The 144,179-nt window shown below is 43.2% G+C and overlaps 1 protein-coding gene across 3 annotated transcripts; it reads right to left on the reverse strand.

Annotated features, from left to right (window-relative positions):
* Window positions 1-10,497: 10,497 nt before the first annotated feature.
* Window positions 10,498-104,616, reverse strand: sgk1 (serum/glucocorticoid regulated kinase 1). Of its 3 annotated transcripts, XM_033020930.1 has the most exons (15): window positions 104,148-104,616; window positions 69,186-69,386; window positions 38,966-39,038; window positions 17,563-17,641; window positions 17,084-17,159; window positions 16,936-16,985; window positions 16,769-16,826; window positions 16,551-16,634; window positions 15,666-15,797; window positions 14,993-15,105; window positions 13,977-14,100; window positions 12,934-13,029; window positions 12,673-12,828; window positions 12,281-12,370; window positions 10,498-11,805 (listed from the first exon to the last, which is right to left on the reverse strand). In XM_033020930.1, the coding sequence occupies exons 1-15, from the start codon at window positions 104,214-104,216 to the stop codon at window positions 11,638-11,640; spliced, it is 1,569 nt and encodes a 522-aa protein (XP_032876821.1). In that variant the 5' UTR covers window positions 104,217-104,616; the 3' UTR covers window positions 10,498-11,637. The 3 variants fall into 3 exon arrangements, with proteins under 3 accessions (XP_032876821.1, XP_032876823.1, XP_032876822.1); XM_033020932.1 differs by lacking the exons at window positions 38,966-39,038; window positions 69,186-69,386; window positions 104,148-104,616 and adding an exon at window positions 20,574-20,677; XM_033020931.1 differs by lacking the exons at window positions 38,966-39,038; window positions 69,186-69,386; window positions 104,148-104,616 and adding an exon at window positions 17,913-18,181.
* Window positions 104,617-144,179: the final 39,563 nt, after the last annotated feature.

Consider the following 144,179-nt stretch of genomic DNA (forward strand, 5'->3'; position numbering starts at 1 on the left):
CTTCCAGAAGGCTTTCGACAAGGTCCCACATAAGAGATTAGTTTACAAACTTAAAGCACACGGCATTGGGGGTTCAGTATTGATGTGGATAGAGAACTGGCTGGCAAACAGGAAGCAAAGAGTAGGAGTAAACGGGTCCTTTTCACAATGGCAGGCAGTGACTAGTGGGGTACCGCAAGGCTCAGTGCTGGGACCCCAGCTATTTACAATATATATTAATGATCTGGATGAGGGAATTGAAGGCAATATCTGCAAGTTTGCGGATGACACTAAGCTGGGGGGCAGTGTTAGCTGTGAGGAGGATGCTAGGAGACTGCAAGGTGACTTGGATAGGCTGGGTGAGTGGGCAAATGTTTGGCAGATGCAGTATAATGTGGATAAATGTGAGGTTATCCATTTTGGTGGCAAAAACAGGAAAGCAGACTATTATCTAAATGGTGGCCGACTAGGAAAAGGGGAGATGCAGCGAGACCTGGGTGTCATGGTACACCAGTCATTGAAAGTGGGCATGCAGGTGCAGCAGGCAGTGAAGAAAGCGAATGGTATGTTAGCTTTCATAGCAAAAGGATTTGAGTATAGGAGCAGGGAGGTTCTACTGCAGTTGTACAGGGTCTTGGTGAGACCACACCTGGAGTATTGCGTACAGTTTTGGTCTCCAAATCTGAGGAAGGACATTATTGCCATAGAGGGAGTGCAGAGAAGGTTCACCAGACTGATTCCTGGGATGTCAGGACTGTCTTATGAAGAAAGACTGGATAGACTTGGTTTATACTCTCTAGAATTTAGAAGATTGAGAGGGGATCTTATAGAAACTTACAAAATTCTTAAGGGGTTGGACAGGCTAGATGCAGGAAGATTGCTCCCGATGTTGGGGAAGTCCAGGACAAGGGGTCACAGCTTAAGGATAAGGGGGAAATCCTTTAAAACCGAGATGAGAAGAACTTTTTTCACACAGAGAGTGGTGAATCTCTGGAACTCTCTGCCACAGAGGGTAGTCGAGGCCAGTTCATTGGCTATATTTAAGAGGGAGTTAGATGTGGCCCTTGTGGCTAAGGGGATCAGAGGGTATGGCGAGAAGGCAGGTACGGGATACTGAGTTGGATGATCAGCCATGATCATATTGAATGGCGGTGCAGGCTCGAAGGGCCGAATGGCCTACTCCTGCACCTAATTTCTATGTTTCTATGTTTCTATGTAAGTTGAAACAAGTAGCTGATTTCAGTAACCATAGTCAGGGAACTACTGGACCGTTATGAAAACCCATCTGGTTCACTAATGGTCTTCAAAGAATGCCAAAGACTTAGGGGCATAGCTTCATGGTGAGAGGGGCAACATTTAAAGGGGATATATGGAGGAATTTTTTACACAGAGAGTGGCGAGTGCCTGAAACGTGCTGCCAAGGGTAGTGGTGGAGGAGGCAGATTCAATAGTGGCATTTAATGAGATTTTTAGATAGGCACATGGATGTGGAAAGAATGGTGGGGATATGACATATGCTGACTGAGATTACTTTATCCTGGCATCATGATAGGTACGAACATTTTTAGATGAAGGGTCTGTTTTGTCTGTGCTATACTGTTCTATGTTCTAAGGAAATCTGCTATTCTGACCTGCTCTAATTGAAAGGTGACCAGACCATTCAATGTGATCAACTCTTAATGGCTCCTCAGTTCTGGGGCAATTGGAGATGGTAACTAAACACCAGTATAGCTGTGATATCTATGAATTATTTTTAAAGTTGAATTTGTAGCAGCGAACAGATCCGGAAGGTGCTGTCTGTAATATTGCATAGTACACACGGTAGACTATGGTGGGCAGCAAAATACTACAAAGCATAACTGGTTGTAATGGCAGCTGAGATCCAACCATCAGCGTTTGGCTTTAACAGGGAATAATTCACCGGGCCATACATCAATGATAATCCCTGTGGCAGACATCAGGGTGGCACAGTGGCGCAGCGGTAGAGTTGCTGCCTTACAGACCAGATCGACCCAGACTATGGGTGCTGCCTGTACGGAGTTTGGACGTTCTCCCTGTGACCGCGTGGGATTTTTCCGGGTGCTCCGGGTTCCTCCCGCATTCCAAAGGCATGCGGATTTGTAGGTTAATTGGCTCCTGTAAATGTCCCCGTGTGTGTAGGATGCGAAAGTGAGATAACAACGAAGTAGTAAACGGGTGCCCATTGGTCGGCGCAGACTCGGTCGGCCGAAGGGCCTGTTTCCACGTTGCAACAACTAAAAAATTAAAACTAATCTGTGAAAACCCTCTGTTGTTGTCTCAAGCAATCATCTTCTTGAAGGTGGGCACGATTATAGAGTCTCCAGTGCCCTCACACTGCTGAACCTCAGATTATTTAATAACCATTTGTGGGCATCTTTGTCTCATAGTTATATATTGATGTTTTACATACCCTAAAACAAAAAAAAGTCTAGGGGAGGCAGGAGGGGAGTCACATTGTGTTAAATTATGCCTTTGGAAAAGATTGAGCTGTGTATGAATGCATTACTAAGGTCTTTCACTCATTTTATTCTATACGGTGTCCACTAGATGGTGCTAATATGACATTTCAGTTATTCACTGAACTGAGCATGTTCAGTCTCCAAGCTGAACTTTAATGCAAAGTGAGAGAGTCAAGTGTGTTTGATTGTCATCTGTACTGACAACACAATAATAAAATTCTTACTTGGTGCATGCAAATGTAATAACATACAGATAAATATCTAATAATCAAAAATGCAATAAATTAATAACCGCAATAGAGCAAAAACTGAAGTCCATAGTACATCCAAATATACAATCCATATAATATAATTGTTCCTGTAATTCAATGTTATGTAGTGTTCGAGAGCCTAACAGATACTGGGAAGAATCTATTCTTGAACCTGGGACAGGGTTTTCAGGCTCCTGCACCTCCTTTCCGATGTAATAGTAAGATGAGAGTTGTGCCAGAGTGGTGTGGGCCTAGGATGATAGTGACCGTCTTTTGAAGGCAGCACCTCCTGTAAACCTTTTTGATGGTGAGGAGATCAGTATATGCGATGGGACTGGGCAAAATGTCTACCTCTCTCTGTAGCCTACTTTGTTCCCAAGCGTTCAAGTTGCCGAACCAGGTTGTGATGCAACCACAGGTAGACACAAAATGCTGGAGTAACTTAGCGGGACAGGCAGCAACTCTGGGGAGAAGGAATGGGAGATGTTTCGGGTCGAGACCCTTCTTCAGACGCATGCACTCTCCCATACACCTGTAGAAGTTCAATAGAGTGTTCATTGATAGACCAAATCTCCTCAATCTTGGAAATAAATAGAGGAATGCTGTAGTTTATTTGTGATGGCATCAAAGTGTTGGGCCTAGGACAGGTCCTCAGAGATATATACGCCAAGGACCTTGAAGCTGTCCTGCCAACTGCCATCCTGCTGATGAAGACATGTTTGTGAATCATCAGCTTTCCCATTCTGAAGTCAAAAATCACCTCCATTGTCTTGCTGACGTTGAGAGCAAGTTACTAGTTCTGGCACCATTCAATCAGATTTTCAATCACCCTCCTGACTTCTGACTCAGCATTACCATTATTCGTCCAACAACAGTGCTATCATCATTGGAGTCGTATCTGGCTACACAGCCATGGGTATAGAGTGAGCAGAGCAGGGGACTGAGCATATAGCCTTGAGGTGCTCTTGTGCCATTGGTTATTGAGGAGGCAGTGGTGTTGCCATTTCATACTGATGGGGTACTGACTGAAATCATTGAAACATTGACTATTCATACTTAAAGACCTACACCTCACATATTTTACTCTCACATTTTCGAAAATGTTACATGCAGTAGTTGTAAGGACGGACATTCATTAGAAGTCAGTATTTAATGGATGTGTATATTTACAGAAAGCAGCACTCGCTATATGTATTTCTTTTGGCATCAGGCTGGCTGTCAGCAATTTCTTGTTCATTTGTGCAAAAGCAATGTTTTAGTTTATTTTAGAGATACAGCGTGGAAACAGGCCCTTTGGCCCACTGAGTCTGCCCCGACCAGCAATCCCCGCACACTAACGCTATCCCACACACACTAGGGGGCATTTACAATTTTACCAAAGCAATTAACCTACAAACCTGTACTTCGTTTGAGTGTGGGAGTCAAGTGTGTTTGATTGTCATCTGTACTGACAACACAATAATAAAATTCTTACTTGGTGCATGCAAATGTAATAACATACAGATAAATATCTAATAATCAAAAATGCAATAAATTAATAACCGCAATAGAGCAAAAACTGAAGTCCATAGTACATCCAAATACAGCTATGGACTTTACAGGTCAGTTTTAACAGATATCAATGTGTAGGATTGGACAATCAGACAAATCCACCCTATTTAGATACAGGGAACTACAGAACTACTGCCCGCATAATCCATATCACTCCAATCCCTGCATATTCATATGCCTATCCAAAAGTATTTTTAATGAGTACTTTTACCAAAAGCTGCAGTGCTGGATGGCTGCAACTAAGAATTTATAAGCAATATCTAAAAACAGAAATGGTCACTCCTGGGTTAACGTGCACTCTGTCCTACCTGCTACAAGTGACAGTCAAGAAGGCACACCAAGACTTCTACTTCCTCTGGATACTGTGGAAATTCAAAATATCAATTGCATAAATTTCTACAGATACTCCATAAAAAGCATATGGTCGGGTTGTATCATAGCTTAGTTTGGGAACAGTACCCAAGATCACAAGTAATTGTAGAGCAGTGGATGTAACCTAGTCCATCATACAGTCCACAATCCCCACCATTGACTCCATCTACACTTCACGTAAACTTGGAAAAGCAGCCCCATAAGCAAAGACGTCCCACACTGGTCATTCCTCCTTCTCCCTACTCCCACCGTGCGGAAAATACAGCTTGAACACCACCAGATTCAGGAACAGTTTCTTCTCCTCTTTTATCAGACTTCTGAATGGTCCTTTCATACATTAGGCTACTGTCCGACTCACCTCTCCCCCACCGAAGACATTGGACTTTATCTCTGGAACAGGTGTGCTACAGCGCTGAGAACTATATTCGGTAAGCTGTATCTCTCCCTTTGCTCTACCTATTGTGCTGGGTTTGGCTTAATTACATTTATATATAGTATTGGATAGTATGTAAAAAAAACTTTTCATTATACCTCGGTAGGTGTGACCATAATTAACCTAAACCTAGTAGACGTCGAGCACAGATCAAAGTTTAAATCAAGAATCTTTCAATCACATGATGATACCAAACAGAAAACGGTTTTAAAAAAATGATAGCTCCGATACCATTACTATTAAATCTACTGGAACCGGTCAAAATTGCTGGCTCTAGGGCTCACATCCACAATACATCTGATGGCTAAAGCTAAAGGAGAAAATGTAGAAAAAAACACTCAACAGGTCAGGCCACTTCTATGTGAAGACAATCAAAGTTAATGAATCCGTTTGAAGACCCCTCATCAGAATTGAAAAGGCTACAACAGACGCTCATAGAGTTGGATGGAGGTGTGCAATGTGAAAATTGTAAACCACAAGATGGCAGTATTAGCTCGGGGGAAAACTACCATTTGCTGCCAACTAATGTACATTGATGTTCTTTATTCTTTAAAAATTGTTTAATTGTTATTGTACTTTTAATTTCATAAATTAAAATTTAAGTATTTCAAAGTCATTGTAAGAATATAATGATAATACAGTGAGGTTGAGGAACTACTAATTGAGGAATTCTACTAATAAGATTATCAGTCAAGAAAATAATTTGCACTTCCACTCTCAGATGCTGGTTTACACAAAAAGATACAAGGTGCTGGAGTAACTCAGTGGGTCAAGCACCATCCCTAGAGAACATGGACAGGTGACGTTTCAGGTTGGGAGTTTTCAGTCTGAAGAAGGATTTAGACCCGTAAGGTCACCTATTCATGTTCTCCAGGGATGCAGCCTGACCTGCTGAGCTACTCCAGCACTTTGTGCAGTTTTATCTTCTTAGTCCCTGCTTCAGGAACATATCGTTAATAAAGATCACCTGTCAAACCACAGAATGCCATTCACATTGTTCACTCTCTAGTGAATCATGAACATGACAACATCGTCTTTGGATGAGAAGTGAACCACTTGGGACTGTGATAAGGAATACATTCACTCAAGGGTTTAAAATCTTTGGAATTCATCAAGCCAGGAAGGTGTTGAGTTGCGGTAGAACCTCAAACATACCTTATGGATTTGCAGAAGAGATCCAAAATAATTTAGTCCATTATGGTGGATATATCAAACAAGCTGCCAGACGAAGTGGTAGAGGCAGGTACAATTATAGCATTTCAAAGACATTTAGATTGATAAATGGGAAAGGTTTAGCGATATATGGGGCCAGTGCAGGCAAATGGGACTGGCTCTTGGTAGACATCTTCATGGGTATGGGTGAGTTGGGCTGAAGGGTACTGATCCAAAGGTATGTCACACATGCCTCATAAGGTCATATGGTCATAAGGGATAGGAGAAGAATTGGGCCAATCGGCCCATCAAGTCTACTCTGCCATTCAATCATGGCTGGTCCATTGCTCCCTCCTAACCCCATTCTCCTGCCTTCTCCTCATAACCTCTGTACTAATCAAAAATGTCAAAGACACAGCAGTTTTCTCATTTGTTTATCGGATTTTTATTTGTGAAAAAGTACAATTTTTCATAGCAGATGATTGCAGTAAAACTAATGTAAGCAATTGCACACCAGAATACATATTGCAGAGGTTTTGAGATTTTAGACACAGAAATAGGCCATTCAGCCCAAAGGTTTGTACTGGTCCAAAGGTATGTCACACATGCCTCATAAGGTCAGAAGGGTATATGGTCATAAGGGATAGGAGTAGAATTGGGCCATTCGGCGCATAAAGTCTACTCCGCCAATCAATCATGGCTGATCTATCTCTCCCTCCTAATCCCATTCTCTGGCCTTCTCATAACCTCTGACATCTGTATTAATCAAAATTCTATCTATCGCTGCCTTAAAAATATCCCTGACTTGGCCTCCACAGCCTTCTGTGGCCTCCTTCCACTTCACTTTATGTCATCCTATCTTACTAGCTCTTTCTCCCCCCCCCCCCCCCTCTCCCCCTTTCACATATGTTCTTGCCTTTAAATACTTCTTGGGCATTGCTCTCCATGTGATTATCCAAAACCATACATTTCAGAGTATTCTTATGTTTTGTGACACTTTATCTGCACGGTAACATTTTCATATGCTTTAGCAATAGAATTCACTCTGGTGCCATCTGTGAGTCCAGAGCTCGGTGCACTTACATGAAGTAAAAGGTTTCTCCTAAGTCTGCCCAAGGGCAACTAAATCATAGAACAAGGAGTAGTACAATGGAAGGACAGACCCTTCAGCCCATAATGTCCGTGCCAAACATGATGCCAAGTTAAACTAATCTCCTTTGCCTACATCCTTCCATTCCCTGCATATCCAAAAATCCTCTTAAATGGCACTATTGTATCTGCCTTCACCACCACCTTCTGCAGTGCCCTCTCGGCACCCACCATTCTCCGAGCGAACATCTATACCAATAGTTTTGTTTAGTTCAGTTTGGAGATGCAGCGTGGAAACAGGCCCTTTGGCCCATCGAGTCCGTGCCGACCAGCGATCCCTGTCTACTAACACTAGGGGCAATTTCCTTTTTTTTTTACCAAAGCCAATTAACCTACAAACGTGCACGGCTTTGGAGTGTGGTAGAAAACCGGAGCACTTGGACAAAACCCAAGCAGTCCCAGGGAGAATGTACAAACTCCGTACAGGCAGTACCGGTAGTCAGGATCGAACCTGGGTCTCTGGCGCGAAAACTCAGCAATTCTACCGCTGCCAATAGAATCTCATTATTTATGATCGGCCATATGTGTTATAAGTGATGCTTACACAACTATGATTCAAGGAGAAATAGATCCATAGAAAAGATGATCAGACAAATCATCTGATATTGGTTGTAAATCGACATTTAAACTGTGGAGACTATTAATTAACTGGAGGCTTTTACAGGTTTCTCCTCATTGTTTTGATTAAAGATGTTTGATATACCAGTGGATTATCCAATGATCAGACCATGTGTCATGTGACATGTTAACCCAATAGTATAGAAGCTCTTAAACCAAAGGTTAATAAAGGTACATTTATTAGTCTACAACCAGTTGGGCTGATCAAAGACGGCATTGTGGAATCTGGTTCATTGCAATGTTTATCACTGGTTCCAAATATGCTCAGTAAATAAATCTGAAGACTGGACTTTTATGTAAAGTGAGACCACAAAGGAATTCAAAAATTCCAGCCATCCTACGCACACTCCCAATTTCCTACTATTCTCTTCCTGAGTGACTTTGTTTACACTGATATTTCTATTTTGCTATTCCACTATTCTGAAGTACTACGAGATGCTGCTTTTAACACATTGGCAGTCACTTGAAGGTTGTGATCACAACTTTATTTTTGTGTTTGCAATATTTTGGTTGATATTAGCAGGAAGCACCAACACTAGACAACATAACTCAATATCTCTGAGGGTATTCATTATTGCTGAGATAAGCACATCTACTCCCACGTGGATCGACATGGCTGTACAACTTCGTGCACCTGGAAAGTAAATATTCCAAAGGGCCAGCTCTCATTAACGTAATATAACAATATTCTTCCTTAAATTGGAAATTTCCTTGAGTCTGTCCTCTTAATTTCTCCAGTTTTAACATTTGGTTGAAGCAAACAGTCCCACTGAAACTGAAAACTGTCCGTATCTGTCCCCGAGTCTCTTGCCTAGAGTAAGGGAATCGAGAACAAGAGTTTAAGGTTTAAGGTGAGGGGAGGGGGCAGGGGGGTGAAAGATTTAATAGGAACTTAGGGGTCACTTTTTTGCACAAAGGTTGGTGGGTGTATGGAACGAACTTCCTGAGGAGGTAATTGAGGCAAGTACTATTGCATTGTTTAAGAAACATTTAGACAGGTACGTGGATACGAAAGGTTTAGTGGGCCGAATGCAGGCAGGTGGGACTAGTGTAGTTGGTCAGTGTGGGCAAATTGAGCTAAAGGGCCTGGTTCCACGCTGCATGACTATTATTCCATAAAACCTATCAAGTTTCTTAAATCATTAAGGTCATTTATTTCATCTTGTACTTTCTTAGATCGCAGAATAAATTGAATCTTGGGGTAATTGTTGAATTATTCATTTTCTGGGAATGGACACTGCTAACAAGCTCTGCACTTTCACTCGTCCCTATCTGTCCCTGAACTGAGTTGCTTGCTGTTCTCATTGTGAATCAATCACATCATTGCATCTGGAGTCATGGGCCAGAGCGCATGACAGCACATTTCCTCCCTCAAAGAAGCGGTGTGAACCACTGGTTTTATTATTGCAAACTTCAGTGGTGTTGTGTTCATCATTGGTAGTGGCTAAAGCTTTTAATGCACCTCCATAAAATGTATAAAATCATGAGAGGAATACATCGGGTAGATGCAGTCCTTTGCCTAGTGTAGGTGAATCAGGGACCAGAGGACATAGGTTTAAGGTGGAGAAAGAAGATTTCATAGGAATCTGAGGGGTAACTTTTTCCACACAAAGGGTGGTGGATGTATGGAACAAGCTGTCAGAGGAGGTAGGTGAGGCTGAGACTATTCCAACATTTAAGAAACAGTTAGACAGGTACATGGATCGGACAGATTTGGAGGGATATGGACCAAATGCGGGTAGGTAGGATAGGTGTAGCTGGGACATGTTGGCTGGTGTGGGCCGAAGAGCCTGTTTCCACGCTGCATCACTCTAATTCATTCTTTGTACCTCCAAGGCCGTATTATCAACCATCTTAGCACTAGCATTCCTTCCTCAAACCACTCCACATCCCCTTAAATACAAAATCTTTAGTTTCCCCTTGAAAGTTCATGTGATAGAAGCAGAATTAAGCCATTCGGCCCATCAAGTCTACTCCGCCATTCATTCATGGTTGGTCTATCCTTCCCTCTTAACCTCATTCTCCTGCCCTCTTACCGTAACCACTGCCACCCTTACTAATTAAGAATCTAGCAATCTCTGCCTTAAAAATGTCTATTGACAGCCTCCACAGCATTCTGTGTCAATGAATTTAATAGACTCACTGCCCTCTGACCAAACAATATTTCTAATGATATGTGAAGTAATGTCTCTGTAAATCATCTAGACAATTTCATTTAATTACAGCAAGGGTTCAAACTGCTTTTGTGCAATGTCAAAATCTTTCCCACATATTCACATCCAAAACTCTTCTCCTAACAAATGATAGATTGGTGGAGAGCAAAAATAAAAGTGGCCTTCTAAAGCACGGAAAGTATTCAAGTGCATTAAACATGATGGTTACCTTGGGAATATGTGAATTAGTTAGCCATGAGCATATCTAACCAACTTGCTTCGGACTATTGTTTGAATAAAGCATTATGAGTGCATTGAAACTTTAAACAGTAATTACACTTCATGACAAAACTGGGGAATAACATTCTTTAAATAGTTTTACTTTATTGCAAACGCAACTTTAGTTCAGGAATGTGTACATTTCAAACCAAATTAAAATTATAGTCTATTATACAGTAAAACCATTTACATTATTGGTAATGTCTTAAATATACACATTAAAACTAGTGCAGCAACAGATTTCTTTACATATGCGCAGCTGAAATGAGACAACCATTTAAACCTGGAATGCAATGAACACAAAAAAAAAATAATTTATGCACAAATGGGATTTCTAGCACACACAAGTCAGTTGGAAGTTATAAGACAAGACTCCACATTTATTTAGGGCATTTTGGTCCTAGAAACAAAATTCATAATTCTACCTTTAGCAGCAATGATTCAAGCATAACATAGTGAATCATTTCAGATTGTGCATGTGTGTACATGTTCCATTAGTATCTGCATATGTGCCCGTGTGCTCACACACACACACGTGTATGTGCACGTGTTCATGTGCGAGAGTATGTGTCTGTGCATGCATGCCTCCCGTTTGCTTGCACATGTGGTTTTCTTTAATGTACTTCGGGGAGAAAGGAAGAGCGATTAAGTTAGTGGAATAATATCTACAATTTAACTCATCTTCCTAGTCCCTGCTGCATCGAACAAAATCTCCCAAAGTCAAAGTTTAAACCAAAGAACGAATATTAAGTTCATCGGCTGTTACCAAAACCAAACGTCCAGCGGTGTTGACATTTCCGCATGTTGTGGGATAACACTTGAACGTGACCAATCCAATGCCTGCAACCTTGCTCATTGCAAAAGGCACATGTCGCGGGACCAACAGTCTTCGGACAACCATCACCCTTATTCAAGTCAGGTGGAAATGAAGAATCTTGAAATAATGGGATGATAGCAGGTTCTTATTGCGTCCCTTTTGATAGATGGACTTTCTTCCAGTGTGCAGCCACACAGCGCCACAGCAGTGCCTTCTCCCCGACACACCTGGCGACCAGTGTTCCTTGAAGACTTCCATCATTGCCTCAGAAATGGAATTGAAGGCCAGGCAGCTGCCAATGGTATGCGCAATTTTCCTTCCCGATAAGTCCCATTTCGCAGTAAATCCAAAAGAGATCTCAGCTGAGGTAAACCACCATCAGATAACTCATTTTGACGATTCACTACAGGAAGGAGTCAATGGGTGGAGCATAGGAAAATCCCAGAAAAGCTTCCGAAGCTTCCTTAACACTAGCAGTGATCAGAGCAGCATCAGGGGATCGGCCAATTGAGTTTGGAACAGGTTCCTCTGTGAACTCTGGGTCAAAGTGCTGCAGGTCAGAAGGTCCACTCTGGAATAATAATAATTTACAGAAAATAAAATTACAATGCCGGCATTTATTCTTTAAATAATTCCTCACATTTAAAAAGGAAATTACAAACTCAATCTGATTTATTTGTGTAAATCATAAGTTCATAAGTTATTGGGGCAGAATATTAAGCTATTTGGCCCATCAAGTCGACTCCACCATTCAATCATGGCTGATCTATCTTTCCCTCTCAACCCCATTCTCCTGCCTTCTCCCCACAACCCCTGACACCGTGCTAATCAAGAATCATACTGTACATATCTATTCAAGATGTATTCAAGAGAGAGTTAGATGTAACTCTTAGGACTAACAGAATCCAGGGGAGTAAGCAGGAACGGGGTACTGATCAGCCATGATCATATTGAATGGTGGTGCTGGCTCAAAGGGCCGAATGGCCTACTCCTGCACCTATGTTTCTATTATTATGAGGCATTTCAGAGAGCAGCTAGAAACTTACCACATTGGGGTTAAATGGAGGCGTCAATTTCTTAGCATTGAGGTCAACCCAGTTTATTGGAGAAAAGAAGATGTGAGCCTTGATGTCCATCTGTAGAAAGAGTACAATACAGTCAAGCCCAAAGAGCTTCAACAGAAGAAACTTTTGATTGTCTAAAGCTACCTAGTTCCAATGTCAGGTATTTAAAATGTTGGAGCACAACTGGTACGGTTTAAAATTTGATTCCTGAAATTTTCTAGTATGTTTATTTTGATATAATTCAGGATGAGCATAATCAGATCATGTAAAGTAAAAGGAATATAGAGTAATCCGGGTGTAAACAACAAACGGATTTTCATCACAAAAATCCTTCCCTTAATCCCAAAACCCAAAAGAAACAATGGTTTACTTACAAAGTCTTCCTTTGCACCCATTCGCTTTGTCCGGTCTTTTTGCAGCAAGCCCTCCAGCAAATCTCTGGCCGCATTGGAGATGTTCGGTTTCAACAGAAGTGGTTTGTTCAGAATATTGTCGTACATTTCAGCCGTGTTCCTGCTGTAGAATGGAGGCTGCGTCAAAGCAGAGAGCAAACGTTATTAATTTATAATAATCCAAAATGTCTAAATGAACGAAGCGTTTTTGTTGTTGGTTAATAATGCACTCATGAGACTTACCAATCCATACAACATCTCATAGAGAACGGCACCCAGACACCACCAGTCAACTGTTCGGTCATAGGGCTGCTTGTGCAAAACCTCAGGAGCCAAGTACTGGAAGATAAGAAAGGAAAAGGCAACATTAAATGACTTGTTTTGTTTTACAAAGAGAAAGAATAAACAAATTAATCACTATAAAGACAGACAAATCTTCTCTAACCATGTTTAGTTTAGAGATGCAGTATGGAAACAGGCCCTTCGGCCCACTGAGTCCATGCTGAACATCGATCACCCGTACACCAGTTTTATGATATCCCACTTTCGCATCCTACGCACTAGGGACAATTTGCAGGAGCCAATTTACCTTCAAACTTGCACGTCTTGGGAATGTGGGAAGAAACTGGAGCAAACCCACATGGCCACTGGGGGAACGTACAAACTCTGCACAGACAGCACCCACAGTCAGGATTGTTCTGGGTCTCTACCACTGGACCACTTTGCTGCCCATGTGCTGGTTAATGCTTTCACGTTTAGTTAAAAAGAGCCACTTTAAAGAGCTTTGATTCCATGTTGGTTCCTAGTTCTGCAGCCCCTGCTACATGATACCAACAGAAACTAATACAGCAAATGTGTGTAGGCTGGCGTGTGTACACAGCTGTTAATACTACTGTATCAGATCTTTCCTCAAAACCAGGGGAGACCCACATTTGACAGCAAAGGAAAACCGCAAACTAAATCAATACGGCTAGTTCAGCTCTGATCTTGACCACAACTGGGATTTTTTTGTTTTTTAAACTACAGCCGTAAGAGGGGCCAGGGGCTTAATGGCAACATACTAATCTTTCTTCTTATATTGTACACTCTCTCTCCTCCCTCCCCCCCCCCCCCCCCCCCCCACACCACCACCACCACCACCCTCCTCCCCTTTCGTCACAAGCTCTGCAATGGTGGCAGTAAGTGGACGCTAAACACGTTACTGACTCAAAATGTCACCTGAAACAAAAATGAGAGTTGGGGTAGCAAAGAAAAGAACCCATAAAAATGTCTCATGTTACACCTACCTCTGGTGTGCCACAGAAAGTGCATGTTGTGTCATTTGATTCAATGTTCTCTTTACATAGGCCAAAATCAGTTAGAACAATGTGGCCATGGCGATCAAGTAAGATATTCTCAGGCTTCAAATCTCTGCAGAATAAAACACATGAAAAGAGATGCTTACAATCCATTCACATCAACATCCAGAGATAGGGTAGACATTCAAAACCTTTTTTTCCCAGGGGGAAATGTTAAAGACTCAAGGGCATTGTTTTAAAGTGATGGGGGAAAAGTTTAAAGATGTGCACAGCATGTTTTTTTTATGGGTAGTGGGTACTTGGAATACACTCAGGGTGGTGGTGTGTGGATACCACAGTGGCATTTAAGAGTCATAGAGGCACAAAAGGCCCTACAGCCCAACATGCATGTTGACCGAAATGCTTCATCTAAAATAATCCCTTTCCAACATTTGGCCCATATCCCTCTCAACCTTTCCTGTCCATGTTCCTAAGTCATAGGAGCAGAGGTGGGCCATTTGGCCCATCAAGTCTACTCCACCATCCAATCATGGGCGATTGATCTTTCCCTCTCATCCCCATTCAACAAGGGCTGAAGAGGGCCAGGCGTGGAGAGGGACATCGGATCGCGGACGACCGAAATGGAGACGGCTGCAGCTGGGACTGTAAAATAGCTCTGTCATTCCTATCCTTGTACTATTCGCTTTTAGGCACATGGATGTGCATGGAATGGAGGGATTTGGATCACCTACAGGCAGAGGAGATTACTTTAATTTGGCATCATGTTTGGCACGGACATTGTGGGCCAAAGGGCCTGTTCCTGTGCTGTCCTATACTGTTCTACCTTAACATCCGAACGAACACAAAATCTTATAACTCAGTGAGTTGAATAATATCAATGTTTAAAACATGAGGCCACCAAAACCCTGGTGTTTCACAGACGTGCTAGCACAAAGCATTTAAAGGGCACGGGTCAAATTGTTCTGCATGCAGGGCTGCTATCCTAAGGCAGAGTCTTTACCAACCTGTAAACAATGTTGAGGGAGTGCAGGTATCCCAGAGCACTGGCAATCTCAGCAGCATAAAATCTGGCACGAGGTTCCAGGAAGCAACGCTCACGTTGCAGGTGATAAAACAACTAGAGAAAGAAGAGCAATAAATAAATATACATGGATGGAAAAACAATCCAGCTGCCCTCCCAGTGGAATATAGACAATAAGAGGAAATGTTACCCCACCCCTTGCCCACTTATAGATGTAACATTTCTTAGATAATTGGAGTTACTGATCCCAAATTGTTGTTATCAGGCAACTGAATCATCCTACACAATTAGAGAGCAGTGCTGAACTACTATCTACCTCATTGGTGACCCTCGGACTATCATTGATTGGACTTTGCTGGTTTTACCTTGTACTAAACGTTATTCCCTTATCATGTATCTGTACACTGTAAAAGGATCGATGGTAATCATATATTGTCTTTCTGCTGACTGGTTAGCACCAGTCAACGGAAAGAAACTACAAAAGCTTTTCACTGTACCTCAGTACACGTGACAATAAACTAAACCGAATTGAACAAATGGTGTCCTCCACATCCCTTAGTAAATCTCACACCTTCCCCTCACCCTGTCTTTGCGACAGGGATGGCTGGTACTTGGAATGGTATATCTCGCCTTGTAGCCAGTCCTGGGCGGCTTACCTCGCCTCCATTGATGTAGTCGAGGACAAAGTAGAGCTTGTCAGCTGTCTGGAAGGAGTAGTGGAGGCCGACCAAGAAAGGGTGTTTCACGTTCTTCAGCAGCACGTTGCGCTCTGACATGATGTGTTTTTCCTTAAATAGACACAAAGAAACAGAAGAATGAGCGGCCAAGCTCAAATCAATCAGTCTCCCAATCAGTCTGATGAAGGGTCTCGAGCCGAAACACCACCTATTCCTTTTCTCCAGAGATGCTGCCTGACCCACTGACTTACTCCAACATTTCTGTCTATCTTTAGTGTAAATCAGCATCTGCAATTCTTTCCTACACAGATTCCCTTTGTGATCCAATTGTCATTTGCCTTGCTCAGTCCCGCCATCCACTCTCCTTCCAGTACCCCTCCCCCTCCCCCTCCCCTCCTCTTCATTCAGTCTGAAGAGGGGTCCCAACCAAAAACATCACCTATGTCCTGCACGTCTTCCCCAGCCAACAATGGGCCATTATGGCCTCCACCCTTCCTTGGGCATCTGCTGCCGGCCCTGATTTGTACTGGACTTTTCCTACCTCCCAACCCATTACTTTCAGGCTAAAGAAGGGTTTCCATCCGAAGCATTACCCATCCTTTTTTCTCCAAAGATGCAGTCTGACCTCCGAGTTAATCCAGCACTTATGTCTATATCCTGCAGAGATGCAGCCTGACTCGCCCAGTTACTCCAGCACTTTGTGGGGTTTTTTGCTCAAGATTTCAACATCTGCAATTCCTTATGTCAAGCATAAGCATTGTCCATGTAAGCTGCAGTTAGCCTGTGTGCCCGTCTCAATCCCTTCGAAGCCCCATTTCAGCAGCCAGCGCAAAATAATATCTCCTGAGCTGCAGCGGTTATTACCTCCTTTTTCTTCAGTATGGCTTTTTTCTGCAAGACTTTTACTGCGTAAAACTGGTCGTCAGCCCTGTGTTTGGCCAGTAGGACCTATGGAAGGGAAAGCCGGAATATCAGGGAAATGCATTTGCAACAAAAAAAACGAGGCTAAACAAATAGACCATTTTACAGTGCAGTTGTTCAAATCGCTTTTTTTAATAACAACAAAAATGCTGATTACAAACCTTTCCAAAACTTCCTTTGCCGATGACTTTCAGAAAGTTGAAGTCACTTGGTTTGGCTCTGAAGAGAAGGAAAATAAAAGTCATTAGTAAAGGCAGGCGATTGAAAGGCAAGCGATTGAAATAAACTCAATTGATTACTCGTTGAAATAGACTCCACTAATACTTACTGAGGGTTGGAAGACGGCCCCAGGTTTATCTGCGCTGTTGTTGGGCTGGGCTGGAGGAGAAATCAGATCACAGGAAGAGTTAAACTCTGCTCCTGGGAAGAGCCACGGACAAAAACGGAATCAGATCCTCGACATGGGTTCAACTCACCGGGGGGGAAGGCGGGCTGTTTCCATTCGTTTCGGTCTCCTTCGGACTAACGTGTAACATAGCTGGCGCTTCTGAGCTGTATCAAAGACACAATTTAGGGGGGGAAAGTCAGTAAACTGGCTGAACCGACGGCCAGCCGGCTCCCGAGCCGGCCGCAAACTCCGAGCTCCAAGCACGACCAGCGAGTAGGATTTCAGCAAGAACAAAGCCTTGCTTCAGCCCAGGGAGATTATAGCCGGGGATGTCTCGGTGCGGACAGGCGCGCTATTGTGTGCGGGCCCAGGTGCTCGCTTCTGACTGGGAAACGGACTCTTTTTCAGACCAAACCCCCAGCCACCCGCTCGAACCTCCCTCCTTTCCCCACTAACGCTGCCACCGCCTCAAGTCAGCTATCAGCTGCCGACAACTCCTGCACACAGTGCCCGCCGTTAGTGCATGCAACAAGTGGTCGGCGAGAGGAGGACAAAAACGTGACTTACTGTTTGCAAGCGTAGGAGTGAGAGGCTGCTAGTTTCTGGATGAGATCGTTCAGTCCCATTCGCTTTTGCTTCATAAAAGCTGCGCAAAAAAAAAAAAAAAATACTTAAGACTGACTTTTAGCAAGGCTGCTTGAAAAAAGTTACAAAACCCGATCAACTCAAACTTTCTGCATCTTACTTCCGAAAATAAATGGTCATTTACAATTTTACAGTCATTTGCCAATTTACAAAGTTAGAGAACAGCGAATTTTAGGCAAGAATATACTCTGGTAACTTTGAACACCTCTGCAACTTTTTGCTTGACACGAAGCATAAAAGAACCAGCAAACTTGATTAAAAGGCAATATTACCGGTGAGTATCGCGACCACACCTCGCATTTTGGAGTACGTCAAGATAGATGCCGAGGAGCTGGATTTAACAGTCATGCTAAAAAGCCGGTCGCTTTATTAGACTGAGAGATTGGATTTTTGAGTTTCCCCTGAACTACTTGTGTATAATCCTTTCTCAGCGTGTGAGAGAGATTGCCGACTGACGGATATTTGTGGTAGACCCACGTATATATATATGCTGGCAGGAGAGTTGACCGGGGGCGTTGGTATGTGAGCCATGATGTAGCGGTACTGGGCGGTCCGAGCCGCTGTGAGTCAGACTGCCAATAACACTCGCCCTCAACTCGAGCGTCATACTCTTGCAACAGCTGCCAGTAGCAACAAAACCATCGACCTGTGTGTGACAGACCCCTGGGAATATCACCCCGTCCCCCCACACCCCCACCTGCTCATCTCCCACTTCCCTGGCCTAACTTCCAAATAACCCCTTGCATTCCCACTCTCCCTGTCCCTCCCCCACCCCAGACTTCTTGCTAATTTCACCCGAGGGTATCCCTTTATGGTCACCTCGTCTCCAGCCAACAATGGACCTTTGTGGGCTCCGCTTTCCCCCCCAGTCATCGACGCAGGCTTTGCTTTGTTCTGTACCTTCCCATACCTCTCTCTAGTTTCCCCCTCCCCTGATACTCAGTATGATGAAGGGTCTCGACCCGAACCGTCACCTATGCCCTTTTCTCTCTAGAGATGCTGCCTGACCCGCTGAATTACACCAGCGTTGTGTGTCCATCGGCGGCGAAAACGGCTCGGGCAGATTTGTAAGACATCGGGGCATTTGCGAGTTGCAGAGGCAGGTGTTGGGGTCCTTGCCACTTTAATTCTGGAAACTTCGTTCAGTCATGTCACTTTCACCAGATTTAAAACAGAACTCGCATCAATGTGCGGGATGCGCCATGGCGCAGGCAGTCATAGTGGGAGAATTCAGTGTCATAAGAGGAAACTATTTCTCATCAATAATATAGAAGTGGCTGGCCATTTGCTGTTTCCTAAACCGGGTAGTAAAGCATGACTGATTACTGCATCGTCCCCTTTTTTAGCGTGGGAGTTCGTTTGTCCAAAGCATCATTTGTCGCCAGGGTAGCACAGACCTGTCACAGGCGCCACATCTTTGGGCGCCACGGCTCCAGCAAAGACCGAGGGCCTTCTGCCGCTCTTGTCAAACCCACTGCCCGTGGTCTTTAAGTTAATATATGCAACATTGCCCAGTCATTAGCGGCCTGGACTTCATAAATTAAAGGAGCAGAATCGGGCCATTCGGCCTATCAAGTGTACTCCACCATTCAATCATGGCTGATCTATCTCTTCCTCCTAACCCCATTCTCATACCCTCTCCCCAGAACCCCTGATGCCCGTACTATCAAGAATCTGTCATTCTCCGCCTTAAAAATATCCAATGACTTGGTTTCCACAGCCTTCTGTGGCATGGCAATGGATTCCACAGATTTACCACCCTCTGACTAAAGAAATGCCTCCTTATCTCCTTTCCAAAGGCACGTCCTTTAATCTGAGGGTATGGCCACTGGTCCTAGACTCTCTCACTAGTGGAAACATCTTCTCCACATCCATTCTATTCAGACCTTTCACTATTCGTAAGTTTCAATGAGGTTCCTCCCCCCCTCCCTCCAAACCCCAGCGAGTACAGACCCAGTGCCGTCAAACACTCACTATTGCCAGTCAACTCATCAGCATCAGTTAAATGTACCGAATGATTGACTGAACGACGATTGACATTAAAATTAATTCACCTCCATCTACACATTAAGAACCTAGGTAAATCAGTGATAGTGGTCACATTAACTTGGTGTTTGTCAGTCTGCCCCAGGGCAGCTGTGGCTACAGAAGTAGCTTACCACCACCGAGTGTAACTGAGGAGTGAATGAATAATGCGATGTAAACCGCCTTGAGTATTAGAAAGGCGCTATATAAATCCCATCCATTATTATTATTATTAATAGGGAGACAGAACGTCTCCATCCTGCATTGGTTCCAAATGTTGACAACTTAAGTCACAAAAATGTCAATTTTTTGGACGAAGCATTTTTTGTTCAACATATATGATGAATGCAAAGAAACCAGCAGCCCAGTGTCTGAGACACCAGGAACGCCTGATGATTAAATCTTGAACAAAACACGTAGTGCTGGAGAAATTAAGCGGGTCAGACGCTAGCATCTCTGGAGGGAATGGATAGGCGACGTTTCTGAAGAAGGGTCTCGACCAAATACGTCGTCTGTCCATTCCTTCCGGAGATGTCGCCTGACTCGCTGTGTTCCTCCAGCACTCTTTTGTCTGAGCTATTTGCAAATCACACCTGGTCTAAATAAACACCCCCCTCTCTTGTACAGCGTCTTAAGTGTTTTACAACATTGGCTATCGATGTGACCTTCCGGGCCCTTCGTTAGATGTCACTCGCTTCCTGCTGAATTGCCATACAACGCCGGTGAAATGACCATCTGATGACCGCACTGGCCGGTCGCAGGTCGAGCGCGGTGGAAATTGACCTGTGTTTCCTACCGAGCCCACCGCTAATGCATAACGCGGACTGTTCAAGGTCGTCTTTCACGCCGACGCAGTCTTAACGCTACAGGAATCCAATCCACCCTCTCAGCAGCGAGAGATATCTAACCTGTGAATGAAGCCTTTTCTGCGATATTTCTCATCGTCACCTCCACTCGCTGGCGGGCGGCCGCATTCCAACCTACTGGGAGCTGACAGAGACTACTCAGTGGAATGTCCTTCAATATATACCGCCCTGAATTACACGTTAATAGGTATAGATAACTTATCACTGTACGTCGGCCATAAATTCCACAACGCAAGGGGCTGTTTGCTTTATCACACGGTTAAAAGCGGAACTCGCGCAACATATGTACTTGACCTCCGCATAGCAACATGTCACACCCTATATACTATTTACTTTTCTTTAAAACAACATTTCCGAAGTGCCAGCGGGTTGTAATTATTCTAACTTAAAGGGAAGTTGTATTAGCAGCAGCTGAGGTGCGTTGGCCACTTGAGTGTCACCAAGTCTGGCGGCGCCTGTTCTCCCTCCTGTTCCGGTACTACAGGCACCGAGGTAATTTGCGCGGATGGGACTTGCTGAGACTGCTTGCAGGAGACCGGATAGCCCCAGGGCGGAGGAGGCGCCCCTTGCTAATTCCTGGCATCCAGCACAGGTTTCCTCCGAGCGAAGCTCACTAGTCATCGAGTCTTACAGTGGAAATAGGCCCTTCGGCTCAACGCCCACACTGACCAACATGTTCCCGTCAATGCTAGTCCCACCTACCTGCGTTTGGCCCATATCCCTCTAAACAGTGCCTCACCACTGTTTTTTGTTGTAAGCGAATAGGAGGAATTTTCTGTAATTGTGCCGAGTTTACTCATAGATCATTCCTTGTGCCTGAGCAGTTAATCACAGGAAATACTGCACTTTCCTTAAAAAGTCATGTATAGAATCTAGCTCTGGGCCACAACGCTTCCCTGCTGAGCTAATGTGTCTTCTTTAGCAAGTCCCATTTGCCTGCATTTGGCCCTTATCCCTGTCCAAACCACAAACCTGGCCAAATGGTTTTAACTCAGTGGGCCAGGCAGCATCTCTGGAGAAAGTGAATATTTTCCTTTTCTTTTCCTATTCCTTTTCTCCAGATTTGCTGTTAATCCAGCATTTTGTGTCTATCTATGGTGTGAACCAGCATCTGCAGTTCTTTCCTACACAAATGGTTTTGAACTTTAATTTGGAGATACGGTGCAGGCCCTTCAGGCCATCGAGTTCATGCTGACCAGCGATCACATCGTACACTAGCACTATTCTACACATTAAGGACAATTTACAATTTTTACCAAACTCAAATAACATACGAACTTGGCCGTCTTTGGAGTGTGGGAGGAAACTGGAGCACCCAGAGAAAACCCACATGGTCACAGGGAGAATGTACAAACTCTATACAGACAGCAACCGTATTCAGGATCGAACCCGGGTCTCTAGCATTGTGAGGCAGCAACTCTACCGCTGCACCACACTAGATCTCCAGTGATCCTCTCAATCTATCCCCCACACTGATCTCCAGTGATCCTGACACCGATCTTCAGTGACCTACTCGGTCTATCACCCCACCATATTTATTTCTAGTGGTCCTTCCACCAATCCCCACAGAAGTCCCATATTGCTCTATCCCCATCAATCTCTACCTTTAAAGCCAATAACTTAATTGCTCATAAGTATGTCGCAAAATATATTTGTTCGTGGTACAGCTTCCTGAGAGATGGTGTTATCACCTCTGTGCAATGTGTATGGGATTCACCCTAGATAGACGCAAAGTGTTGGAGTAACTCAGCGGGTCAGGCAGCATCTCTGGAGATAAAGGATGGTCGACGTTTCGGGTCGGGCCACTTCTTCAGACATCTGAAACATCACCCATCCAACCCGAAACGTCACCCATCTTTTTCCTCTGGAGATGCTGCCTGACCCGCTGAGTTACTCCAGCACTTTGTGGTATATTTTTGGTATATAGCCGCATGCGCAGTTCCTTTCTGTATGTTAATGCATCCTGTTGTGGGTAACATTGGGCACAAGTGACGTGCCAGCCCTCTCCCATTGCTGTGTGCTTTTTCACTTTAATGTTAAAAGAAACTGGGCATTCCAGAGTCTCCCAGCTGTATCCTTACTTCTTGCAGCTGCAGCAGACAATGCAAACATTTCAGACTCAGGACGTGCCAGAGAGAAAGCAGTAGAAAACTGAGTTAATCTATCTGTAGAACACTGATACACCATTTAACTGGTGACCTGTTTGAATCGCACAAGTAAAGTCATCTATACGCAGCTTGCCACTGAGCGGGCTAAATATAGTCTCTATAGTGTGATCATTCCTATACATTTCCAGATGAATTTCAGTCTGCACTGTTGCGCAATAACATGGAAGGTGCAGGCAGGGTGCAGGATGCGCTGAGTCCTGTGGGGCCCAGAGGACGCATTGTGCTTTTCGCGTAAGGGTGAGGGGGAGGGGAGAAGCAAGTTTATTATTTTTGATCTTTTTTTTATGCGCACGTTGTGTGACTAATTTTATTTTACTGGAAACAATTTTAGATGGTTGGGGAACAGTCACTGTGATTAAACATTTTTTAAAAAAAGTTTGTTTTGTAAGAATGTTATGGGAGATAATTGAAATGGAGAGAAAGTTTAGGCACAATGTAATAGGTATTATAAGATGAAACTATCCACAATAAATTTAAAAACAGAAATACTATTTTTGCAAATAAATCATAAAGAAACAGATTAGACAGGCACAGGCTTTGATATGGAAAATTAATGATTGGTTTTGATAAATTCAGTTTATTGTTTGGAAAATAATTTGTTTCTCATTATTTAACCCCTTGTTGAAAAAAATAATGAGCAAATGTCAAGTACTGTTCTTAAAGATCTCCCACCTTATACCTGTTTAAGAAGGAACTGCAGATGCTGGAAAATCGAAGGTACACAAAAATGCTGGAGAAACTCAGCGGGTGCAGCAGCATCTATGGAGCGGAGGAGATAGGCAACGTTTCGGCCCGAAACGTTGCCTATCTCCTTCGCTCCATAGATGCTGCTGCACCTGCTGAGTTTCTCCAGCATTTTTGTGTACCTCCCACCTTATACCTCCTGTGGGCACTTCACAATTTAGTAAAGTATAGGCAATGAGTGTTAGCAGTCAATCAATGTCACTGGATATCAATTCTTAGTGACTTCTTTGTGTAAATAGTATTTCTGTTTTTAAATTTATTATTATGGCTAGCTTTTAACATCTATTAAGTTGTGCCTAAACTTTCTCTCCAATTAAATTTTCTCCCACGACATTCTTACAAAACAAACTTTTTTTAATACGCAATCACCATGACTGTTCCCCAACCATCTAAAAATGCTTCCAGTAATGACCAATGTCACCGGATATCAATTGAAAACTGATCTTTTTAGTGACACATTCTTGTGGTAAAAATTAATGACCAACAGCATAGATCATAGATTATGCTTTATACTGCAAATTATCTGACAGGTTAATACATTTTATTTTAAGCATTTAAATCCCCCCCCCACCCCCCCCCCCCCACCCCCACCCCCACCCCCGCCCCACACATACGCACACACACTTTCCTCCTGAAAGCCACAATTTGTGCAAGGGTAATGTTACGAGTGCAACGTAACAGATCTACAGCCAGCTGAGTAGACCCTCTCTACATGACACACTGTAAAATGAACAACTTGGGTGGTCTTGCCTCCACTGCTGCTCACCGTACAGCCAACCAGCAAGAAGCTGCATGACAACAATCCAGTCAAATATTTCCAGAGTATTTTTCATTTGCTTTCCTAGACAACATCCAATTGTAGTTTCCAAACAAAATATTGTCTTATACTATTATCTCAAAACAATAAATTATATCACAATAGAACTGCGATAGATTGCAAAGTGTGGCACGATGGCACAGCAGTAGAGTTGCTGCCTTACAGCGCTTGCAGCGCCAGAGACCTGGGTTCGATCCCGACTATGAGTGCTGCTTGTACGCTCTCCCCGTGACCTGCATGGGTTTTCTCTGAGATCTTCGGTTTCCCCCTACACTCCAAAGATGTACAGGTTAATTGATTTGGTAAATCTAAAAATTGTCCCTAGTGGGTGTAGGATAGTGTTAATGTGCAGGGATCATTGGTCAGCACGGACCCGGTGGGCCGAAGGGCCTGTTTCCGCGCTGTATCTATAAACTAAACTAAACAAAAATCAGCAAAGACCAATAGAATGAGTGGAATTTTAATCTACTACCCTGCACCAAACCTTTACCTCATGACTTTCAAAGGTTTAAACCTGACCTTAAAGTCTTTAAATAAACAACGAAACATGTCAACAGCATTTGATACATCTTATAGCAACATTTATGATTGTTTACAAACTATCTTAAATAAAGCTATTACATATTGAAAATAATTCCATTGGTCTCTTGTGCTAATGTGATGGGAAAGTGCCAATGTGCCCCTGAGATGTGATAAAGTGTCTAACCTGTCCGCAAAGTGTGGGAAAGTGACGTAGTCAAGAGGTGTGAGAAAGCGCCCAAGTGTGGGAAAGTGTGTATCTGACGTGTATGTAAATGACAAAGCATGGTGGTAGGTTCAGATCTCACGTTCTCCAAAACATAACAAACATAATCAGAATCAACAACCAAATCAGAAGCCATCCCTCGATTAGCTAAAAATAATTACCCAACGATCCTAGTCACACCAGCCATAGGTGGTAGAGCTTCTGCCCCACAGCGCCAGAGACCCTGGTTTGATCCTGACCTCGGGTGCTGTCTGTGTGGAGTTTGCATGTTCTCCTTGTGACCGTATGGGTTTTATCCGGGTGCTCCGGTATCCTCCCACATACCAAAGATGCAGGAGTTTATTTGGCGTCTGTAAGTTGCCCCGACTGTGTAGGGAGTGGATGCGAAAGTGGGATAACATAGAACTAGTGTGTGAACTGGTGATCGATGGTTGGTGTGGATTCAGTAGGTCAAAGAGCTTATTTCCATGTTGTATCTCTAAACTAAAACAGGTTAAAAATAGTTCAATGCTGCATAATAATTTTCCCATCTATATTACATTTGCGCTTAATTTTGAAACATAGCAGATAATATATATATATATATTTAGGTTTAGGTGTATTATTGTCACGAGTACCAAGGTACCGTGAAATGTTTTGTTTTGCATGCTATCCAGTCAAATCAGATAATACTATACACAAGTACAATCAAGTACAATAGGTAGAGTGATGGGAAAAATACAGAGTGCAGAATATAGTTCCCAGCATTATAGCACAACAGATTATATATTTAATCATTCAAAACAATTACAAATCTCTCCAGAGTCTACTTGTTTTATTTTCCCACACCGTTCTCTTTGCTGTGCCTCGCTAACTTACTGAAATTTAATACATTGTCTCGTCTTAGTACCCTTTGAATCAGTGATTTCAGTGTTGTCCCATTTCCCACATTCAGTTCCTCACACGCATTCCCCTATTCATTCCAAACACCCACCCATCAGAAGACTATGCCTGGGATATAATGGTTGAAACTGCTTTTGAACTGCAATGCACCTCAAGAATCCAGCAGCAGGCCCCGGTCACATTTGAAAACCTGCAAACAGCAACCACACCACCTATCCCACTCCTATCTCAACCTACCATGGTTAGAATCCTGAGCAATTCTAAATCATGGCTCCGGGTGTGTTTTCATAACCAATGCCCATGTCGCTAAAGCAAAAAAAAAAAAATCTACATAGCTTCATAGAATCATATAGTGTGGAAACAGGCCCTTCGGCCCAACTTGCCCACATCAGCCGACATGCCGTATCAATGCTAGACCCACCTGCCTGCGTTTGGCCCATATCCCGTTTAAACCTGTCCTATCTATGTACCTGTCTAAATGTTTCTTAAACGTTGCGATAGTACAGATGCTGGAAATACTCAGCATGTCAGAGAGAACCTGTACTGTGCAAAACACTTATGTGCTTCAGCTCGATGGCCTTCCATTAGACCAGGCTGTAAATTACTTTAAGACCCCAGTTTGAGAGACGCATTATACAGGCACAGAAACAAACGAGACACTATCAGGGAAGATTGGAGAGGAAAGGACAAAGTCAAAAGGTCATAAGTGATAGGAATTAGAAGTAGGCCATTCGGCCCATGAAGTCTATTCCACTATTCAATCACAGCTGATCTATCCCTCCCTCCTAATCCCATTCTCCTGCCTTCTCCCCATAACCTCTGACACCTGTACTAATCAAGAATCTATCTATCTCTGCCTTAAAAATATCTCTTGACTTGACCTCCACAGCCGTCTGTGGCAATGAATTCCACAGATTCGCCACCCTCTGACTAAAGACATTTCTCCTCATCTCCTTATTAAAAGAACATCCTTTAATTCTGAGGCTACGACATCTAGTCCTAGACTCTCCCACTAGTGGAAACATCCTCTCCACATCCACTCTATCCAAGCCTTTCACTAAACTGGGTGGTTCAATGACGTCCCTCCTCATTCTTCTAAACTCTTCATTGATTTCTGAAGTTATTTCGCCAGATCAAACTAGGCTGAGTGTGAATTGCAATTACCCAGACCAAATGTTCCCAGTCACCCCTGAGTAATAACTCATCTTACGTTTCAGCCCTAATGTCTCTTCCAAATGTCTCATTGCTGACCTTCTCACCCTCCCTCCTACCTTGGAGATGAACTTTATTTGTCTTTCCAAGTCATAAAGTCCAAATCCTCCAGTCCCCAGTAAGTCTACCACATCCCAGATTGTCCTCCAAGCCACTACCCTGCCCAACCTGTGCTTCATGAAGATGCAAGGAACTTCAAATGCTGGAAGGAATTGTGTAGAACACATAGTACTGGACTAACTCAGTGGGTCAGGCCACATCTCTGGAGGACATGGATAGGTGACGCTTTGGGTCAGAACCCTTCCTCTAGATTGTGTTAGGTGGGTCACCTTCATAAACGGGTTGGGCTCTATCAAACCATGGAGGGCAGTGGGGCAAAAAGAGAGCCGCAGAGAGGCCAGACCTGGAGGAGAAAGTGACATGCCTCTGCCAAACACTATCAAAGAAGCAGCTGGGCTCTTAATCTCTTCATCCTCGTTCTACAAAGAACTTCATCTTCCCTTTAATTGACATTGGGAACTCGTTGCAAACTGAATGCAAAGAGATGAGGTGGGATTTGAACTTGGTCCAAGCAGTTAGCAAAGCTGCAACAGAAATTGGATCCCTTAATGTGGAGACACATTTTCTGTGGGGAGGATGAGTTGCCTGAATTATGAGCTGGGCGATTCACTTAAATATTATTGTCCTACCATTATAGGAGGACAATAGTAGATTCCTTTATCCAGGACATGCCTTTTCCTACCATGATAATATCCAGGAAATCCAAGGTAAATTTATCCATCTGAATATGTTCTCAAGACTTCTTGGCCGAACATTGTACAGGGGCAGTATGGCTGTAAAACAGTGGAAGCCTACTGCAGCCATTATGGACGTTTCTCCCCATCGGCTGGCTCTCTGTCCATCTCAAGCCTTTGTGCCAGACGTTTATCTTTGCCCGCAATCCTTTTACTCGCATCAGTGGGTTTTCCAGTGTTGGGAAGGATTGTGGAGGGATCTTATACAGGACAGACTGTGCGAGAAATACCCTGTGCCTGCTGGTACCGACACACCTTTCACTTGCAGACAGAAAGGAGCATGCCTTGCTTTGTGTGTGTGTGTACAATGGCAGGCCAGGGTGAGCACAGACCACTCCAACATTCTACAGCAGTCTTCTCTGCAAGTGTGTCACACCAACTTAGCAAAAGGCAGGAGCAGCATTTTTCCCTGCGGTCTGAGGCAGCAACGAGACATCACTGGCAAGCATCCCTGCAGCAACACGCAGCAAAGGGGTCATTTAATCCACTTAAATAATTACCTGGTGCAGCTCAGATTAGGCTCCACCTCCACCTCCTCCAGGACATGCTCCAATGCTAACCTTTCTGGGTGATGCAGTGCAGTAGCACACTGAAATATTCTCACAAGCATTTTATTCAGCACCACCCGCATTTCAGTGGTAAACAAAACGAGATGTTGCACTGAGATCTGCCAGCAGATCGCTGCCTGTGCTTTGTGTTTCCTTTGCCTTATATGTTGACCGTCTCGGCTACCTGCTCTTTCAGCCTCAACGCCAGCTCTGGAGATTGTGAAAACCACGAATCACCTCTATTTCGTAAAATTTCCATCTCTTCAAAATGTAACCCCCAAAACTCCTTGTCACTTTAATTTTCCATATCATTCCCATCCTGACCTCCTATCGTAATATTGGATACATCCCTGCAAGGGCACAAACCATAATGTCCTGTCTGATCAATTTAAGCTTGGATAACCACCTCCAATTTTGGAACATCCACATTGAAGCATTTGGACGTGATTCAATTCAACAATTTTAAATATTGCCCCTACTATACCCATTTCCATCTCCTCTAGGGATGACATTTGATGTAGACACAAAATGCTGGAGTAACTCAGCAGGACAGGCAACATCTCTGGAGATGCTGCCTGTCCCGCTGAGTTACTCCCGCATTTTGTGTCTATCTTCGGTGTAAACCAGCATCTGCAGTTCCTTCCTACACATAACCATTTTTAACTGCAGACCCTGAATTTGACCCAGTTGCCATCTATATTATCTTATACCAGCATTATTCTTGTCATTTAATCTCTACCTGTACCTCCAAATTATTTCCCAAGCTAATAGACGGTTATTGATTTGAAAACATGAATTTCATCGTTTTTACTTTTAACTTCACATTTCCAGCATCTGCAATATGTCCCTTTTGTATTGTTGAAATTGAAGTTGTGGTCCTGTAAAGAATTACTCGCGTTGGAATCCTGAGACTACTCACTCCCTTGCAATGGCACCCCAGCCCACAGCATTGCATCAGGAGAAATATGGAGTAAACATTTCCTTTCATCTTTTTGATCACTGCCGTTGAGTTAAAAACAAAATGATGTCACCGTGTGATAGACATGACTAACGGTCATAATTGCTAACTTAGAACTTTAATTACACCACACCCACTGAATTAAGGATAATAAAGAAAGTACCTCTTTTTAGCATGACAAATTTAAAATCCAGCAGCCAGCCCCAAAAAGATGCAAATCATCACGTCAGATCCTTCTTTGAAATCTCCAACCTGATATTGCTGGTTGCCAAATGTACAATGAAGGCTCAGATTAATTTATGTAATTGCTGGCAGGATAACTGTGCTGCCATAGCAACCATCAAATTTGTAAACAAGTATGCTCGCACAATCATATAAATATTATATAAAGCTCTTGGTTTATCAAGAAATGTATCCAGATTCCAGGATATCACATATGCTACATAAATCAGCGGTTTATTTCACTGTATCTATGGCGCTCTATTTGATGAAGTGCATCTTCACATAATGGAGTATATTTCAAATTCTTCTCTGGTCTTGTCAAAAGTGAAGAAAGTTTATAATTAAGGCAGTGATAACTCATCATTTCAAAACCACTGTTGATGAAACAAAAAACAATTCGGACTCACCAAACTCTATTCTTAGAAACATAGAAACATAGAAAATAGGTGCAGGAGTAGGCCATTCGGCCCTTCGAGCCTGCACCGCCATTCAATATGATCATGGCTGATCATCCAACTCAGTATCCCATACCTGCCTTCTCTCCATACCCCCTGATCCCTTTAGCCACAAGGGCCACGTCTAACTCCCTCTTAAATATAGCCAATGAACTGGCCTCAACTCCCTTCTGTGGCAGAGAATTCCTTTTCTTGACCTTTTTTTCTTGACCTTAACATGTACCAGCTAATAAAGCATCATGGTTTTCACCTGCATTCTGGCATCAAGCTTATAGAGCAAACTTGTATTATCAGAATAATGCGTGCCCATTACATGTAATTTCACATTAGAAGCATTCTATAGGACATGGACGGAAGCATTAATTCCAATCTCATGCTTTGGTAATAAAGAAAAATCCAAACGTCATCAAGGCATAATGGAAAAGGCACCTAAACTTTCCAATGTCGACTTTAGACTTTTAGAGTTTAGAGATACAGCGCGGAAACAGGTTCTTCGGCCCACCAAGTCTGCACCGACCAGCGATCACCCTGTACATTAGCACTATCCGAAGCGCTAGGGACAATTTACAATTTACAGAAGCCAATTAACCCATAAACGTGTACGTCTTTGGAGTGTGGGAGGAAACAAGAGCACCCAGAGAAAGGCCCACGGGGTCACAGGGAGAACTTACACATTTTGTACAGACAGCACCAGTAGTCAGGATCGAACCCGGGTCTCTGGCTCTGTAAGGCAACAACTCTACCCCTGCGCCACTGTACCGCCCCAGTAAATTCCCATTCTTCTGATGGGAAAATTAATATTGAGTCACAATAAACAATCCATTTGCTCAGCGGAGAATTGGAATGGTCTAAAGTTACCAGATCTGTAAGGCAATTTATCATTTATACAAAATAACAATATGTATTTTTTTAGTGACCACTTAAACTGTGTTTCCCCTCAGTCAGATAGGCCAGTGCCCTGGTCATGAGGACATGTAAGCAATGAGAGGAGAAAGTGTGTTAGCAGGTAGACAATATGCACCGCAGGCTTCTGGCAGTGGAGTCGCGCAGTAACACTTGGCACATTTACAGATTTTAGGTTTAGGTTTAATTTTATTATTGTCACATGTACTGACAATAGTAAAAAGCTTGGTTTTCATGCTATCCAAACAGATCAGATAGACCACACACAAAGAGTTCACTTGATTGGCCTAATTCTGTTCCTACCACTTATCAAAAACAATCAAACACAATAGATAGAGCCAAGGGGAAGATACAGAGTGCAGAATATAGTTCTCAGCCTTGTAGCACGTTGTAGCGCATCAGTTCCACAGCCAAAGTCCAATGTCCTCAATGTGATAAGGATGAATCAGGCAGTACATGAGCTTATGGAAGGACCGTTTAGAAGCTTGATAACAGAGGGGAAGAAGCTGTCACTGAGTCTGATGGTGCATACCTTCAAGCTTCTCTACCTTCTGCAGTGTTTGGCTGTTCTTCAGCGTGAGGTGTGGATGGTCAATGGTGCGAGGTCTGTGTGATGGACTCGACTACATCTACAACTCTGCAATTTCATGCGCTCTAGGCAGAGCTGTTCCTAAACCAAGCTGTGGTGCAACCTGACAGCATGCTTTCTATGGTGCATCTTTCTCGATTAAGCTTTGCCCGTCTCAAGGACAACACACAGCATCATCACCACTTTACCTCTCTACCTTCAACCTTAGCGTTAATATATCTCTGCTCCATTGTAGTTATTCTCATGTAGTTGGCCTCCTTCACTGACAGGTTCATTAGCTACTGTAACGGTTCTCAAAGTGGGAACGTGAGTGGTAGAATCTGGATGGGTTGAAGGGTAAGTTCGGAAAATAGGTTACAGGGAAATTTAGTTGGGGGAATGGGATTTCTCTGTGATCTGCCTGGTTGCGTTGGGCTGCACCGCCTATTTCCATGTAGGATGACTCCATGACCCAATATGACATAGATTCAATAGGCCAAAAAGGCCTCCTTCTATGTCATGTAGAAATATGGTATATTTTGGTCCCCCTCTGTGTAAGTTGGAGCAATTTATAATGTTAAGATGCCGTACAAAGAAATATGATAGACTTTCTCCTGGTGAGATATCTAGTTTAGAGTGGCACTGAATGCAACAGTGTTGGGATAGAAGTCCATCTACTTTTGATGTTAAACAGGGGCAAAATGTACAAATTTAACAGTAATTTGAGACTAATTTATACGTGCTAGTCCCGAGGCACGATCTCAGGGATAGGGAAGAGAGAACTAGACACGAGTAAAATAAATCAATCATAACCTGCTTGATAGGGGCTCATGTTGTCGACCTCCCCTTGGTGAGTCCTGTCAACTGACCTCAGTCAGGGAACGACAACAAACAGACAGCAGCAGCGCCGCAGATTGGCGCCAACCCGGAGCATACGCCCTATTTAGTGCGGCCACCTGCGGATGTCGAACCGGATGGCATCACCCTGTGGCACAACTTCTGCTGCCTCAAACGCAAGAAGAAGAAGGAGAAGAAGGGCCGAATGGCCTACTCCTGCACCTAATTTCTATGTTTCTATGTTTCTATAAGAAGAAGACCTGTTTGCTTTCTCTTTGTTCTTTCTGTCTCAATTCTCTTTTTCACATCATCCTTTTTTAACTTTAACTTTTAGAATGAACAAATCCTATTAACTTCACTGCTTGAGAATACAACTTTAAGCACGTTCTTTTATTCATTTCCTTTTGCCTTTGAATCTCATTTCTAGGTTGGAAAAAAAAAAGTCCTCCAGTAAGATGACAATTGTTAGTGATGTTTACCTCGGGCAAGTATGTATCCCAATTGCAAGGGTTGACTCAAACCTTTCACGGATACACCAAATTTGATGGATTTAATGAGTCCCATGCTGCTGGATTACTCTCATCAGCTGTTACCATGAGCTTCAGTGAAGATGAATTAATAAAGGGGAAACATATCAGCGTACTCTCCTGATTGTTAGCCAGGGAGTTTTGTTGAAAGGTGCAAGTGTGTGGTTGACTGGTTAAGTTATAGTTTTCAATCCATCTGCACAGAGATTCTTCCCACATGGGCTGCTTTGGCCTATTTGTAAAAACATTGCTGTTCAGGCAAGGAACCAAAGTTTGATTGATACCCTCAAAGCTACATATCAGTGTGAGAGTGAGAGAAGAAGACTACTAGAGGAGTAAAACATATCTTCTACCCATCAAATGGAACAGCATGTTAGTTCCTATTACAGCCTTGGCATAATAGATTCATAGAACCACACAGCACAGAAACAGGCCCTTTGGCCCATCATGTTCATGCTAACCATATGGCAGGGATTTAGATTTCTAGATCACTGGGATCTCTCCTGGGGCAGGGGTGACCTGTACAGAAGGAAACTTTATTGGAGGAGGGCCGACATTCTGGCAGGCAGGTTTGCTAGTGCTACTCGGGTGGATTTAAACTAAACAGTAGGGGGAGGGGAGGGAGGGAGGGGGAGGGAGGGGGGGGGGGGGGGGGTGGAGTCAACAAAGTGGAAGCATATGCGTGCAGTTAATGGGAAAGAGAGTGTAGGAAAGGTCACATTTAAACTAACAGGGCAGGGGGATGGGAACCAATTCAAGGAGACAGAGGGCCATAAAAGGAGGACAGAAGCAAAAGGTAGAAGGGAGATAAGAAAAACAAATCTGTGCCTTAATGCGAGGAGCATTTGTAATAAGGTGGATTAATTGAATGTGCAGTTAGTAGTTAAGGAATATGATATAGTTGGAATTACGGAGACATGGCTCCAGGGTGACCACGGCTGGGAGCTAAACATGCAGGGGTATTCGATATTCAGGAAGGATAGACAGAAAGGAAGAGGTGTAGTAGCATTGGTGGTTAAAGAGGAGATTAATGCAATAACAAGGAGAGACATTAGCTTGGATGATGTATAATCGGTATGGGTAGAACTGCGAAATAGCCAAGGGCAGAATACGCTTGTTGGAGTTGTGTACAGACCACCAAACAGCAGGAGGGAAGTTGGGGATAGCATCAAGCAGGAAATTAGGGATATGTGCAGCAAAGGTGCAGCAGTTATCATGGGTGACTCTAATCTACATATAGATTGGGCCAACCAAATTGGTAGCAGCGCTGAGGAGGAGGATTTCCTGGAAAGTATACGGGATGTTTATTTAAACCAATATGTAGAAGAACTGACTAGAGGACAGGCCATCCTAGACACGGTATTGAGTAATGAGGAGGGATTAGTTGGCGATCTTGTTGCGCAGAGCCCCTTGGGCAACAGTGACCATACTATGGTGGAATTCTGCATTAGGATGGAGAGTGACACGGTTAAATCAGAGACTAGGGTCCTGAACTTAAAGAAAGGAGACTTTGATGGTATGAGATGTGAATTGGCTAGGATAGCCTGGCAAATTATATTTAAAGGGTTGATGGTGGACAAAGATTTAAAGATCGCATGGATGAACTCCAAAAATTGTTCATCCCTGACTGGCGATAAAATAAAACATGGAAGGCGGCTCAACCGTGGCTAACGAGGGACATCAAGGAAATCCTAGGAAAAGGCATATAAATTGGCCAGAGGAAGCAGCAAACCGGAGGACTGGAAGAAATTTAGATCCCAACAGAGGAGGACAAAGGGGTTAATTAAAAGGGGGGAAAAGAGCGTGAAAGCCACTAACCCTTCGAGCTCTTTCTAACTCTCTCTTAAGGGGGGGGGGGGGGGGGGGGGGAGGAGAGAGGGGGGGCGGAAGTGGGGGGGGGGAGAGAACTTGTTAGTGTTAAAATAAAGAACTCTCATTTGAAAAATGAAAGCATTCACGAGTCTGTATGTCATAGACACAACAATGTTACCTAAAATATAGTAATCAATAATTATAGTATTATACAGTATATAATTTATACTTATTTGTAAAAATCTCATAATATTGACTTTATTGTACAGTTTACGAAGATCCATTTTAAATTCTGTAGCTGGCTTATTGAGTTGTTATTGAAAGAAATTTATCAATTTAAAAATAATAAATACTCATTGATATTTTATTTAATGGAACAACAAACTCAACAAAGTAGTTCAAGCTTCAAAGTATAAGATAAAATATTAACTGAATACATAACTTCATAAATTGCATTCATATTTCTACAAATATGGTATTTGTATTATATTAAAACATGGCAATACAATTTTATTAGTCATGAGGGAGAGGCTATGGCAAAAATATCATGAAACAATTTCAGGTTTATATTTGCACAATAATTTAATGCGCACACACATTTGTAACAGCATAAAACATTGCACAATACAAGATTTCTGCGCACACGAACCACTAAAAATTGGAGCGAACATTGCCTGGGACCCCAGTTATTTACAATATATTAACGATTTAGACAAGGGAATTAAATGTGACATCTCCAAGTTTGTGTATGACACAAAGCTGGGTGTCGGTGTGAGCTGCGATGAGGATGCTATGAGGCTGCAGGGTGACTTGGATAGGTTGGGTGAGTGGGCAGATGCAGTATAATGCAGATAAATGTGAGGTTATACACTTTGGTGGCAAGAAGACAGATTATTATCTGAATGGTGTCCGATTAGGAAAAGGGGAGGTGCAATGAGACCTGAGTGTGCTTATACATCAGTCACTGAAAGTAAGCATGCAGGTACAGCAGGCAGTGAAGAAAGCTAATGGCATGTTGGCCTTCATTGCGAGAGGATTTGAGTTTGGGTGCAGGGAGGTCCTACTGCAGTTGTACAGGACTTTGGTGAGACCGCACCTGGAGTATTGTGTGCAATTTGGCTCTCCTAATTTAAGGAAGAACATTATTGCTATTGAGGGAGCGCAGCGTAGGTTCAATAGGTTAATTTCTGGGATGGCGGGACTGACATTTGATGAAAGAATGGGTCGACTGGCCTTGTTTTCACTGGAATTTGGAAGGATGAGAGGATATTTTTATAGAAACATATAAAATTCGTAAAGGATTGGCCAGGCCAGATGCAGGAAAAATGTTCCCGATGTTGGGGGAGTACAGAACCAGAGGTCACAGTTTAAGAATAAGGGGTAGGCCACAGGACTGAGATGAGGAAAAACATCTTCACACAGAGAGTTGTAAATCTGTGGAATTCTCTGCCACAGAAGGCAGTGGACGCCAATTCACTGGATGTTTTCAAGAGAGAGTTAGATTTAGCTCTTTGGGCTAAATGAATCAAGGGATCTGGGGAAAAAGTATGAACGGGGTACTGATTTTAGATGCTCAGCCATGATCATACTGATTGGCGGTGCTGGCTCAAAGGGTCGAATGGCCTATTCCTGCACCTATTTTGCTATGGTTCTATGATTCTATGACCTGGGTGTGAATGGTTCTTGATTATGTTATCTACTTTTGCAAGGCAGAGGGAAGTGTAGATGGAGATAGACAATATTGTCTATTGTCTCTATTGTCTGGGCTGCGACAACAATTCTTGCAAATTTCCTATGGTGTTGAGCAGAGCAGTTACCATACTGTGACAGGAATCTTTCTACAGTGCACCAGTAGAAATTAGTAATTCACTGGAAACATGCCAAATTTCCGTCGTCTTCTGAGGAAATAGAGGCATTGGTGTGTACCTCCTGCACTCTTAACCCAATCATTAATGTACCTAACAGACAGCACTAATCTCTGTGGTCCAGTCTGATCTCAGGTTTCCTATCACAGCAGGAACCCTTCACCATCACCCTCTATCTCCTATAAACCAAGTCAACTTTGGATCCAATTTGCAAACGTACCTTGGGCTCTAATCTTTTTCTATCTCTCGGTGATAATGTAAATTATGCAGGGTATTGACATTTACCTCTCACAGACTGTTTAAGGGTTTACAATAGTTTTTAACCTTCAGACTTTGTAAGGTTGAAAATGCTAGCATGAATTATACTTTATTGTGATAAATAAACTAAAGGTTAATTAACCTTTTAACACGTCACAAAACACCTCATTTAACAGATGAAGGCCGTTAAATCACATAACTTATTAAGTTTCTAACGAATGAGTATTCAGTTCCTAAGTATTACTTACATATGTGCAATGTAATCAAAGCCAATTAATTGCTCATGTTGTGTTACAGTGAGAACACCTCAAGAGTAATTGATCAATCCTGGAGAAATATGGGTTATCCTTGAATGTAAAACGTACTATAAATGTTTGCCAAATGTTACACTCAGGATTTTGCAGTAATCAGGAATGACTTTAGATGGTTCCAAGTTTACGTACGTACATGACATTAATCCCCTCCATTATCAAATCAATTTCACTGGCAAACCTACCTTTTCTCAAAGTAAATTTCCTGTGTGGAGATGGGGTGGACTTTGAGGGGTGTCATAAATTGGAGGAGAAAGACAAACGTGAATAATTTGCTGGCTTTTAGACAACATCTGCCCATCATTTCTCCAACAAAAACGCTGCGATCATTGCAAAACAACCCTTGGTTCTTCACTGGAACAGAATCAGGCACAACCTCACTGTGAGTCCGAAGATAGACACAAAATGCTGGAGTAACTCAGCGGGACGGACAGTATCTCTGGATAAAAGGAACGGGTGGCGTTTTGGGTCAAGACCCTTCTTCCGACCATGGACTCTCCAGGATGGCCTTCTACCTTCTTTGGACCTTTTTATTTCTCACTATTACTTCCATCTACTCACTGTGAGTCCTATAGATGTTACATGATATGATACATAGATGAGTAAAGAATTTGTCAAAGAAACACGTCTTGAACCGTGTATTAAAGGTGGTGGTGGAGAGGTGTGGGGTGGGGGTGGTGGCGAAGGAGGGGGAGTTAAGGGATAGTTTCAGGGATAGAAAAGGAAATTTCAGATTTAAGAGCCCAGATCCCGAGGGCACAGCCACCATTGGGAATTTTCACTGATACCCAGGTCCATTATTCATCTTTCCGAGGTTAGTCCCTCACTGTTGTGCCACTGTGTTATTCCTGGAGACCACGGACAGACATGGATTCCCCTGCATTCCTTGTCCAAGTTCTCATCCTGTCAGACTGTGTTACGTGAAAGATAATCTTTAAATTTAGGTGTATATCCATTAGAATTGAAATGTAAGGATGGAAACTCGCTTTTCTCGTGAAAAGCATGGAACTGATCTATCACTCTTGTTCTGACCTCTTTGCTCATCCAACAAGGCTCTGCATTTCCTGCCTCTGTTCCCCATGTAATGCTTCATGCAAAGCATTTACACAGCACTTGACCGACTCCCATTAAAACATCTTTGCATCCTACTTTACAAACAGATTCACAACAGTCAAATATGTCCAGATTTTTTTTTTTGAACTTTGAAACACCTTTCAGGTTTCCTACTTTGTTTACTCCATTCATTGTTGGTTCTTCTGCTATCATGTGCTTTCTTAGCATGATATTAATTATCCAGCATAATCAATTCTTCGGATATAGCTAAAATATAAGCTGAATATATAGTTGAAACAATCACTCCAAAGTTTGTGGGAATTGATAGTTTAAATATGTTTATTGATTTGAGGTTTAAAAGAGGATTGAGGTTAGAATAGTGAAAGGCTTCGATAGAGTGGATGTGGACAGGATCTTTCCACTAGTGGGAGAGTCTAGGACTAGAGGTCATAGCCTCAGAATTAAAGGACGTTCTTTTAGGAAGGATATGAGGAGACATTTCTTTAGTGAATCTGTGGAATTCTTTGCCGCAGAAGGTTGTGGAGGCCGTCAGTGGCTGTTTTTAAATCAGAGATAGATATATTCTTGTTTAATACAGGTGTCAGGGGTTATGGGGAGAAGGCAGGAGAATGGGGTTAGGAAGGAGAGATAGATCAGCCATGATTGAATGGCAGAGGAGACTTGATGGGCTAAATGGCCCAATTCTACTCCTATTACTTATGACCTAATGTCCATATACTTCAGACGAATTGTACCTGGATTGCAGTTGTTTGTGTAGACTTTGTCAGATGCTTGTTTCCGGTTTTCACCTTGACACTGCTTCTTTTCCTGTAGTAATATTAACAACGTAAGTCATCATATTGTACCATTTACTCTTGTAATTTATTGAACAATAAAGCATTGCAAATTATCAAGCAAGAATTAGGAGCACTTCACGTCTTTCCACTTTAATCCACCAAGTTCAGTGCACAATGTCACGTGATCAATTTGTTATTTCCCACATGATAAGTAATCATTTCAGATCAAAGAGGCCAAACAAGTGTACGTGAGATCTTATTGAAGGAGAAGAGACTACTGTAAAGGCCTGTCCCACCATGTCCATTTCCCCCTGTAGTACGTGGGTAGTTGTTTAGTTTAGTTTAAAGCTAAAGGGCGGAAAGAGGCCCTTCGGCCCACCAGCTTTGCGCCAACCAGCAATCCCCGTACACCAGCACTATCCTAGCCACTAGGGACAATTTACAATCGTTACCAAAGCCAATTAACCTGCAAACATCTTTGGAATGAGGGAGGAAACCGGGGCCCCTGGAGAAAACCCTCGTAGTTACGGTGAGAACGTATACAGACAGCACCCGTAGTCAGGATCAAACCCAGGCCTCTGGCGCTGTAAGACAGCAACTCCACCGCTGCACCAACGTGCCATCTAACCTCAGTCTTGCCTTCATTAGCAGGGACCCTGGCTGAATTTTACTCAGTCTTTGTCCCAACGATTTGCAAAGAAAGAGCCCAGGAAGGGTCCTGACCCAAAACATCTTCTGTCCATGACCTCCACAGATGCTGCTTGATTTGCTGTGGTCTTCCAGCACTTTGTGTATCGCCTTTTCTATTGCTACTGAAACATGGGTCTTTCTTTATCAACTCAGTTTCATAGCACGACCAGCAGAGAACCTGCTCACTGACAACAGCAGTAAGTAGAACTCTTACGTTTTTCTATGAATTAAAGTGGGAGCATTAAAAAAAAGAAGCAAGTAACCAGAACAATTGTATTAGAGAAGTTGGAACATTTAACCTGTGGCAGGAAAGAGAAATTGATGACACATAAAGAGAACCTATCATCAGAAGACTTCACAGATTTGACTCCAAATAATTATTTTTTCAGCTTTGGATTAATTTGGAAAGATATGACCAAAATCTTTCACAGTAAATCTCATCTACTGAATAGATTAGATGCATGAAAACAGTTAACATCTGGAACTTCTACAAAGGCAAGCTACTAACTTTCATGTCGCTCTCAGTACACTGGAATGGATTTGAAGCATGCTGGAGTTTCTTGCTTCACTGGAGGGTTTTGTCGGTCATCTGTTGCCTTTATTTTAAACATTAATTAAAACTTCATTTAGTTTAGTTTAGTTTAGTTTAGTTATATGCATGGAAAAAGGTCCTTTGGCCCACCGGGTCCACGCCGACCAGCAATCTCCGTGCACAAACACTATCCTGTACACTAGGGACAATTATATCAAGCCATTTAGCCTACAAACCTCTACGTCTTTGGAGTGTAGGAGGAAGCGGAGCACCCAGAGTAAACCCGCGCGATCACGGGAAGAATGTACAAGCTCCATACGGACAGCACTCGTAGTCAGGATCGAACGCGAGTCTCTGGCGCTGTGAGGCAGCAACTCTACCCCTGTGCCACCTTGCTGCCTATGCCTATTTATTTTGAAGACAGTTAATGTTACAGTTAAGAAGCATAATGTTTTATGTGTCATTCTTAATTGTTATTACTGTATGTCATGTTGTTACTTGCGAGTGGAGCACCAAGGCAAATTCATTGTATGTGTACGTACTTGGCCAATAAACTTATTCATTCATTCATTCATTCAAATATGTCCTGCAGAGAAGTTGCTGACAGTTAAATCTTAACACAAGAAAACTTCATGTTAAACCATCATGTTCGTGTTACTGTCTAGGGAATTTCCCATCTGCCCCTGGACCATGCAAAGTTCCAAATGTCTCTAAAGACATACAGGTTTGTAAGTTGTTTCGCTTTGGTAAAATTGTAAATTGTCTGTAGTGTGTAGGATAGTACTAGTGTGCGGTGTGATCGCTGGTCGGCGCGGACTCGGAGGGCCGAAGGGCCTGTTTCCGTCCTGTATCTCTAAAGTCTAAAGAAGACATTGGAATTATGCCTAAGTCTAAAGTCAGAAGTTGAAGAGGTAGGATGAGTAATTTTCAATTTTATAGAGGCCAATGAACCTGGGTCTTCAGACTCCAGGGGATTACAGGCCTCTTCGCCTCCACAACATCCACCAAGGCCTCCAGTTCAGAAACAAATAACAAGGAGCGCACACTCTCTTGCATCTTCTGCCACTCTCTGGTGCCTCCCGGGTACATGCTAGCGTCTTGCTGCAGCCTCACAGAGTACAGGCTGGGTTTAAGTGGTGCTGGCTACTCTCAAGTTGGCCCAAAGTTGAAGGCACGCGGCCAAGAACAGCGCGGTTAGCAATAGCCGCACACTGACATCACTAAAGCGGGCAGGCAGCACAAATGACGAGGAACTGTGGGCATCGGAAGTAACAGGCGTGAGCAGATTGTGTGTCCTGATCCCAGTTTCGCGCAGCTATTAAATTGAGCCCGCCAGGTCTGGTCAGGATTCTGTGTGGGTGGGTTGCTTCTAATTGCCCAAGGTTTCTGAGAATGGGGTGAATGCGTTTTCATTCCAATAATGTGACCCCGAGTTAAATGTTAAACAGGATGTGGAAGATTATGTAACCTAAAGAAAATATATAATATGGTCAAAACTCAGGAGGAGAGGTGGAAATGGCCATTAATTATATGTTACACAAGTTAAGCCCTCCCTTTTTAACATCTGCCTTTATGCCTCAATTAAAACATATTTTGGTGCTGAAAGTGGCTAATATAAATACAAGCTTTCTCTGGTTGTGTAAATGTTCCTTTTAGCCAGTGTGGAAAGAAGGAAACAAAGCTGCTTGTTATCAAACCATTAACATGCAGCCTCTGAACAATTTATCATTTATCACTCTTCTGTCATTGAATCTTTTGGGTAGATTTTCTCGGTTTAACAAAGCTCTCTTTACTCTGGTGAAAACACCTCAGTCTCTGCCCGCACCACCCTTCATTCTTCCCCCTGGAGGAAGAGGTTGGGCAGGCTAGGAGTTCATTCCTTGGAGCATAGGGGGATAATATCACAAGGGGAATAGATAAGGTGAATGCACAAAGTCTTTTAGCCAGAGTAGGGGATGGATATAAGGTGAGAGGAGCAACATTTAATAGGAACCCAAAGGATAAGATTTACACAGAGAAGGTGGTGGGTGTATGGAATGAGCTGCCAGAGGAGGTAGTTAAGGCAGGTACTTTAACAACATTTAAAACACATTTTGACCAGTACATGGGTAGGAAAGGTTCAGAGGAATGTGGGCCAAACACAGGCAGGTAGGTGGGACTAGTGGAGATGGGACATCTTGGTCAGCTTGGGCAAGTTGGACCAAAGGGCTTGTTTCCCTATGCCTATGCCTATGCTCTCTATGACTCTTGGATCCTGGGCAACATTGGTCAGCTGTTCTTCTCTGAGGTCCCACTAGCCGTCACATACAACAAATAGTCCTCCGTCATTTTCACCACCTCCAACGTGATCCCACCACTCGCCACATCTTCCCATCTCCCTCCCTGTCTGCTTTCCGCAAAGACCGCTCCCTCCGTAACTCCCCCCCCCCCCCACTGGCCACCAATATTGGAATTGGTGGAGTTGAATATTGCATTGGGGGACCAGCCCTCCCATGTGATGCCATCAGTCACGTGGAAGCCCAGAGCCACTCAATGGCTACAACCTTCCGGCGGGAATGAATTTTTTTCTTTTAAAGAAGCAAACAGTTTAGATAACTTAGCAACAACCAATACTATCATTTGGCAATCCAGCTGCAAGTAGTTGGTGATCCTTTTAGATAGTGTTGATGGTGTGGTGGCATTCTTTATAAATAAGATGCATTGCATGTCGTTTAAATAAAACAGAGACAACAGCCGAGCTAACAATTAGTTTGCTTAGCTTGTGCTAACCCACGTAATGATTTTATAGCACAGGAGAGACACGCTGTGAGGAATTAAAGCAGCTCCGGGCACCAAGAGTGAAGTCTAGTCATAGGTTATCTTAGCAAATAAATGTTTTTTATAGCCTCTGCTGTCAAAGTTATTTAAAGCTATAAGCGTGGGGATAGTTTTTCAGTTTGTGCAGCTGGTGTGAATGACAATAGACAATAGCCAATAGATGCAGGAGTAGGCCATTCGGCCCTTCGAACCAGCACTGCCATTCAATGTGATCATGGCTGATCATCCCCAATCAGTGCCCCGTTCCTGCCTTCTCCCCATATGCCCCGACTCCGCTATTTTTAAGAGCCCTATCTAGCTCTCTCTTGAAAGCATCCAGAGAACCCACCTCCACCGCCCTTTGAGGCAGAGAATTCCACAGACTCACCACTCTCTGTGAGAAAAAGTTTCCTTATCTTCGTTCTAAATGGCTTACTCCTTATTCTTAAACTGTGGCCCCTGGTTCTGGACTCTCCCAACATTGGGAACATGTTTCCTGCCTCAAGCGTGTCCAAACCATTAACAATCTTATATGTTTCAATTAGATTACCTCTCATCCTTCTAAACTCCAGAGTGTACAAGCCCAGCTGCTCCATTCTCTCAGCATACGACAGTCCCGCCATCCCGGGAATTAACCTTGTAAACCTACACTGCACTCCCTCAATAGCAAGAATGTCCTTCCTCAAATTAGGGGACCAAAACTGCTCACAATATTCCAGGTGTGGTCTCACTAGGGCTCTGTACAACTGCAGAAGAACCTCTTTGCTCCTATATTTGATTCCTCTTGTTATAAAGGCCAACATGCCATTCACTTTCTTAACTGCCTGCTGTACCTGCATGCTTACTTTCATAGACTGATGTACAAGGACCCCAGATCCCATTGTACTTCCCCTTTTCCCAACTTGACGCCATTTAGATAGTAATCTGCCTTCCTGCTTTTGCTACCAAAGTGGATAACCTCACATTTATCCACATTAAACTTCATCTGCCATGCATCTGCCCACTGCCCCAACCTGTCATCTTCAATTCCTTCATACTAATCATTGATGTATATTGTAAATAGCTGCGGTCCCAGCACCGAGCCTTGCGGTACCCCACTAGTCACTGCCTGCCATGCTGAAAGGGACCCGTTAATCCCTACTCTTTGTTTCCTGTCTGCCAACCACTTCTCTATCGATGTCAGCACTCTACCCCCAATACCATGTACCCTAATTTTGCCCACTAATCTCCTATGTGGGACCTTATCAAATGCTTTCTGAAAGTCCAGGTACACTACATCCACTGGCTCTCCCTTGTCCATTTTCCCAGTTACATCTTCAAAAAATTCCAGAAGATTAGTCAAGCATGATTTCCCCTTCGTAAATCCATGCTGACTCGGACCGTTACTGCTATCCAAATGTTCGGCTATCTCATCTTTTATAATTGACTCCAGCATCTTCCCCACCACCGATGTCAGGCTAACTGGTCTATAATTCTCTGTTTTCTCTCTCCCGCCTTTCTTAAAAAGTGGGATAACATTAGCTACCCTCCAATCCACAGGAACTGATCCTGAATATATAGAACATCGGAAAATTATCACCAATGCATCCACGATTTCTAGAGCCACTTCCGTAAGTACCCTGGGATGCAGACCATCAGGCCCTGGGGATTTATCAGCCTTCAGTCCCATCAGTCTACCCAACAATATTCCCTGCCTAATGTGGATTTCCTTCAGTTCCTCTGTCACACCAGATCCTCTGGCCACTTCTATATCAGGAAGATTGTTTGTGTCCTCCTTAGTGAAGACAGATCCAAAGTACCTGTTCAACTCATCTGCCATTTCCTTGTTCCCCATAATAAATTCACCTTTTTCGGTCTTGAAGGGTCCAACTTTGGTCTTAACTAATTGTTTCCTCTTCACATACCTAAAGAAGCTTTTACTATCCTGCTTTATATTCTTGGCTAGCTTACCTTCGAACCACATCTTTTCTCCCCGTATTGTCTTTTTGGTTATCTTCTGTTGTTCTTTAAACATTACCCAATCCTCTTGCTTCCCGCTCATCTTTGCTATGTTGTACTTCTTCGCTTTAATTTTTATACTGTCCCTGATGTCCCTTGTCAGCCATGGTCGTCCCTTTCTCCCCTTGGAATCTTTCTTCCTCCTAGGAATAAACTTATCCTGCACCTTCTGTATTATTTTTAGAAACACCTGCCATTTTTGTTCCACTGTCATCCCTGCTAATGTATTATTCCTGTCAACTTTGGCCATCTCCTCCCTCATGGCCCCATAGTCCCCTTTATTCAACTGCAACACTGACACCTCCGATCTACTCTTCTCCCTCTCCAATTGTAGATTAAAACTGACCATGTTATGGTCACTGCCTCCTAATGGCTCATGAACCTGAAGATCATTTATCAAATCTGGTTCATTATATAACACTAAATCCAGAATTGCCTTCTCCCTGGTAGGCTCCAATACAAGCTGTTCTAAGAATCCATCACAAAGGCACTCTACAAAGTCCCTTTCTTGGGGTCCAGTACCAACCTGATTCCCAGTCTACCTGCATGTTGAAATCTCTCATAACAACCACAGCATTACATGCTATATGCCAATTTTAACTCCTGATTCAGGAGTTATTACCTATGTCCAGGCTACTGTTTGGGGGCCTGTAGATTAGTCCCATTGTGATAGTACCTGCCTCATGGGCGTGATTTAGTGGAGAAATCTCTAATATCTGTGTATGTATGTGTACATGTACAAATGCTAAAACTGCAGCCGGTTGCTGGTTGCTGGTCTGATTCTACTACACATAAACATCAGGTTAAACCCAGCTCAGAAACATTGTTTCCACTGACTTTATTGGACATTAGTAAAGGACTAAGATAGTTTTTCAATATTTTGACAGTATTGACCTAGCTGGCTAAGACAGCAGCATAACTTGGTAGACTGTGCCCGTTTCCCCAAGACTTGTTCCAGCCCCATCTACACAATGGAGGTTCTTCACAGAGTGCCTTGTCTGGTCTAATGGAGCCGGCTCCAGACCATAAGTGCTGGATGGAAGTGCCTCCTGAGATAAGGATGAACACACATCATGGATCAGCAATGAATGTGAGAAGCTCACACCAACCACCTATTATGGCCCTAAAGTGTCTTCAGGGCAAAAGATGAAATTCAGGGCAGGATTGGGAAGGACCTAGTTCAGGACTCTCTTGACCATATAAGGGTAGGTGGTCAGCCTAGAGGGATGAGTTACTGAAGAATATTTAGCAGTGTAAGATTAGAGAATGTTGTGTCCTAAAATAGCAACATTTGTCAAATTGTCAGTGAGCATTGACTGACGCTACAAGCAGTTTACACAGCACCCTTGTTGCCAGTGTGGATATGCACCAATAACCTGCCAACAGGTCACTCCTTGTAACTTGTGTAACAAATGCATGTTTTTGCATTAAAAATACCACATAATGTCTTGACGAATGTCGTGATTAGTACGGGTGTCAGATTATGGGGAGAAGGCAAGAGAATGGGGTTAGGAGGGAGAGAAAGATAGGCCACGATTGAATGGCAGTGTAGACTTGATGGGCCAAATGGCCTAATTCTATTCCTGTTCTGTATGACCTTATGATAAAGAGCCAACTCCCTACCTGTGCTGTACACAAATGCAGTGGCGGACTGGGTCTAAAAATATTGGTTGCCAGGAGACAAAGGGGGCCCAATTCATCAGGGGCCCACTTGCCATCGGGCAAGCTGACACCCTGGCCAGTCCGCCACTGCACTGATGCTAAATGTTTCAACATTAAGGTCATGTCATCTACCCATATGTTTCTGTCTGTGTCTATCGGGAGAGAGCGGGAGAGCGAGACGAGAGAGAGAGAGAGAGCGAGCAGAGAGAGAGGAGAGAGAGAGAGAGCGAGAGAAGAGAGAGAGAGAGAGAGAGAGAGGGAGAGAGAGAGAGGACGAGAGAGAGAGGAGAGAGAGAGAGAGAGAGAGAGAGAGAGAGAGAGAAGAGAGAGAGAGAGGAGAGGAGAGAGAGAGAGAGAGAGAGAGAGACGAGAGAGAGGAGAGAGAGAGAGAGAGAGAGAGAGAGAGAGAAGGTAGAGAGAGATTAGATAGAAGAGAGAGAGAGAGAGAGAGAGAGAGGAGAGAGAGGAGCGAGAGAGAGAGAGAGGCAGAGGCGAGAGCGAGAGAGAGCGAGAGAGAGGGAGAGAGAGAGCGAGCGATAGAGAGAGGAGATCGAGAGAGCTCGAGAGAGAGGAGAGCGCAGAGCTCCTAGAGAGAGAGAGAGAGCCAGAGCTCTCTCGAGCTAGCTCTTCTATCGATCGCTCTCTCTCTCTCTCCTCTCTCTCTCTCTCTCTCTCTCTCTCTCTCTCTCTCTCTCTCTCTCTCTCTCCCCCCCCCCCCCCCCCCACCTTTATGATATAACTTAGTTGGAGGGATGGAATTAGGAATTAAATACTCAAGTATATCAAAATGTCTAGGGGGGGGGGGGGGGGGGGGGGGGATGGGGGGAGTGCAGATGCTGGTTTAAGCCAAAGGCACACAAACTGCTGGAGTAACTCAGTTGGTCAGGCAGCATCTCTGGAGGTGACGTTTTGGGTCGAGACCCTTCTTCAGACTCATGTTTTGGGTCAAGCTGAAACGTCACCTATTCCTTTTCTCCAGAGATGCAGCCTGTCCCACTGAGTTACTCCAACATTCTGTGCCTGTCTCAAATGTATCAAGCTATCTTGCATTTCCACTACAAGCATTTAGGTGAAAAAAAAGAAATACATTGATAACAGAAAGTGATACTTTGGTGATTGGAGGATTTGTTGGAGAATTTATCAATTATGGGCTAAAACCTGGAAGGTGTCATTATAAGTGAGAACATTTATAGGTTCTATTTCACCAATTAAAGCAGTCTATTTAAAGAGATTCTTCTTTTAAGCGACTTCTAAATAAAACAGAAAACAAGATTGTTTTAAGGTGGTGCCATGGTTTCAGTAAGCTGACATTTCATTCATGCACAATACCATAGGAAACTTTAGACCCTGTTCAAAATAAAACATTTCTAATTAATAACAAATTGACTGAATGTTCGCCACTAAAGCCGAGACAATGCTTAAATGTACAGACTGTTTCCCCACAAGGTACATTGAGACATAACTACCTCTACCTGTCACTTGGCAGGGTAGGATTGGTACAGGACATGCCACTCGTCAGTATGGGAGAACAAGATTTTATGCCTTAGTCTGTTTATGGGGCCAAGCAATACTATGGACCTGGCCAATATCTATGTGCATGAATATAGATTTTTATCAAGGGATATTCAATGATTGAATAGCTGCAATTTACTCTCTCCTGCCCTGCTTTCTTTGTTCTATGGTACTTCTTTTCCATAATCAAGGCAGGAAAATGTTGGAACACTAAAATCAGTTACCTTTAGTTTAGTTTAGTGTAGAGATGCAGCGTGGAAACAGGCCATTCGGCCCACCGAGTCCGCACCGACCAGCGATCCCGCACATTAACAATATCCTACCTACACACACCATGGACAATTTTACATTTACACCAAGCCAATCAACCTACAAACCTGTTATGTCTTTGGAGCGTGGGAGGAAACCAAAGAAACCAAAACTCCGCACAGTCAAGCACCCGTAGTCAGGATTGAACCCGGGTCTCTAGCGCTGTAGGGCAGAGGCTCTACTGCTGCGCCACCATGCCCCCCTGTTGCAGCTCTCTTTCATTTTCCACTTTTATTTACATTGGTTACGTTCTGTTTTCTCTAGTTATGTAAAACCTGTAAATCATGGATGAACCATGAGAATTCATGCAATGACCTCTTACCAATATGTTAGGAATTGCAAAGTCCTTCCACTTCTGTATAATTAAGTTTAGTTTGAGGGAATGAAGGCCAAGTCTGAATGGAATCAGTCATATGGACCCACCATTTACACCATTTAATGCAATGAATACAGATTATGTATTCTGTATTCCCTATTATGTGGGAGAGTCTAGAACTAGAGGTCATAGCCTCAGAATTAAAGGACATTCTTTTAGGAAGGAGAGGAGGAATTTCTTTAGTCAGCGGGTGATGAATCTGTGGAATTCTTTGCTACAGAAGGCTGTGGAGGCCAAGTCAGTGGATATTTTTAAGGCAGAGATAGATAGATTCTTGATTAGTACAGTTATCAGAGGTTATGGGGAGAAGACGGGAGAATGGGTTAGGAGGGAGAGATAGATCAGCCATGACTGAATGACGGAGTAGACTCCATGGGCCGAATGGCCTAATTCTATTCCTTTTCCCTATGACCTTATGACATTTTAAATCTATGCTGAACTCCAGAAATTTAAATGCAATGTTTTAAGATAGAACTTTGACATACAGGAAAATCATGCGTGGAATGCCACTGGTTTCAAACCTCTGCAAGCATGTCATCCTGCTGAGTTGCTTAGCTGTTGCGGGTGGTGGGATCTACACATCACTACGGTGGTGCATGTGTTGTGTCATGGAAACTGGGATGGAATGGAAAACTGACAACAGCTGTTACGGCAGAATGTGCCAGTTGATAGTCACGGCCTACGCGAGTCGTACCAATGCCCCATAAATTCCAGTTATCCACTAGACTCTGTGTTTAAGTTAAACAAACGCTGATTTATTTTGTAAGATGTCCAAAACTTACATGCACGGCCAGGAATGTTTAATCACAGTAAAACACAATCCGACACAGTCCGACACCGTCCGACACTGTACGACACGACAGGGTACGACACGGTAAGAAAACCGTTTGACTCCACTGGTTATTTAGTGTGCTTCTTACTCTGTCTCTGAGGCACCATTTCGTTTCTTCAGCACTAAAGCACTAAAGCCAGGTGAGCAGCAGCCCCTCTACAGCATGTACTAATATATTTATCAAACCTGATAAACCTGATAAACCAGTCTGTTCTTGACGCAACATGAAACAAACACAGTAATTAAACATTATCTCACTATGCTTATTCTGCTTGTTAGAATAAAAGGAATTACAATATAATTCCTGCCCCTTGCAACAGCTGCTCTTGCTTGCTTTGACTTCCAAACGTTTAGAATGACAAACTCTTCGTTGTGACAGTGGACCTCCCAGCACAATAGAGAAATGAAGAATCGGAGGTGAAACATTATCCTTTTTGTCCAGAAGTAAGGGAGCACACAAAATTGGCCATGTGGCAACCCGGTCTTCTGTTGTTACGCTGTCTATTGTCGACATCTGGCGCACAAACAGAAACCAGGAGCATCCACAGTGTAATAAGCTTCCCATGTCTCTATGGATCATTAAAGTTTGTAAAGCAGCCCAGGTGTGTGGCCGATGTCTGCCTCCATTTTACCAATGGATCTTGCTGTGTTATGTGGCCACATGTCACTCCCAATCTACTTGACATTGAAATTGTGATGTTGTTCCCTTTCCTTTAATAGCTCACCAACAGGAGAAGGCCAATGCATGGTATTTGAGGCAGGAATATTCCAGCTTTTATATACCACAAAGATTTAAATTTAACACGTCCTCACCTGATGCCCAATGACGCACACTGCCAACATGTTTCACCCTCTGCTTTCTCACTAATGCCTTGGCCACATTCAACCTCTCTCATTTCTTTATCTGCAGTCCCCAGTCTCACTGTTATTTCTACTACTCTTTTCAAGTTCAGAATAGCCTCTGTCAGAAGCTCCTGTTATAGGATATTTAAATTGAGGCAAAGTGCATTCTATTTTGTACGTGCCTTCTGGAAGTACTCCAGAATTATAGTTCTCTGACCTCCCTCAGAATGTAAAAGGGAAGCAATTTTCCTCATTTTAAACCCTCCTGACTTATGATATAACTTAAAAAATTCAGAAATGGGGAATATTTGCTGGGCTGAGCTGATTTCTTTACAGATCAGCAAAATTGCATTAGCAGCTTTTACTTGATGTCTTTATCAAAACTAGCGCTGGTTTCAAGGTCCACTGGAAAGATAAAATAATCTTTGGTTTTAATTACAACTAGGCATTATAACTGTCCAGACACAACCTGCTGCCAGAACACTCCTTCTGCAGTCCATAAAATGTCCACATTGCTTCATTGTTGTGTCTTTATCGCTTTAACAAAATAATCTGCCTTTATTGTACAGAAAATCATATGAAAATCCTGCTCCAGTGTAATCTCTGCTTAAAGCTGAAACGATGAAAGAAACTCTTTAGACACAAAATGCTGTCGACCAAAAACGTCACCCATTCCTTCTCTCTAGTGATGCTACGTGCCCGCTGAGTTACTCCAGCATTTTGTGTCTATCTTCGGTTTAAACCAGCAACTGCAGTTCCTTCCTACACGAAGAAACTCTTTATCTGTGGGAGCCTGAACTTGCATTTAGTGTCAAACCAAAGGAAACATTTTGTTTTGCTATTCATTGTGATTTTATATTGGTAACAATACAGAGCATCATGAGGAAAGGAGAGAGATGAGCATCCAGTCAGATGATGGAGGTTACACTCAGGGTAGGGGAATCAAAAACCTGAGGAAATAAGTTTAAGGTGAGAGGGACAAGTTTCAATATGAACATGAGGGGCAATGTTTTCCACACAGACGGGTGGGTATATGAAATGAGCTGTCAGAGGAGGTAGTTGAGGCAGGTACTATAACAGCATTTCAAAGATACGGACAGGTACATGGATAAGAAAGATTTAGAGGGATATGGACCAAACGCAGGTAAATGAGACTCGCTTAGACTAGTCAGCATGCAAGAGTTGGCCTGAAGGGCCTGTTTCCATGCAGAATGACTATATGATGTGTTGCGTACTTGATCACCACTTTGCACTGCATTACACTATTAGTACAGCCCAGCAGAGATTCACACCACATCCCTCACTTTAGGAACATATCGAGCACAAGCACGGATGCCAAAAACAGTACCTTTCTCAATTATGTGGGGGGAAAAACACAGGCAGGCTGGATCATTAGCATTAATGGTTATGCATCAAGTCTATGGAACTGGTGTGCTACAATGTTGAGAACTATATTCTGCACTCTGTATCTTCCCCTTTGCTCAACCGATTGTACTTGAGTTTGAATTGGTTGTATTTATGTATAGTATAATCTGATTTGATTGGATGGCATGCATAAGCGATGTTTCAGGTCGAAACACAAGTGTTCGGCTGCAGAAGGGTCCCGACCCGAAGCATCACCCATTCATATTCTCCTGACCTGCTGGGTTACTCCAGCACTTTGTGACTTTGTTACCAAGAATTGTGAAGTGGTTTACAAAGTCCTTAAACGCTTCATGTGATGAGAGTGCCATTAACTTTCATGTGCCATTAACAGCATTCAAGGTTTCTGCCATCACACTGGGCAGCCATAGCGAGGAACTAATTTTAGTGAAGCCCACCTTATCAGTTGGAAGGCAGGTTACGGTGGAGTGTCAAACCAGCCTGACTGCACAGTGTCACACTTGATTCCAGTAATCCACTGAAGGCTGGGGTCTGTAAGAACAGCTCACACCGATTCTATTGCTGTGTCATATAACACATAGTTTAGAAATTGTATCGCAGCAAGATGTTAACCAACAAATTCTTGATCTGCTCAAGTTACAAACTAAACTACACAGGCTTTTCAAGAACCCCTGGCAGACATGAAAGGTCAGAGGCAAAGGTCAGTAATGCGTTAACACTCAAGTTGTCACTAATCTCAGTTACACAACACTTAGAGGTGAACATATTCCAACCTCTAACGTTAGCAGAACCAGCACACTACAAAGACAAATTTCACCTCTCAAGATAATAAACTCAAGGGCAGTGCAGCGGTAGAGTTGCTGCCTTATAGTGCTTACAGCACCAGCGATCTGGGTTCGATCCTGGCTACGGGTGCTGTCTGTATGGAGTTTGTACGTTCTCCCGGTGATTGCATGGGATTTATCCGAGAACTTTGGTTTCCTCCTACACTCCAAAGACATAGAGATTTGTAGGTTAATTGGTATAAATGTAAATATTGTCCCTTGTGTGCCTAGGAGAGTGCTAATATGGGATCACCGGTCAGTGTGGACTCAGTGGGCCGAAGGGCCTATTTCCACACTGTATCTCTAAACTAAAACTAAACTAAAAGTAGTGTGTATGAAGGAACTCCAATTGCTAGTTTACACCGAAGGTAGACACAAAACTCAGTAATGCCCCTGTCCCACTTATAAAACCTGAACGGAAACCTCTGGAGACTTTGCGCCCCACCCAAGGTTTCCGTGCGGTTCCCGGAGGTTTTTGTCAGTCTCCCTACCTGCTTCCACTACCTGCAACCTCCTGCAACCTCCGGGAACCGCACGGAAACCTTGGGTGGGCCGCAAAGTCTCCAGAGGTTTCCGTTCAGGTTTCCCTAAGTGGGACAGGGGCATAGGACAGCATCTCTGGGGAACGTCTGAAGAAGGTGTCTCTACCCGAAATGTCACCTAGTGCTTTTCTCCAAAAATGCTGCCTGACTCGCTGAGTTACTCCAGCATTTTATGTCTATCTTCAAGCTCAAGAGTATGTGCTGGAATTCAGGTCCTGTATCGGTAAAGTGAAGCTTTAAACTGGAACTAAGGAATATTGCTCTGAAAAAGGGAAGGGAAGACCATCTGGTCTAGCAGTCAAGTATTGGCCTGCATGAGAAATCATGAAATGACTTTTTGAACTCAGCTTTTGTAATGTGAACAAAACCACAATACTGGAGGCAGACATTTTACAACATAAACTATGTTTGGAAGATTCTTGTAAAAATAATATTTTTCTTGAAAGAGGGGAATTTGAAAACCAAGCTTTGATATAATAAAATATATTTTTTGGCAAAGATTTACAATCAGCAACATGCAGAGTAACAACAAAAACAATCATTGCAGAATAGTAAAGATGAAATAGGCAGCAAATTGTTGAACTGAAATCCTCTGTATAGCCAAAATCCAAAATATGCTTGGATAAGGAGTTTGTTAATCTGCAATCATTTATATTGTACCGAGTTAGTTGCAAGCTGAACAAAGGACTTCACTGTTCAAAAATTTATTTGGGAGGTTTGTCAACAGTACCTCACAAGCATATTTTCTTCAGAATAAAAGTCTGTGTCCAGAATGAAACCATAGATGTGGTTTGCTTTTAATTGGATCCCGTGATGTTATTGCTTGCTCCTCTACTGGTAAGGACAATGTAAAGATGAAATATGCAGTATTTGTTTTTTTAATTCATTTTGGGGATGGATCATTTCATTAGCACGGGTGAAGATGGTTGCTAATATTTCATCCTTTTCAGCTTCCTCCTTGACTTGATGTTCCCTGCCCACTACCACTCTCCAATTTTAGATAATCTCTAATGCCCCTGTCCCACTTAGGAAACCTGAACGGAAACCTCTGGAGACTTTGCAAGGTTTCCGTGTAGTTCCCGGAGGTTTTTGTCAGTCTCTCTACCTGCTTCCACTACCTGCAACCTCCGGCAACCACCTGCAACCTCCGGGAACTGCACGAAAACCTTGGGTGGGGCGCAAAGTATCCAGAGGTTTCCGTTCAGGTTTCCTAAGTGGGACAGGGGCATACCAATCCTCCCTTCCACTCCTCTTTCTCCCCCACACTTGCCCCCACCCTTTCTTCCCCTTCCCTCCCCCCTTCCCTGTGCCATGACTGGATTACCACCTATGACTACTCTCCCCCTCCACCACATTCCTTCCTCTGGCTTCACAATTCACAACTCATTAACCCTTCTGTTTTAATGTCTGGCCTTTGCTCCAATTATCTACCTGCCTATCTAACCCTTCGCCTACGTTCACCTTTCCTGTCACACCGTGCCCTGAATCTCCCAGCTTTCTTTCCCACACCCCCCACACAATCAGTCTGAAGAAGGATCTCGACCTGAAACCAGAGATGCTGTCTGACCTGCTGAGTTACTCCAGCGCTTAAGGTCATAATGGACACTTTATGCCCTTTTTTGTAAACCAGCATCAGTAGTTCCTGGTTTCTACTATTCACTGGTCTTTTTCCTTGGAAGTCAATGGGGACGCAAGATTTGCTTTCACTCCAGCTTTCTCGGTTCTGAGTTGGCTAATGAGGTAGGTCGGGCAGCATCTCTGGAGAAAAAGAATGGGCCACGTTTCGGGCCGGGACCTTTCCTCAGTATGGGGGGGCAGAGGGGGGGGGGGGGGGGGGGGGGGGGGAGGGAAGAGCTAGAGGCGAGAAAAAAATCTGGATCATTCAGGTCCAGCCACTAGTGACCTTAGGTAGGGCAGTGCTTGGTTGGCCCATTGATGAAAGTTGTCCTCATACCCACATCAGATCCTGAAACCAGTAACAGTTGTTACTTTGCTGCACGAGTTGTGATCAAGACCAGATACTCTGGCTAGAATGAGGTTTTAAAACCGCTTACAGCACTTCTATCAACACCGTCAGTGAATTGAGATAAAAGCACGAACTAGGCCTGAATGTTTGTGTTACATGCCGGAAACCAATTTCTTGTTGGAAACTTTAAAATCTGGTTTAAAGACACTCATTCCTTATTGGATTTAAATAATAATTCCCTCTAAGTGTTTTGGCTTCGTGCTTCCAAATTATTTTATTCCTGATTCCTATGGTTTTCCGAGGTTAGTTAAATATTTATGTAATGCGGTCTATGTCTTCCACACTGTAATATAGCTTCAAATATGATTTGATTTCTAATTTTGCTGTTAGATTTTCTTAAAAACCATTTTGTATGGAACTAGAATTGTTGAAAATGATCAAATGTTAGATTTTCCTTGTTTGGAGTCATTAAACCCACAAAGTAACATGAAGCCACAGAAGGCTGAGGACGCCAAGCCAATGGATATTTTTAAGGTAGAGATCGACAAATTCCAATTTTATACCATAAGAAATCGGTGAGCAAAGGCAAAACTAATATCTGTTTTTTGGAGCAAAAAAAAAAAAAATGTTTTTGTTAATATTTGGAGCTCTTCTACCCAATATTATCCTCCAGTCACCCCCCCCCCCCCCCCCCCCCCCCCCCCACCCACCAATGTATAACCATCAATCAAGATGGAACACTTTACATTCATGATGAACTGTTCACAGCCAATACCATTAAACTGTCTTCACTGTTACATGGAAGGAAATGCAGCTCATCTGTGCAAAATTCTAATAAACAGTGAATTTGTTTTAATGATGTTAATTGAAAGAAATATTGACCACCTTGCATCCTCACAGCATCGTCCTCACAGTTCACCCTGCCACCCAGCTTTGTGTCATCTGCAAATTTGCAGTGGAGGCCAAGACATTGAGTATTTTTAAGATGGCGATTAACAGAGTGTTGATTAGTAAGGGTGTCAGGGGTTATGGGGAGAGGGCAGGAGAATGGGGTTGAGGGAAAGATAGATCAGCCATGATTCAATGGCGGAATAGACTTGACGGGCCAAATGGCCTAATTCCGCTCCAACAATATATGCATTTTCAACCCACAACCTCTGATTCAGAAGGAAGGGTCCTATCGACTGAACAACATTTGACATAGCTCGTTATGTCGATTTCTTTCTTCTTGTACAATTGCTTCTAATAAAATAAACATTTTTTTTAAAAAAGACAAAGAGCGTTTTCCCCCTCCCCTGACTCTCAGTCTGAAGAAGGATTTCGACCCAAAACATCACCTATTCCTTTTCTCCAGAGATGCTGCCTGTCCCATTGAGTAACACCAGTATTTGTTGTTTATCTTTGGTATAAACCAGCATTTGCAGTTCCTTCCTACACAATTGACAAAGCTATATGCTCCAAAGTTCTTGCTTATATATATGTTAATTTAAATGCATTTAAACTGGATCTTTTTTCACAGAGCTTTCATAACAGCCCAGTGTATTTAGCAAGCACTAATTATTATTAGGCAGCATCTCTGTAGAAAAGGAATTGTGACATTTCAGATCGGAATCCTTTTTAAGACTGGCGGTCAGTCAGTTTGGAGAAGGGTTCCAACCTCAAAACATCATCTATTCCCTTTCTCCAGAGATGTTGCCTGACCCCACCGAATTACTCTTGCATATTGTGCCTATCTTCGGTATAAACCAGCATCTACAGATCCTTCCGTCACCAATTGTTTTCACCTTTGAGGCAACATTTATACAACTCATGATAAAATAAAGCCAGAATGGAAATAACTATCTCACCTGAAATCCTGCTTCAGAACAGCATGTCCTCCATTCAATGATTTTGATCAATATCTTGTTACTATTTAAACATTGTAATACCACCAGTTTCAAGAACTATGGCAGCAGGATAAATTATAAGCAGCCCATAGTCAGAAAAGTGTCAGGGTGCCAACAGCATTGTGCGTTAGAAAAAGCAATAAATTCTTAACTTTAGTTTATAATTTATATTGAATAATTTTTTTAATGGACTCACTTAACATTCCTTCTTACCTTATGAGTTTCTTCCAAAACCATGTGCAATGCTTTGTTTGACATTACTTTCCCTGCCACAATATATATTCTGTTATATGTTGCCTGTTTTTAATTAACTCATGCAGATTCCAGTAGGCTTAAACCAGGACATGCAATTGGAAAATAAAAAAAATCAGCTAAATATGTTGAAGGTATGCAGTGGCACAGTGGTAGAGCTGCGTGTCTCCCAGTGCCGGAGACCCAGGTTTAATCCTAAATTTGGCACTGTCTGCAGGGAGATTGCATGTCCTCCCTGTGACTACATGGGTTTTCCTCAAGTGCACCAGTTTTCTCCCACATACCAAACGCAGGCAGGTTAATTGCCCATTGTATATTAATTACCCTTAGTGGGTGGTCATAGAGTTACAGAGTTATCAACAGGCCGTTTGGCCCAACTTATCCATGCTGAATTAAGTGCCTTCCTGAGTTAGTTCCATTCACCTGCATTTGGCCCAATATCCATCTAAATCTTTCCCATCCATGTACCAAACCGAAAGTTGATTAAATGTCATAACTTTACCTGCCTCTACCGCTTCCTCTGGCAGCTCCTACCCACCATTTTCTACATGAAAAACTTGCTTCTCAAGCCCTATTTAAATCTTTCCCTTCTAACCTGCAACCAGTGTTCTCTAGTTTTAGATTTCCCTGCCCTGGGAAGAAGACTGACTTTCCACCGTATGATCTAAGGGTTCCTTGATCTTACAAACCTCTACAATGTCACCCCTCAGCCTCCTTCAATCCAGAGCAAAAGTCCTAGCCTATACAGTCTCTCCTTCTAACTCAAGTCCTCCATTCATTGTGACTTCTTTGCGACTCTTTTCTGCACCTTCCCCAGCTTAATCACATCCTCACTATGCCAACCAGAATCATTTAATACCCAACAACCTTGGCTATGTTGGTTTTGGTTCTGTACTTAAATAAAATCTTGATGAATATCTGCAATACCTCTGACAATGAGCTGCTCTGTTCATCGTCAGTTTCAGGGCCGTGATTAGGTTTTGCGGCAGCTTCAATTTGGAACTGAGTATCAATGACTAGGTTAACAGTAAGTAGGGTCCATTGGAAGTAACATTTAGCTGCCCGTTGCCCTCCATTCCAATGGAGCCACTGAGCAGTTTAATGTAAATTTACTATTAATTCTGGCATTGCAGACAGAAGAACTACAGATAAAATCTTCAGGTATAAAAAAAAGAAGCAGAAGCAGGTAAGGGACATTTGACTCCACATGACTGCTCTGCCATATCAAAAAGGATGGCCGATCTTTAGTCTTGGTACCATTTTCTTTTACCGACCCTTTGTCCCTTGATATGCAGAAATCTTTATCTTCTGATTATAACCACAGTGGAGGAGGCCATTCAGACTATTGGGGAATGCTATTTCCCAGGGAGCAATCCCAATGTCCCATTCCCCCTCCTTATCCTCAGTACTGCTACAACATATTTTTCTCTCGCACATGCCCATTGACTTACCTTTTATTCCATAATCATACACCAAATGCTAGCTTACAGTGGCCAGTTTATGTCTGCATGTGGGAAGAACCTGGGGGAAGCCCATGGAATCATCTGCAGAAAATGACTTGTAGACGCAACTGGAGATCAGGAAAAGACACAAAGTGCTGGAGTAACTCAGTGGGTCAGGCAGCATCCCTGGAGAACATGGATAGGTGACATTTTGGGTCAGGACTCTTCTTCAGACTAATTGTAGTGGGAGGGAGGGAAGGGGGATGACCACGATCAATCTGAAGGACCAACCCGACCCAAGATGTCACATATCTATCTCTACAGAGATGCTGCTGAGTTACTCCAGCACTTAGTGTTTTTTGTTGTTGTAAAACAGCATCTGCAGTTCCTTGTTTCCACTGGAGATCAGGGTCAAGCTTGGGTTGCTGCAGCTGTACAGTACCAACACTCTCTCCTGCACCCTCTGCCCATCCCTCTTGCACCATCTCACCACCCTCAGTCCATTACAACTACCGCAGGCACCTGATTGTAAGCACCCATTTCATGAGGTGACTGGCTGGCTGGTTCTCTGTTGCTTGACTGACTCCAGCTTCCTGCAGCTGCCAGGGCTAGCATTTTTAAATAAGGCTGGAGTGTAAAAATGACCCAGTTCTTCCATTCGAGAGTTAGGCCGAGCTAAAACCTTTGTCACCCTTCACTACCCGTTAAAATAGGCAGTATCATTCAGTGATTTGACGAACACCTAGACTTTTTGTACCCTTAGCACATGAACGATCAGTGTTAATGCAGTTCCAAAGATTTGCAGTAAACTTGCTTGATGTAACTCATAATTACACATTAAATTCACAGTTCTTGTGTTAATACTGTTTTTATTTGTTTTCCCTGCGGCGTTTCACTTTATTAAATATTCTTAACATTGCCTAGCTCCATTTACTTATTTGTTTGCTCCTAAAATTCATCGCAGTCCATTAAACTCAGACTCGAACAGTACAGTATGTACAAGACTGGTGTTATTAGTCACTAAACTGATTCCAATCCAGATCTAAAATATTTTTATTATGCTGGAATTCAACACCACAGGTGAATATGTTGTTTTTTTATCGTTCATTTCCACTGGTCTGAAGAATTCAGCCCCGCCATCAATCCCTTGGTTGGTTCCACAAGGAGTAACTTGGTTTCTAAACCATGTTTGTCTTTCAACAAACAAATGTCTAAAAATTAACTAAGCTTCACTGCGGTGAGCCAGGGTCCACGACCTGTACATGAACAGAAGTCATGTAGAAACAAAGAACTGCAGATGTGCCAAAGGTAGATGCTAAGTGTTGGAGTAACTCAGCAGGTCAGGCAACATTTCTGGAGAAAAGGGATGGATGATGTTTCAGGTCAGGACTCTTCATGCTTTGGGTCGGGACCCTTCCTCAGATCCATGAAAATGCGTAATGTTATTCAGTTCAAATCAACTTGATTTGAATAACACATCCCATTTGCACTCTTAACCCACGAATGTTTGGTATTTATGCAGTGCCAAAATGTCGCAATAAACTTACAAGATGTTACTCTGATGTTGTACTGAAGAAGGATCCCAACTCGAAACGTCACCCATCCTTCTTCTGCGGAGATGCTGCCTGACCCGCTGATTTACTCCAGCACTCTGTGTCTACCTTCATGAATAGAAGCCCTCAGCATGTGAAACCGAGTCTTTGGTTTTTTTATCATCACTAATGCAGATGAACTGCAGTTCACTTAGGAGCAGTTGACTGGAGAGGATGGTCTGGGGTGCCTGGCCATTGTGAAGCACAATGTGGGCCTTCTGTATGTTAACAGCAAGTGGGTGATCCAAAGTGATGGCAGTAAAGTCAGGATGGAGGGCAGAAGCCTACGTCAAGGCGCATTGTTGTTGGAAAAGAAACAGCTCCTGCATGATTCAAACAAGTCTCTTGGGTACGAGAAAAGATCAATTGGACACTAAAATGGCCCAAGGAATGGAGGGGAAATGGCTTGCTCGAATCAAAAGCAGGAACTTCCAAAAGTATCATGCTTTAACCAATGGCAACGATGTCCCAAGATGCTTTATGGATTTATTGAGTAAAAATGGATGTCAAATCTCCAGAGGAGTACATGAGACCATATGGCATAGGAGCAGAATGCGGCCATTCGGCCCATAAAGTCTGGTTCACCATTTGATCATGGCTGATCTATTTTTCCTCTCACTCCCATTCTCCTGCCTTTTCCCCATAACCTTTGATGGTCTTCCGAATCAAGAACCTGTCAGTCTCTGCTTTAAAAATACCCAATGACTTGGGCTCCACAGCCGTCCATTGCAATGAATTCCACAGATTCACCACCCACTGGTTAAAAAAAAATTCTTCCTCATCTCCATTCTGAAGGTACGTTCTTTTATTCTGAATGTGTCCTCCGGTTCTAGACTGTTCCATTTCTAGAAACATCCTTTCCATGTCCACTCTATCTAGGCGTTTCACTATTCAGTAGGTTTCATTGAGATCCCCCCTCATTCTTCTAATCTCCAGTGACTACAGGCCCAAAGCTATCAAATGCTCCTTATACATTAACCCAATCATCCCTGGGATCATTCTTGTAATCCTCTTCTGGACCCTCTCCTATGCCAGCACATCCTTCCTCAGATATGAGGCCCCAAACTGCTCACAGTATTTCAAGTGTGGCAGACTAGCACCATATAAAGCCTCAGCAATACATCCTTGCTTTTACATTCTAATCCTATAAAAATGAATGTTAACATTGCATTTGCTTTCCTTACTACCAACATCAAGATATCTTGGCAAAAGATGGCAAAAGAGCTTTAAAGAGTGCCCTCAAGAAGCAAAGGGAGGTCATGATTCAGCTGAAAGCATACTGGATCTAGAACAGAGCAATTGCATTCAGATATGCTCAGGAATTAATCAAGCACAGATATCTCACCGCATTACCAGACACAGCCAATTTGCTTTGGATGAGTGGACTTAAAATCCACCCAATTATTCTGGTCCTACCCACTCTTTTACAATTTTCTGCTTTTCATTAACTATTTACAGAACCTTATCACACCGTAACATCGTTTCCAAGGACTGAGTACATTGCTAACAGAGAACACTAAAAATAAAGCAAATAAGGATCTCCCAAAGGGTCACCATTCCACCATGACATTCTTTTATTGTATCTTTTCCACATCCCATAGGTTTAAAAAAAAATAATTGCATGCAAAGCAAATTCCACTTCCAATTAAGTATATTGAAAGTAAATTCATGACTGATACTGGTTGCAAAGTGCAGCATTTGAGCACAAGATAGCATTATCCCCAAGTGAGGAGGAATCCAAGTGACAGGGCTCAGGAGAGTCCCTCTGATACGTTGCATATAAGTTTAGAAGGACTATCTACCAACGATAAATAGGGTGCAGTTCCAATTTTCCAACCTACCTCATTGCAGACATTGGACTTTTTCTCTGGAACTGTAATGCCACAATGCTGTAAACAATATTCTGCATAATGGTATTTTTCTCTTTGCACTTTCCATTGCATTTGTGTATAACTTGACTGTACTAATGTACAGTGTGATCTGATTTAATTGGATAGCGCGCAGACAAAAGCTTTTCACTGTACCTTGGAACACGTGACAATAATAAACCAAAACCAATAACACTGAGACTGACTCTATTCTAGACCATTAATGGCATGCGTAATCCTATCCAAATCTGAGCAGCTGCTGCACCTTCCCCTCGACACTTTCTTCAAACTCTCCCGCCAGCACTACAGCACAGTTTCACCAAGCTCCTCCTTGAAATGATTTACTGCTCAACCCAACATCGCCTCTGGCCCACAATCAAGGTCATCGCAACCTCAGTAATTGAATTACATTATGCAAACGGCATACTTGCTACTCAGAGGCCAATAGAGGCCAAACCCAAACCATTAATGCCTTTTTCACTAAGTATACATGAACTCTTACACTCAATGTCCACTAAACAAAGGGCCTCTACCAACATGTCCCCACTGGAAAACATTAACAATAAAACATAAACATTTCTAGAGTAACTCAGCGGGTCAGGCAGCATCTCTGGAGGAAATGATGAGGCAATGTTTTGGGTCACCTTCACTGAAACTTTACTTATCCATGTCCTCCAGAGGTGCTGCCTCACCTGCTGAGTTACTCCAGTGCTCTGTTTATTTTGATGAATGAGCATAATACGTTGCCTATAAATTTAGAAGGACTATCTACCAACAGCAGTTTCTTCTGTCTCAACAATAAAACTGACCCATTGGCATGTAGGCCATTTACCATATCATAATGTCATAGAGCTATAAAGTCCCAGAGCATGGAGACTGGTCCTTTGGTTCACTGCGTCCACACTGAAAATCAAGTATTTATTTAAACTAATGGGGCTTTTTCACGGGGCGAGTTGACGCAAGATGTCACCAGAGTGAAGTGGCCGTGGTCCAGCACGAGTCTCGCACGATATAACGGGGGGTAGATAAAGAGTTCCCACGGTACTCGGCATTTCTGTTATTTGTGCGAGTGACTTGTCCGTCTCCCGAGCTTTCGCGTTAAATCTTGAATGAACATCGTGAACTACACGTGACACAAATGATGTAACTTTTTTTTTCACACACTATAAATATCCTCCCTTGGTTGAATTGGTTCATTTGGAGACATGTTTTACTGTGTATGTGGGAGACACAGATGGACTGAGCACAGTACCTCGGTCTTACTGTGTGAGGGAGAGGGGGAGAAAGAGACGTACACTCACAGAGGCAGAGTCTCTCAGCCTGTGTAAGAGGGAGGGAGAGAGAGAGAGAGGCACACACCACCAGTAAATGAAGACACCCCCATCTGTCTCCCCCTCCTCTCCCTCGACTATAATCTTTAAAAGGGACTTTAAAAGGGACTTTACTGAAAGGTTACGCATTTATCGACCACAGGCAGCATATCAGAAGGGTCTCGATATATCTGGAGAAAAAGAATAGGTGGCGATTCGAATCGGAACCCTTCTTCAGACATCCTAATCTGAATTGAGTCTGAAGATGTGTCTCGTCCCGAAACATCAGCTATTTTTCTCCAGAGATGCTGCTTGACTCGCTGAGTTACTCCAGCGTTTTGTGTCTGTCTTCGGTTTAAACCAGCATGTGCAGTTCACTCCTTACACGGGACTCTGGAGAACATTGATTGGTAGCGTTCCGGACCCTGCTTCGGAAAGGCATCGATCGCTAGTCGGCGAGGACTCCGAGCTGTATCTCTCAAAGTACATGTGAAAAAATTCTCACGGACCATAAAAATGCGTAACCTTTCAGTAAAGTCCCTTTTAAAGTCCCTTTTAAAGATTATAGTTATTTTCTTGAATCTCATTAACATAACTTATGAATAAGTTGATGTCCATATGCGGATGCAAATCTTTATTTTTATTTATTTTTTAAATTCAATCCCACAGAAGACAATTTTTACTCACCTTCTGTCCCCTCTGTCCAGCTTCCGGGTTCACCGTTCGCAGGAGTTCCCACGGTACCCGCAAGAGTTATTACGGATATCGCACTGGCCACTACGTTCATATAATGTTGCAATACTCAACCACAAGTGTACAAGTCACTCTTGGAGAAATTCAAACTTTCTTGAATTTTCTCCCGAGTGACCAAGATACACGATTACCTGCCGTTAGCGCTACGGTGGTCCACGGTGGTCCACGAATGCCGTACTGTTATCGCACGAGGTTCCCACGATGTTAAACTCTGGTTAACTCTTGCGTCAAGTCGCCCCGTGAAAAGGCCGCTAACCCTGCATTAATCCCTTTAACATCTCTGGCAATAAGGCAATTTATAGTTCCACCAATCCACCTACTTTAGGTTGTGGGAAGAAACCAGAATATCAGGAGGCAACCCAAGTGGTCACAGGGGTAACATTTAAGCTTTGTGCACACAGCTCAGCAGGACTCAAATTCATTTAACTTGCACTTTATGTGCAATGTGACGAATAAAACTGATTGATTGATTGATTGATTGATTGATTGATTGATTGATTGATTGATTGATTGATTGATTGATTGATTGATTGACTGATTGACTGATTGACTGACTGGATTGAACCCAGATCACTGGAGCTGTGAGGCAGCAGTTCTACTAACTGCACCACTCTGCTGAGAATCTGTTATCACACAACTGAACTGTCCCTTCACCAATAAGAGAGCGGCCCTGACCTTCTATCTTATTGGTATACCATCTATCTTATTGGTATCTTTAATTGGACTTTACTGGACTTGATCTGCATTAAACATTACAGGCCATTCAGTCCATCAAGTCTACTCTGCCATTCAATCATGGTTGATCTATCTCTGCCATCAAGTCTACTCTGCCATAAATCATGGCTGATCTGATCGATCTATCTTTATATATATATATATATATAAAGAGTATTAAGAAGTTAATATAACTATAATCAAGGACGAGTCTCACCCAAGTAATTCCCTCTTCTCCCCTCTCCCATCAGGCACGAGGTGCAGAAGTTTGAAAAAACATACTTCCAAATTCAGGGACTGATTCTTCGCAGCTTTTATCAGGTAACTGAACCATTCTACCACTAACTAGAGAGTGGTCCTGACCTACCATCTACATTATTGGAGACCTTCATACTATCTTTAATCAAACTTTACTGGACTTTATCATGTATTAAATGTTATTCCCTTTGTCCTGTATCTGTACACTGTGGATGGGTTAATTGCAATCATGTTTAGTCAGTTCACTGACTGGATAATACGCCCAAAAGTTTTTTCACTGTACCTTTGTCCTGCCCCTCCTCTCTCCCAGCTCTCCCCCCCCCCCCCCACCCCCCCCATAATCAGTCTGAGGAAGGGTCCCAACCCGAAACGTCACCTAACCATGTTCCACAGAGTTGCTGCGTTACTCCAGCACTATGTATTTGTTTTTTAGCATTAAATAATTGTTCTTGCAACATCAACATAAAAGTTACATAACTAATCTCCTTCCCAAGATTGGATTAGCTATCTACTTCTTTTCCTGCTTCCATTTAAGGATGCAAAGGATGTTTTGGTGAGCTTGATTCCGGCCCCAAACTCTTAGCATTTTAGCTCCTGACGAAGTTCCAAGCTGTTTGTTTTTTTCCATGTTACCAAGAGTTAGTCAAAGGATATCTGTTAAAATCTTTGTTTTAATGTGGATTTAGACTTTTAAAATATACATGGTTTAAGTGACTGGAGCAGAATTAGGCCTTTTGGCCCATCAAGTCTACATCGCCATTCAGTCATGGCTGATCTATCTCTCCCTCTCAAGCCCATTCTCCTTCCTTCTCCTCATAATCTCTGACACCTGTACTAATCAAAAATCTATCAATCTCTGCCTTAAAAAAAAAACATTAGCCTCCACACACTTCTGAGGCAAAGAAGTCCCCAGATTCACCAGCCTCAGACTATAGAAGTTCCTCCTCCTCCTCTCCTTCCTAAAGGTAGTCCTTTTATTCTGAGGCTATGACCTCAGGTCCTAGATTCTCCCACTAATGGAAGCCCTCTCCACATCCACTCTATCGAAGCCTTTCACTATTCGGTAAGTTTCAATGAGGTTCCCCCTCATCCTCCAGCAAGTACAGGCCCAGTAGTGCTGTCAAACGCTCATCATATGTTAACCCAATCATTCCTGGGATCATTCTCATAACGTATTTGCTGCTGACATTAGTCACCTGTATTGGAAAGATGTTGTCAAGCTGGAAAGGGTGCAGAGAAGATTTATGAGGGTGTTGCCAGGACTCGAAAGCCTGAGCTATATGGAGAGGTTGCGCAGGCTAGGACTCTGTTCCCTGAAGTGCAGGAGGCTGAGGGGCGATCTTATAGAGCTATACAAAATGATGAGCGGAATAAATCAGGTAAACGCACAGTCTTTTGCCCAGAGTAGAGGAATCAAAAACCAGAGTATTTAAGTTTAAGGTGAGAGAGGAAAGATTTAATAGGAACCTGAGGGGTATTTCTTTACACAAATGGTTGTGGGTATATGGAACCAGCTGCCGGAGGCGATGGTTGATGCAGGTACTATCATAACATTTAAGAGACATTTGGACAGGCACATGGATAAGACAAGTTTAGAGGGATATGGGCCAACACAGGCAGATGAGACTAGTGTAGATGAGGCATGTTGGTCAGCGGGCCGAAAGGCCTGTTTCCACACTATGACTTTATTGATAAATTTAGCACAAGGTTTACATTAAGATTCTTCAATACATATCTGCATTTGACTTCACAATGAATATTTCCCCTCTCAAAGTATCCCAGTGTTGTTTGGCAGTAAATAAACTATTCATGAGATATCCAGCCTTATCACAGCAGCTTGTGTGAAACAAATGTTAGGATTCTGCAACAGCTACAATCAAGCTCGAGTAATAGGCCAACACTTCACTTGCATCGGGTTGTAATGATGTGGCCAACCACATTAAATAGAATATCAATTTTACATTCATGAAAGAAATGTTACCCAGCTAGAGGATGTTGCTTTTCTCCGTTCTTTAATAAGAACTCCTAGTTACATGTCATCAGGCTCCTATACTTGACAAGACCAATCTGACAGGATTTGAGTATTTTAAATAAATAATATTACCATCAAAAAAGAAATAAAAAGCACAGCTTTCATTTATTTAGTTGTAGATGTATCTGCTAACCACGATGGTACCCAGTTGGGCTTCGTCTCCTAGTATAAAATGCAATTGGGAATCATTTTGCTTATCTGTCTGGGCATTCAAGCTTTCGCCCACAATAGGGGTGTCCAAAGAAAGCCACTGATACTATTGAAGGCAGAGCCTTGAAATTTTTCAGACCTCCTTTGGACCTGTGCACTTGAGCGACTATACTTTCCACCTAAGATAGACACAGTATGCTGGTAACCCAGCAGGGCACGTGGCATCCGTAGAAAAAAGGAATTATGATTTGGGTCAGGGTCCTTCATCAGACCCTGCTGGCTCCCCGACCTATGATCGAAACCCTGCTTTCCATCTGTTGGATACTCAATGGTTAAGGTTTATCCCACTCTTTTTTTTTGTTTTATCCCCAGTTTCCAAATTCACTTCTGACGACCGAGGGCGCACAACATGAACAATTCCGTCCGTATATTCTGACAACAAAGCTGGAAGCAAATCATATAACATAGGACCTAACCGAATGTTAAGAAGGGCTTTTCCAGTTTGTCTCAAGGATAGATTGTAGCGTAGAGGTCCCACTCTCAGCCTCAAAGTCATGGGATCTACTTTCTGTTCAGACTTGACTTGTGTACAAAATCATGAGGGGAATACTTTGGGTAAATGTGCAGAGTCTCTTGCCCAGAGTAGGGGAATCGAGAACCAGAGGACATAGGTTTAAGGTGAGGGGGAAAAGATTTGATAGGAACCTGACGGGTAACTTTTCTTTTACACAAAGAGTGGTGGGTGAATGGAACGAGCTGCGGAGGAGGTCGTTGAGGCAGGTACTTCGGCAACCTTTAAGAAACATTTAGACAGGCACATGGACAGGACAGGCTTAGAGAGATATGGGCCGGACACAGGCAGGTGGATTAGCGGAGATGTGGGGAAGTTGGCCGAAGGGATTGTTTCCATCCTGTATGACTATCATTAAGTAAGGATTACATTTCCACAAAGATCGCCTGACTTACCTGCTGTAATCTCAGCTAACAATCGTGGAAAAAAAAGCATTAGTGATAATACATAATGTGACATTAAGGGAGTGTTGCAGAGTTACAGTGCCTGGGCATCATGATAATATTAAAGGTAACTATTTCTCCTTAGTGGCTAATCTTAATACATTGAGAATGCACTGCAAGGTGCAAAGTTGATGGTTTCACAGGGCAATTTCTACTGTTGTGCATTAAATATTATGCCTGAATTACATTTAATATTTTCAATGGAGGTGAAGATTGGGAGAGATAAGTGATGTGGGGTTGAACCATTATTATCCACTTTACGCCACCACCTGATATTATAACCAGCCAAGAGACTGGATCGCATTCCAACTTTAACTGACTTTGTTATTTATCTCGGTTACTATATTTGATCTCATGTTATGAATAAAGTGGCTGCTATATAGTCTTCAAATCAACAGTGAGCACATTGCAAAGGAACAAATCATCTGCCGAAGATAGTTAATAAATGTAGCTGTTTTAGTGTTTACAAACTCTTGAACCGATGAGAAAAATAACATTCTCCCACAATGTTGTCTCGAGAACAGTTATCAGCAGGTTAAAAATGTAACAGGTCCTCCAATCCCAACAAATGTAAGTCTAACAGTTTTAATCAGAAGAGTTTCACTTTTTAAAAAAAAGTTTGTATAATTTTAACTGATTTACCTTGGAACTCCATTTGGGTTCCCACGATCCAGTGGATTTATGGGTTGTATTCTCTTGGCAACAGTGACATTCCACTTTGGATGACTGAGCTGCCAAGCCAGGGGCTTTGCCCGTCTTGGGTACATTGGAATCTGGCTCATCTGGTTTTATTACCAACATTTTCTCTGTTTTTAATCTGTTGCTCTTCTTCCACTTTCTGACCTGTGTAAAAATAGAAAGGTTATAATTGAATGCAAGACCAGGAGATTTGTTACTTATTTCTTCAGTCTAAAAAAGCAGGCAAGTGAAATAATTATTTGCACCAGACACAGATTAGTTTAAGAAAGAACTGCAGATGCTGGTAAAATCGAAGGTAGGTACAAAATGCTGGAGAAACTCAGTGGGTGAGACAGCATCTATGGAGAGAAGGAATATCTTTCTCTCCATAGATGCTGCCTCACCCACTGAGTTTCTCCAGCATTTTATATCTACCACAGATTAGTTTGGATTAGTTTAGAGATTTCAGCGCTGAAACAGGCTCTTCGGCCCACCGAGTCCGTGCCGACCAACAATCCCTGGAAAAAAAACACTATCCTACACACACTATGGACAATTTACACATATACCAAGCCAATTGACCTACAAATCTGTACGTGGGCTGAAGGGCCTGTTTCCGCACTGTATCTCTAAACTAAACCAAACAACAGAAATCAGCCATCAGATTTAAATGGTGGGCAGGCTTCAGGAGCCTGGTAGCCTACCCCAACTCTTATATTCCTCAGTTCTTCTGTCCTTATTCAGTTACCATTCAACTCAAATCTCTGCCTTTCATCGCTGAGAACAGTCTCCCTTTATCTATTCCCTTCATGACTTTAAACACATCTATCAAACATGCTCTCGGCCTTCTCTAAAGATGGCAATCCCAGATTTTCAAAAGCGAGGCTTCATCCTTTGAAACAACTTTCTTGAATCTTTTCTGTATTTTCCCCCGGGCGTCTTTTCCTGCTTAACGATGCAGCGACAAGCAAAAGTCCCTTATACTTGTTTTATAGGAAAGCTTTGAAGCAGAGAAAGAAACCGCGAATACAACATCTTTATCTGGAAGAAAGGGAACAGCTGAAGATGGGTCTCGACCAAAATGTCACCCATTCCATCTCTCCAGAGATGCTACCTGTCCTGCTGAGTGAATCCAGCTTTCTGTGTCTATCTTCGGTTTAAACCGGCATCTGCAGTTCTTTCCTACACAGTTTCTTCTCCACGGTGATCAGGCTTCTGTTTTTCCATAAGCCAACCTACCGTCCAATTTACTTCTACCCCCATTGCAGACATTGGACTTTGTCTATGGAACTGCGGCGCCACAGTCGGAAACTGCGTTCCGCACAGTATCGTCCTTTTTGCTCTACCTATTGCACATGTACTTGATGAAGGATCTCAACCCGAAATGCCACCTATTCCTTTTCTCCCGAGATGCTGCCTGACCCGCTGAGTTACTCCACCATTTTGTATTTCTTCTTTGGTGTAAACCAGCATCTGCAGTGCCTTCTTACACAGTAGTTGTACTTGAGTTTAGCTTGATTGTATTATTGTACAGGAAGGAACTGCAGATGCTGGTTTAAACCAAAGATAGATACAAAACACTGGAGTAGCTCAGCAGGACAGGCAGCATCTCTGGGGAGAAGGAATGGGTGATGTTTCGGATCAAGACCCTTCTTCTGACTGATCAATGTATTTATGTATGTTATATATATTAATATCTGATTTGATTGGATAGCATGCAAAACAAAGCTTTTCACTGTGAACCACTACGTGACAATAGTAAACCAGAACTTAAAACTAAAACTGAAATTAGGAGGATGTGGAGTAAAACAGTGTGTGCATGACCAACGGTCTGATCGTAAAGCATGCAGCACTAAAACTGTCTTTTGGCAGATAGTGTAGGCACCCTTGCACAGGATCTTCTAAATCTTGTAACCCTAAATAAATCCAGAAATCCATCAGTTCAGAATGCCTTCGCTAAAGCTGCCCACAGAAGCCAAGTTCCTTCACATAGTGCTCTCATTTATACCAGTTCATTGTGTTTGTTGTTGGACTTCAGATTGTGATCCATCCATTCAGTTAAAAGTGCATCGAGGTCCCATTGGCATCACAGTGGCCGCACTGAAATCCCTTTGCTTGTTCTTTGCCCATTTCTGCTCCTGCCACCATTGCCTCCAACAAGAGGATGTACACCTTTTGAATAAAAACATGTACCAAGAAATTCATTCATGGTCAGTCAATGAGGCTAAAAGTGCCGCACAACTGTATCCACACATTCACTGTCGTTGACCAAAGATGAATTTCTAGGCAAAGTTGCCCTTTTTATCTCAACCATTTTCTTTCCCTGTATGTTTTTTTCCGCGATGCAAATAATTTAAGATGAGTTTGGCCATTCTATGATCTTATTGCCTGGAGATTCATTCTCTAGCAGCCTCATAGTGGTGCAACTATTAGAGCTGCTGTTTCACAGGGCCAGGGGCGACAGGGTATAATCCTGGCTCAGGAGCTGTCTGTGTGGAGTGTGCACTTCCTCCCTTTGACTGCGTGGAATTCCTCAAGGTGCTCTGGTTTCTTCCCGCATCCAAAAGACATGCGGGTTTATAGGTTTATTGGCCTCTGTAAATTGTCCCTGGTAGGTAGATGTGGATCTGAAAAGTGTGTTAATGTAGATCTAATGTGAACAGGTGATCGTTGGTCAGTGTGGACTCGGTGGGCCCCAGAACCAGTTTCCGTGCCTTATCTTTCAATCAGTCCAATGTCATAGTCATTCATCATGGAAACAGGCCCTTCGACCCAACCTGCCTACACGACCAACATCTACACTAGTCCCACTGGCCTGCATTTGGCCCATATCTATCTATGTTAAATGCTTCTTAATAGTTAAACATTTCTTAATTAGGAAAATCAGGAAAATACCTGTCTAAATGTTTGTGCATTGCAATTTGTACTCTGTTCTGAAATTCATTTCCAAAGAAGAGTCCAATGCACTGATAAACCATGTTTGGTACGAATGCCCAGGGATGAATTTCTGGATACACAAGTTTGCATGGGAAATAGATCCTCGAATATCGGCTATGTTGTATTTGCCTCCTGCCATTCAGTTCTAGAGAAATCAACAGAGATCAAAGTGCGTGGTGCGAGTACAAGCAATGCCAAATGTTCTCGCATTTATCACAGTGAGCAAATATCACATTTCTACCCCAGACCATCTTACACCTGCCTTCAAACAACACACACTGACCAGCACGTCTACGTGAGCAGTACAGCTAAGGACAAAAAGTTAAAAGGACTGGATGTTCTACTGCGTAGATGAGATATCTGTTAAGAATGATGATTTCCACAAGCCTGGAAAAAATCCATTGCTGTCAATTACTCTGCACACTCCCAAAAATGAACTATTATTTCAAAGTATTTCATAATAATGCCATAAAGGGCTGGTGTAAGATCAATGCACCAAGCAATAAAATCTAACTGCTGAATCAACAATGACTGTACAATCTATGCCGAACACATTCATTTCACAATGCTTTATCATTTTTGTTACACTTGTAACCTTTGGTAAGAGACAAAATGAACAAGAAATGAACAATGGGTCTGAACTTTCAGGGCTCAGTACCGACATCCCATTCTACATTCTACATAGTTACAAAGCAATTATTGCACAGAACTTTAGAGCTTTAAGTATGTCTGAAGAAGGGTCTCGACCCAAAACATCACCCATTCTTTCTCTCCGGAGTTGTTGCCTGACCTGCTGAGTTACTCCAGCATTTTGTGTCTATCTTCGATGTAACCCAGCATCTGCAGTTCCTTCCTACACGGCTTTCCTTTTACTGTAGTTGAGGCAGCCTTCATCCGCATCTCCTCCATTTCCCGCGTTTCAGCGCTAACCCCCCCCCCCCCCTCACACAGAGCAGATTCATAGTCATTCAGCCCAACTTGCCCACGCCAACCAACATGTCCCAGCTACACTAGTCCCACCTGCCTGTGTTTGGCCCATATCCCTCTAAACTTGTCCTATCCATGGACCTGTCTAACTGCTTCTTAAATGATGGGATAGTCCCTGCCTCAACTACCTCCTCTGGCAGCCCACTCCATACACCCACCACCCAATGTATGAAAATATTGCCCCTCAGATTCCCTTTAAATATTTCCCCTCTCACCTTATGGTTCTTGATTCCCCTATTCTGGGTAAAAAAAACCTGTGCATCTCTGCTACTTATTCCCCTCATGGTCTTATATACCTCTATAAGTTCATCCCTCATCCTCCTGTGCTACAACAACATAAGAAGGAAATGAAAGATGTTGCCAAGATAAGCACCATTCGGGACTGTAAGTATTTTATGCAGCTGTGCTTCTCAGTGTTGGCTTTATGTAATGGGGTGTCAAATGCTAACCTAGTGCATGTTTCATGCATGCTGATGCTTCAAAGGGGAGGAAATGGTGTAGAAGGTGTGGAAATAAACTAATTCCTTAATTAAGTGCATGTGTTATTTCCGTGGTGATTGATGGGGGCAGTTCCCATCGACTTAAATCCTGGCTGTTTTAACTTTGTAACTCTTTTTCAAGATACAAGATACATTTATTTGTTACATGTGCCAGTTGACACAGTGAAATGAGATAACCATGTAGCCACACAATAAAAATAAAGAACACAACACACGATAGAGTTAAACATAAAACATCCCCACACAGCAGAAACAAAGTTTCCCACTGTGAGGGAAGGCACCAAAGTCAGTCTCTTCCTCTGATGTTCCCCAATGTTCATCCGTGGTTGGGGCCTCTTCCGCCCCCCCCCTCCCCCCTACACCTGAAGACACTATACCTGAAGCCCAGCAGTCAATAGACACAAAAAAATGGATCTACTCAGTGGCACAGGCAGCATCTCTGGAAAGAAGGAATGGGTGACGTTTCGGGTCGAGACCTTCTTCAGATTCATTTATGTGTCCGGCAGAGGCATTTCTGATCTTTCTAGTCTGACTTATGCACGATTGAAAACTTTGTATATCCTCTGAGTTGGATAACAAAGTGGGCAGAGCTCCTGTACTTCCAGTCGCAACTCCCTGAAACTTGCAATAGACCCACTGTTCCCATTAAACCTTACTTCACTGTCAGAGAAATGATCTACAGAGTGGATCTATAACTCATTTAGAAGCCAGTCTGCTTAAATGATGGTGTTTTTCACAGCTTTTTAACCAAAGCCGTGGGAGGCGAGAGGAAGAAGGCCCATGCAATTGTTTCCCCTTCAGTGCTTGACTGAACAGAAGTAAATGTGTGTAATGTGCTTCACAGCTGTTAGTTAAACCTGAAGCACGGAATCATGAGATTACTTGTCGAGAGATAATGTATGTGCGTGGGACATCAGCTCACATAAGAGGAATATAATTGGGTAAAGGATTCAAATCATGTCTTTGATAGGCATCACGCAGCAACATTTTAGAGGAAATCTCACACCATAGTGACATGAAGTCACAGGAGACACAAAGAAGTGCAAAGTGCTGGAGTAACTCAGCGGGTCAGGCAGCATCTGTGCAGGGAACGGATAGTTGATGTTTCAGGTTGGATTCCTTTTTCAGATTGTGAAATGAATGTATGCTTTAGTTTTCATAAGTTAGGCCAAGTTAGACAGAATTAGGCCATTTGGCCTATCAAGCCTACTCCGCCATTCAATTATGGCTGATCTATCTTTCCCTCTCAACCTGTTCTTGCTTTCTCCCCATAGCCCCTGACACCCGTACAAATCAAGAACCTGTCAATCTTCGCCTTATAAAAATATCCATTGGCTTGGCCTCCACAGCCTTCTGTGGCAATGAATTCCACAGATTCACCACCCTCTGATAAAGAAATTCCTCCTCATCTCCTTTCTAAAGGTACGTGATTTTGTTCTGAGGCTACAACCACTGGACCTAGACTCTCCCATCAGTGAAAACATCCTGCCTTCTGTCCATGACCCTTGACAATAGGCTTAATAGATTTGTTTAACAGATGAAACAACGAAAGCTGCAAAGCCATAAATAACAAGTTAACTTAGTCCCAATGTTGGCTATGTTACCCAAACAATTACAATACAATACAATACAATATTTATTACATGTCATTTGAACCTCAGTGAGGCTCAAATGAAATTCCGTTTCCACAGCCATACAAACAAAGACAATTCCTACAAGACATACAAACAATTCAATTTACACAAACATCCATCACAGTGAATCTCCTCCTCACTGTGATGGAAGGCAAAGTCTTTTCTCTCCCCTGCACCATTTCTCTCCCGATGTCGAAGCCCCAGGCGAGCGATGGAAAGTCCCACGGCCATTTAAGGCCGCGCCGGGCGATGTACGGCCCCGCTCCAGGCCCAAAAGTCACAAAGTTGGAGCCCCCGGCGGGCACTGGAAAGTCCCGCGGCCAATGAAGCCGCGCCGGGCGATGTACGGCCCCGCTCCGGGTCGTTCCAACCCCGCGACACGGGCTGGAGAAGTTGCGTTGCGGGAGCTCCGAAAAGCGGTCTCCACCCGGACCCGCGAGCTCCCGATGTCCCAGTCCACCGGTCTGCAACTGGAGCTTCGGAGTTCCGGAGTCGGGCCGCAGCTTTGTCAAATGAAGAGCTGCTAATAATTTGACTTTATCCAAGATAAGCAGAAACCAAACATAATTGACTGTGATCCACTGGTGACAAAGATACCTTGCATAAAAGACCTAACCTGGTTGAATTATGTGAGGTAATTCAAAGGTCAGTGCTCTTAGTTCTCATTCAGCTAAAGTTAAAACGTTTGGAAGCATCCAGCTTCATGACCATGGTCAGGCCAAGATCCCTGCACTTACAGCAACTGGGACTTGAAAATGGCACCAAACTGGTAACACTGTATTCTATCTCAGTGTACTGCTGCTATACACTTGTACTGTATCCGAGATGCTTATCTAATATGTATGCAAGTGCTTCTGTATAGTGATACTTGTACTGAACTGTGTACAGAAATGAATTTCACTGTACATAGAAACATAGAAAATAGGTGCAGGAGTAGGTCATTCGGCCCTTCGAGCCAACACCGCCATTCAATATGATCATGGCTGATCATCCAAAATCAGTACGCCGTTCCTGATTACTCCCCATATCCTATGAATCCTTTAACCCTAACAATAAACTGATCATGAAACCTTGAAACCTTGAAACCTTAACTCTCTCTTGATAACATCCAGTGAATTGGCCTCCACTGCCTTCTGTGGCAGAGAATTCCACCGATTCACAAATCTATGGGTGAAAAAGTTTTTCCTCATCTCTGTCCTAAATGGCCTACCCCTTATTCTTAAACTGTGACACCTGGTTCTGGACTCCCCCAACATCGGGAACATTTTTCCTGCATCTAGCCTGTCCAATCCCTTAATAATTTTATATGTTTCTATAAGATTCCCTATCATCCTAAATTCCAGTAAATTTAAGCCTGGTGAACTCCCTAAATAGCAAGAATATTCTTCCTCAAATTAGGAGACCAAAACTGCACACAATACTCCAGGTGTGGTCTCACCAGCGCCCTGTACAACTGCAGTAGGTCCTCCTTGCTCCTGTAGTCAAATCCTCTCGCTATGAAGGCCAACATGTCATTAGTTTTCTTCACTGCCTGCTGTACCTGCATGCTTACTTTCAGTGACTGATCTACAAGGACACCCAGGTCTCATTGAACTTCCCCTTTTCCTAATCTGACACCATTCGGATAATAAACTGCTTCAGTCCATGTGACAAATAAAAGTACAATACGTACAATACAATACAATGTCCAAGTAAACCTCAGGGAATCAACTTTCCTAAAGCCCCTGTCCCACGATGCGAGTTTACCCAAGAGCTCTCCCAAGTTTAAAAAAAATCGAACTTGTGGTACCTCATCACGAGTATTTTTTTACTCTTGGAAATTTTCACACTTGAAAAAACTTCATGAGTTTCCGCGTTTCCCAAGTACCTGCCGTTAGCATTACGAGCCGCTACGAGACATCCACGAGCTCCGACATACCCACTGCGTACATTCTACGTACTTACCACGAGTTCGATTTTTTTTTTAACACGGGAAATTTCTCTTGGGTAAACTCGCATTGTGGGACAGGGCCTTAACGGTTCTCAGATAGGTATCCTGTGTATTGGGTCTAATACAAGTTTGAGGGAGACTAGTCCGAAATTAATAAACCGTGTGTCCTCCACGACACTTTACCTTCCAGTTGACAATTTAATTTTATTGTTGCCTTGTCAGTACATATGACAATTAAACAACTTGACTTCTGGACCAACAGGTGAATCCTTTATTCCAGTCCTTTTTGTTTTCCTTTCAAATCGTTTGGAAATAATAACGGCAGGCAAATCATGTGGGCAATTGTTTTATGTTTATATTGGCCGTAGATAGTGAAGACTAATGTGAGAGTTCATGGAACTTCAGAAGGTGGTGAAGTTTGTGCAATTCCACTGTTTGTTTAGCACAAATTGCATCTCTCAGTAGCTCCAGAAGCTCTCATGCCTCACTGCATCTTGATCAGATCACACATTCAAAACGTCACAGTGCAAAGTATGTTTCAGCTTAATAGTGGTGGTAACAGCTTATCACTCTTTAGACTTTACTTTAGACAGACAGCGTGGAAACAGCCCCATCGACCAGCGATCACCCCGTACACTAGCACTATCCTACACACTCAGGCCAATTTACAATTTTACAGAGACCTATTAACCCACAAACCCGGATATCTTTGGAATGTGGGAGGAAACCAGAGCACCCGGAGGAGACCCACGTGGTCATGTGGAGAACGTACAAACTCCATCCACTCAATCAGTTTTACTTAATCTGCGATTTATAACAGAAAACTCCTTACCTACCTACGTAATTTCATGATCGCTGTTCCCTCTGATTCCTTTGCTCATCGAAATTTGCACCTGAAGCTAGGATACTGGGATAATTTCAGAAAATTGGTTGCAAATATCTCAGTGCAATCAACATTTTCTGTCAGTTCGATGATCAAAATGCCAAAAATATCTGCTACTTACAATTTATTTACCTAGAATCTTGTTTGTAGAATACTTCACAAAAATGATGCCTTCCAATTAACTTTACAGCCATGAAAGAATCATACTAAATATTCCCCTTTGGGACATCTTCTTTTGATTATAACACTTCTGAAAGATAATTCAAATATAGCTTTACTATGGTCTTAAAATGGGGCCAGACCACAGCAACATACAACAGAATCTGGAATCCTAAACTAAGAGGAAAATAAATTGGAAATACTCAGCTGTTCAGACAGCATCTGTGAGGAGAGAAACAGGGTTAAATCCCATGTTAGTGACCATTTATCAGGATGGGTACAGTGCTCTCTGAATCCTTTATATTCAAATCTCTGTGGTGTGCCAGGATGAAGTATTCTGACCCGAAATGTCATCTGTTCATTTCCCTCCACGTCTGCTGCCTGAGCAGCTGAGTTTAGTTTAGTTTACTTTAGAGATACAGCGCGGAAACAGGCCCTTCAGCCCCCTAAGTCGGCAGATCTCCGCATACTAACACTATCCTACGCACATTAGAGACAATTTATATTTATACCAATCTAATTAATCTATAAACCTGTTCAAGAAGGAACTGCAGATGCTGGAAGATCGAAGGTACACAAAATTGCTGGAGAAACTCAGCGGGTGCAGCAGCATCTATGGAGCGAAGGAAATAGGCGACGTTTTGGGCCGAAACCCTTCTTCAGACTCAATCTATAAACCTGTATGCTTTTGGAGCGTGGGAGGAAACCGAAGATTTCGCAGAAAACACACAAAGGTAACGCGGAGAATGTACAAACTCCGAACAGACAAGCACCCATAGTCAGGATCGAATCTGGGTCTCTGGCACTCTAAGGCTCTACCGCTGCACCACTGTGTCGCCCTCTGCCAGAGTTCTTTCTAAAGTTTGCTTTTCACATAGGATTCCAGTGTCTGTGTTGCCAATAGGGGACCAATAGGATTCTGCTACTGTAATTAGGAAGCAGAAAATGATTATGTTTCTATGCCATCTTAATGAATTCTGGCTGCAACTCACTGTGGAGATGTTAACAGACGCAATTCAGCTGCAGCAGTGTTTACACACAACCATCTAGAATTACAGAAAATATACAGCAATGAAACGGGCCAAAATATATCCATGCTAGCATTTTTGTCCACTCACGCCTCCTCCCATCTTCTCTTATCTATGTTCATAAGTTCATAAGTAATAGGAGCAGTATTAGGCCATTTGGCCCAACAAGCCTACTCCGCTATTCAATCATGGCGGATTTATCTTTCCCTCTCCACACCATTCTCCTGCCTTCTCTCCATAATCCCTGACTCCCTATCAAATCTATCAAGTCTATCAAAACATTTTAATCAAAGTCTTACAATCTCACCCGCATCTGAACGTAGGCAGTTCTTCTGAATTTTTTATTTGATTTCTTCCCTTTAATTGCCTTTAGATTCACCCAGAAGTAGAGATGTACTCTCCATCTGTCTGGATTTAAAGACCTCTATCAGGTAACCTTCCCACTCATGTCTTTTACAGAAGAAAAATTACCTGCCTCTGCACAATGTCAGATGTCCTGGAGTAGATACGATAAGATAAAACTTTATTCATCCCCAGAGGGAAATTGGTCTGCCGACAGTCACAACACACAAGGTACACAAAATCTTGAAATTAAAAGTGAAAACAAGTGTGCACAGCGCCTTCACCGGAACAAATGAACAAACAAACGAACACACTTATCCCCTGGACAGAGGATTCTAAACTAGAGTGCACCCCCCCCCCCCACACCAGGTCCCCCTTTGTTCCCCCAACCGTCCCCCACGGCCGGGTCCCCATTGTTCTTCACGGCGGCCCCTTTCTGGCAAATAAGATTAAAAATAATCCAGAAATATTGTCTTATAATGAAGGAAAATGGGTAACTGGGGCCACTCACAAATCAAAATGGTCATCTGTGCATGGAGCAGCTGGAGATTGATAACATAGAAACATAGAAACATAGAAACATAGAAACATAAAAATTAACCAAAAAGATTGAAGAGTGAAGTGAGCCATAGATGTAGTAAATATGAACCAGCAAGGCCTTTGATAAAGTTCGGCACAGTTGGCTGCTCTTTGTGTGTAAGATTGTGTGTACTCTAAAAAGAACTAGCTAACTATATAGACAATTGGCTTCCTGATAGGAAACAGAGAGTGGTGATGGAAGATTATTTTTTATGACTGGAGGCCTGTTGGTGTGCCTTAGGGACCAGTTCTGGGCCCATTCCTGTTTGTCATCGACTGTATATTAACGATTTGGATCAGAATGCATAAAGCATGATTTGTAAGTTTGCAGGTGACACGGAAATAGGTGAATCAAAGGCAGTGAAGTTGGTTATCAAGAATTACAATGGGATCTTGATCAAGTGGGCAAGTGGGCCGAGGAATGGCAAATAGAATTAAATCACATAAGTGTGAGGAGTTGCATTTTTGGAAGTCAGACCAGGGCAGCACTTTCACAGTTAAGGACAGGGCCCTTGGGGGGGTGTTGTAGAGCAGCGAGGTCTAGGAGTACATGAAATGTGTAGGAAGGAACTGCAGATGCTGGTTTAAACCAAAGATGGACACAAAAAAGCTGGAGTAACTGAGCGGTACAGGCAGCATCTCTGGGGAGAAGGAATGAGCGACATTTCGGGTCGAGACCCTTCTTCAGACCAAGTACATAGTTCTCTAAAAGTCATCGCACAAATACATAGGGTAGTGAAGAAGGCTCTTATCATGCTGGCCTTCATCAGGCAGGGAATTAAGTAAATAAGTAACTCAGCAGGACAGGCAGCATCTGTCTCGTTGATTTACTCCAGCATTTTGTGTCAATCTACTGTGTAAACCAGCATTTGCTTTCTACACAATTGAGTAAAGAAGTCAGGGTGTTATGTTACTGTTGCACAAAATGCTACTGTGGCTGCAGTTGGAACATTGTGTTCAGTTTTGGCCATGCTGCTTTAGGAAAGATACCATTAAACTGGAAAGAGTGAAGGGACAGATGTTGCCCAGCCTCGAGGTCCTGAGCTGTAGGAAGAGTTTGGGCAGGCTAGGACATTACTCCTTGGGTCACAGGAGGCTGAGGTCTGGTTTAGAGAGGTATAAAATCATGAGGGGAATAGATAAGGTGAATAAATGCACAGTCTTTTTGTCAGGGCAGGGGAATCAAGAATTAGAGAACTCAGGTTTAAGGTGAGAGTGGAACATATTATTAGGAACCTGAGGGGAAACCTTTTCGCAGAGAGGGTGGTGGGTGTACAGAATGAGCTGCCATATGAAGTAGTTGATGCATATAAAATCAGAACATTTAAAAGGTATTTGAACAGATGCATGACAGGAAATGTTTAGAGGGATATGGGCCACACATGGGTAAATGGGGCTAACTTTGATGGGACATCTTAGTCAGCACAGACCAATTGGGCCAAAGGACCTGTTTCTGTGCTGAGTCATTCTATAACTCCATGACTATGATTCTATGACTCTATCCTGACACAAAGTCAAATCACACACATGATTAAAGGTTGGTTCTGTGAGTTACGGGAAGGAATGATTCGTTCAAGTGGAACTAAGCCGTAATGGGGCGATTTGACAAGAAATCCATCCACTGCCAACAGCACTAACTATAATGTACGGTACCCTGCCACCAAAAAACCCACTGCACAGACTCTGATATCCCCTGGGTGAATGAAAAAAAATCATTCGAAAGTACTGAGCAGTTTTGTAGTCATAAATGTACCAGATTTACCACAGGATGAAAAATTGTTTCCCTTTCAGAAAATCATTTCAGAAAACAGTCCACCAAAATCTAATGGTACATTAAAATATTTAACTAGAAATCACTTACTGACCATTTAAATTTAAACTATTTGGCAGGAATATCCCCGATGAATGATTAAACTAATGTCTCAGAAAAACCTGAGCCTCAGCATTCAAAGCCAACAAATACACAGGAATTCAAATCCTCACTCAAGTCATTTCCATTTCAGATATACAGTGCTGCAGTCACTCATAAGGCAGGCACATATGTTTATACTTAGCCTTGAAATGTGCTGATCGCAGCTGGTTCCGTGCATGGTGATGTTAACTGAGAGTATCAATGAACGGCATACTAACTACACTGTGCCATGTATTGCTCCTATGCATCTAAAGCTATGTTAATGGAGCATTGAATGCTGTCCTTCATTAAGAATGAGGCAATGAACTATGTTGACATGTGCACAAATGTCACGAGTCTGAAAAATAATTGTTGGCGGCACTGGGGAAAAACAAAATTAACCTGCAACTTGGCTGCATCTGAAGGCCTGTTTAAATTTAATCAGATTGCTAAAATAAGGGAAGGAATGAATCATGGAAAATAAGAACATCAGATGCTGGTTTATACCAAAGATAGACATAAAGTGCTGGAGTAACTTACCGGGCCAGGATACATCTCCAGAGATGTATCTCTGTCTGGAGAAGGGTCCTAACCCGAAACGTCACCCATCCTTTTTCTCCAGAGATGCTACCTGACCCATGCCATGCACTTTGTGTCTAAGAAAGGAATAGTGTTTACCAGTATTGCACCAATATTGCCAGCAAATACCTGTAAGTTGCCATGCACATATATGTTTTGCAGTGAGTTTAAATTTAGCATTTTGAACCAGGTTAAAAATTATAGCATGCTCAAGACTGGTAAGAATTTAATTCAAAATGTGCAAATATGTCACACCTTGTGTCCCCCCCCCCCCCCCCCCCCGTCCCGTCCCCCCCCCCCCCCCCCCCCCCAAGTAATGTTACAAAATCCTTTTCCTGAGTTTGTGAGGAATGGCGCTTTTGGAATAAAAATAATGAAGGAGCCGTCTGTCTTCCTTCTACATTGAAATTATCAGCCTCTCTCTCTCTCTCTCTGTCTCTCTCTCTCTGTCTCTGCACATGTAAATTCATCCCTCATTGACTATTCTATCGAGCTGGCATTAGCCTTTGTGAATCAAAGTTACGTCACTTTGCAGAGCCCTCCCTGTCATACGTGGAGATGTACTTCCATTGATCACCAGTGTAAGTCTGTGAAATTGTCTTTTGCAGCATCCTGATATCTGATCTTTCAGGAACTGAACGTGATCAGAAACAACCCAAGATAACTCCTAATTCCTGTCTCAATTTCCAGCAACTTGCTTCAATTTATAAACAAATTATAGGTTGAGCAGTCACATTTAACCCAAACTGTCAAATGCGATGATTCGAGCTGGAAATTGCTCACAATCTGCCTCATGCAGGATTATCATTAGGTAACATGGACATTAGCATACAGGGCCATTCTGCCATCCACTGCAGTGATTATCATTAGGTAACGTGGACATTAGCATACAAGGCCATTCTGCCATCCACTGCAGTGATTTCATCAGTGCGCTGTTGATATCAACTCCAGTGACTGCCCATTGTTTGGATTTAAGGCATATCACATGATATGGAACTAATTAGTACCATCTCAGTAATCAAAAGCAGACCTTACGTCCATTACGCTGTAGGTTCCACAAGCATGCTCAGGAGAATGTATGCAATTCCAATGTGCCGTGCCATAGAGTGATCAGACCCGAGTTTGTCTCAAACCCATCCTATGGGTGACTTGAGTAGAAAGGTTGTGAATGTAGCCAGACCAAAAATGAAAGTGAAGTCATACAGTCATAGAATCACACAGCAGGGAAACAGACCCTTTGGCCCAACTTCTCCATGCCGACCAAGATGGCCCCTCGAAACAGTCCCATTTGCTCCCCGTTTGCCCCATATCCCTCTAAAGCTTTCTTACTCATGTCTGTTAAATGCTGTTATAGAAACTGTTCCAACTACCTCCTCTGGCAGCTTGTTCTATCTACCTGCCAACCTCTGAATGAAAAGGCTGCTACTCAGGTTCCTATTAAATCTTGTCCCCTCACCTTCTTGGTGCTCTGGTTCTTGATTTCCCTAGATATTAGACTTTAGACTTTAGAGAAACTGAGCCTTCCGCCCACCAGGTCCGCGCCAACCACCTTGTACAGTGGCACTATTCTACACACTAGGGAAAATCTACAACTTTACTGAAGCCAATTAACCTACAAACTTGTACGTCTTTGGAGTGTGGGAGGAAATGGGATCACCCGGAGAAAACCTGCTTGATCTCAGGATGAACGCACAAACTCCATCCAGATGGCACCCGTAGTCAGCATCGAACCTGGGTCTCTAAGGCAGCAACACAACCACTGCACCACGGTGCCACCCAGACCCGGGGTTAAAGATTCCCTGCCAACACATATCTACACATCTCTTATAATTTTATACACCTCTGATCAAGCTTGCCAAATTACTACTGACCACATCACATGAAAGTGGTATACAATAAAGACATACAGAAAAAAAGGATACAGATATCTGAAAAAACGAAGTCATGTTACAGTAACAAGTAAGACAAGGAGACGAAAGGAAGGCATGAAAGTCTGGTTTGGGTTAGAGTGTGTTCTTTCATAAGGGCCCAGCTTTCCCCAGCTGTGTGTTGGCTCTCCCACTTGAATGATTCCGCAGCTGGAACGGAGCTGATTTCTGACTTAGTTTCAATAAACGCACTGCAACCTGGATACGGCCGGGGGCAAACTTAACCCTCAACAGACTTTGTGGCTTTGAGCTTCAGAACCAGCTGGAATAATTTGCTATCATGCGAGTTAAACTACTGTTAACGTGTTTTTAATGTTAGTGGAAGTGAACAAGAGTATCGAGGATGTGCGCAAAAAAATCTTTAAATATCTGGAGTATTCCTTGTAGGTGATTTGACTGTAGTTTTGAAGCTATTAAATCAAACTAATAATAATAATAATAATAATAATAATAATAATAATAATAATAATAATAATAATAATAATAATAATAATAATAATAATAATAATAATAATAATAAACTTTATTATGCTCGAGGTCCAGACAAGGGGCAACATTACATAAAAATGCATTGCATATTAAAAAATATCATAAAATACATATAAAATCTTAGTATATCACTTATAAAAGCATCATAAATTATATATTTAAAAAAATTAAAATAAAAATGATCGAAGATAAACAATTTTGTGCTCTACGGTATGTCTGGGACAAAGATATGTTACCTAAACTTTTCAGGAGTGAAGGAACATCTGCACATAATTTTGAACCTACTCCCAAATTCGGAAACATTGCCAGGTTAATTGCGAATTTTTAATTCTGAGATTGGTAGATTAATGTTAACCAAATTATTTTCTGAACCTAGTGAAAAGTTACGTTTGTGTGCTAGGTCACAGATAAGCCAAGATTTTGTTGGAAAGCAGCACAGGTTTGAAAGCCTAAACAGCCACTGACATTCCATTGTTTCTGTGTTCTTTCCTTGTTGCCATATGCAGGTAGCCATAACTACAAGAGTTACAGGTGATCGCACGATCACCTTATTGCACGAAAACCTATTAATCTTCATGAAAATAAGTTTTGTATTTGTAGGTCTGTGAAATGGATGTGCTTTGGTCTCAGATAGGTACGATGGCTCAGATAAGGTCAAAGGGCATTGATATTTTTACAGTCACCACCAAGGATGTACAAACCACACAGTTTCACACCGAGTCTCTAGAAGACGAATGTGGAAATAAGGAACTGCTAATGCTGATTTACAAAAAATATATACAAAATGCTGGAGTAACTCAATAGGTCGGGCAACATCTCTGGAAAATATGGATAGCTGATGTTTCAGGTTGGGACCCTTCATCAGACTCCTTCTGAGATGCTGCCTGACCTGTTGAGTTACTCCAGCACGTTGTGTCTTTCTCTGGAAGAGGAGACAGTAGCATTCTGTACAGGAGCAGGAAGCACCATCTGAAGAATGTCACCCATTCCTTCTCTCCAGAGATGCTGCCTGCCCAGCTGAGTTACTTCAGCTTTATGTGTCTATCTTCCATTAGAAAGGGGCACTCATTCCTGGGTTTTTCCCTCATTTTAAACCTCGCCAGCCAGGGAAACATCCTTCACATGCCCGTCCCACCCAGCACTGTCACAATTTTAGAAGTTTCAATGAGATTCCCTCTCATTCCGTTGAATGATTCTGGGGGCAACCTAATGTCTTTTGACAATCCTATCATTCCAGAAATTAATCTGGTAATTAGTCTTTACCTCAATTCATCTTTGCAAGCATATTCTTTCTTATATGAAAATAAAAACTGCACAAGATATTCCATCTGTGGTCTCACCAATGCCCAGTAAACCATACATCTTGTGTAGCAAGGAACTGCAGATGCAGGTTTAAACCCAAGATAGACACAAAAAGCTGCAGTAATGAATGAATGAATGAATGAATGAATGGATGGATGAATGAATGAATGAATGAATGAATGAATGAATGAATGAATGAATGAATAAGTTTATTGGCCAAGTATTCACATACAAGGAATTTGCCTTGGTGCTCCGCCCACAAGTGACAACATGACATACAGTGACAGTTAGCAATGACACATAAAACATTAAACATTAATAATACATTATTGATTAAACATGTGAATTAAATAAATACCAGAGCAAAACGAGGCTACAGATTTTTGGTTATTGAGTAGAGCTACTACTCGTGGAAAAAAAGTCGTTTTTATGTCTGGTTGTGGCAGCTTTGACAGTCCGGAGTCACCTTCCAGAGGGAAGTGATTCAAAGAGTTTGTGGCCAGGGTGAGAGGGGTCAGAGATGATCTTACCCGCTCCCTTCCTGGCCCTTGCAGTGTACAGTTCATCAATGGAGGGAAGGTTGCAGCCAATAACCTTCTCAGCTGATCGGACGATTCGCTGCAGCCTCTGGATGTCATGCTTGGTGGCTGAGCCAAACCAGACCATGATGGAGAAGGTGAGGACAGTCTCTACAATGGCCGTATAGAATAGGACCATCACTGTAGCAATGCTACAACATTTTGAGATTTTAAAAATCAAGTCTGCAAAAATCAAGTCTGCAGATAAAGCATAAAAATAAGTTTAATTTGACACCTAATTCACTTTCATATCTCAAGTATTTAAAAAGTTATGGCCATTTTCATACTCGGAAATTAGCATCTTGTTCCCTATTGATTTTCTATGGACATAACAAAAAAGCTGTGATCGAGGACAGTCAAAAGCCCATAACTTTCTTAAAAATTAAGAGAACTGAATGAAATGTTCAGTTATCATAGATTGAACCATTCTGAAACAAATATAAAATAATCTTACTTGGATGACCTGAAATTAAAGCATATAATTAGTTAGTTACCTAATTGTAGCTAATTTCAGACTTCAATTACTAGATCTAAACATCTATCCATTTCTTAATAAATGATTAACATTTTAAATAGCCTAAATGTCCAAATAATATTCACAAATAATTCACAATAAAACATGATTTTTAAATCTCATTTACATTAATTTATAGGCCAAATGGAAGGAATTTAGTGTTTAATTGCTGTAAATTAAAGTCCATTTAAATCAGCTTTCTAGTGGGATCCTGTGAACGCGCTGGTTTAGAACGTTCACATTGCGGTAGATTTGTACCCTCAAATGCCCAGAAAAATACTGCGGGATATAATGGGCCCAAAATTAGCTACTCGCAACATTAAACTTTGTATAAAGGGATCTTAAGAAGCCCTTTTTAACATAAAAATAAACAGCCTACCTTCCGTTTTCCCCAGTATGAGATCTGGCCTGTTGTCGGCGGTCGGGGGTTTAGAGGTTAATTTTTTAACCTACTATAACAATTAAATAATGCCCTTAAAACTAATAATAGCTCAAGCGAGGGAATCTTCCAGCGATTTTTCGTTAATAATTAACTAGGCTGAAAAACCTCGATTTGAACAGCCTAGGGAAAATCGCGTTTTAAACCCGCCCCCTTCTAAACGGCGCCAAAATCGCGCACACGGGCTGGGACAGATTTTCAGCGACGCTTCAGGTACGTTTTGAAAGATACCTATTCATTGCGTTTGGCAGATTGTGCTTCGTCAGCTGCCACAGGAAGTACATCTTCTGTTGTGAGAGAGGACGGGCCACACCGTCAATACCCTCATGACAAAATAATCTGATACCTTGACTCAAACTGGCCTCCAAAAATAAGGATTCATTACCAAGACCCTAGAAAACATGGACGACATCTCAGGAGCCAAGAGCAGTATAGGCAAAGGCAATTATGGCAAACTCACCACCGTCTTCAATGTACCAACAATTGAGGGAAATGGTATTTGAAGATCAAGAGTCTCAGACCTGGCACCAGGTCTACTTGAAGCATTGATGCCTGCATACCCATAAATGGCAAGACCTGGACTACCTACAGCAGGCATCTATGGGCTCTGGAAGAATGCCAGCAAAGCCATGCCCACAGAATACTCCAGATTTACACGAAACACCTTCTCCCAGGCCAACCTCTTCAGCACTGAGGCCCTACTATTCCCAGTCAGCTATGAAAGACATTCCCAACACCATGCCCCCAAAACAAACAGTGCGAGTTCTGTCGAGGGGGGAAATTACTGGACGAGCAGTGAACAATATTTAGAGTCATGCTCCAACTTACTTGATGAAATGCAATATCCCCACTGAATGCCGAGGATCTCTGGCCCATGATTGCTCAAATTGGAGAAGGAGCATTCAGGACGGCATTGTGAACCTCGAGTCCACGAACTGGAAACACACTAAGCTGTGGAAGGAGTGCACCATCTCATAAACCTCTTACCTGCCTGCCCTGCAGCCACCTTCTGCCCTGGAGCCACCTTCTGCCCCATCTATGGAAAGCTCTGCGATTCCCACATTGGCTGCGTTATCCACCTCACATCCCACAAAACTGGAATCATTCTAAATTCCAAAGGATAACATTGACACTCAATTCCCATCACAGTCACAGCCTGTTTCATGTCATTGGCAAGTGTAGAAATGTGAATAAATATTAACATTATAACAATATAAATATTAAATTTATTTGCCTTATCCAAATTGCTGTCCACATTGTGAATAGCTCGGCCCACAAGCATTGATCAGTGTGGTATTCCTTCGGTGACTGCCTGGGACTCTTACCCTGAGACCCTAAGAATGACCCAATCTTATTCCCACTCTAATTTCCTCTCTATCAACCAATTTTCTAACCATGCTAGTATAATTCTACCAATCGCACAAGCCTCACTTTTGCACACAAACCTTTTGAGTCAGACTTTATCAAAAGCCTCTGAGATTTCAAATACATGACATGCACTGATTGTCCCTTATCTATTCTACCAGTGACATCCTCAAATAACTTGAGTAGGATTGTCAAATACAAATCCTCTTTCATAAATCCACATTGCATTTCATCAGTAGAACAGCATGGGACTTTGTCAAATCACACTGATATTTTCTAAGTGCCTTAACATCACATTCTTTATAATATACCTACAGTTTCTTACCACTGATGCAAGGCAATTTGACCCACTGTTATTTGTTTTCTTTCCCCCTACTTTTTTTATATCATGGGGTTTCAATCACCCCTCTCAAATCTGCGAGCTTGAAGAAGGGTCTCAACCCGAAACGTCGCCTATTTCATTCGCTCCATAGATGCTGCCTCACCCGCTGTGTTTCTCCAGCATTTTTGTCTACTCTCAAATCTGCAAGATCTGCTTTGTGATCTATCGCATTTTGGAAGATGAAAACCAGAGCATCCAATATTTCCAATGGCACTTCTTATATTATTCTTATTTCCAAATTATCATGCCCTGGGGATGTAGCCAGCATTCAGTCCATTCATTTTTAAAGCAGTATTGTTCCCCAATATGGTACGAGTTTAGTTGAGAGATACTGCACAAAAACAGGCCCTTTGGCCCACTGCGTCCACGTCGACCACCGACCCCTGTACAATAGCACTGCCCTACACACCAGGGAACATTATATGTCTTTGGAGTGTGGGAGGAAACTGGAGCACTCAGACCAAACCCACATCACCCATAATCAGGATTGAACTCGGGTCTCTGGAACCCGGGCAAGGCAGAAACTACCACTGTGCCACCGTGCCGGGGTTACGTCCGTGCCCGGGTGGGATTAGAAAGGGAATACGCCCTGTCTGCGGGCACCCTGGGGAGTTCCGGGACCGCTGGGCTCCGCAGGGTGTTGAATGTATCCTCAATAAGGATTGTATCATAGTTGTATAGTAGTTTATTATGGATACATGTTTGTATTGTATTATGGTGGTGGGTTCTGGCTTGTTTTATTGTAGTGTAATATTATTTTTAATAATTGAATAAATTTAAAAAAAAACAAAAAAATAAACTGTGCCACCGTGCACCACATCTTTTTTAATTCCTCCTTTACATTAAGCTCATGGTTCAAGAGCTTTTCTGATAAATTATTTGTATTGTTCTTCAGTGATGACAGACCTAAACGATGTGCTGAATTGCTCTGCCATTTGTTTTTTTTCCTCATTATAAAGGTTTCCATTTCTAATTGTAAGAATCTAATCGTAGTTCCATTTGATTTCAAAGGGACACAAGGGACTGCAGGTCCTGGAATCTTGATCAAAATACCCAGTGCCGGAGGAACGCAGCAGGCCTGGCAGCATTTGGGGAGGGAATAGACTGATGACTTTTTGGATCGACCATTCTTTAGATCTGTGTTCCATTTGCTTGAATTTGTCATCTTTTCTTATACATGAAAGCTTTTATAGGTGACTTTTTAATGTTCTTTTGAAATTTAATATTCTATTTTTCCTCCTTTATCAGTCTTTATCTGCCATCCCCTACATTATGTTTAAGAAGGAACTGCAGATGCTGGAAAATCGAAGGTACACAAAAAAGCTGGAGAAACTCAGCGGGTGCAGCAGCACCTATGGAGCGAAGGAAATAGGCAACGTTTCGAGCCGAAACCCTTCTTCAGTCTGAAGAAGGGTTTCGGCCCGAAACGTTGCCTATTTCCTTCGCTCCATAGATGCTGCTGCACCCGCTGAGTTTCTCCAGCTTTTGTGTGTATCCCCTACATTATCACTGTCTTAGGAGCATATGGCCAATTACCACCAATCTTTTCTGCCTTTGATCCACATAACTGCATCCAGACTTATTCCATACCTTGTTTTTTTCTGAAGCATTATCCAGTCTTGCTAACATTCTGTTTCATCCATTACATACAAATGTCTCACCATCTCCTTTTGCTTTTCTCTCATCTATACATAAATAACATTCTGATCTTGTTATCTTCCGGTTTGGCGGTCTTTCTATTTGCGCAAAAACGGTTCACGATAGCGATACGATTTTTCACCAGTTCACTCACTGCACTCCTATGCTGCGAGTGTACCAAGTTTCGTTCCGATCGGTTGAATGTCGTCAAAGTTAGCGAGGTTTAAAAATCATAAAAATCGCGCGTTCGCAGATCGATCTCTTCTCCTGCCTTCCAGCGCAGTGCAGATTAGTCTCTTCCCCGTCACTTCCCGGGACGGTCCGCCCCTTACTGCGCCATCGCGTCTTTATTGGAGCTGAGGAAAGCCAGCGGAGGTTTCCAACCGGACTTTTGGAGGGACCCGAAGCAGCCCCGCCCCAAGTAGCCCAGACCAGCAGCGCAGCAATGTCGCCAAACAGAAAATGGGGAGTCTGATCCTGATGGAGGAGAGCATCCAGCGCCCGCTGTGAGTCCCAAACGCACCGCCATCGCAACGCCCCACAGCTCCACCCCTTTACCCTCTAGTCCCTCTCGCTAGCTCCTGCCCCCTCCCTCGTGATACCCCCGCGGCTCTTCCCCCGTCTTTTCTCCGAGCTCTCCCCCGCCCACATGGCCGTAGCTGCTGGTGCTTCCGGGCCGAACCGAGGCCTAGCTCTGAGGGCACCGACGGCTGAAGCTCCTCCACAGCACGCAAGAAGGGAGAGGAGCGGCAACCTCTCTGGGAGATTCTGGGAAGGGAGAGTGGGGGAGGAGAGGGGATAGAGGGAGGGGAGAGGAATTATGGAGGGAGGAAGGGAGTGACTGAAGCTATGGGAAAGGAGAGCAAGGGAGAGGTGAAGGATGGATTTGGGGAGGGGAGGAGGAGCAGGTAAAGAAGAGGGGGAGGTGAGGATGGAGAATGGGGTAGGAGGGGGAATAGAGGGAGAGGAGGGGTGGAGTAGAGGAGGGGGAGTGGGGGAGGTAGGGAGTGGGGAATAGAGGGAGAGGAGGGCAGTGGGGAGGTGAGGAGGGATAGTGGGGGAGATAGGGGGTGAGGAGTGTGGGAGATGGGGATAGAGGGATAGGAGGGGGGTAGGGAGGGGAGAGGAGTTATGGAGGGAGCGAGGTAGTGACCAAGGATAGGGGAAAGGAGAGGAAGAGAGAGGTGAGGGAAGGATTGGGGAGGGGAGGAGGAGAGGGTAAAGAAGAGGGAGGGTGGAGGAGGGGGAGAGAGTGCTAGGGATGAGGGGAAATGAGCTGTGCCTGTACAGTTGGGGACTATGGGTGAGTGAAGGAATATTGCGTTGGGGGACCAAGCCTCCTGTGTGACACTTAGTCACACTTAGCCTAGTCTTTCCTAAACATCAAAAATACCCTGCATGTTCTAGCGATGTTACAAAACTTACCTTCAGCGTCGCTGCAGTTCTGCCACTGGCCGTGTGCGCGACTTTGGCACCTTTGAGGGGGGAGGGGGGGGGGGCGGGATTAAAATGCCGTTTCCTCCTGCTTATCGGAGGCGGACTTCTTCGGGCTGCCAGCTGCTGAAGAACAATCGATCAGACTTCCGATCCCGATTTTTTTATTTATTTAATCACGAGACAATTTAACAATTACATTAAAATAAAAAGCGATTTCTAACGCCCTTAACGCCTACAATGTGACGGATCGCATGAACGGAACAAAACAAAATGTAAGTTGTTTATTTTACATATAAACTTGTTTCTTGGGATGGCTTTAGTCAAATTTTACGATGCGAAAATGTGATTTGGGCCCCATACGAACCGGCAGTGTTTTTCCTGCCGATATGGGGTTCAAATTCATCGCAAATGCAATGTTCCAATTGATCGCGTTCCAGAAAAACCCACTTGCAAGATGATTTAAATGCTTTTTTTTTTGCACAATCATGCCATAAGAGCATCTAAATCGTCTATATTTTGTGTTATTGTTTACCCGTAGTCAATATTTTTATACTAAATATCAGTTTTAGTCCCATGTATTGTGCAAAAAAAATAATAATTTTAATTTTATTGAGTGGATGTTTCTAGATTAATTTATGGGAATTAAACATTAAATTCCTTCCATTTGGCATATAAATTCATGACAGTAAAAATCATGTTATATTGTGAATTCTTGTGTGAATGGGATTAATTTGTTATTTGGATACTTAGGCTATTTAAAAAAAATATCCTTTTCTTAAGAAATGGAATCTACAGGACATTCTTAATGGTAAAGTAGTGGTCAGAAAGGCATGTCATGCGTGGTTTGAAGAGCAAAAACGTAGTTTACAATAATACCAAAATTGAAAAGTTGAGCAAAAACAAGGTGTACAGAGTTGCTGGTACACAAAATTGCTGGTGAAACTCAGCGGGTGCAGCAGCATCTATGGAGCGAAGGAAATAGGCGACGTTTTTGGCCAAAACCCTTCTTCAGACTGATGGGGGGTGGGGAGAAAGAAGGAAAAGGGGAGGAGGGGGAGGAACCCGAGGGCGGGCGGATGGGAGGGTGGGAGGAGACAGCTAGAGGGTTAAGGAAGGGGAGGAGACAGCAAGGAAGGGCTAGCAAAATTACCTCCTCTCTGTACAGAGTTGCTTATTGGTTACAATCTGAGGAGTATGATGGTGATATGCCAATCTACCAGGTAGCAACTGATCCTCTCCATAAAGACTTGGTCTATTGCTAGAAATTGCAATTTATTTACCTATCTGTTATGGATTTACAGCATATAATCCAATAATATTAAAGTTCTGATCCTGAGAATATCACATTTTTGAATTTTCAAGGCAGTCTGGGTGTTTATGACTATTTCCGTCACCAAGTAACATCCAAGTAAGATGTTTTATATTTGTTTCAGAATGCTTCAATCTGTAATAACTGAAATTTTCACTCAGTTCTCTTGATTTTTAAGAAAGTTATGGGATTTTCATTGTCCTCGATCACAGCATTTGTGTTAAGTCAGTGGAAAAGCAATAAGTAACAAGATGCTAATTTCCGAGTATGAAAATGGCCATAACTTTTTTTAATACTGAAGATATGAAAGTGAATTAGGTGTCAAATTAAACTTCTTTTTGTGCTTTATCTGATGGGATAAATTGCAGACTTGATTTTTAAAATCTCAAAATGTTGTAACATTGCTACATATTCAGCTCCCATTCAGCAATGCCTTTAGGATAACAATTATTTTGTATCTGTTTATATTCACTTCATCCAACTTATTTTGGTTACATTGTTTATTAAGTTACAGTACATTTAGCTTTATCATTTAACATTTTTTGATATCTGAACAATTTTGGTCAATAGTCCTGCACTTATTTGTTTCTTATTATATATTTTTGTCTTACCTGGATGCTAATAGTTGTTGCTCTGTTGTTTGTAATGTCTGGCCCTGCCTGACAGAATTTGGCCATCATTCCACAATCCCTTTTCTTCACTGCTTCCTTGTTTTTCTCTCCTTTGCATTTTAGATTTTTCTCTCTCTTTATTTAGTTTAAAGCACCATCTCCCTCCCCAGTCTTTTAATTAACTTTTTTGAAGACGTGACCAAAAAGGTCGATGTGGGAAGAGCTGTAGATGATGTATACATGGATTTCAGTAAGGCATTCGACAAGGTTCTGCATGGTAGGTCAGATCGCATGGGATCAAAGAGGTCCTTCTGGAGTTGTACAGAGGCCTGGTGAGAACACACCTGGAGTATTGTGTGTAGTTTTGGTCTCCAAATTTGAGGAAGAACATTCTTACTACTTAGGGAGTGCAGCGTAGGTTCACAAGGTTAATTCCCGGGATGGCAGAACTATCATATGCTGAGAGAATGGAGCGACTGGGCTTGTATACTCTGGAATTTAGAAGGATGAGACGGAATCTTATTGAAACATATAAGATTATTAAGGGTTTGGACACGCTAGAAGCAGGAATCATGTTTCCGATGTTGGGGGAGTCCAGAACCAGGGGCCACAGTTTAAGAGTAAGGGGTAAGCCATTTAGAACAGAGATGAGGAAACACTTTTTCACACAGAGAGTTGTGAGTCTGTGGAATTCTCTGCCTCAGAGGGCGGTGGAGGCCAGTTCTCTGGATACTTTCAAGACAGAGCTAGATAGGGCTCTTGAAGATAGTGGAGTCAGGGGATATGGGGAGAAGGCAGGAACGGGTACTGATTGTGGATGATCATCCATTCTCTCAGCATCCATGATCACATTGAATGGCGGTGCTGGCTGGAAGGCCCGAATGGCCTACTCCTGCACCTATTGTCTATTGTCTTTTGTCTATTGAGATAGCTGAATGGGTAGCAAATTGGATTCATGGAAGGAAGCAGAGGATGATGGTGGAAGGTTGCTTCTTGGACTGGAGGCCTGTGACTAGTGATGTGCCTCGGGGTTCGATGCTGGGTCCATTACTGTTTGTCATCTACATCAATGATTTGGATGAGAACATACAGGGCAGGATTAGCAAGTTTGCTGATGATACAAAAGTGGGTGGTAGTGAAGATGATTGTGAAAGATTACAGCAGGATCTTGATCGATTAGCCAGGTGGGCTGAGGAATTGTTGATGGAATTTAACACAGAGAAATGTGAGGTGTTGCATTTTGGGACATCTAACAAGGGCAGGACCTACATAGTGAATGGTAGGCGTCTATGGGAGTGTTGTAGAGCAGAGGGATCTAGGAGTGCAGGTGCATGGTTCCTTGAAGGTCGAGTAGCAGGTAGATAAGGTGGTCAAAAAGGTTTTTGGCACATTCGCCTTCATCAGTCAGAGTGCTGAGTATAGAAGTTGGGAGGTCATGCTGCAGTTGTATAAGACGTTGGTGAGACCGCATTTAGAATATTGTGTTCAGTTCCGGGCACCATGTTATAGGAAAGATATTGTTCAGCTTGAAAGGGTTCGGGGAAGATTTACAAGGATGTTTTTAGGACTAGAGGGTGTGAGGTATAGGGAGAGGTTGAGTAGGCTGCGTCTCTATTCCTTGGAGCGCAGGAGGATGAGGGGTAATCTTATAGAGGTGTATAAAATAATGAGAGAAATAGATCGGGTAGATGCACAGAATCTCTTTCCCAGAGTAGGGAAATCGTGGACCAGAAGACATAGGTTCAAGGTGAAGGGGAAAAGAACAGGAATCTGAAGGGTAACTTTTTCACACAAAGGGTGGCGGGTGTACGGAACAAGCTGCCAGAGGAGGTAGCTGAGGCTGGGACTATCCCGACATTTAAGAAACAGTTGGACAGGTACATGGATAGGACAGGTTTGGAGGGATATGGGCCAAACGCAGGTAGGTAGACTTGTGTAGATGGTACATGTTGGCTGGTGTGGACAAGTTAGGCCGAAGGGCCTGTTCCACGCTGTAAGACTCTATGACTCTATACCTAAGACACCAGCTCCTGTATTTTGCAGGTGTCGTCCTTTTCCTGACATTGGCTGTTCATGATTATGTTGAATGGATAGAAACACTTATCCCTATGCATTGATAATGAGCAGGTAATCCTGTATTACTGGAGAGGTAGAGTCTGTTGAGGCCTTGGAGGTGGTGAATCCTTGGATTAGCGTTGATGCCTTGTGGCTCAACGTGCGGTCGGCGGTCGATGAGAGCGTGGGGGGGACTGCCATGAGGGAGGGGGAGGGAAAGAACAATGGACAATGGGGAGGGAGAGGATGAGGGGGGAAGAACAATAGACAATGGGGATCTGGCGTGGGGGAACCTTGGTTAGTTTCTCAAACATCCGCAGCTTTTATTGCTAATTCAAAGGAATGGAAAGATGAAAAAAATCACGATTATCAAAAAAGCTGGAAGCAACAGCATACAGCCTGCAAATGAAATGCTTGGCCAGTGAAGCTAGTACTCAAAAATCTGTAGTGCTGAACAGCAAAGCGGAATGGAATAGACACAGCGAAGCAACAACATAATCAATTGATCAAATGAATGCTCTGCAGCCTCGCCACAGCCAGTCTAGAATTGTGTTGGATAATTAAACAGCTGGCTGGAGCTAGAGGTTGCATGAACAAATTATTTCTCGGCAGTGGAGCTGGCCAGCTTAAGTGCAAAGACATTGGCAGTGATCTTCAGCCAGAACTGTCGAGTGGATGACTGCCAAGCATAGACATTAGACCACATAGTAGGAAGTGCTCTCAAGTGAGACATACTTGAGGGTCATATGTTCATAAGTGGTAGGAGCAGAATTAGACCATTCAGCCCATCAGGTCTATTCTGCCATTCAATCATGGCTGATCTATCTCTCCCTCCGAACCCCATTCTCCTGCTTTCTCCCCATAACCCCTAATACCCATACTAGTCAAGAATCTATCAATGTCCGCCTTAAAAATATCCATTGAATTGGCCTCCACAGATTCACCGGCCTCTGACTAAGGAAATTCCTCCTTATTTCCTTCCTAAAGGTACATCCTAATATTCTGGGCCAATGGGCTTTGGTCATAGACTCTACAATTGGTGGAAACATCCTCTCCACATCCACTCAATCCAGGCCTTTCATTTATCGGCAAGTTTCAATGAGCCCCCCCCTCCCCCTCCCCCCTCATCCTTCTAAACTTCAGCGATCCTTCAGCCTAAAATTCAGGCCCACTGTCATCAAATGCTCATCATATGTTAACCCAATCCTGGGGTCATTCTCATAATCCTCTCTGGACCCTCTCCAATGCCAGCACATCCTTCCTCAGATATGGGGCCCAAAGTACCTTAAAAAGGCCTTCTAAAGCCCTTTGCATTACATCCCTGTTTTTACACACTGGTCCTCCCAAAATATATGTTACCTGTTCAATCTGAATCTCTGGATTCTCACTCCACTAGGCCTCATCAGGTTTTGGTCTAAACATAGACAAAGAGCTGAAAACCAGAGGTGAGGTGAGAATGACTATCCTTGACACAGTCAGCATTTGATCGAAAGAGGTATCAAGGAACTCTGCAATTAAAGGAGGCAAGGGGCTTCAAGAAGAAAATACTCCAATGCTCACAGTCACACCTTGCATGAAGGAAGATGGTTGAGGTAATCAGAAATCAATTATCTCAACAATAGGACATCACTGCAGGGGTTCCTCATCGCCTTAGGCCTGGGTTTTTAGTTCTGACTCTCTGATGTTAAGTTTAGTTTATTGCCACATGTACTGAGGTACATTGAAAAGCTTTTGTTGCATGGTAACCAGTCAGCGGAAAGACAATATATGATTACAAACAAGCCATTTACAGTGTATAGATAAATGATAAGGGAATAACGTTTCTGTCGGAGTAGAGATTTAAAAGTGTGGCGCGATTGCAATATGTGATTGTAGATCTGCTTCTGTGGTTAGCTCACAAACAGTTGCCTGGGTTGGGTGCCATCTTGGAAGCCATCTTGGGCACTGGCTCCAGTATCAAATCAGAGGGCCAGATTTCTGAACATCTATTGTCAAGTTTCAGTAATTGTAAGTTAGTGACAAATATAGAACATTTATCTACATTGTCTAAATGTTGAGTTATTGGTGAAAAACATGTCAGTAAAATATTAACTTATTTTGATTGACAGGCGTTTTATAAATTCTGTCATTCATCAGACTTGGTATGTTAGGGGCAGCACTTTGACATAGCTGGTAAAGATGCTGTCACAGTGCCAGAGATCCAGGTTCGATATGACCTTGGGTGCTGTCTGTGTGGAGTTTGCATGTTCTCCTTGTGACCTCATGGGATTTCTCCTGGAGTTCCGGCTTCCTCCCACATCCCAAACTTGTATGTTGGTTAGCCTCTGTAAATGGTAAAGGGGCGTGATGCAAAATTGGAATAACAGAACTAGTGTGAGCGGGTGGTCAGCGTGGACTCGGTGGGCCAAACGGCCAGTTTCCATGTGGTAGATCTAAACTAAACCATTAAACTGGACTGACAATTTGTCTGTAGATCTGCACCTTTCTGTGGTGGGTTCTTTATAAAGGCAGAATTATGCAAATGCTTGTCCTCGTATTTGTCCAAATTGGGGTTCCCGACCCAAATCCTCATCTGTACACAGCAATTGTAATTTGTGTCCATTTATAGCAATTACAAGATGACAACTCATCCTATGCTATCTAGTACACAGCTTATGCCACATTGTTGATAATGACACACTGAACACATCTATAGTATCCAACTTCATGATGCCAACAAAAAGAGCTTACACAGGAGAGATCACATCACCCTGTTGCACTGTTTAAGTCCAGGATGCTCAAGGTTTTTTGATTATCTTCATTGATGGAAACCACACCCCTCAACACCTCATTAAATTGGTACCTGACTGTTTCCCTCCCTGAACTGCAGAGGTCATTTTGACTCGAGGCACTTGAGCAAAACGGAACAGCAACAAGCTATACATTATTCACGTCAGGTTTTGGAGTATTTTTAAAGTGGAGGTTGACAGTTACTTGGCTAGAAAGGGTGTCAAAGGTTATGGGGAGAAGGCAAGAGAATGGGGTTGAAAGGGAAATATCGATCAGGCATGAGTGAATGACAGAGTAGACTCAATGGACCAAATGGCCTTCTTCTGCTCCTATGACTTAGTCATAGAATCAAAGAGTCTAACATCATGGAACACACCCTTCGGCCCAACTTACCCATGCCGGCCAACATGTCCCATCTACACTAGTCCCACCTCCCTGCGTTTGGCCCATATCCCTCTAAACCTGTCCTAGCCATGTGCCTGTCTAAATGTTTCTTAAACATTGCGATAGTACCTGCCTCAACTACCTCCTCTGGCTGCTCGTTCCATGCACCCAACCCTTTATGTAAAAAAGTTACCCCTCAGGTTCCTATTATATCTCGCCCCCTCACCTTAAACCTATGTCCTCTGGTTCTCGATTCCCCTGCTCTGGGCAAGAGACTATGCGCCTACCCAATCTATTTCTCTCATGACTTTATATACTCCACATCCTCCTGTGCTCCAAGGTATAGGGTACTAGCTTGCTCAACCTTTCCCCATAGCTCAGGCCCTCTAGTCCTGGCAACATCCTCGTAAATCTGTTCTGCACCCTTTCCTGCTTGCCAGCATCTTTCCCATAACATTGTGCCCAGAACTGAACACAATACTCTAAACGCGGCTTCACCAACGTCTTATACAACTGCAACATGGCCTCCAAAGCTTCTATATTCAATAATCTGAGTGATGTGAGCCAATGTGCCAAAATCATTTTTGACCACCCTATCTACCTGTGATGCCACTTTCAAGGAACCATGTACCTGCACTACAAGATCCCTCTGCTCTCCAACACTCACCAGAGACCTACGGTTCACTGTGTAGGTTCTGTCCATGTTAGTGCTCCCAAAATTCAATACCTTTCTTATAAACTTATGAGGTTTTATTTCTTCTGTTCACATTTGTTGGTGTCTCAGGACCTTTACAGATCCTCCATTAATGCCACATCTTCTTTAGCATCATTCTCAATCTAATCCTTGAATCATATGTTCAAGGTTCAAGTTTATTTGTCACTTGCAGCAATTAAGGTGCATGTGCCCGAACGGAAAGAGGAATGAACACACCTTTGTTCAGCATCTTTCCCAACCTTGTGAAGTCCTAACCTTGTGAAGTCCTAACAAGTGAAGTGCTTTTGAAGTATACACGTAGAAATGTGGCTTGGCAACTTGTGCACAACAAGACCCTGTAAACAGCAGTGTAGTGTTTGTACAGTGTTGTTTTTAGATATTGGTTGAGTCATAAATTAGCAAGGACACCAGGGAGAATTCCCTTGTTTTTCTTCAAAAGAAAATCTGTCATGGGATCTTATAAATATTTTAGTTGATGTTTTCGTTCTCCGCATGGAGCAACATCAGACCTCCACCTGGGGGGTTTCCCCAACCCTACCTTTAGTTTAGTTATTAGTTTAGTTTAATGATACAGCATTGAAACAGGCCATTCGGCCCAACGAGTCTGCGCCAACCAACGATTCCCGCACATTAATGCTATCTAGGGACACACTAGGGACAATTTACAATTATACCAAGCCAATTAACCTACAAATCTTTGTAGTGTGGGAGGAAAACCATGCAGGTCACAGGGAAAAAGCATACAAACTCCGTACAGACAGCACACGTAGTTAGGATCGAACCTGGGACTCTGGTGCTGTAAGGCAGTAACTCTACGGCCGGGCTACTGTACTGCCCAAAATCCCTGTACCATTCAAAACTTGCCATGCAGAATAACGGTGGAGCCATATGGGATCCAACCAGCATGGTGAGGCACAATGGTGCATCGTGCAGTTCTTTCTACTTGACCTCGTCACCTGTAGATCGCTTTGGAGAACGTTACACATTTATTTTCCTTGCATTGACACGCACCTTGGCTCAGAGTTTACAAAAACACAACCTCTGCTTCTAAGCATTTCAGTAGATCGGCTCTGGCCAAGCATGATTCATGCAGCATACGTGATACAGCATTTTGCTCATTATTTGTAATAAACACATATTTCTGCAGCTTTAATTCAAAGATGTGCTTTTTAGTCGGGATCACTGTGCGCTTTGTAGTTTTGTTACATTTTACAGAAATATAGCCATAGTTCAGAGCACATTTTAATATTCTTGGACACCACACACACATTCAGGGGCACATTAACGGGCAATAAAACCATTTCCATTACAAAACACAGCTCTCGCATATGTGGAAAAAATAAATTAAATCTGTTATTGAATCAGCATAATCCTATGCTATTACAATAAGTATGAGATTTTATTTTGATTTGTAGAAGTATTTGTACATATTTCAAATTCCCTCAAGATATAATCTCAAATAAGATTGCCTTCATCTCTCTCTGCGCTATTAAATGCTAGTGCTGAAATAGAAAAAACAAGGTCTGTTAAGACTATGATTCTCTATTATTTCTGATGCAAAACAACACCAAGTAATTTATAGGTGCTGCAACATCTTTACTCCAAACATCTGGTGCTGTCTGATGTTAGAATAAGGGATCAAATCAAAAGCAACAAGACCATAGAACATAGAATATAGAACATAAAATATAAAATACTAAGAGTACAGTGCAGGAACAAGCCCTTCGGCCAACAATGTCTATGCCGAACATGATGACAAGGTCAACTCTTCTCTGCCTGCACATAATTCACACTCCTCCATTTCCTGCATAACCATGTGTCTATCCGTGTCTTAAATGCCACTATCGTATCTGCCTCCTCCATCACCCTTGACAACATGTTCCAGGCATTCACTACCCTCTTGCCCCACACATCCCCTTTAAACTTTGCACCTCTTACCTTACAGCTATACCCTCTAGTATTACATATCTCCATCCTGGGGAAAAGTTCTGATTGTCTACCTTATCTATGCTTCGTGGAATCATAAGATAATTACGGCATGAAATGAAGCCATTTGGTCCATTGTTTCACTGCAAGCTAAAGAAGAGCCATTCACCCTGATCCCAATGTCCAGCAATCAACATGCAGCCCTGCTTTCAAGAATATGTCCAAGTACAGTGTTAATGCGAAGGGGTTTCCCGATCTATCACTCTTTCAGGCAGTAAGTTCTTCATAACTTTATGTTCATAAGTGTTAGGAGCAGAATTAGGCCATTCAGCCCATCACATCTACTCCATCATTCAATCATGGCTGATCTATCTCTCCCTCTTAACCCCATTCTCCTGCCTTCAACCCCATTACCCCAAACACCCATATTGATCAAACCCCTACTACCTTCAGGGGAAAAATTATTACTCATATCCATTCTAATCTTTCTACAGATTATTTTAAGACCATGCCCTTTGGTTTTGTTCCCCTCTGATGAAGGAAATAGCTCTTCCCCACTTACTTTATCCAGACTTGACATAATTACGAACCACAGTAACACAGTAACTTAAGCCTCCAAAGAAAATGCATCTAGTTTATCTAGTTTATCTATCCTCATAGCTAAAAGACCTGCGGAGTTTACAATTGTAGCAAATACCATTTTGATCAGTCTTTACAGCATTCATTCATGGAAAACAAAAGTGCAAATGCTTTCATCTGCAATATGAGTTAGTCGACTCAGGCAATGAGATGTAAGTTTTGCCATGAAAACAAATCATTTAAATATTTTATTCGTTGAGCAGAGTGCAGCTAATTTATAGTTTATGAATATGATGTTCAGAGAAGTAACCAGATATCCAGCAGGCATTCAAACTTTAGATTTTTTTTTAATACAAATTAATATTTTACAGCAATATTGATGTGTCAGTTTGAAACCCAAGCTCATGATCCTGCAACACCACAATAGATGAAAATATAAACAAGGACAGGCAGGAAAAGAGTACATTGAATGAAACAGTGAATTAGATGAGACATTCCGCATGAGTCATTGATAAGGCAATGTTCTATTTTAATATATTATGCTTCTTTTTAATAAACTTCGACGGTACTTCACATTCTGCAGGACATTTGGTGCAATTTAAATACATTTAATTGTCACTTTCATATCTGTTCCCACAAATGGCAACATTAACTTGGGACACTATCACTGAAACTACAATGCAATTATATCCTTTGAATAGTTGGAAGTAGATTGCATGAAATGAAGTGCTTCTAATGCTGAGAAGTTCTGAAAGATTTCACAAGGAAAATTATTCTCACAGATCAGCTATAGAAGACTGTTCAAAATAATGATATTATTTCTGAAATAGTGTTGCATCAGAGATTATATATATTTTTTAAACATACCCTTAATTTTAACTGACATCTGAGAGTACTGGCCTTTGTAACTATATCCCCTGACATTTATATTTAACCCAGTTATTCCGATCCAGTGTCTTAGCTGTCAGATTAAAGCAATGACATTGAGGTAATTGCTCTTTCGGGGAACTGCACAATAATAACAACAGAGATTGTAATAACATTAAAAATGTCTTACCCGCTTTTTTAAGAACTGAAATGCAGAACATTTGGTGACGGAAAAACCAGCTATTGTCCTATTTTTCATTTTCAGAAACCTGCAATGAAGCAGCACTCCCGCTCCAGCAGCTTGTTAAATCTGCTTAGTCAGTACAACTGCTTTTCTCCATTCTCCACACTAACAGTCATTTGTGAAATGACGAGGAACTGTTCAGCAGTTGATAACGCTGGGACTCCGATGGGTTGTTTTTTTTTCTCTCTGCCTCTTAATGGATGTATTGCATCAGTGTCTAAATCCACTTCTGAGCCCCAAGATGACAACCTATTAAGTCACGGCACAGAGTTCATTATGAAATGAAATCACTGTACAGTCGGGTAGGTGCCAGGAAAGTGATTCAATTGCCTCACTTTTAGCAGGCACTGCAAATGAAGGCAGTTCAGGCTTGCTTGAGCACCGTACTGCTTATCCCATTCTGCTGCACTCCTACAGGATGCAGCTCTTCAGCTTCCTCCTTCAAGGGCTTCTTGTGAGCCCCAGAGGTGATTGGGAGCATAAACAACAACAAGCTGGCAAAGATAAAACATAACAAGGAGAGCATTTGTGGAAAATACTCTAGGAAGTGCAAGGGGCATTTGGAATTTTGACAGAGAAGGATTAAAAAAAAAAATGTTCATTCAGCAGATTCCTTTTATTTCTGCTATCATTTCATAGGAGCAATGCCAGTAAGTGATCATTATTACCGAGTAAAGAGTTGGCTTTAATGGAATATATCCTGGGTTATTAAAGCTGATTAAATAGCTCACTTATTTCAAACAGCAATCACATCGGAAAGATAGCTATACTAAATATATTCTAAACAAATTTTACTAAACATTTGTACTAAAGCTACAAACTATCCTTAATAGCTGTCAAAAGTTGCAAGTCTTTAGCAACCAACCTTCATTTCTTCTGGCTGTTATGCACTCAGTCAGGTATGAATAGTATACTCACAGAGTGGGTATCAAAATCACATGGTCAATTAGTCATAGTCATACAACCTGGTAAACAGACCCTTTGGCCCAACTTGCCCACACCGACCAACATGTCCCTACTACACTAATCCCACTTGCCTGCATTTGGGCCAAATCCCTCTAAACCTATCCTATCCGTGTACCTTCAGACAACTTCTTCTGACTCTCGGCCTGAAACTGGGCCTGGAATCCAGGTGAGTTGACGACCCCAGTCTGCTGGTGGCCAGGGGAGAGTTGAGGATCAATGGTGGCAGCCTGCGGGAGGCCGGCTGGAGTGCAGATAAGGGTCGGCGGTGGTGGCGGTGGCAGGCACGGTCTGGTGGCGGCTGAGGAAGCTGAATGGGACCCTGGTGGCGGCATTAGATCTAGCCTGGAAGTGGCCGGGGTGATGGTGCGTGCCTGCGTCAGCAGCTCAGTCTGGCAGTGATGGTAAACAGGACCAGCCTGGAAGCAGTCTGAGAGGCAGTGCCTAATGGGGTGGCATTGGCAGCCTGCCAGGAAACCATCAGGGTGGCGGTGTGGGTCGGGGGGTGGCAATGCCAGTCTGGCCTGGCAATGAATTTCGGTAGGTCCGTCCACTATGAGCAAAATCCATTATAAAGAGAAGATAGACACAAAAAGCTAGAGTAACTCAGCGGGACAGGCAGCATCTCTGGGAAGAAGGAACGGATGACGATTTGGGTCAAGACCCTTCTTCAGACTGAAAGTCACGGGGAAAATGAAACGAGAGATATAGACGGTGTAGAGAGATAAAGAACAATGAATGAAAGTTATGCAAAAGTAACAATGATAAAGGAAACAGGCCATTGTTATCTGTTGAGGGTGAAAATGAGATGCTGGTGCAACTTGGGTGGGGGAGGAATAGAGAGAGAGGGAATGACATGAAGTTAGAGAAAGTTAGAGAAGAGTTACTTGAAGTTAGAGAAATCAATGCTGCCTGTCCCGCTGAGTTACTTCAGATTTTTGTGTCTATCATCAGTTTAAACCAGCATCTGCAGTTCCTCCCTACACCTTTCCATTATAAAGAGGTTGGTAACAATGAGGGTTTAGTGTATTTATTTACTCAAAGAATTCCAACAGCTTAATCTCATCTTCCAGCACCTGGCCCGTAGCCTTCTATGTCGAGGTGATTCAAGTACTTGTCTCAATAGACAATAGGTGCAGGAGTAGGCGATTCGGCCCTTCGAGCCAGCACTGCCATTCAATGTGATCATGGCTGATCATCCCCAATCAGTACCCCGTTCCTGCATTCTCCCCATATTCCATGACTCCGCTATCTTTAAGAACCCTATCTAGCTCTCTCTTGAAAGTATCCAGAGAACAGGCCTCCACCGCCCTCTGAGGCAGAGAATTCCACAGACTCACAACTCTCTGTGTGAAAAAGTGTTTCCTCATCTCCGTTCTAAATGGCTTACCTCTTATTCTTAAACTGTGGCGCCTGCTTCTGGACTCCCCCAACATCGGGAACATGTTTCCTGCCTCTAGCATGTCCAAATCCTTAATAATCTTATATGTTTCAACAAGATACCCTCTCATCCATTTCAACTTCAGAGTATACAAGCCCAGCCGCTCCATTCTCTCAGCATATGACAGTCCTGCCATCCCGGGAATTAACCTTGTAAACCTACGCTGCACTCCCTCAATAGCAAGAATGTCCTTCCTCAAATTAGGGGACCAAAACGGCACACAATACTCCAGGTGTGGTCTCACTAGGGCCCTACAACTGCAGAAGGACCTCTTTGCTCCTATACTCAACTCCTCTTGTTATGAAGGCCAACATGCCATTCGCTTTCTTCACTGACTGCTGTACCTGCATGCTTACCTTTATAGACTAATGAACAAGGACCCCCAGATCCCGTCGTACTTCCCCTTTTCCCAACTTGACACCATTTAGATAATAATCTGCCTTCCTGTTTTTGCTACCAAAGTAGATAACCTCATAATTATCCATATTAAACTGCATCTGCCATGCATCTGCCCACTCCCCCAACCTGTCCAAGTCACCCTGCATTCTCATAGCATCCTCCTCACAATTCACACTGCCACCCAGCTTTATGTCATCTGCAAATTTGCTAATGTTACTTTGAATCCCTTCATCTAAATAGCTGCGGTCCCAGCACCGAGCCTTATGGCACCCCGTTAGTCACTGCCTTCCATTCTGAAAGGGACCTATTAATCCCTACTCTTTGTACCTGTCTGCCAACCAATTTTCTATCTGTCATCACTCTACCCCCAATACCATGTGCCCTAATTTTGCCCACTAATCTCCTATGTGCGACCTTATCAAATGCTTTCTGAAAGTCCAGGTACACTACATCGAATGGCTCTCCCTTGTCCATTTTCCTAGTTACATCCTCAAAAAATTTTAGAAGATTAGTCAAGCATGATTTCCCCTTCGTACATCCATGCTGACTCGGACCGATCCTGTTGCTGCTATCCAAATGTGCCGCTATTTCATCTTTTATGATTGACTCCGGCATCTTCCCCACCACCGATGTCAGGCTAACTGGTCTATAATTCCCTGTTTTCAATCTCCCGCCTTTCATAAAAAGTGGGATAACATAGCTGCTACCCTCCAATCCACAGGAACTGATCCTGAATCTATAGAGCATTGGAAAATGATCACCGATGCGTCCATGATTTCTAGAGCCACTTCCTTATGTACCCTGGGATGCAGACCATCAGGCCCTGGGGATTTATCAGCCTTCAGTCCCATCTGTCTACCCAACACCATTTCCTGCCTAATGTGGATTTCCTTCAGTTCCTCCGTCACCCCAGATCCTCTGGCCACTAGTACATCAGGAAGATTGTTTATGTCCTCCTTCGTGAAGGCGGATCCAAAGTACCTGTTCAACTCATCTGCCATTTCCTTGTTCCCCATAATAAATTCACCTTTTTAAGTCTTCAAGGGTCCAACTTTAGTCTTAACTAATTTTTTCCTCTTCACATACCTAAAGAAGCTTTTACTATCCTCCTTTATATTCTTGGCTAGCTTACCATTCGTACCTCATCTTTTCACCCTTTATTGCCTCGATATTTACCACTCTGGATAAGAAACACTCCCCTTCAGGTATTTTCTAAATCTATTACTCCTCACCCTACATCTATGTTCGCTAGGTTTATCTGCCTTTGTTAAAGGGAAATTAGATGATTAATCTAGATATATCCTCAAATCCCACCAGAGAAGCTGGCATTTTTTAAATGATAAATAAATATGAACAGGAGTAACAGTGTTCATGGAATCCCGTCTGATTCACAAAGTCAGCAGGAAAGGTAAATGTTTTTTTTACCCAGTCTAGCCTGTCAAAAATGCGGTTGACTTTTACCCAATGCCTAAAACTTCATAGCAAATAAGGATTGGGTAGTTTAGGCTGTCCCAGCCACACGCAAGGGAATGGATTTTACACAGGAGAATCTGTAACTGAGACAGAATTTCTGAACCAGTATGCACAGGCTTATGTAGGAAGGAACTGCAGATGCTGGTTTAAACCAAAGATAGAGACGAAATTCTGGAGTAACTCAGCGGGATAGACAACATCTCTGGCTAGAAGGAATGGGTGAGGTCTTGGGTGGAGACCTTCTTCAGACTGAGAATCAGACTCGACCCGAAACGTCGCCCATTCCTTCTATCTAGAGATGCTGTCTGTACTGCTGAGTTACTCCAGCATTTTGTGTCTGTCTACAGGCTTGAGTTAATTTGAAGCAAAAAAAAAGTTTTAAATCACTATTATGAGCCTCCCCAGATTTAGAAAGAAGGGTCGAGTAAAATTCTATTTTTTTGACCCTCGGTTCTTTGGCTGCTTGGATGATAGTATTATTATTTACTGTTCAGATATTTTACACATTCTGTTTTAATTTAACATTCAATGTTCTCAAGTGAAAGTAAAACATTTTATCTATAGATGCCCTACAAAACCAAGTGCAATATTAACAGCAACAGTAGCACACAAAATAATTGGAATCTAACGCTGAAAAAAATTGATAGGTTGGCAGAGGTTGGTGGGAGGTAAACAATGTAGAAATTTACAACATGGCCTTAACCCTTCCTCCAATGTTCCCACTTCTGAGTTTACCAGAGGACATTTGGCTGGGCCTGTATATAATCTACAGTACTTGTTAGTGTGTGTGCAGACAAGAGGGCAGATGGGTGGGAAATTAACACAGCCATTTATACTATTAACTCATGTTAATGAGGTGATTTCAAACTGAATTATATAATCACTTGAATTCAAAAGTGGCAGTCTGTCTAAAATACCCCAGATTCTGGATACCTGATAAAAGAGAAAATGCTGGAAATATTCAATAGGTCTGGCAGGTTTCCTTGAGAAAGAACCAGAATTACAGTAATTGTTTCAGGCCAATGCTTTTCATCAGACCTCTTTCTCTTCCACTGGTTCTGCCTAGTTTTCTGGTGGGACTAGGGCTTTCAATTAATACGACATCTCCAGCATGGGTTTCCCAGAGTAGACAATTCTTGCCAATGAACAGAAGTTGGTTTGAATGTCAGTTCAAGGAGGTGCTTAAAATTTAACAACCTGTTTCAGTAAAGCCCCATTCCCTTTTTCAGACACATCCATAGGAACATAGGTCTGAAGAAGGGTCTCAACCCGAAACGTCACCCATCATTTTTCTCCAGAGATGCTGTCTGATCCACTGAGTTACCCCAGCATTTCATAGGAGTCAATCATAGGAACATGACAAGGGGGTGGTGAATCTGTGGAAATCATTGCCACAGACGGCTGTGGAGGCCACGTCAATGGACTTTCTAAGGCAGAGATTGATAGATTCTTAATTAGTACGGGTGTCAGGGATTAAGGGGAGAAGGCAGGAGAATGGGGTTGAGGGGGAACGATAGATCAGCCATGATTGAATGGCGTAGAGTTGATGGGCTGAATGGTTTAATTCTGCTCCTATAACCTCTGAACTTATGAACATGACATGTGTAACATGCAAATTAAGAGCATGAGTGAGGCATTTGGTTCCTCAAGGCTATGCGAGCATTCAGAAAGATAATGAATGATCTGATCGTACCTCAATTTGCATTCTCACCTTTCCTGGTTTCCTCTGGCAAATATTTTCGCCATAATTCTTAAAATCAACGTAGTTTTTCAAATAATTGGAACCCTTCAAATGAAGACCATCAGAAAAGTGTGGATCTTCTGTCTGCTTCCTCGTGTCCATCCTGTTTTCAACTACAAATGGTGTTAGAATGAATACGTGAATAAGTGAAGGACAAACATTCACCTCATGGATGCTGAACATTTACTGAAGTAAGACACAAAATGCAGGAGTAACTCAGTGGCTCAGGCAGCATCTCCGGAAAAAAGGAATAGGTGACATTTAGGGTCGGGATCATTCTTCCGACTGAAAGATAGAAAAGGCCAGAACAAAACACAGCGAGTAATAGATGTCCTCAGGAAGGGTGGAGCCCACATTGGCCCATTTCTGGCAGGGGAGAAGTGGAACTAGTGGGATGACTGGGGTTGGGGAGGAGGGGGGAGATGGTTGGGGGGGGGGGAGATGGGTGGGGGGGGGAGGTTGGTTAGGAATGCAGGAGTTACTTGAAATGAGAGAAATCAACCGCTGAGTTGTAAACTGCCCAAGTGAAATATGAGGTGTTGTTCACACAATTTGCATGTGGCCTCACTCTGAAAGTGGATCAGGCCCAGGACAGAAAGGTCAGTGTGGCAATGGGAGTCTTTGTCTCCCTGTTGTTCGCTCGCCTTCCCCAACCAACAATGGGCTATTATGAACCATCCTTCCTGAGGTCATCAGTTGCCGGCCCTGTTTAGTTTTGGTCTTCTCTATCTTTGTCTGAAGAAGGCTTCCAACCTGAAAAGTCACCTATTCCTTTTCTCCCGAGATGCTGCCTGACCCGCTGAGTTACTCCAGCACTTTATGTCTAGCTTTGGTCTAAACCTGCATCTGCAGGTCCTTTCTGCAAATGTAAAGAAGCTGCCTGAAGCAGATAATTAACGCAGCATATTAGAGAGGGTGAAGTGGTAGTGGTTGGATATGAGAGGTGATGTGGATATGCATGTTAAGTCAATGGATACTGCTGATCATGGTGTGGGATGAAGTGTGAGTATGTTTGTCAAGACAGAGGGAGAAGGTGAGCACATGGTTTACACAATCAGATGTGGGTACATCAACAAATGTTCCATAACTTGCTGAGCCTTGGAGCCAGATACATGCTCGATCCCCCAGCCACACACCAGACATATCCAGACCGGAACAGACATAAATAGGCGGCACAGTGGCGCAGCGGTAGAGATGCTGCCTTACAGCGCCAGAGACCCGTGTTTGATCCTGACTACGGGTATTGTCTGTACGGAGTTTGTGCATTCTAACCGTCATCTGCATGGATTTTCTCTGGGAGCTCCGGTTCCCTCCCAAGCTCCAAAGATGTATAGGTTTGTGGGCTAATTGGCTTGGTAAAATTGTAAATTGTCCCTTTTGTGTGTGTAGGATGGTGATAGCGTGGAGTGATTGCTGGTCTGCGTGGACTTGGTGGGCCGAAGGGCCTATTTCCTCTCTGTATTTCTTAACTAAACTAAACTAAACCCGACACATCTAACACATCCAGCCTGCATTCGTGTCAATGGAGATGCAAAACGTTCATTTAAAATGTTCATTTATGTTTTTTGATTACCTTATTTGCAGTTCTTGTGTGCCTCTTTGGAGATGCAGGGAGAAAGTGCAGCGGACTCAACTATTTACATACAGATTAAATCGTATTTGTGATGGTGGATGGAAAAATGCTGCTGGCTGTTCTATTTTTGGATACCAATTCAAACTGAATGTTCATTAGTTCAGAGCTAACATCAAACGAACTGTAACAGAACTGTTCATTCTTGAGCGGATAAAGATTACGTCAAAGATAGACACAAAAAGCTGGAGTAACTCAACGGGACAGGCAGCACCTCTGGAATGAAGGAATTGCTGACGTTTCAGGTCAAGACCCTTCTTCAGGTGTCTTGACCCGAAACGTCACCCATTCCTCCCCAGAGATGCTGCCTGTCCCGCTGAGTTACTCCAGCTTTTTGTGTCTATCTTCGGTTTAAACCAGCATCTGCAGTTCCTTCCTACACAAGATTACGTCATCTTGAATATCAATCACATTAACAATTGATATGCAGGGGCTCACATGAATATGCAGGAAATGAAGGGATATGGATCATGTACTGCCAAAGGAGATTTGTTTAACTTGTTATCATGTTTGGCACAGACATTGTGGGCTGATGGGCCTGCTCCTGTGTTGTATTGTTCTATGTTCTAACAAACACAATTGTTTCACATCTAATGATTATTGAACGTGATCCCAGATGAGAGATTGCTGCATTCCTGTTTGGAACAAGGGCTCGAATCCTTATTTTTGGCAGCTTTTGGTGTTAAATGAGAAAGAGTGATATTTTGAAGATGGAAATAAACTGTACTAGTCAGTTAAGTCTGTCTTTTGAATCTTAAATTTAAGATGGCTTAACTTAGTTGTCATATCAATGATTGATGTGAATTTGCCAGTGCAAAGAAGCATGTTCGACAATGATGAATTGGAATAGTTGGCAAAAATCAACGAGAAATGTTCACCCCAACTACTGAGCAGCAGGGGATGAAGTTATTTCTTTCAGACTGATGTGATCAGAATCAATATTAATACGAATTCACCGTTCCTGGGATGGGTGAATGTCGTCTGAGGGGCTATTGAGCAGTATCGGTCTACATTTTGCAGTAATATCAAAGAATGAGTAGGAAAACAAACAATATTCCTAGAAGGGTTTGTAAGTGTAAATCCAGTAATGATTTACCATCATCAGAGCATCCGCGTGGGTTTTCTCCGGCTGCTCTGGTTTCCTCCCGCACTCCAAAGACGTCCAGGTTTGTAGGTTAATTGGCTTTGGTCATCGATTCATAGAGTGATACAGCGTGGAAACAGGCTCTTCAGCCCAACTTGCCCACACATGTCCCAGCTACACTAGTCCCACCTGCCCGTGTTTGGTTCATATCCCTCCAAATCTGTCCTATCCATGTACCTGTCTAACTGTTTCTTAAATGTTGGGATAGTCCCAACCTCAACTACCTCCTCTGGCAGCTTGTTCCATACATGCACCATCTTTTGTAAGAAAAAGTTAAACCTCAGTTTCCTATTAAATCTTTTCCCCTTCACATTAAACCTATGTCTTCTGGTCCTCGATTAAATTAAAATTAAATTAAATTAAATTTCTTTATTTATATAGCACATTTTTAGTCAACTTGCATTGACCCCAAAGTGCTTCACATAATTACATCCACACACACAGGCAAAGGTGGGTGAAGTGTCTTGCCCAAGGACACACACAGGCAAAGGTGGGTGAAGTGTCTTGCTCAAGGACACAACGACAGTATGCACTCCAAGCGGGATTCGAACCAGCTACCTTCCGGTCGCCAGCTGAACACTTAGCCCATTGTGCCATCTGTCGTCCTACAGATTCACCTACTCTGGGCACGAGAATGGGTAAGTTTTAATAATAAAATGTCCCTAATGTGTAGGATAGTGTATGGGGTGATCGTTGGTCGGCGTGGACTCGGTGGGCCGAAGGGCCTGTTTCCATGCTGTTTCACTAAGGTCTAAAGTCTAAATCAGCCATGATCATATCATATGGTAGAGCAGCAATGCTGCTGGATGGCAAGTCCCTGTTTCTATTTCTTATGTTCTGATATTTAGCACAGTCTCGTTGTTCAAGAACATAAGATTCATAATATCAGGTCCATTTTATGAGATTGCCTAGTTGAAAGCAGTGACAATATTGAAAACCTGTTTGTGGCAATCAGTGCACCTTGATGTATTCAAGAGAGAGTTAGACATAGCTATTAGGGCTAACCGAATCAAGGGATATGGGGAGAAAGCAGGAACGGGGTACTGATTCTGGATGATCAGCCATGATCATATTGAATGGCGGTGCTGGCTCGAAGGGCCGAATGGCCTACTCCTGCACCTATTTTCTATGTTACTATGTAGATAATGCTGTCAGAGCAGTGGTACAGGTATTTCATCATGACTTCATTCTAAGTACAGTTTCTGCTATTAACTGAACCTTAATCCATCTTCAGTTAAGGGCCAAGTACTACTCCATACTTACTTTAAAAAAATTAAACTGGATTACTGTCACCACCTATTCATCTAAAATAAAAGAAATGCCAGTTCTCTTTTTTTCCTGACCTCAAAATGGTGTAAATGGATTTTAAAAAACGGCCTTCTCTATGGGGCACACCTTTGCATGGCATCACTGTGAACAAACGTTGGGTCACTTTCTCAATTCTGTGTCAGTAACGTGCGATGTCCTATCCTTTACAAGTGCCACGATTAAACAATGCAGTCCCATCATCACCTCATGTACAGCAGTGTTTTGCGGTACAGTATGTTCTGCTCTGAACTGCTCTGCAGTTTCCAAGTGTTTGTTTAACCAAGGTGTGAACGTGTTTGATATGATCAGTGAAGCAATTCTCAAGACTTCCAAGCTTCATGGAATTTTCTCATGGTTCTGTGCCAACTTGTTGGAAGGTTTCAATAGGCTTGGCTTCTTCTATCATGGTAGGGTGTTCCCACATTCTTCCCACCTGGCAGCTTGGTCCCAAATATCCAAACTATTAATCTGAACAACCACCTTTTCCACACCCCCTTTCCAAAAGTGCTGCCACATTCTCTTGCTCTTTACTCTAATATTATTTTGTACTACCTTTAACCACATTCATAGATACATAGATACATAGACAATAGGTGCAGGAATAGGCCATTCGGTACTTCGAGCCAGCACCACCATTCAATGTGATCATGGCTGATCATCCACAATCAGTACCCCGTTCCTGCCTTCTCCCCATACACCTTGATTGCGCTTGCCCTAAGAGATCTGTCTAACTCTTTTGAATGTATCCAGAGAATCAGCCCCCATTGCCTTCTGAGGCAGAGAAATCCACAAATTCACAACTTTCTGTGTGAAAAATGTTCCTCATCTCAGTTCTAAATGGCCTACCCCATATTCTTAAAGTGTGGCCCCTGGTTCTGGACTCCCGCAACATTGGGAATATGTTTCCTGCATCTAGCGTCCAATCCCCTAATAATTTTATATAAGATAGCCTCTCATCCTTCTAAATTCCAGTGAGTACAAGCCCAGTCGCTCCATTCTTTCATCATATGACAGTCCCGCCATCCTTGGAATTAACCTCGTGAACCTACGCTGTACTCCCTCAATAACAAGAATGTCCTTCCTCAAATTAGGACACCAAAACTGCACACAATACTCCAGGTGTGGTCTCACCAGGGCCCTGTACAACTGCAGAAGGAATTCTTTACTCCTATACTCAACTCCTCTCTTTATGAAGGCTTTCTTCACTGCCTGTTGTACCTGTGTGATTACTTTCAGTGACTGATGTACTGGACACCCAGGTCTTGTTGTACTTAACCTTTTCCCACTTTTATGCCATATAGTTAGTAATCTGCCTTCCTGTTTTTGCTACCAAAGTAGATAACCTCACATTTATCCCCATTAAACTTCATCTGCCATGCATCTGCCCACTCCCCCAACCTGTCCAAGTCACCCTGCATTCTCATAGCATCCTACTCACAGTTCACACTGCCACCCAGCTTTGTGTCATCTGCAAATTTGCTAATGTTACTTTTAATTCCTTCATCTAAATCATTAATGTATATTGTAAATAGCTGTGGTCCCAGCACCGAGCCTTGCGGCACCCCACTAGTCACTGCCTGCCATTCTGAAAGGGGCCTGTTAATCCCTACACTTTGTTTCCTGTCTGCCAACCAATGATGTGGGCCAAATGTGGGCAGGAGGCGCTAGTGTAGGTGGGCATCGTGGTCAGTATGGGCAGATTGGGTTGATGGGCCTGTTTCCGTGCTGTATGACTCCTTGACTCTACTTGGATTTTGCACTACAATTGTGCATCATTCTGCTGTTTTGCCTTTGTTGTATTTATTGTGGTATTGTCTGTATACTGTTCCCCCTGTGAGCTTCATGTGATCTAGGAATTTAATTGCACCTTGGTTTATATGACAATAAACTAATCTAATCTAATTGATAATCTGGCCGGTGGCTTCATATTTGGCAGAGACACTGTGGCTGAAGTGCCGTTTTTTCCTGTGTTATATCATTCTATGTTCTAATGAATATCATTTACTCTTTAATTGAATTGTGTCCAGTTTAAATTATCTGCAGCCCCTGGCCAATCAACCACTATCATACATCATTCCCTGATTTCAAGGTTTTATCAGGAATTCATCTTCCTTCAACAAAAGACCATTTGCCATCATTTTGAAGGAGAGCAGGCAAGTTCTTGTACTGTCGTCACTTCTTCCACCATGCCATCAGCTGCCTGAGACTCAAACTCGGGAGATAGATGCAAAATGCTGGAGTAACTCAGCAGGTCAGGCAGCATCTCTGGAAAAAAAGGAATAGGTGACGTTTCGGGTCACCTATTCCATCTTGAATTGTTCTTCTTAATCCACTCACCTCCACCTCTCAGCTTCCTTAGAAATACTGCCTAAATTTCAATTAGTTGACCTCACCTTTGGCCAATCTCTTGGACCTATCTCCTAACGTACCTCTGCTCTCATGCTATGCTGACCTGGTCTGTCAATTAATCTGGTAGACACCAGATGCTGGATGCTATGATGCGCCATGTGTTAGGGACAATTTACAATTACTATATATCAAACTAATTAACCTACAAACCTGTAAGATTTTGGAATGTGGGAGGAAACTGGAGATATCGGAGAAAGTCTATGCAGGTCACGGGGAGAACCTACAGACAGCACCCGTAGTCAGGATCAAACCCAGGACTTCGGCGCTGTAAGATAGCAACTCTAACACTGCGCCATCATGCTGCCTTTTTAAGTCTGGTTTGGATATATCTGGTATGTAGCTGGCATGTATCTGGCTCCTAGACTCAGCAAGTTATGGAACATTTGTTGATGTACCCACATCTGATTGAAGTCCATACAGACAGCACCCATAGTTAGGACCAAACCCGGTCCCTGGCACTATAAGGCAGCAGATCTACCACTGCGCCACCGTGCCACCCCTAGTTCTTAGTAAAACTGCTTCAGCTCATATCTCCCACAAGTAATAATCAGCTGGGCTCTGTGACATTACTGCACAACACATGCACCAACACAAAATGGTTCAAGATATCCAGACTGGTCTTACCTTTTAAACTGTCATTGATGTCTCCATAGGGAAGTTTCATCACTGCATTACCTCTGACCCTGGAGTCAATCAACAATTATTTACCAGCAATATTATTATTGGATGCTTCTTGACATTTCCAAACAGGTAGGGCCTCTGTGCCTCAAACCTAAATCAATAGGTCTTCCCAATGATAAGAAATGGCCTTTGAGTCTATTTATTGTCCTACCGAGTTCATCAGGTTCAGCATATTATTGATGGCATTGTCTGAAGATGGATGGAACCATATCTGAGATTACATTCTCTGCAAAAAGCTACATCTTAGACAGTGGCTATTTTTGGCTGATTACTCCTCTGTGAAGTACATGAAAGAAACAATCAATTGCAGGGTTTTAGTGTTATTGGTTATCGGCAGCTAGATGTTGATGGTAATGAATACCAAATAGCCGATACGGACCAATGTTTTAATGAGATTTCAGTTTTGGCCTTGGCATTGCAATCTCTCAGTATTCCTACAGCTTTAACAAGATCACACTTTCTGTGCACGTGCGAGGTTTACTCATAAAATGGTGCATGCTTTTAGTTTGTCATGGAGCTAATCAAAATGTCCATTTCTTTGATGCATACACTCCATGATTAGATATATTTTGAAACTGACAAGGCAGGCTTAAGCAGAAATGCTCTTGTTACGAAGATGCAGGCTGACAATTGACTGTCATCTTGTCTGCTTATCACACTTATTTATATTCCTGTTTACAAAGGCAAGTTGAAATGAAGGCGTCTCAGTCCATAGATTTCCACCTTTGGAGAAATCAAGTGCACTGCCTGTTCCTACAGCATCTGCTTGTTTTGTGAATGATTCCAGGGCCCTGGCCTCAACTATCCTGCCTGACAACCTGATTCAGCTGCACATTACTCTGAGTATAAAAAGATACTTCCAGCCGGGTGGGCAGAGCTAAACCAGAGGGGAGGATTGTAAGGCCTAGTGGAGCATGCCTGCTGCTCATCCATCTGCCGGGCCCCAGATGAATCCCTGTACACAATAGTGGCCCTAGATTCATTGCTGAAAAGCTCCATTACTGGAGAAAGCAGTGGGTTAAACCGTAAGTCAGGACTGATGAAAGTGCACGATCACGTTTCCACTTAAGCCAGAAAGTGTGCAGAGAAGATTTACGAGGATGATGCCAGGCCTCGAGAGACTGAGCTATAGGGAGAGATTGAGCAGGCTTGGACTTTATCTCTTGGAGCACAGGAGGATGAAGGGTGATCTTATAGAGGTGTATTAGATCATGAGAGGAATAGATAAGGTAAATACACAGTCCTTTACCCTGAGTAGGGATATCGAGAACCAGAGGACATAAGTTTAAGATGAGGATGGAAAGATTTAATAAGAACCTGAGGGGCAACTTTTTTTACACAAAGGGCGGTAGGTTTATGGAACGAGCTGCCGGAGGAAGTAGTTGAGTTGTGCTACTATCACAATGTTTTAGAAACATTTGGACAGGTACATGGATAGGATATGTTTAGAGGGATATGGGCCTAATGCAGGCAGGTGGGACTGGTTCTGTCATTGTTAATTCTGATTACATTGTTGTGTCTGGGACATATGACAATGTCAGCATATTGGTTGGCATGGGCAAGTTGGGCCGAAGACCGCAAGAAATTGCAGAGAGTTGTAAATGTATTCCAGTCCATCACATAGACCAGACTTGCCCCTCATTGACTCATAAGATCATAAGATCATGTGATAGGAGTAGAATTAGGCCATTTGGCCCATCAAGTCTACTCTGCCATTCAATCATGGCTGATCTATCTCTCCCTCCTTACCCCATTCTCCTGCCTTCTCCCCATATCCTCTGACACCTGTACACTACAACTACACTTCGCTGCCTTGGAAAAGCAGATGAGATATTAGTGTTTGCAATAGAGAAGATCAAGGACAAACTGGTCGGGGTGGAAGTGGAAAGGAGAAATTAATGACATGCAACCAGAAGCTAACGATTGTCATGAAGGGCACATGCTCTACAAAATGGCCACATAGTCTATGCATGATTTGAGTAGGCAAGAAAGTCCCGAGGAGAGAGAACCGGGAGGAAAGGTTTAGAAGGATGTGGGCCAAACGTGAGCAGGTGGAACTAGTGTAGATGGAGCATCTCGGTCGGCGTGTGCAAGTTGGGCTGAAGGGCACTTTTCCATGCTGCATGACTCTATGACATTATGAATGCAGAATGAGGTTTAGGGGTGGGAGGAGTTGGGAGAGAGGAAGATGTGAATCGTGGTGAGATTGTATTGAAGGTGGTGTTGTGGAGGATAATGCATTGGGTATTGAGGCTGGAGGTTAAAAAGTGAGGACCAAAAGAACTCTATTTAAATTCTGCCTGCAGAGGTGAAGTATGGATGGGGTGTGATCAGAGCAGACATGCAGGAAATGGAGGAAACAATGTGAGGCCTCTATCCACTATGGCAGAAAGAAAGCCACTGGTGGAAGAAAGAAGACATTTCAGAAGCTCGGGAGCAGAAGGCCTCATCTTGAGCGTTGACAAATAGAGACAGAAAAATTGAGTCAACGGGATGGCATCCTTACTGGATGTAGGGTGGAAGGAGGTGTAGTCAAGGTGGCAGTGATAGATAGTGGGTTTATGGAACATGTCAGTGGCAAACCTGTCTCCTGAGATGGAGACTGGGTGATCCTGAATAGAAAGAGTAGTTTCGGAGATGGACTAGGTGAACACGAGGACAGGATGGAAGATGGTGGTGGAGGTGATGAAATTGTGCAGGGAGGAATTTTGGATTTTGAGGAGAGGCATTAATCCAATGAAATTACATTGACACTAGAAATGTTACAAAATGGTTTCCTTCAATATTTGTCAGGGCCCCACCATGCCTAGTAGTAACCCTAAGGTTTAAGAACGCAACAACACTATTTAGAGTCATAGACTGATACGGTGTGGAAACAGGCCCTTCGGCCCAACTTGACCACACCAGCCAACAATGTCCCAGCTACACTAGTCCCACTTACCTGCACTTGGTCCATATCCCTCCAAACCTGTCCTATCCTTGTACCTGTCTAACTGTTTCTTAAACATTGGGATAATCCCTGCCTCAACTACCTCCTCTGGCAATTTGTTTCAAACACCCACCACCCTTTGTGTTAAAATGTCACCCTCAGATTCCTATTAAATCTTTTCCCCTTCACCTTAAATCTATGTCCTCTGGTCCTCGATTCACCTACTCTGGGCAAGAGACTCTGTCTGATCTATTCCTCTCGTGATTTTATACACCTCTATAAAATTCCCCCTCATCCTCCTGCATGCCAAAGAATAGAGACCCAGCCTACTCAACGTCCCCTTATAGCTCAGACCTGGCAACATCCTTATAAATCTTCTCTGTACCCTTTCCAGCTTGACAACATCTTTCCTATAACATGGTGCCCAGAACTGAACACAATACTCTAGTCTGAAGAAGGGCCAAATGGTCTAATACTACTCTTATTCCTTATGACCTTATGACCTTATGACTTTCAGTCTGAAGAAGTGTCTCGACCTGAAACATCGCCCATTCCTTCTCTCCAGGGATACTGCCTGTCCCGCTGAGTTACTCGAGCATTTCACTCCAGCATCTGCAGTTCCTTCCCACACAATACTCTAAATAAAGCCTCACCAATTCGGCACGGTGGCGCCGAGGTAGAGTTGCTGCCTTACAGCGCTTGCAGCATTGGAGACCCGCTGATTTACGTTCTCCCCGTGACCGCGTGGGTTTTCTCCGAGATCTTCCATTTCCTCCCACACTCCAAAGACGTACAGGTATGTAGGTCAATTGTCTTGATGAATGTGTAAATTGTCCTTAGTTTTAGGATTGTGTTAATGTGCGGGGATCGCTGGTCGGTGTGGACTCGGTGGGCAGAAGGGCCTGTTTCCGCGCTGTATCTGTAAACTAAACTAAACACGTCTTATACGACTTTAACATGACCTCCCAGAGATGATCCTCGATTGATATACCTCTATCCTCCCAAACATGATCCTTGAGTCTATCGTATTATTCAGCTAGATCACAGCTGATCTCCATCTTAACCGTTTACCTAACAAAATCATTCAATCTCAGTCCTGATATTTTCAGTTGGAACAATATAGTTCACTGAAGCAGACTCCTTCAAAGGAACTTATTGTGCTACTTTATTTTTGGTTTTCATTGTGGCAAATTGATTTTGGCCCTTTTTGTATTTTTACTGAGTAGAATAATCTTTTAGGATTTCTTTCACTCCCAATAAATACTTTATTTGCCAGTGGATGCTATTTATGTAATAAGTATAAGAATTCCTTTAAAAGTTCCACCACTTAAATTTAATTTAAATGAGAAGCAGGGAAGGGCCGGCATTTGCACATCATTTTATTACTTTTCTGTAGGACACATCAAGCCTTTTCCATCCAATGAATCAATCACCTGTTACGATATAGGAACTATAGCAATTTGACCAGTGAAAGCTCCCATGCACAGCATTGTAGTAATTAGTTATTGTAAAAGTGTCATATAGTGCAGAAACAGTACCTTCGGTCCAACTTGCCCCATCAACACTCGTCCCACCTGCCTGCATTTGGCCCAAATCCCTCTAAACCTATCTGTAAAGGAGTCCAGTCTGACACACTGTAACTTTACTGAGTCTTTAATAAAGGCACATGTCAAACACGTCCCAGTACTGACTGCATCTAGTCTTCAGGCGTACTGGAACCAAGGGAGGAGCAAGGGGAAGATATCACAGTTATACCGAGATGACTGGGCGTGGTTAGTGGTATTGAGGTAGCTACATTATAGGTTGCATGCATAAACCATCTACATCCTTTCCCTTGGAAATCTAAAATTGAAGTTATAACAGTGGCAGTGTGATTATACAACACATGCAAATTTAAACGAAATCACCGATGCGGACAGGAGGTTTGACAACCCGACCCGAGCGTGTGCGTATAGCACCCTCACCCTCCCCACCAGAAAGAAGAGGAGGCGGAGCAGCAGCAGCCGGGAAGGAGAAAGTCGGCGGAGACCCAACCGGGAATGCGGGAGGTGACCCAACCGGCACAGGTGATCCAGGAGGAGGAGACGGGGGAGAAGGAGGAGAAGGAGAACGAGCAGGGGAGGAGATCATCTGCCCAAAACCAGTAAGGGCAGAGGGAGGAGAACGCGGCAAGCGAACTGACCGGGGCATGCAGGGAGCAGCAGGGTAATTAGTAATGACAGGCTTGAAATGCAACGGAGGAGCGTAGGGATCCGCAGGAGGAGGCTGAGGCTCGTTAACGGCCAACAGGTGCTGGCGGCTCCGGCAGTAGACAGTTCCATCAAAGTCCACCAGGTAAGATCTCGGGGAAGTGTCCACACCAACAACGGTTGCGAGTCGGGAGAATCCGGTGGCTGTCTGCATGCGGACGACCTGGCCAGGCAGTAGTGGTGAGAGCGGGCGGCAGGACTTGTCGTGAGAGCGGCGCTGTACCTCATGCTTGTGAGCAATCCGTTGCTGAACGGCGGCAGGCTGGAGGACCTTGGGCACCAGGGATTGTTGGGCGATCGGCATCGGTGGGCGAAGCACGCGGAACATCAGACGCTGGGCAGGGGATCGCATGGTAGGGTCCCGTGAGATGTTGCGAAGGTTTAGTAGACCCAGGTAGAAGTCACCATTGGAGAGACGAGACTGCTCTAGCAAATTCTTGGCACTGCGGATAGCTCGCTCGGCCAGGCCGTTGCTCTGCGGGTATTCGGGGCTGCTGGTATAGTGGTGGAAGTTCCACTCCACAGCGAAAGCCTGGAATTCTGCACTGGTGAACTGACGGCCGTTGTCGGTCTGCAAGCGGACCGGGGACCCAAAGGTAGCAAAGTGTCTGCGCAGCTTGCTGATAACCATTTCAGAGGTGATAGCAGGGAGAAGATCCACTTCGAACTAGTTGGAGTATGAATCAACCAACACCAGGTAGTGCTTGCCTCGCCATTCGAATATGTCAGCAGCCAGCGAGGTCCAGGGCATGGCAGGCGCAGGCTGCTGCAGAAGTGGCTGGCGCTGCTGATGTGGGGCAAGAGTGTTGCAATCAGGACAGGAGGCTACTCGGGCTTTAATGTACTTGGCCATGCTGGGCCAATAGTATTGTTGTTGGGCATGTGAGACGGTGGCATCGGCTCCGGGATGCCCCATGTGGGCAGCGTTGTAGTACAAGTCGTATAGGGAGGCAGGGACGACCACCTTGTGACCCTTGATGATGATGCCGTCCCGGAGCACAAGCTCGTCGCGGATCTGAAAGAAGGGGTGGGCGCCCGCAGGCAGTGAGGTGCGTCTGCTGGGCCACCCCCGCTGGATGACAGCTGCAAGCTGTTGCAGGTCGGGGTCGTTGGCGGTGTGCTCAACCAGGCACTGCAGCTGCTTAGAGGGAACAAAGTTGACATTTAGTACCTGCAGATCCTCCTGCTCGTAGGGGTGCCTGTCACAGGACCGGGGAGCCCTGGACAGCGCGTCGGCCACATGCATCTCGGTGCCCCTCTTGTACCGCTGGAGCTGTAACATCATGCGCTGGAGTCTAGCTGGAGAGATGTGGATGGGCTTATTGAGGATGGTCACCAAGGGTTGATGATCCGTCTCGACGGTGAACCTGGTACCGAAAAGGAAGTCCTTGAACTTGGAGCAGGCGAATACAACCGCAAGAAGCTCCTTCCCGATTTGTGCATAGCGCTGCTCAGTGTCTGTCATGGTACGTGAGGCATAAGAAATGGGCTGCAGCGAGCCGTCATCATGGAGTTGCAGGCAGGCAGCACCGAGTCCGAAGCGGGAAGCATCACACGTAACTACAATTGGACGTTGCAGATCGAAAAACGTGAGAGTCGGTGTGCTAATCAGCTTTGTTTTGAGAAGGTCGAAAGCCTGCTGGTGTTGGGGAAACCAGGACCAGGCAATGTCTTTTTTCGTCAGTTGCCTCAGGGGTGCGCTCAACTCGCTGAGGTCGGGGATGAACTTTCCCAAATAGTTGACCATGCCCAGGAAACGCTGCAGGCTGGTCACGTCGGTCGGGGCAGGCAGCTCGGAGATAGCGTTGGTCTTCTGCGGATCAGGTTTCAGCCCGTGGGCTGTGAAGATGTGACCAACATAGGGTACTTCAGCTACACGGAACTTGCACTTTGATGGGTTAAGTTTTAAGTTGATCTGGCGAGCGCGGTCTAGAATCCGTCGGAGGTTGTGGTCGTGCTCAGCAGTATCTTTCCCATAAACCAGGATGTCATCCACGATAATGGCACACGGCAGGCCAGCAAACAGTTGCTCCATGGAGCGTTGAAACACTTCGCTAGCAGAGTTGATGCCGAACGGCATCCGCAAAAATTTGAATCTTCCGAAGGGGGTGCCAAAAGTGGTTAAGTCTGAGGAGTGCTTGTCTAGAGGTATTTGCCAGAATGAGCTCCTGGCATCAAGGACAGAGAACACCGTGGCCTGGCCGACCTGGGCAGCAACATCTTCTACAGTCCTCATGGGGTAATGAGGATGCCTTATTGCCAGATTTAAGTCTTTGGGGTTGATGCACACCCGTATCTCGCTCTTACCCTTCTTCATGGTGGCGACCATGGTGGAGACCCACTCGGTGGGTTCGCTGACAGCTTCAAGCACTCCCATGTCAACCATGTTCTTCAGCATTGCTTCGACCTTGCCCTTCATGGCAAACGACACCCTGTGTGAAGCACGGACCACTGGTACAACCGACGGGTCAGTTGCGATCTTGTGCACAAGGGGCAGCTTACCCAGATCATCATCGAATAGGTCATGGTACTCGGAGAGTGGATTCAGCATCACCTGCACTTCGTGGACAGTACGGTCAAAGGACACCAGCCCGAGATCCTGACACGCCTGATTGCTCAACAGAGTCACACAGTCACAGTCAAGAATGAAAAACGACAGGTCTCTCGAAGATTTCTTCAGCACACAGTGGAAGGTGGCCCTCCCCACAGGTTTTAGCTCCTCTCCCCCATAAGCACGCAATATGGAGCGATCAGCAGTTAACAGCTCATTATTTCTTATCTTCCTGAACAGGGATGTTGACATAACATTCACTTACGCCCCCGTGTCCAGCTTAGCAGTGAAGGACTTGTTGTTGACAGTGACAAGCACAAAAGGATCGGGGAGGCGAGATTGATTATGAAGGAGAGAATAAACACTGGCATCTCCCATGGAAATACTGGGCTCAGAGTCGAGGGCAGTGTCGACAGAAGACTGGGAACCGAATTCGTTATCAACTTGTTGAAGGTTGTTTAAAACTTGTCTGGGAGCTGGAGGAACGTTCCCACGGGAGCGACAGGCAGCTGAGAAATGGTTCATCTTCTTACAGAAATTACAAGCTTTACCAAATGCTGGGCACTGCGACTGCATAGAGTGGACATAATTGCAGTTGGGGCACTTCTTGACAAGCGGGACCCGAGCGGCATAAGTCAGCCGCGGTGCAGGGCGAACGTTGTCTTGCTTGCGACGGGGCATAGCAACACCAGTCAGATTAATAGCCCGATTGTCAGATCCCCTCTGCCCATGTAGCGGGGCAACCACCTCAGCTATTCGGCATGCATGCATAGCCTCAGTCAGGGTGAGATCCGGTCTTCGCAGCAGCTCTGCTCGTAGCTTCTGATCTAGCATGCCGGTGACCAAAATATCTCTGGTGAGCTGATCACGCATGTTCTCGAAACGGTACCGCTGAGCAAGGAAGCGCAGGTCAGCGATAAAACATTCAACAGGTTCATCAGGCTGCTGTTTCCTTGTAAAGAATCTAGCCCGCTCCAATATACGGTTGGAGGGCAAATCACAAATCTCCGCAAACTTGCGTAAGAGACATACCGGGTCGTTGGCAGATTCCGCCGGCTCGACGACCTGGTCGTTGTCATCCAGGACCGCTGGATTGTAAGTGAAAGCCTGAGCACGCTTCATAGCATCGGGACCGGCAAGGTTCAGCAGGAGTGAGGCTTTGACCGCATCAGGGTCGTTTCGGTGCACGATGTTGATGAAGTGGTTGTAGTCCATCACGAAAGTAGCCCATCGCTCCGCAATGTCAGCGTCAAAGACAAGGGGAGAGGGCTTGCGGCACGAGAATGCCATGGTAAATAGGGGATTAAACACTAGTAAAACTAGGAGCAAATAAAACCCGATAAACAGGAGGCGCGCGTTTAACTTACTGACGCCATGTAAAGGAGTCCAGTCTGACACACTGTAACTTTACTGAGTCTTTAATAAAGGCACATGTCAAACACGTCCCACTACTGACTGCATCTAGTCTTCAGGCGTACTGGAACCAAGGGAGGAGCAAGGGGAAGATATCACAGTTATACCGAGATGACTGGGCGTGGTTAGTGGTATTGAGGTAGCTACATTATAGGTTGCATGCATAAACCATCTACACTATCCATTCCATAAACCTATCTAAATCCTTCTTAAACGCTGCGATGGTCGCTCCCTCAGCTACCTCCTCCTGCAACTCATTCCATACACCCACTACCCTTTGTGTAGAAAAAGTGATCCCTCGTATTCCTATTAAATCATTCCCCCCTCACCTTAAGCCTATGTCCTCCCGATTCCCCTTCTCGTTTGCCAAGACAGTACAAAATCTAGACGTAGACCACTAGGAAATAAATCGATTGCCTTTTGCATGTGCACTACTTCTTAGCACTGGTCACTTGATACTCTTGCTGTTGTCACATTAACCAGTATGATAGTTTGGACTGTGCTCATTTGATTTGCCCTCTCCATTTGCCCTCTCCATTTGTTATTCAATACGATCAATCATTTTGCAAGAAGTGCTGATGTGGTTGAAAGGACAATTAGCCTATTGATATTAATTAATCCACGGGATGGCGGGACTGTCATATGAGGAATGATTGGAAAGACTGGGCTTGTATTCACTGGAATTTAGAAGGGTGAGAGGGGATCTTACAGAAACGTGTAAGATTATAAAAGGACTGGACAAGCTAGATGCAGGAAAAATGTTCCCAATGTTGGGGAAGTTCAAACCAGGGGCCACAGTCTAAGATTAAAGGGGAGGCCATTTAAAATTGAAATGTGAAAAAACTTTTTCACCCAGAGAGTGTGAATTTGTGGAATTCTTTGCCACAGCGGAATCAAAGAATATGGGGAGAAGGCAGGCACGGGTTACTGATTGTGGACGATCAGTTATGATCACAAGGAATGGCGGTGCTGGTTCGAAGGGCCAAATGGCTTACTCCTGCACCTATTTTCTATGTTTCTATATTTCTGCTAAAAACCAGTAACGGCCATTACAATGCAATAAAAATCTTAGCAGTGTGCACATAAAAAGATCATTACTTTCATTATTCTCAAGAGCAACTGATGATATCGTTTTATCTATGACCTTGCTTCAGATATATTCCCATTGTTCGGAAAGAACTGGCTTCAGTTCCCCGTCAGCAATTGTGCTGATTAGAGTGAAATTCCGACACAGCAGGTTATAGGTTTTCTGACAATAGGGAGCTGCAGGAATCTGCTCTGTACATAGAGAAGTAACATTTTCCATGCTGCCATCAGGCAAGAGCAGCACAGATTTAATCATGAAGGGCACAAGGCCGGCCTTGTCTCCAGCTAGCTCCTGGCTCTTAGTAACGCAAATATGTGTAAGGCTGCCCCTGCAAAATCTTGTTCAAGTACAGCTCTGCATGGGGCAAATCTGGTCATTTTAATCCAGTCATTATGCAAACTCACAGTTTACATAAAGGGCCTGTCCCGCTTTCACCAGTTATTCACAAATTCTCACGAGTTTTCCCCTTGATTCAAACTCGCAGAATGTTCGTAACGAGTTCGTAGGAGTTCGTAGATATATCGTAGCGGCTTGTTATGCTAGCCGTAGGTACTCGTGCCATCATGTAAGTCAGGACGTTTTTTCCAGCCCGATAAAAAATGTCCACAAGTAAATAAAATGGTCGGGATGAAAGAAATTACAACTTTTTACTCGTAAGGAGGGCATCGAAATAGTCGTGGGAATTCGTAGACATACTCGTAGGAGTTCGTAGGAGTTTGTGAACACAGTCGTGGAAGTCCTAGGAGTTCGTAGATTACCATGATCTTGATTTTTTTTTTAGGTCCTTTGAACTCGGCAGAGGTTTTGAATTAAGTTGTGAAAGTGGGACAGGCCCTTTAACATGCCAGTGAGTTGAGAAAACTTTAATTGCCTCTGACGACTTCCTGCGAATCCTGACCGTAAAACCCTTTCCGGAATCCTGTCCGGTCCCTCTTTAATTTGAACCCGATCGAGATAAAACTTTCCATGCCCGCTCGTAAGGGGCTCAATAAGAGGCCGATGCTTGCAGCATGAGGCCAAAGTTGTGGTTTCTCAGGCGCTGCTGCAAACTCTGATATAAGTGTGTAGGAAGGAACTGCAGATGCTGGTTAAAACCGAAGGTAGACACAAAATGCTGGAGTAACTCAGCGGCACAAGCAGCATCTCTGGAGAAAAGGAATGGGTGACGTTTCAGGTCGAGACACTTCTTCAGACTGAAAGTCATAAGGTCATAAAGTCATAAGGAATAAGAGTAGATTTGGACCATTTGGCCCATCAAGTCTATTCAACCATTCAATCATGGCTGATCTATCTCTCCTTCCTAACCCTATTCTCCCGCCTTCTCCCCATAACCCCTGACATCTGTACTAATCAAGAATCTATCTATCACAAGAAAAGCGTGACAGGATCACTGAAAGAAATTTTAGATATTTGCATAATATAGATTGGTTAAAGTATCTCTGGCAGAAATCAATACTGTGTGAAATTAAAAGATAGCTTTGAATTGAAACAGACCATTCAACACGTTACAGTGGGAGTTCACTCGTCAGCTGCTGCCACTGGCCTTTGGCTGCAGCTCCTTCTGCCTCTCTGGCAGCCTGCTCGGGCTAAATTAACTGGAGCCAGTTTCTGCCTGTCTGCTCAACCATGGCCAACAGCTTGAGTCCCACATTTGGTAGATACCAGATTCCATTCCCCCATTTCAATCCCTGCATCTCTCCAGCTTCTTGGGCAGCACAGTCGGGCAGCTGTAGAGTTGCTGCCTCACAACAAATTAAAGTAGAGACCCAGGTTCGAACCTGACTACGGGTGCTGTCTGTACGGAGTTTGTACCTTCTCCCTGTGACCGCGTGGGTTTTCTCCGGGTACTCCGGTTTCCTCCCCCACTCCGAAGACGTACAGGTTTGGAGGTGTACGGGGTGATCGCTGGTCGGTGTGGACTCGGTGGGCCGAAGAGCCTGATTCCGCGCTGTATCTCTAAAAGTCTAAAGTCTTCCAAATCTGGAATCCACACAATTTTAACTTTCTGTCTGGCTTCTCAAAAACTTTCTTCACTTTTCCAACCCTACCTCAACAAAGGTTGTATAACCAGACAGTGACTTTACTACCAAGGCATTTCCACCTTCTTCAGGGCACAAGTCAAGTAAATAAATACTCTCCACTTGCCCAGACAAGTGCAGCTCGAATTCTGTTGATGATGCTCAACACTATTCAGGACAAAGTAAAGTATCCACCATCCTAACCATTAGTTCCTTCCACCACTGGTGTACCATGGCTACAGTGTGTATCACCTGTAAAATGCACTGCATTTACTCACCAGGCTATTGCACCAGTGCCTCTCAGACCTGTGACCTCCACCACCGACCAGGACGAGGGCAGCAGATCCATGGGGACACCAACACCCATGGTTTTTCCCCAAACTGTACACCATCCTGACTTGGAAATAGGTCACCGATCTTTGTCCATGGGTGAAAATTCCAACACAACAGCTCTGTGCATGTAGCTCTGTCACCGCAGTGATTCAACAAGGTGGTTCACCATGTGAATTTAGGGATGGGCAATAAATGCCAGTTTTCCTACCAATGCCCACATCCCCCCAAAAAACCCAAATAAAAGGAGCACTTCCATACTTGACAGCCACATGCCACCAGCTTTGCAATGCCACACTTAATAGATCCAACTCAGAAATGCAGCCCTTTCCTGAGGTAGATTGTGGCTGATTCATGATCTTTCTGTGCAATGACCTCTGGATTTCTGCCTACCTCCCGTCCTACATTGCTCTTGGGCCGTTACCGTTTTTTTCCACCCAACACCTTAGATCTTTTAAACTCGCTTCAACAGCCTTTCAAAAATTACACGATGAGTTTCAGTCTAAACCTGCCAGATAGAATAAGGTGTGTAGGAAGGAAGTGCAGACACTGGTTTATGCCGAAGATAGACACAAAGTGCTGGAGTAACTCAATGAGTCAGGCAGCATCTCAGGAGAATAAAGAAGGATGACGTCTCGGGTCGGGACCCTTCTTCAGACAAGAAATAAGTTATACAGACAATAAGGTGCATTTGGGTTACCTGAAGTCTGTACGTCCCCCCCTTTGGATTTGTTGGCCATGCAAATAGCTTACCTCCTCTTTTCCGGAGGAGGAGGAGGCGCTGTCCTGAACGGTTGCCTGTCCTGCAGCTGTCCGTTTTTTTCCCCTTCTTTTTTATTATTTTTAGTTCGTTAAGTGTACAGTCAGGGGGTCTAAATCTTTTATGTGTGGGGGGGTGGTGGGGGGGAAGGGGGAAACTGCTTTTCTAAGTCCCTACCTGGTCGGAGGGGTTGCCTTCCTCCGAGCAGCGTCTTCGACCTGTCCTCGCGGCCTACCAGCGGGTCCTGGAGCGACGTTTCCCTGAGGGGACCTGGCCAGAACATCGGCGTTGGCGGCGGTGCAGAACGTCGGCGTTGGCGGCGGCGGCGCAGAACATCGGCTTTGGCGGCGGTGCAGCGCTGGAGCGCTATTGCGGAGCGGGCGATGCCTTTCCTGGGTCGCCGCGCTGGGACTCCAGTATGCTTGGTACCGCCGAGGAAAACATCGTGGAGCCGCGGTTCTGCGGAGCGGCCAGCTGCGACGTTTGAACTTTTTTTAACTTACATCTCGCCGAGATCACCAGTGTGCGGAGCTCCGTTCGGCGCGGTCTGTTGGCTTGGAAGCCGCAGGCTCCGGTGGGAAGGCGGCCGTTCCTGGCACCCCAAGCTGCTGGGGGTTCTCCCGACGCTGGAGTACCATCACCCGGCGAGAACATCGGGCGCCGTGGCGGCGACTGTGGAGGCCTCAATAGGCCCGACTATGGGTGGACAAGAGGATGGGGACTGGACTTTGTGCCTTCCCCCACAGTGGGAATCACTGTGGGGGGATGTTTTGGTGTTGAATTTCTTTATGAATACTGTGTTGTATTTTTATTAGTGTGCTGCATGGACATCAGAATTTCCCCTGAATAAGGGGATTAATAAAGTATTTATCTTATCTTATCTTATCTTATCCTATGGCTAAACTGCCCACACCAAGTTGCACCAGCTACTGGCAGCTGCCTCCCCACTGCTTTTTCTGGAAGGCCTCTCCTGTTAGAGCAATTTGCAGTGGGAAATGTTGCCTGATATGAACAAGTTCAAATGTCATGTTTCTTTTAATATTTCATCTCCATCACCTCAAGATAATTTTGAACAAGTTACACATTATAACTCTTAACCAAGCCGAAGCTGGTTTCACTTAGAATTTGTGAAGTTCCTTGTTCCATTTTCAGGTTACAAAATATTAATGGAAAGGGGCTGTCCCACTATACGAGTTTACCCAAGAGCTCTCCCGAGTTTAAAAAAAAATCTAACTTGTGGTAAGTACGTAGAATGTACGTAGCGGGTACGTCAGAGCTTGGGACATCTCTTAGCAGCTCGTAATGCTAACGGCAGGTACTCGGGAAACACAGTAAGCTCGTGAAGTTTTTTCAACATATTGAAAAATGTCCACGAGAGCCCCGAGTACCCATGAGCGGCTATTACCGTAATTCTCCGAGTTCGAATCGGGGGAAACTGGGGAGAGCTCTTGAATTATCTCATACAGTGGGACAGGCCCTTTAGGCTATTTTATAGGTGACTACAGGCGACTAGGCTGACGTCACATGGTCACCGAGGTGTCGCCTGTATGGTCGTGAGTAGTCTCCTCAGTCGCCCAAAGAGTCATAGCTTCTTTTTGGTCGTCACTGGATTTTCAACATATTAAAAAAATGTTAGCGACAGTCGGCGACAGTGGGTTGATGCCGATGATCGTAGCTTGACTTCTCCTGACGTAGGTTCTGTTGTAGGTTGTCGCCAGGTGACATAGGTTGTCGCCGGTGCTGACTTCGGTGAATTCCATTGGCGACTACCCACGTCAACCGGCGACAGGTACCGGCGACTGAATTGTCTTCAGTTGTCGCCGACAGGGTCGTAACTTCATAGCATAGCTTGTCGCGGGTGGACGTAGGTTAACTTGGCTTGTCGTAGGTTGTCACCTGTGTGGACATAGGTTGTTGTAGGTGTGGTCGTAGGTGGACGTCCTAATGGGTCGCCATTTGTCGGTAGCTTGACATAGCTTGACGTCGACCAGGTGGTAGCTTGTTGTAGCTTGTCGTAGACATTGTCGTAGGGGGGTCCAGTTGCCGGTTTTTCGGTGACCAGCTACGACTATGACAGTTGCCAGCAGTCGCTTGATAAATCGCCCAAGTGGGAGCAAATGCTTCACAGACATTTTGCCACAATCTTTTTCAAGAATTGTATGTTCTTAGTTATTTGTTACAATGGTTATGTGAAAAAGAACCGTGACTAATATTAATAAGAAGCTTTTGGGACTGAAAACAAATTTGTAATGGTTTTAATTAAATGGATTTTTTTTTAAATTTAATGGAATTTTTATCTGAGTGCACTGTTTGAGGACTTCAGTTATTGGGGAGAAGTCAAAGTACATTCATAAACCAGGACACACTCATTAAAGAAACTCAAATAAAGTTTAGCACCAGACTCATCATTTCCATTTCCCCCGTCCTTTATGCCAAATACAATTGTACCAAGTACCCATGCTATCACTAAGCCCAATGATTAAACATTGCACGACTCTGTCCTTGCCTGATTCTATCTGCTGCTGAAATCAACATGCAATGAATGGAGTGCAGAGGAGATTCACCACAACGTTAACTGAAATGTAATGTTTCAGTTGTGAGCAGAGACTGGATCGACCGGGTTTGTTATACTTGGAGTGTCCGGAGGCTGGAGCGAACTGGTGAGGAATACAAATTCATGAACGGTATATATAAACCTACTATATGCGTTATGCATCTTTCCCATAGCAGAGGTGTACAAAGCCAATGGACAGACAAAGGGCAGGGGGGTTATAGGGAAGTGGTGGGAAAAATCATCCAAAATATTGAGATATCTCAGGAAACATGCACGTGAAGCAGATAACCGAAGATGATCATGAAAAAGTGGGAATAATTCCAAAGGACTGGAGGTTGAAAGATGCTATACCCCGGTAAAAGAAATTACCCAATTACAGTAAGCTGAAAATTATACGCCTGAAAGTCTACATTGAGTTGTGCGTAAATGTTTGAGCATAATTCTGACAAACTTCCCGTTCCCGGGCAGACTTTCGAAGCCAGAAGTGTCATAACATTGGGCCTGAGCACCAATGTTAAAGCCGTTCCACATGCAGTGAATATGTTCTCAGAAGTGCAAGAAGATGTACTATGGATATGGCAAAGCCTTAAGTCTTGAAAATTGTGTCATTGAATGCTCTCTGAATTGTTTTTAGAGGGTGAAATGCTGATGGAGTTTTTCCACCTTTCATCCTTATTGGTAAAACAAGTGCTGTTGAACGTGACAGGCTGCTCTCCATATGTTGTCCACATATTCCTTCAGCATCCACAGAACTTCTATCTGCTTCTGTGTGGTTGTCTACACATAGTAAAAACCTGCAAGATGTAAATTAATTTTTCAATGCTGCAACCTGCCTCGGCAAGGCCACCGGGATAATCAAGGACCAGTCTCACCCTGGTCACTCCTTCTTCTCCCCGTCAGGCAAGCGCTACACAAGTTTGAAAACACAAACCTCCAGATTCAGCAACAGTTTCTTCCCATCTGTTATCAGGAAATTGACCCTCATCAGCCAGAGTGTGGTTCTGACCTCCATTGACCTAATTGGAGACTTTTGAACTATCTTTAATCAGACTTTATCGACCTTAATGTTATATCTTGCACCAAAAGTTGTACTCTTTATCCTTTATCCGTGAAAGGTCCCACCTCAAAATGTCACCCATACTTTTTATCTAGAGATGCTGCCTGACCCACTGAGTTACTCCAGCACTTTGTGTTTATATTTGGTATAAGCCAGCATCTGCAGTTATTTGTTTCTACATGTTGTCAGTGCACTGTCCATGGCTTGAATGTAATCACATATAGACTTTTCCCTGACTGGATAACATGTAAACAAGAGCTTTTCACTGTATCTCCGTACATATGACAATAATAAGCTAGACTAAATTCTTTGTTACTTCAACTAACTGTCCATCCTCCAGTGTTGTAGTGACTGAATGAGACTGGCCATCCTCCAGTATTGTAGTGACTGAATGAGATGGAGAGAGATACAAAATGACAACAAAAAAGCCATAAAAAGTCAAAGAAACCACTCAAATAAAAGGAAGATGTAAAGAGCTGGAGGGTCAGGCAGCATCTGAGAAGGGAATGGACAGGCGATGTTTAGGGTTGGGACCCTTCTTCAGAACTTGTTCCTCCAGTACTTTGAATTTTGCTCCAGATTCCAGTATCTGCAGTTCCTTGTGTCTCCATTTAAGTAATAGGTTTTTCTCCAAAAGAGCAAGAGATTGGACAAATTCCACAAACATTCAATCCAGGTGTTGAACAGGGATGGAAAGGGATTAATAATATGGCAATATTCCAATAATAGTGAGCATGCAAATATATTGATAAGACCTGCAATGGAAAGCCACCAACGTTTCAGTGTTCAGTGTATAGTGCTAGGTCCTGACCTCGAGTGCTGTCTGTATATAGTTTGCATGTTGCTGCTCTATCTCGTGGGTTTCCTCCAGGTGTTCTGGTTTCCTCTCACATCCCAAAGATATGTTGGTGTGTAGATTAATTGGCCTCTGTAAATTGTCCCTAACATCAAGCGAGTAGATGAGAAAGTGGGTTAACATAGAACTAATATGAATGGGTATTTGATGGTCAGAGTGGACACGGTGGGCCAAAGGGCCTACTTGCATAAGTTCATAAGTTATAGGAGCAGAATTAGGCCATTCGGCCCATCGAGTCTACTCTGCCATTCAATCATGGCTGATCTAACTTTCCCACTCAACCCCTTCTCCCCATAACCCCTGATGATCTTACTAATTAAGAATCTGTCAATCTTCACCTTAAAAGTAATGCTGTATCACTAAACTAAACTAAACATAACTACAACATCCAAATGTCTGTTCATTTCTGCCACATTGCCTTTTTAAATACATTATTGTTTTACAATTTGTTTTAAAAGAAGTTTATCTTCAGCATTTGCAATCAGCGTTTATTACAAATTGCTCCGTGCATGAGGTCCTTGTTGCCGAGTAGCACACATGACTTGAATTTGTTCCATCCGGTAATTATTTTTGTTACATGTGGCTGCTGCTGCTACTTAATAACAGGTTGCAAAGGGGCAAGATGGGAATTTCTGCCTGGGTTCCCATGGTCTGTATTGTCTGGATGAAAAAGCGAAGTTCAAGAGAAGTCAATAAATGCCTGAGGATATGTACCCACACCAATCACTAGCTGAGAGCTTGTGTTTAGGAAGCTGGCTGTATTTTCCTGCACTTCCCACAAGACAGATCTTTGGTACTTGCTCCATCTGCTGCTGTAGGCTGATGTGCTGATAACATTTACCATGAATGATAGTTTCTGTATATATCCACACCCATTGCCAAGGCTTATCTATCTGGCAAATTTAGACAGTCAGTTATTCAGCCAGCTGTGTAATTATTAACCTTTGCAATGGGGAACATTGCCATCAGTTTCTCAGTAGATAATGGGCATGGCACACAGAGATAGAAATTCATCCTAGGTCGCCGGCAGTAAACATGATGTAGAATACAGCGGTTGCATTTGCTTCGGTATCTTTAGCTCCATTGACTTCAACAGTAGCCAATATTCCCATATATATTCCCATACGCTAAATGAAGAGCTATTTCTTATAATAGACGCAAAATTCTGGAGTATCTCAACGGGACAGGCAGCATCTCTGGAGAGAAGGAATGGGACATTACGCGTGTAAGGGTCTCGACTCGAAACCTCTTCATTCCTTCCCTCCAGGAGAAGCCGCCTGTCCTGTTGAGTTACTCCAGCCTTTTGTGTCTAACTTTGGTGTAAACCTGTATCTGCAGTCCCTTCCTACACATAGATATTTCTTATGAGGCCTTTGGGCAGTTTATATCATGATAATAGTCTAGATTAACCAGTAGTAGAGGGATCAGAGACATTTGCATCCCTTTGGAGCTGAATATCGTAGCTATGTGATTTTCCTTCAGTCCAAAGGCATCTCAGCCTACAATTGGAAATAACTTGAATTAAAATAACCTGCTAACACATTATGATCTATTTCTACTATTGAATAAAACAACGATTACTAATGAGAAAAAAGGTCATATTATAAAAATTTGATATTGATTAAACGTTGCAGTGCTACCTTTAGATCAATTTGTAAAAATCACTGAAATAACCTGCATTTCAAATTGATGGCTAAAGGACCTGTCCCACTTATGTGTCCTTGGTACGCAAATTACGCGACCTCGTCATCGCGTTGAGCCGCGCGGGGCTGGTCCCACTGAGAAGCGCGGAGGGGTATAGAGTTGTGCGCTACATCGCGCTGGGCTCCGAAATGTTTGTAGCGAACGAAATCTTCATGCGCCAACAGCCTGTTGCGTAAATGACGACCAAAGTGGGACAGGTCCAAGACCCTGGCGTGACGCAAAGTCTCACCTCCAACAGCAGCAGAAGCAGGCAAAAACGATCGCCGAACTCGGCCTGGGGCTCACGGCCATTGCGGGTCCGGATCCGCCCCCACTTCTACTCCCAGATCGGGGCCAAGAAAATTGAAGATGGACACAAAATGCAGGAGTAACTCAACGGGACCGGCAGCATCTCTGGAGAGAAGCAATGGGTGACGTTTTGGGGCAAGATCCTTCTTCAGACTGAGTGGGTCTCGACCCAAAACATCATCCATTCCTTCACTCCAGAGATGCTGCCGGTCCTGCTGAGTTACTCCTGCATTTTGTGTCTATCTTCAAATGAAGTCACACGCTCCAGACGGCTGTGTGGACGCATGATGACGCACGCAACTGTCGCTCGTCAGGCACTACCGGCCTGTCGCGTAAATGACAGCCGTGGGACAGGTCCTTTACAACAAAAAGATGCCATTTAACTTTATTTACCTTATTTAGTGACAGTTCTGTCATGACAGCAGGATAGTGGGAGAAATAGGTGCGCATCTGGGTGGGACATCGGGAAGAGAGGGGGGCAAGGAGGGTGGGTGGGGAGAGATGTGATTGCCTAAAATTTAAGATTTCAATGTTCATAGAAACAAAACTGCAGATGCTGATTGATACATAAAAGGACAAAAAAGTGCCGGAGTAACTCAGCAGGTCAGGTTACAATCAGTCTGAAGAAGGGTCTGGACCGAAAACATCTATCTGTCCATGTTCTCCAGAGATGCTCCCTGACCTGCTGGGTTACTCCAGCATTGTGTGTCCTTTGGTGTTCATAGTAGCAATGTTACAAAATTTTGAGATTTTAAAAATCAAGTCTGTAATTTATCCCATCAGATAAAGCATAAAAATAAGTTTAATTTGACACCTAATTCACTTTCATATCTCAAGTATTTAAAATGTTATGGCCATTTTCATACTCGGAAATGAGCATCTTGTTCCCTATTGATTTTCTATGGACATAACAAAAAAGCTGTGATCGTGAACAGTCAAAAGCCCATAACTTTCCTGAAAATTAAGAGAACTGAATGAAATTTTCAGTTATCATAGATTGAAGCATTCTGAAACAAATATAAAATAATCTTACTTGGATGACCTGAAATTAAAGCATATAATTAGTTAGTTACCTAATTGTAGCTAATTTCAGACTTCAATTACTAGATCTAAACATCTATCCATTTCTTAATAAATGATTAACATTTTTAAATAGCCTAAATGTCCAAATAATATTCACAAATAATTCACAATAAAACATGATTTTTAAATCTCATTCACATTAATTTATAGACCAAATGGAAGGAATTTAGTGTTCAATTGCTGTAAATAAATGCCCATTTTAAATCAGCTTTCCAGTGGGTCCCTGTGGAACGCGCTGGTTTAGAACGTTCACATTGCGGTAGATTTGTGCCCCCAAATGCCCAGAAAAATACTGCGGGAAATAATGGGCCCAAAATGAGCTGCTCGCAATATTAAACTTTGTATAAAGGGATCTTTAGAAGCCCTTTTTAATGTAAAAATATACAGCATACCTTCTGTGGTTTGCTTTATGAGACCCTGCGGTTGCTGGCGGTCGCGGGTTTAGAGATGGATTTTTAAACTACTATAACTATTTTACGAGGCCTTTAAAACTAATAATAGCTTTTGCGACGGGGTCTTCCAGCGATTTTTCGTTAATAATTAACTAGGCTGAACATCTTCGATTTGAACAGCCTAGAGAAAATCGCGTTTTAAACCCGCCCCCCTCTAAACGGCGCCAAAATCGCGCACACTCGCAGCGGCAGATTTTCAACGACGCTTCAGGTAGGCTTTGCAACATACCTATTCATAGGGCATCCAGACACAATGTAGTGGATTGTCAGGTTGCCAGACCTTGGTCTTCCTGACTTCATGGTCTATGCACTGCCGATGTACTCGGGAAAGATGAAGTGAGAATCTGGAATGAAGGCAGAAGTGTTTGGTTCTGTAAGTGTGACTGTGTCAGACTGATTCATACTGGTCTGCAAAAACAGCTTTCCCAAATCTTCAAATATTAAATCCAGTGACTTTAATCACATCTAGAGAGCTAACAGTGGGCGTCTCACCAAGTTTTACCATTAATCTTGTTCTTTTTTTGTAATGCTTTGATATAATTAGTTGGCTTGTTGGACTATTCGTGAATCAGATGGGCTACAACAGTTCAAGGCTATTACTAAAAATATTGTATTTTAGCATCAGATCTAGTTTATCAAATTTAATTTAATTTAAACTTCCCTGCTGTCCTGATGAATTGATCCTGCTGATGCCTGCTGATCCCAAAATTTAACCACCAAAGCTACCAAATTACTGGCAGTAAAGATATCAAAAGCCTGCCTAGTATCAGAAGGCAGTCATAACTATGAAATACAGTGGACCAAAATGTACAGGGGAAAACAAAATAAATGAAAAGGGAGGTGGTGTGCTCCTACCTGAGAGAATAATACAATTAGCCACATGCTGTGCATAACCTTACAAGACAAACAACAGAAACACATTACAAAGGCATTGCTTCACAACACGGTACATCAAGGATCGCCAGTGGAAATGATAAGTGGAACAAAATCACAGCATCCATTTTTTATTACCCAGAATATAAGGCAATATTTCACATTCTGCAGGATGAAAGCGCAGACTATTAACTGAAGGGTGGAAAGCAATGTAACAGTGAAATAAGGAATGAATTTAGGTTTAGTTTAGCTTAATTAATAGTCACATGTACTGAGGTACAGTGAAAATCATTTATTGTGTGCAAACCAGTTAGCGGAAAGACTATAAATGTTTACAATCAATCCATCCATAGTGTACAAATACACGTTAACGGAAATAGCGTTAAGTGCAAGATAAAATCTAGTAAAGTCTGATTAACGATAGTCCAAGGGTCTCCAGTGAGGTAGATAGTAGATCAAAACCTCTCTCTGGTTGTTGATAGGATGGTTCAGTTGCCTGATTACAGCTGGATTTACATTCAGATTTAGGTTTACGTTTACTATTCTTACGTACCGAGGTGCAGTGAAAAGCTGTGTTTTGCATGCTATCCAAACAGATCAGATATACCATAGTTTGTTTGGTTGTTTGTTTGTTTGTCTTTTTGCACAAAGTCCATGAGCATTGCCACTTTTCATTTCACTGCACATCTCGTATGTATATGTGACGAATAGACTTGACTTGACTTGACATAGATACAATCAGGACAAACTCAAGTACAATAGATAAAGCAAAGGAGAAGATACAGGGTACAGAATATTGTTCACAGCATTGTAATGCATCAGTTCCATAGACAAAATCCAATATCTGCATTGGGGTAGAGGTGTTATTCCCTTTAACGTATATTTGTACACTATGGATGGATTAAGAGTACCCTAGCTACAGGTACAAAATATTAACTGTCGATATAACCTGTAGAATTATTTATCATTCCTGATCTTATGATGAATGTTTGGTTTAATTTATTGTCACATGTACTGAGGTACAGTGTAAACATCTTTTGTTGCATGCTATTGCGACAGCGGAAAGACTATGCATGATTACAATCAAGCCATCCACAGTGTATACATCTAGGACAAAGGGAATAGTGTCAATGCAAGTTAAAGTCCAGTAAAGTCCAATTAAAATCTGAGGGTCAGGACTACTCTCTAGTTGATGATAAGATGGTTCAATTGCCTGATAACAACTGGGAAGAAACTGTCCCTGAATCTGGAGGCATGCATTTTCAAACTTCTGTACCTCTTGCCTGATGGAAGAGGGGAGAAGAGGGAGTGTCCAGGGTGAGACCCATCCTTGATTATGCTGCTGGCCTTGCAAAATAAATGAAAAGGGAGGTGGTGTGCTCCTACCTGGGAGAATAATACAATTAGCCACATGCTGTGTATAACCTTACAAGACAAACAACAGAAAAACATTACAAAGGCATTGCTTCACAACATGGTACATCAAGGAGGCCTCAAGAAGTGTAGATGGAGTGAATGGTAGGGAGGTTGGTTTGTGTGATAGTCTGGGTTGCGTCCACAATTCCCTGCAATTTCTTGCGGTCCTGGATGGAGCTGTTCCCAAACCATGCTCTGATGCATCCCGATAAAATGCTTTTTACTGCGCATCTGTAGAAGTTGGTGAGAGGGGATGGGGATATGCCGAACTTCCTAAGCCTTCTAAGAAAGTAAAGGAATTGTTGTGCTTTCTTGGCCATTACTTCCATTTGGCAGGTCCAGGACAAGTTGCTGGTGATATTCACTCCTAATGACTTGAAGCTTTCAACCATTTCTACTTCAGTGCCACCAATCTATACCAGGTTGTGTGTACCGTTTCGCTTCCTGAAGTCGATCACGATTTCCTTTGTCTTGCTGACATTGAGGGAAAGGTTGTGTAGGGAGAAACTGCAGAAGTTGGTGGAGGGAAAGTTTGTTGTCTTGTCACCAAGTTACGAGGTTCTGAATCTTCTTCCTGTAATGATGAAGAAGATGAACGGCGAGGCAGTAAACGTTATTTGCATAAAAACAGAGTACAAGCCAAGTGTACATATCAGTTGACATCTTCTTGGCTGGAACGATTGGGTACTATCATAAACATTCTTTTTCAGATCAGCTACAGTGCCTCAGTTTTTTATATCCTATGTGCAAATTATTGATGTCTCGGTATTGAGGCCAATCACACTGACCTCTGCTGCATTGTTCAGTTCTGATGGTCATTTCTGAAATAATACCGTGCCGGAGTAGAAAATGCTTGTTTGTGACAGAACTCAAACCTAGCAATGAGATTGTTGCTGGGTGGGCAACACATTTAATGGAAAACAAGAAATCTGTGGATGCAGTTTGCATTAGATCTGAGGAAGGGTTTCAGACCCAAGATGTTATCTCAGTTTCTCTTCCTCGACCCGAAATGTCACTCATTCCTCTCCAGAGATGCTGCCTGTCCCACTGAGTTACTCCAACGTTTGGTATCTATCTTTGGTTTAAACCACCATCTACAGTTCCTTCCTACACATTTCATCATTTTCCACAGAGGCTCCCTGACCTGCTGAGTATTTCTAATATCTTCTGTTTATATTCTATATCCTAGTTCATGAATACAGTGCGACCTCGTGTCACAGTAGTTCAAGTTACGGAAACTCATAATAGAGTTCACATGTAGCTACCAAAAAAATTTGAGATACGGAATTAAAATTAACTTTTGCGGAATTATGTGTGAAGAAACATAAATGCAAGATGTACTCAGAGAACTGAACTAATCACCAAGGCCAACGATCAGTTCACAGAGGGAAGCACCTAGAGCAATTGATTTGAAAACTAGGATAACGCAATCTCTTCTCTAGATACTTGTACAACAATAGTGGGTTAACGGTTCACTGCAGGAGACCACTAAAGAGATTTGTTTTGGAAACTGACAAGGCACTCTCTTCTATTGATACTTGTAAGTAATACTTTATCAAACAACATAACATTTCTAGTTAATTAAAATAACAACTCTTTCTCTTCTGCCTACAATACAATAAGAATTCCCTTGCACATAGGTTACGCATTACATTGGAGAAGAAAACTTCCCATATAAACACATTTTATATCATGAGACTCAATGGGGAACAAAAAAGTCTGCATTACAGAAAATTGACACATGGGCGGCTTTCGAGGATTGCAACCCTTCTGTGGCGGTACACTGCATTTTCATAACAGTATTTTCTGAAGTGATTTCTGATCCAGATTGCCTTTCAATAACCTGCTGGACAGATGCAGGTAGGAGCTTTTGCAGTTAATGCTTGACTAAATAACATGCTGACAAAAGCTTTGGAGTCACATAGAGTAAAATGGCGACTTGCCTGAGGTGCCAGAGTGCTCCCAGCACCCATGCAACAAGATTGTAGCATGAGCCACTGCTTTCACAAGGCCGTCGAGAAAGAGAGAAGGTTGGGGGGAGGAAAAAAACGAGGATGATGGATTACAAAGACATCAAGCAAATATTGAAAACTCAGATAAAAATCAATAATTATTTAGTGCAGAAAAGCTGCAGATTAATAGATCCATGAGAAATATGGTAAACGAGAGCAGGTTTTGTGCTTCAAAAGGTATGGTTGAACTCCCAGGAACGATTCTCAGAGCCCATTTTGTTCATTTATTAGCTGAGCATTAATGTTTAAATATTTAATATGGTACAGAACTAAATGCGGCGGAATAAAATATTGTGGCACAGAACTGTCTTTTATGCCTCTTGATGCCTGTTTTTATATGGTTCCTGGCATTATTCTTTTTTAATTAACTGTTTTAATGTAGGAAAACGCCACTGTGTCCATGAGTAGCAGATGGCATTAAATAACTAAAAACATGCACAGAAACCATTAATCTTTTACTGCCGCATTCTGCACCCATGAAGTGTTTGAACAACGGCTTGTAGGGGAAGTGTTACCTCGTAATAAGCGCTCGTTTTAAAAGACAAATCAAGAAAAAAAAGGTTGTGTGTTCTAGTTACCGTTCGGACCTGAATCATTTTCTAGCAGGTTACTGCTTTGAACATAGGCTCAAAGGCAGTTTGTAAATCACACATAGCTTCTATGGACAAATATATGTAATAATTGGTCTCCGTATTTTGTTAACTATTATCATAGAGAACATCACAGATTTTTTTTATACAAACCCCGTTACAGCTTTCACTCAACCAGTCCATTATTTTGAAATGAATAAAATGAGTATTGTGAGCGTAGAATGAAGGTAATGGATACTCTGCTGAAACGGGTGAAATTTAGCTCCCTGAAGCTATTACTAACTGATTCCTCTCTGATATTGTGTACATTATAAACACAGGTTTAAACGTGTGAATAAACGTTACTTATCAAGAAACTATAGAGAAAATTATTTTTTTACTGCAGCATTGAAAATCATTCATCCATCCCTGGACTTTTCACACCGAGAGTGGTAGGTGTATGGAACGTGCTGCTGGAGGAGGTAGTTGTGGCAGATGCTGTCACAATGTTTAAGAAACATTTTGGGCAGGTACATGGATAGGACAGGTTTAGAGGGATATGGGCCAAATGCACGCAGGTGGGACTAA

The sequence above is a fragment of the Amblyraja radiata genome, chromosome 5 (genome assembly GCF_010909765.2).
Source record: "Amblyraja radiata isolate CabotCenter1 chromosome 5, sAmbRad1.1.pri, whole genome shotgun sequence".
NCBI lineage: Eukaryota > Metazoa > Chordata > Chondrichthyes > Rajiformes > Rajidae > Amblyraja > Amblyraja radiata.

Bases quoted from the DNA above. Each gene is read 5' to 3' on its own strand.
- sgk1 (XM_033020930.1), bottom strand. From the start codon at position 104,216: ATGAAAAATAGGACAATAGCTGGTTTTTCCGTCACCAAATGTTCTGCA. The intron at 17,160-17,562 runs GTAAGTCACGTT...TCTTTGATACAG, and splicing joins CACTCCTACGCTTGCAAACA to CTCAGAAGCGCCAGCTATGT. The intron at 16,986-17,083 runs GTGAGTTGAACC...TTTCTCCTCCAG, and splicing joins ACAGCCCGCCTTCCCCCCCG to CCCAGCCCAACAACAGCGCA.